At 43.2% G+C, this 144179-nt stretch overlaps 1 protein-coding gene and 1 long non-coding RNA gene across 4 annotated transcripts; one reads left to right on the top strand and one right to left on the bottom strand.

Annotated features, from left to right (window-relative positions):
* Positions 1–27924: 27924 nt before the first annotated feature.
* Positions 27925–138833, top strand: TXNRD3 (thioredoxin reductase 3). 3 transcript variants are annotated; one of them, XR_011647580.1, is made up of 19 exons: positions 27925–28287; positions 42925–42985; positions 44452–44561; positions 46417–46521; positions 46787–46859; positions 48539–48658; positions 59762–59904; positions 61462–61577; positions 71350–71575; positions 72865–72957; positions 78297–78373; positions 79220–79376; positions 82727–82834; positions 95754–95849; positions 103240–103374; positions 103630–103693; positions 133864–134255; positions 134365–136629; positions 137247–138833. XR_011647580.1 is itself a non-coding variant. In XM_004449099.5 (17 exons), exons 1-16 carry the CDS (start codon positions 28129–28131, stop codon positions 103690–103692), a joined length of 1842 nt encoding a protein of 613 aa, XP_004449156.1. In that variant the 5' UTR covers positions 27925–28128; the 3' UTR covers position 103693; positions 133864–138833. The 3 variants fall into 3 exon arrangements, 1 of the variants encoding a protein (XP_004449156.1); XR_011647579.1 differs by having other exon boundaries at positions 134365–138833; XM_004449099.5 differs by having other exon boundaries at positions 133864–138833.
* LOC131276169 (uncharacterized) lies at positions 54001–102770 on the bottom strand. Its single transcript, XR_009183651.1, has 4 exons — positions 102672–102770; positions 79720–79889; positions 56635–56714; positions 54001–56105 (listed from the first exon to the last, which is right to left on the bottom strand). It is a non-coding gene; the product is annotated as an uncharacterized lncRNA (long non-coding RNA).
* Positions 138834–144179: the final 5346 nt, after the last annotated feature.

The following is a 144179-nucleotide window of genomic DNA, read 5'->3' as shown; positions in this document are numbered from 1 at the left end:
CTCCACATCTATATCAAGAGGAGGCTTAGCTCCCACATGGATGCTGGATGTGATCCTCCTGCTTTCAGTTGTAGGCTCTCTTGGCTACATGGTGTGGTGGTTGACCTTCTTCAACTCGATGTTAGCTGAGTGGGGTGAGCCCAATAAACCAGAGTGTAGGAGCTGAAGTCTGTTGAGGCTCAGGGCCTGGCTATCATATGGTCAGTCCAGAGATTCAGATCTCCTGGGTATATATTAAACCCCAGCACCACCTACAATTCTGGTAAAGTAACAGGAAAGGCTTGTCAAAAAAGATCCCATCTGAGTCCAGCTCCATCACACAGAAACACAAACTCCAAGGAAGGGCCAACTGGCATGGCACTGAACTCCATCTGCCATGACCATAGAACATGTGGGTCTCTGTAGCCCTCAGAAGAACCAGTACCCAGGGTTGTATCTACTTTATCTGTCTCTGGGACTCTGCTGAGGTGTGCATAAGGGTGACCCCTCTGATAACCTCCTGGCTCTTTTTTTGGAGACTCATAGCCATATAAACTCATTTGTCCTTTCCATTTCCCCCTTGATTCAGGTCAAAAAGCATTTTTAACTCCTCTTATTATAAGTAGACTGAGATATTCTGCTGGTCCAAGCTGAACCTTTTATTCAAGGTCCTTTTCTAGTCACCTCATCAGCTGGTACTTGGTAGTAATCCCACGGCACCAGGGAGGCTCATCCCCTGGAGTCATGTCCCACACTGGGGGGAAGGCAACACATTTACATGCTAAGTTTGGCTTCAAGATTGGCCACATTTGAGCAACACAGAGGCTCTCAGGAGGTAACTCTCAGGCACACTGCAGCTCTAGGCCTTGTTCTTATTTCAGGTGCACAGGCTTACAAGCATAGTCATTAGTATCAAGGGCTCATTGTTGGACCTTCATTCTTTTTTGGTCTTTGCCATTGCACTTGGGGGATTGTTGCTGTTCCTTTAAGGATTGTGATAGAGCTCCCCTGGCTAGGAACTCAGCACTTCCTCAGTTGTTGTTTTTAGTTGTTTCCACTATGAAAATATCCAAACATTTTTATGTACCCTGGATATATGCCCTGTAGAACTCCCTGCCAACCATGTGTCCCCTGTCAGTAACATCCCACACCAATATTCCTCCACTGCCATTGCTGAACCTCTCTGTGGTCCAAAACTTCCTGAAAAGTGAAGCCCAATATATTGCCAGGTTCCCTTAATAGTAAAATGGAATATAGCGATGAGTTTAAAGGTTAGATATAGAATACATATTAATTTGGAAAAATTCTACATCCTATCTTTTTCTTTTCTTTTTTCTAATTATTAAGCTTACCTTCACAAGAGTTTTAGATCATAGTACTTCATATATACAATATACAGTACTCCCACATATCCAACATAAAACCTTTTCCCTTCCATAGCAATAATCTTTTTACATGTTCATACTATATTTACTGAAACTGATGTACAGATATTGAGATAATAGCTTTCAAACAAGATAACATTTGTGTTTACATTGTGGTTTATATTTTAGACTATACAATTTTCTAAATTTTTAGTTATCTTATGTTTTACATTATGATTTACCTTTTAGCCTATCAGCCCCTATATATTTTTGGTGTAATTTAACATGTCTTATATCCATCCTTGCGTACTCTTGTGGAACACTTCTATTGCCCACACAGTTACATTGATTCCATCTACTCAACACCTCTTTCCCCCTCCCCTTAGGGCCCACAGTGACAGTCAATCTTCATTGCTTGAAGGGCCATGTTCAGAGATACTTGCAACAATGTTGAGGGCTTGACATGCTCACCTGCCCTAATGCCCTGGGAGCCACCATTTCTCTTGAGAGATACAGTTCCCTCTTTTTGATGGCATCAGTCCTCCCCAGGATGTGGGTCTACCTTCACTCTCATTATATGGGTCTTTATCCAATGATATAACCCCCTATGGCAAAATGAGCACTCACATATTCCCTAGGAGCCTGTCCTGCATCAGATTATCCCCTTTAAGCATCTTAAAGAGGTCACTTTCCTTATTATATTTTTGGAAAGGTTTTCTCAGCATTATCTTATTTACTTTTGAAAAATAGCTTTTACCGCTTTTTTTTTTACTACTATTATTTCTTGAACGCATTTCTTTTACTTGTCTTCATTTTTCTTCTTGCTAGAATGCATTTTCTGGTATTTAGGTTTTTTAAGAAAGTATCTGTGGGTCTTAAAATGTTTGGATGTTTGCATGTCTCAAAATGCTTTTATTTTCCCCTCAAGATGAATGATACCTTTGTAATGATTTGTCTGGGTGTATAATTATAGGTCTCCAAGTGATTTTCACTCAGAAATTTGAAGATATTGCTCCCTTGTATTGTCCGTCTCCAGATGGGCCCTTTCAGTCTTGGTGTTCAGGCATTTCTTCTCTTTGGAGAGAACTTTCTCCATTATTTCTTAGAAAATTGCTTCCCCTCTGTTCTTTCTATTCTCTCTTCCTAGATCTCCTGCTTGACGGCTTTTGCAACGTCTTTGTTTATCTTCCATGCTTTCCTGACTTTGTTGTATGTGATGTTCAGGGATAATTCCTGAGTTAGATTCTCCTGATTACCAATTTGATCTTCAGCGGTATTCTTTCCACTTTTCAACCTATCTATTGAACTCTATTTTCCCCCTAATTTAGCAATCAAGTTTTTAATATCCTTAATTCTTTTTTTATGAAGGCAATATCCTTGGGCATCTTGCCGAAGTCATTAATTATACTTACTCAAAATTCCTGTTCTGCTTTCTCTATTAACTCAGATGCCTCGGATGCACTCTTCTGTTGATTGCATTTGGTGAATTTCAAAATGTTATTATTTAGAGAACATGATGGATAGACTTTCTATTACTCATACTCAGATTCTTAAATCATCCCACAACTGTTAGCAGCCCTGGTGCTAAAATGGAGATTTATCAGGGGTTGCTCACTTGAGTTTGTGTCTGGGAGGATAATGGCAGCCTTCTAGGAATTTTCACTCAGAACTAAATACCCCTTCCCTTCCACTCTTCCTCCTCTCCACATTCCCAGGCACCCCTCACCACTGCTCCAAAGTGGTCACTTGTTGAACCTTCTTACTAGGAATTTGGTGGGCTCTGTTGGAGAACTGATGGGTAGGTTCTTGGGAGCCAAAACCAGCTTGAGATACTCTCCCTTTGGGGAGCAACGGGAGGAGGAGAAAACCAGAAAGTGTCAAGACGCCTTGGATTTACTAGGGGTTGACCCAAGAAAACCAGATCATTGACCCATCCAAGATGCAGTGACAACTGTAAAGGGAAAACTGAGCCAGGGTGACAAGCCAGCCTGGAAACAAGCAAGTGCAGTCCCAAGGGGCTCAGGTGAGTGGTGTTGAGTGTCGACCTTTCTGGGCCATTGGGGGATCACAGTGAACAGGTTCCTGGAGGCATGGACAAGGGCCTCCAGCTCCAACCCCATTCCCAAGGATAGGTCTCCCGAATCCACACGTCCTGGACATCCACGTCTTTCTCTTTCTGTTTTTACATAAGAACCAGGCCTGCATCTTTGTTTCCCTGAGGGTGAGATAATCATAGGATAATCCCCAGTTCACCGACTTTATAAATGAAGAAAACTTACCACCATCCTCCAAGCTCAGCCTTGATATCTTTGCAATTTAGAATCTCTGTCTTGTGTGTGTTATAAACGTCTCATCTGCCAGACCTAAGAAATTCACCTGCACTCCCCGAATCGTTGAGTTTTCTTCCCTGCACCCATAGCTATCCCTCATCATAACTTGACAAAAAAGAGGCGCTTTGAGGCCTGTTTTATGGGTTTTCCATTCTACAGGTTTGCTGCCCATTACAATCATTTGTCAGATTCATAAAGCAATAGTATGTATGCTTTCCTGTTGGTTGATTTTATTTATACACTAATTCTTGTAGCCGTTAAAAAAGAAGAAGAAAAACCAAGGCAGAGAGGAGCACACTCCGACTTTAAGTAAATTCTTACCTGTGTCATGTATCACAGTTTAAGGTTGAGAAGCACAAATAATGCTGCCAGGTAAATAAATATACAGATATAACCACCAGAATTTAAAAATCAACAACCACGGGTCTCTTCAATTAGGTACTGGAACTTATAGAAACCAGTTGTAGCTCCAGTAAATCTTACTCTGCATCTTTAACCAGCAGACGATGCCTCCGCTGTTGAGAAATAAAATAAATTCTTGTTGGTGAAATTGATTCCTGCGAGTGAACAGGAACTGAATCTGAGAGGCCAAAGCACTGGCTCCAGTTTTATGGGGCCATTACCCAGTCCCTGGGAGGAGAAAGGAGAGAGTGAGAGCTTGGAAACGGAGCCCGGTGGGTGATTTTCCTCCCAGGTGCACAGATCTCTTCTGTCACTGCAGCCACCTCTGACACCTCCCGGTCGTGTCCCTGAGACATCCATTCCAATGAAACAAGGCAGCTTCACAGAGCTATTTCACAGCAGGGAGGCAGCCGAAAGGATGTGGCCTCCCCGATATCGACCTCATCCACTCTTTTCATCTGCCCACTTTCTGTCACCAAGGAGCCTCTCTCCAGCTCCCGGATGCTGCAAGCACACGCATGTCTTCAGAGGAAGAGCCAGGCACTGCCCGGGAAGGAGGGGTGGAGACAAAGGAAATGAAGGCTTGTGCTGCCTTCTGTCTGTTATTTTTTTGAATTTGAAAATAGAGTCTACTTTTTTCCTAAAAGAAAAAAGGGAGAGAGATGATTGCACCAGCCACACCCTCAAAGACCCTTACCACCCACACGGGCCCCGGCAGGCCCACCTTTCCGCTGCTTTTCATTCATCCCTACTACGGACAGACGTGTCCACCAGGGGCTGGTGCGGGCTTTTGCACTGACCCAGGGGTGAGAACACAGACACGCTGCCCGCGCTCACGGAGCTTCCAGACTCAGGGCGGTCCGTGGCAAAAACACTCATCAGAAAACTGCACGCATCTAGCATTACAACATGGTAACTGCAAAGAAGGGAAGTCAGGGGGGCCCTGAGCACGTACGACCCCATGAAGGACTTAGGTTGGAGTTGGTAGGAGATGGTAGGCCAAGCTGTCTGCAAAAGGGGAAGGGCACTGGGCCCTGGGGTCCGGCTCCCGGAGCCCAGGATGGTCCCCTCCTCCCTGGGGAGAGGGGGTGTCCCGGCCCCCGGGCGGTGGAAGGGGTCCCCTGCTGCCTTACCCGTCCTTCCCATGTCCTGCCCTCTCTTCTCTTGCTTTAACCCACCTCCTTCCAGGGATCCTGTCCTCCTCCCCTCCTCCACCTCTGCACCCCGGCTAGCTGGCTATGAATGTGTGGGCTCCACCAAGTCCCAGCTCCTCTGGGGCTCCATTGCCTCTTCTGTAAAATGGCGATCATCAAAGCAGCTCCGAGATCATCAGAGGGTTGCTGTGAGTTCTCGGTGAGCGGAAGCATGCAAAGCAGTTAGCTTGCTGGGTTTCCTTTGGTTGGTTTTTACATCATTCCCTTCTCATAACAATGCCGTTAGAACTTTCGCCCATCGCCACTGGCCAATGCCTTCTTGCCCAGGATGGCCATTCCTCGCCATTGATCCTTTTGTTCCACAGACCCCTTCTCAGAATACGGGGGGGGGGAGATAGTTTTATGACACCAGCATCGGCATGTCTCTAAATTAAATAACATTTTTTTTTTTGGATTTTCAACTCAAGCTCACAGCCCCCCTGCAGTCTTTCTGCAGACCCCTGGCTTCAGAGGAGACCTGCTTTTCTCGTCCTTTGCGTCCCTCTGTGCCAACCACGGGCATTTTTCTCCAACCTTTCTAATTTACAACGCTTGTTCATATCCGCCCTCTCGGTGAACCCGCGTCGCTGGCGGCCCTTGGTCACCGCTGGCGGCCGAGGGAGAGCGGCCCAGACGCTTCCCTGTCACGCCCCGCGCAGGTGGCGCCCATCGGAAGCAGCCCCGGGGACCGACCCCCGCAAGGGGCCTTTCGCCATCTTCCCAAGAAGCCACAGTGCCACCCAGTGGCCGGCTTGGGAGGCGCACCCCTGTGGCATCTCCCTGGGAGCATTCACCCTCATCTCGTCCAGGAGGACACCTGCCAGCGATAAAGGAAACGCACATCCCCGCCGTGGCGGCTCTACTGAAAAGGGAGCGCTCGTGGAACACACTGAATTTACTCAAGAGTCTTCTGATGCCAGGCCCTGGGGAGCCAGGAGAGACGGCGTGCTCTTCTCGTGGAGTCAGGATGCTTCATCCTCCCACATCAAAGGTATTATCAGTCATGAAGTTCTCTGAGCTTCCAATGCCCAGAGTTTTTATGGAAGTCTCATTAGGTGAGCATGACTGATGGATTCAGTGCCCACGTGGTTGCACACAATATCCCTCCCCGGAAATGAAGTGGCTCACAGGACTCAGAGACTCAATCCTGAGTCATTTCCTTGTCATAAACTCTCAGGTGTGTGTCTGGCAGCCACGCTGGATAATGAAAGACACTCAGATCGCGTAAAAATCCCAAAGATTTAGAGGCTATTTCCCAAGAACCTGGGTACAAAGATGAGCCAAGTTCTTCACAACACAGAATTTGATGAGTTAATGCATGCAAAGCAGTTAGCACACTGTGGGGCTTGTTTTGTTTTTTTTAATCCTTCCCTATTTATAACGTCTTTGGCACTTATTTCTCTTTACCGCTCTCAACACGCCTTCCCGCCAGGATGGTGGTTCTTAGCCACCAGCAGTTTGAACAGGGGAGGTTCCATTCAAGACTGAGATGCAGAATTCCTGTCAATCACAGCAAGCCAAATGCTGTGACTGGGTAAGCTGGCTTAGCTCCTCGCCTTCCTGTTCTGGCACTCAGCAGAGCCAGCCTCACGTGGAGGTCCTCTGGCCTGCCAACTCCCAGTTCCCTGTGATCTCCTAGGGCTAAGGCAGGGCTGGGTGTTCCTTTGCTAAACCCTTCACAGCCACATCTCCCACCTTCCCCAATGGCAGGGCGCCAGGGCCTGGCATCAGGGGATTCTTGAGTAAATTCAGTGCATCCCAAAGCAGTCTCCCTTTCCATTTCCAGCAACGTAGCCGTCGTGAGGATGGCATTTTCTTTATGACTAGTAAGGTAGCCTTGTGGACGAGATGAGGATCAAGTCACGCAGGAAGATGCCATAGCATGCATTTCAAAAGACGGCCACTGGGTGGCACTGCGGCTTCTTGGGAAGATACAGCAAAGGGCTCCTTTCCAGGGAGCCGCTCAGGTTCAACCTTCCCAGGCACCTTTTCTGATGGGTGCCACCTCTCTGCGCATCTGGTGGGGTTAGTGAGAAGAAAGCCTGTCACACACCTCTTGACCACCCGAGGGGGTGATGGGAATCCCCAAACTTGTAGCCAGTTGGTCACAAGTGCAAATGGCCCCGGGAGAGTCAGGATTATATTGTAATTAATAACAAAAGCAGATGGAGTCAAATGCAGACCCAAAGAGCTGAGGAGAGGCCGATGTTTCTCACCTGGGCTCTACCTGTGCAGGGCCAGGGCCTCAGCCACACCCTGTGTAGCAACAGTTGGTTGGTATGGCCATGCACAGGTCTCCTGCCAGCCATACCCTGCCCACCCATGGCAGATAATCGCCCTTCTGGGGTCACCGCCCCTCTTGACTGCCAGGAGATCCCAGGCGAGGGCCCATCAGTCTCTATGAGAAAGACTCAGAGCCCTTTTTCCCAGAAGCCTCCTGGTCCCTGTGCAAATCTGCCACCCCCTCCTCCCTGGCTTGATATATTAAGGACTCTTTGGAGGGGCAGGCATTTCTGTGCCAAAGAAAGTGAGAGTCCATTTATACCAACTCTTAAAAAAAAAAAAAAACGGTGTCTATTCACCTCACATTTATATAACTTAAGGAAAGCATTCAAGAGATAATAAGGCGAATCTGTTCCAAGGTGACTTAAGGTCTCCATTCATAGACAGGGGAGCAGCTGGCATAATTTTAAGGTTCCGCCTGAGTAGACACTTCCATTACCCTCAGAGCCTCCAAGGCTGGTTTCTGGAAAGATCAGCTCCAGGAGAGATGAGGGGAGGGGCTAGTTCTTCCTTCCCTAGAGAGCCTCAGGCTGGCCCCTCTGCGGTCGCTGCACCTTGGAGGGCGGGCGCGTTTCCCCTCCAGATGCTGCTCCAGGGAGGGACTGAATTCCAGTCTAGTGGTAGAGCTTAGCTCAGGGGAGCTCAGCGGGGACTGTCAGAAGAAATGAACGCGGCAGTGCTGCACCGCTGGGACTCCTGGGCCGGAAGGTCCATCCGCTCTGGCCTGAGGCCCGGAGGCAGGGGAAAGGCACCTCCCCATTTGGGGTTGATGGCAAAATGTGCGCTGATTTTTCATTCATCATGATACTGAGCAAATGTGAATTCCTTTCATGATGCACCTTAGAGACCAATTTCTGAGACACTGGGGTTTCAAAGAAAGAGTTTATTGGTTTGCACAAACAAAGGAAGTCAGTTACCTTAGATGTCCCCAAAACTGCCTCCGGGAACTGCATTAATTTTGATGTTTCATAACATCAGGATGCTAATGAATAATTAGGGGTAGAACTGGAACAAGCTCCTTTATTAACAAACATGAAGGGGCTGAATGGGATGGGGTGAACATCAAACAAGGTGAGTCACAAAGTTACAATCTTCATCAGATCAAGGATCTGGGGAAGGGGGAGGGGATACCCAAAACAAAAGGTCAGTGGCAAGGTTTTTTATATGGATATTAAGCAGTGGAGGGTGGAGTGGTCACCCTTTCAATAGAAGTATTCATAGTCAAAGGTCAGATTCATCTGGAATCATCATCATAATAGCCTGTAGAAATGACCATATACCAGGGTAAGACCTGTCTGGGATAATCATGACAATTGCAGGTCTTTAGGTGGAAATGGCCTTATACAAGTGGTGATATCAGTCTAGCCAGTTTCAGATATCAACCTTGGGCTATTTTATAATTTACTGGAAGTATAATGGCATCTATATAATGATTTAGTATCATCTTAACCCTCAGTACGATCCCTGACTCCGTGCCCTTAGCACTGGGTTTGCAGCTCTACCCATTATAGAGTCTGTTTCCCCACCCTGTGACTCCGAGCTGGCTCCGTGGCTTTCTCAAGTCAACAGAAAGTGGCAGAAGTGAAGGGCTGCTGCTTCTGAGCCTGGCCTTTGAGAGGGCTTGCATGTTCTCTCTCTCATCTCTAGGTCAGCCTGCCTTGAGGGTGAGCGACCACCAGGAGTTGAATGAGTCAGCCCAGTTGTCCCAGCCGGGGCTTCAGCAAAGCCGGCTGGCTGGCATGCCACTGACATACAGCTGACGCTTGAGTAGGCCCTGCTGAGCCCAGGCTCGAGCCATCATGCTACATGCAGTTGTTTGAAGCCTCTGAGTTGTTTTTTGTTTTTGTTTTTACTGTATGGTTCCATTTATATAATATGTAAACGTTAATTTATGAAGATGAAATTAGATTAGTGGCTAGGTAGGGTTGGAGAAGGACTACAAGGTGGTGTGAAGTTTTCTTTTTTTTTAATATACTTAAAAAATTTTTTTAAAGATACTTACATTACACAAGAGTTACATAAAAAATGTAGGGGATTCCCATATGTCCCACTCCCCACCCCTCCCACACTTTCCCACATGAACGACATCCTTCATTAGTGTGGTACAATTGTTGCAATTGATGAACACATTTTGGAGCATTGCCACTAAGCGTGAATTATAGTTTACATTGTAGTTTACACTCGTTCTGCACAATTTTGTAAGTTATGACAAGAGTGTAATGGCTGTATCTGTCATTGCAACATCATTCAGGACAGTTCCAATGTCCTGAAAATGCCCCCACATTACACCTATTTTTCCATCTCCTTGCCCTCAGAACCTCCACTGACCACAGCCTCCACATCAATGATAAAAGTTCTTCCATTGCTAGAATCACAATAAGTCTATAGTAGAATAGCAGTAAGTCTACTCTAGTCCATAGTTCATTCCCCAATCCTGAGGATTCTGGGAGCTCCCTAGGAGGGAAATTCTATATTCTTTTGATTATTGTGTGAATCTCCACCCACTGTGACAATGCCCCATGAACACTTGAACACATTTATATGCCTTATAGGTATGCCTCAGGTGAACCTCCTCCCATGCATCCCCCATCCCTGTCACCCCGCAGCAATGATCCTCTCCTGCCACAGTTGTAACCCTCCTGTGATCCAAAACTTCTTTAAAAGTGATGCCAACAGGGAGGCAGACGTGGCTCAGGTGATTGGGCTCCTGTCTTCCACATGAGAAGCCGCTAAAAGAAGACAGCGAGCTGGTGTAGGGCAGTGTGGCAAGCTGACATAACAAGAAACACAAGAAGAAAAAACACAATGAGAGACACAACAAAAGCAGGGAGCAGAGGTTCCCGGTGCCTCCTAAAGAAGACAGTGAGCTAAGGCGTGGTGAGTTGATGCAAGAAGATGACACAACAAAGACATGGGAAGGAAAAAGGTGATGAGAGACACAACAAAGCAGGGAGCAGGGGTGGTTCAAGCGATTAGGCGCCTCCCTCCCACATCAACAGCTTCCAGGTTTGGCTCCTGGTGCTTCCTAAAGAAACAAGGAGGACAAGAACAGACGCAGCAAGTGAAAACAACAAGGGGGCGGGGAGAAATAAATAAACGAAATAAATCTTTTTTTTTAAATGAGGCCAACAAAATAATCAAATAAAATTAATAAATAAATGAAATAATAATGATAATTTTTAAAATAACAAAGTAAATTTTTTTTAAATTTTTGAAATAAAAATTATAAAACTAAAAAAAAATGGTTGCATTATGTCTTTCATTGCTGTAAGGTCTGTTGTCTTGTAGGGACAGTGACATTTCCTTCCATTTATTCCCCCCAGTGTCATCTTTTTTTTTTCATTTTATGTTCAAAGAACCTTTAGGTTACAGAAAAGTCACGTACAGAATATAGGGGATTCCTATATACCCTGTATCCTCTCCCCTTTCCTGTATTAATCACATTTTACATGAGGATGGTACCTTTGTTACAATTGGTGTACAAACATTGAAGCACTGCTACAAACCATGGTCAATGATTTACATTATGGCTTACATTTTGAACCATACACTTTTATAAATTTTGATGAAATTTAATATGACCTGTATCCACTATTGCAAGATCATGTAGACAATTCCAATGCCCCCAAAATGCCCCATGTTCTGTCTATTCTATTCCTCCCTCCCCCTCCCTCTCAGGACCCACGACAACTACCAAACTTCACTCCTTGAAGAGCAAGAGTCATAGTTACTTGCAGCAACATTGAGGGTTTGACATGCTGGCTGGTCCTCCCCTGTTAGGCATTGCCTGTGCTCTCCAGAGGCCCCCACCCCTCTATGTGAGAACATAGCAGGACTCGCCAGGATGGGAGTCCAGCCCTTCCACTCATTCTGTGGGTCTCCACCCACTGATACAACCCACTATGACAAGATAAACGCTCACGTACTTCCTGGAAGCCTGCCCCAGGTGCTCCTTACCTGGCATGCCCCTCACATCCAACACCCTAACCAGTAAGCCTCCCCTGCTGAGTTTGCCAAAAGAACATTCCTAGGCTTGTAGTTTCAACCACATACCCGCAAATCCCCAGAGTTCATCTGCTGCCTCCCCCGACCCTCCCCCCAGTTCCATGGACAGTGCAACCCCCCGACCGAGCCCCCCTCACGGACCAGCACCACCAACCCAACAGCATCCCTGCACCACTGTCATGCCCATTCACCGCACAACGACACCCTTCCGCCTTACCATGGATTTGGCCCACATGGGCATTTGAAGCCAGTAAGTTTTGGGGTGGTTTGCTCTACGGCAACCTCATCCTGCCCCTGTCCTGGAGTTGCTCAGGGCGGTACAGCTGGGTAGCCGTGCGTCTCTGGGGCCCAGTGTTAGGAGAGCAGCGTCCCACTAAGGGATCCTTAGACACTGGGCCTCAGTTGAGGATGGGCTGGTGAAGGTACCTCACTGATGCAGGTAGAGGCTTCTGTACAGCCCCTAATGTTTGCTTGGACGTTTCCCTCCTGGAGCTCTCCATTCTACTTTTTTGGACTGGTCACTCTCCAAAACTGCTACTTGAATGTCACCCAAGGACTTGCCTTCACTGTCGTCCTGTGCAGCACCCACTGCTCCTTCCTCGAGCCCTTCTTTGAGGGCTATCCCCTCATTTTGGTTGAGTACAAGGTTAACCTTCTGAGTCCTTCCAGACTGGAAAATATCTATTTTCCCATAAAACGCTGGCTTATTCTAGATGTCTAGGCCCGGAATTATTGTCCCTCAGGTATTTCTAGGCAGTGCTCCATCTTCTTCAAGGATCCGGAGTTCCTGATGAGACATCTTATGCCAAAATGTATCCCCCCTCCCCCATTTTTGCAGCTCCTAGGACATTTCCATTATTCTTGACACTCTGAAGTTTTGCACAACGTCAGATGGGTCTTTTTATTTGTGATGCTGGGCACTTTGTAACTGAGTATTCACATGCTCCAATTCTGGGAAATCGTCTTTCATTGTTATTATTATTTTACTATTTATGTCCCTTTTTCTCTGTTCGCCATTTTTGGAACTTGTTTTAGAAGATAAACATAGCACTTTGTGAATTAGTTTGCTTGGTTTCTTTTCTTTCATATTTTCTGCCTCCTTTACCTTATTGCATCATATTCTGAGAAATTTTCTTATACGTAGACATAGACATTCATATACATATATATATATATATATATATATATGTGTGTGTGTGTGTGTGTGTGTGTGTGTGTTAATGTAAATTTTGGCATCAGTACCTTAAATTTCCAAGAGTTTTTTTCTGGTTTCCTAGTTGTTTCTTTTCATAGCATTTTATTTTTGTTTCATTTATGCAATAACTTATTTTATAAACAGTGTATTGTCCCCAGAAGCTGGAAGAGGCAAGGAAGGATGCTCCCCTAGAGTCTTCCAAGGAAGTGCAGCCCCGTCGACACCTTGATTTCCAATTGCTGGTCTCCAGAACTGTGAGAGAGTAAATTTATGTTGTTAAACAACAACAACTACAAAAAAAAAAAAAAAACCCCAGTGTATTAAGATATAATTCATAGATATAATTCACCATTTAATGTATACAATTCAATGACTTTCCTATTATGATGGTTTGGAGCTATGCACCCCACAAAAACATGTTCTTAAACTTAATCCAGGGAGATTTCTGAGAAGATGGCAGGGTAGAAAGACATATTACTCTCTCCTCTCCCAGAAAAATAGCTAAAGGACAAGCAGAAATGGGCTGGAAAAAATGTTCTAGGGCCTAATACACCAGAGGAAGGCTGGACATGGCCCAGAAGAGAGAGGGACAAAGGAGAAGAATCTCAATGCAAAGACGGTAAGTGAAAGCTGCAACTGCAGCTGCAAGTGCCCTTACGCCACCCCGTGAGCAGACAATTTTGAATTCTCTGGCTTGGGCCAGCTGCTACAGATGAAGAGTGCTACGAGGATCCATCCCCCAGGAAAGGGGAGAGAGAGGGACGCAGCCCAAGGCTGACTCGGCTTTTGGCCCACAGACTTGGTCTGCTGCGTCCCATCAGTCCTTCCGGGCCAGGTGGGGCCGCGCCAATATTTGCCTTGGAGGCCTGCGCAGGACTAGAGCGAGCTGACCCTCTCAGTCACACTCCCTACTGACGGGAACTGTTTGTTGAGGATGCTGAGGGGCACGGAATTATTTTGTGCCTGGGAAAAGGGAGGGGACTGCTGGCAAAGGTTGCAGAACAGTCTCTGAGAAAGTTTGAATTATGAGGCTCTTAGCTTCCAGGCAGGAACCTCACATAGATCCAGTTCATATTGCAGCAAACACACTCCAACAAGGCTTTGAACTGAGAGGGCTGCTGAAGTGCGCCATCTGCTGGTCTACCAATTAAGTGCATGTGGGGAAATTAAAAGCAAAGAAGTAAGAGAAGCTTTGTTCAGGTCTGTATATTAATAAGCTTCCCTCCACAAGGTCCTTGGAGCAGGTCTGCAACCCATGACTCAGATTTGAGCAACTAGCAGGGACAATTCTAAAGACCTAGAACAGGTTGAACCAAGAATCAAAGAATGGCAGTAAACCAGCCTACTGCCATTACTCCCTACAAAAGAGAGAGAAATTGAGCATCAGAGTAAAGCCATCACCATAATCAGATGCCTAGACACCAACAAAAATTATAAGTCATACTAAGAAAATGGAATTAATGGCCCAAGCAAAGGAATATATCAAAGCCCCAGCTGAGACACAGGATTTGAGAAAACTAATCGAATTTCATAGAAATTTCCAAAATCAAATTAATGAGTTGAAAGATAATATGGCTGAAGAGATTAATGACATCAAGACAACACTGAGTGAGAACAAAGAGGACTTTGAAAACTTGAATAGAAAAGAAACAAAGCTCATGGGAATCAAAGACATGATAGATAAGCTCAAAAATACAGTAGAAGCAGACTTGAAATGATAGAAGAAAGAATAAGTGATACAGAAGACAGAACAGCTGAAATTGAAGAGAGAGAAAAGAATGAAAAAAATTGAGCAGAGGCTCAAGCTGTTGAATGATAACATGAAGTTCAAAACATACATGGGAGTTCCAGAAGGATAAGAAAAGGGAAAAGGGGAAGAAAGGGTATTTGAGGAAATAATGGCTGAAAATGCACCAACTCTCACGAAAGAAATGAATTTACATGTCTAAGAAGTGCAGCATACCCCAATCAGAATAAATCTGAATAGATCTACTCCAAGACACATACTACTTAGAACATCAGACATAAAGGTAAAGGGAAAATTCTGAAAGCAGTAAGAGAGAAGCAAACCATCACATACAAGGATGCCCAGTAAGACTTAGGGTAGATTTCTGATCAGAAACTATGGAAACAGAGAACTAACAAAGGAAAAAAGAGAAGATGCAAATAAATAAAGTCAGGAATGAAAGAGGAGACATTACAACTGACCCCACAGAAATAAAAAGGATCATAAGAGAATATCATGAAACACTATATGCCAACAAACTAGACAACCTAGATGAGATGGACAAATTCCTAGAAATGCACAAATAACCTACATTGTCTCTACAAGAAATTAAAGAACTTAGCAAACCAATTACATTTAAAGAGATTGAACAGTCGTCAAAAAATCTCTCAACAAAGAAAAGTCCAGGACCAGAAGGTTTCACAGGTGAATTCTACCAAGCATTTTGTGAAGAATTAAGATCAAATCCTGTTTAAACTCTTCCAAAAAATTGAATAGGAGGGGAAATTATCCAATGCATTTTATGAGGCCAACATCACCCAAAAGTTAAAGCCTAATACCAAAGATACAAGAATAGAAAATTACAGACCAATCTCTTTAATGATCATAGATGCAAAATTTCTCAGCAAAATACTTGTAAATACAACCCAACAGCATATCAAAAGAATTATACATCACAACCAAGTGGGATTTATTTCTAGTATGCAAGGGTGGTTAACATAAGACAATTAATTAATGTAATATACCACAGTAACAAATTGAAGAAATAAAACCCACATGATCATCTCGATTGATGCAGAAAAGACATTCAACAAAATCCAGCATCCTTTCTTGATACAAATATTTTTAAAGATATGAATAGAAGGAAAATTCCTCAATATGGTAAAGAACATATATGAAAAACCCACAGTCAACATCGTCCTCAATGGGGAAAGGTGAAAGCTTTATGCCTAATATCAGGAAGATGACAAGGATGCCTACTGTCACCACTCTTATTCAATATTGTGCTAGAAGCTTTAGCTGGAGAAATTAGGCAAGAAAAAGAAATACAAGACATCCAATTAGGAAAAGAGGAAGTAAAACTCTCACTATTTGCAGAAGACATGATCCTGTATTTGGAAAATGCTGAAATATCTACAACAAAGCTACTCAAGCTAATAAATGAGTTTGGTGAAGTGGGAGGATACAAAGTCAACACACAAAAATCAGTAATGGTTCTTTATATTAGTATTAATCAATCTGAGGAGGAAATCAGGAAAATAATTCAATTTATAATAGTGACAAAGAGACTCAAATACCTAGGAATCAATTTAACCAAAGAAGTACAGGGCCTATATTCAGAAAACTACTAAAGAATGCTAAAATAAATCAAAGAAGGCCCAAACAAATGAAAAGACATTCTTTGTTCATGGATCGGGAGACTAAATATCATGAAGATGTCAATTCTACCCAAACTGTTTTATAGATTCAATGCAATACCATCAAAATTCCAACAGCCTACTTTGCAGAAATAGAAAAGGCAATTATCAAATTTATTTGGAAGGGAAAGGGCACACAAATAGACAAAAGCATTCTAAAAAAGAAGAGCAATGTGGAAGGACTCTCACTACCTGACCTTGAAACATATTGCAAAGATACAGTGGTCAAAACAGCATGGTACTGGCATAAAGATAGACATACTGATCACCAGAATGGAACTGAGAGTCCAGAAATAGACCCTCACCTCTATGGTCAACTGTTTTTTGACAAACCTACCAAGTCTACGTTACTAAGACAAAACAGTCTCTTAAACAAATGGCACTGGGAGAATTGGATATCCATAACCAAAACAATGAAAGAGGACCCCTATCTCACTCCCTGTACAAGAATCACATCAAAATGGATCAATGATCTAAAGATAAAAGCCAGGACCATAAAACTATGAGAAGAAAAAGGTAGGGAAACAAACATCTACAAGATTTTGTTGTAGGTGGTGATTTCTTGGATCTTTTACTCAAAGCATGAGCAACAAAAGGAAAAATAGATCAATGGGAACTCCTCAAAATTAAACACTTTTGCACCTCAAAGGGCTTTGTCAAAAGGATGAAAAGGCAAATGACTCAATGGGGGGGAAATCATATATCTGATAAGGGTTTAATATCCATGATATACAGATACTAGAATTCAACAATAAAAAGACAAATGACTCAGTTAAAAAATGGGCAAAAGGCTTGAATAGACATTTGTCCAAAGAAGAAATACAAATGGTGAAAAAACACATGAAAAAATGTTCAATATAGCTAGTGATTAGGGAATAGCCAATCAAAGCTACAATGATATCATTATATCATTTCACACCTATCAGAATGGCCACTATTAAAAAGACAGAGGACTACCAATGTTTGAGAGGATGTGGAGAGATAGGAACACTTATTCACTGGTGGTGGGAATGTAGAACGGTAGAGCCACTGTGGAGGACTGTTTGGCAGTTCCTAAAGAAATTGAATATAGATTTGCCACATGACCCAGCAATACCGATACTGGGGATATACCCAGAAGAACTGAGAGCAGTGATATGAACAGACATTTGCACACTAATGTTCACAACAGCATTGCTCATGATTGCCAAAAGATGGAAACAACCCAGGTGTCCATCAACCAATGAATGGAGAAACAAACTGTGATGTATACACAAGATGGAATATTATGCAGCTGTAAGAAGAAATGAAGTTGTAAAGCGTATGCCATCATGGATAAACCTGGAGGACATTATGTTGAGTGAAGCCAGCCAGACACGAAAGGACAAATGCTGTATGATTGCACTATAATGAACTAAATATATTGTTTAAACTCATGGAGTTAATAACCAGACTATGGGTCACCAGAAAACTAGAAAGAGGTTGGAGAATGGAAAGCTGAGGATTAACTTGTGAAGAATTGGTAAAAAGGTTGTGTGTTAATCTTTGGAAATGAATAGGCAAGATGAAAGCACAATGTAATGTTTGTAACTAGCAGCGCTTTTATGTGGGTATGACAGTGGTTGAAAGAGAAAGTCTAAGGTCATGTATATTACTAAAAGGGAAGCTAAAAAATGTAATGTAGGTCTATATGTTATAGTAAAACTTCATGTGAAATATGGGTAATACATATATAAGACTTTTTCTTTGAAACCGAACAAATGCTATGTATGCTAATGTTACAAGTTGCTAATGTCAGGCAAAAAAACATTATGCTAAGTGAAAGAAAACACACAAAATATAACATATTGAATGATTCTATGTAGATATAAATCAATTTATGAAGATGGAATTAGATTAGTGGCTATATAGCTGGGCAAGGATAGAGGGAATATGAGATAACTGTTTAGGAGTATGGAGTTTTTCTTTTTGGAGGAATGAAATTGTTCTAACATTTTTTTGTGGTGATGAATGCACAACACTGTGTTTATACTAAAAGCCATTGATTGTACATTTTGGTTAGACTGTATGGTATGTGACTATATCTCAATAAAACCACTTTAAAGCAGAACAAAACAAAACAAAAAAAACACCACTTAATCCATTCCTATGGTGTGAACCTTTGTACACAGGACCTTTTCATGAGATTACTTCAGAAAAGATGTGACCCAGGAAGGATCCTAATCCTATTTCTGTAGGCCTTACACGGGAGGTCACAGCGTGAAAAAAGCAACAAAGTGGGCAGTCAGCAGGTGAAAGTCAGCAGAACCAAGAAAGGCTGCTGTGGGCACTGCCGTGTGACAGAGGAGCCCAGGACCAAGGATCACGGCCGTCCAGCCCCAGGATGCCGGTCCTTGGGAAGAAAGCACCATCCTGATGGTGCCTTGACTTCTCGCCTCAACACTGCGCCAATCAATTCCCAGTGTTTAAGCCAAACTCATGGCATGTTATTTGCTTGAGCAAAAAAGACACTAAAACAGGTATATTCATAGAATTGTGCATCAGTCATCACAATTATTCTAGAACATTTTCATTACTCACAACCAAAAAAACAAAAGACACCCTGTAATCCCCAAACCTCCCATTCTCCTCCTCACCCCCCCTAGGCAACTACTGATCTACTCTCTGTTGCAATGACTTATTGGTTCTACCATCTGTTTTCTTGTATTTATCTCCAATTTGATTAAGAATTCATAAAGGATAAGAGGTGTTTAATTAGGCTATATCCTTTCTTGAGTGACATTTATAGAAGATAAAGACAGGCGGCGGACTTGGCCCAATGGTTAGGGCATCTGTCTACCACATGGGAGGTCTGCGGTTCCAACCCTGGGCCTCCTTGACCCGTGTGGAGCTGGCCCATGCGCAGTGCTGATGTGTGCAAGGAGTGCCCTGCCATACAGGGGTGTCCCGTGTAGAGGAACCCCACGCGCAAGGAGTGCGCCCTGTAAGGAGAGCCGCCCAGTGCGGAAGAAAGTACAGCCTGCCCAGGAATGGTGCCGCACACACGTAGAGCTGACACAACAAGATGATGCAACAAAAAGAAACACAGATTCCCGTGCCGCTGACAACAACAGAAGCGGACAAAGAAGATGCAGCAAACAGACACAGAACAGACAACTGGGGTGGGGGGAAGGGGAGAGAAATAAATAAATAAATAAATAAATAAATAAATAAATAAATAAATAAATAAGAAAAAGAAGATAAAGACAAATATTGAAAATAAAATGATGAAAAAGGATATCTGATGCAAATGTGAACAAAATAAAATAGATTTGGCCACAGTAATATATGGGGAAAATGGAATTTAAGGACTAAACAGCTAGCTAGGATAAAACAGGATATTTCATAAGAGATAAAATCCATTAAGAAATGATGACTCGTGAACTTTTCTACAACTAACATCACAACCTTGAAATATTTCTATTTGATGCTTTTGGGTACAAGAAACAGACAACCCAACTCAAGCTGGCTTAAATAATGAAGGGAATTCATTGGACAATGACAGTTCAGAGACAAGGCAGCTTTTAGGTAAGGTCTGATCAAGTTGCTTAATGATATCCCCAAAGACTCAGTTTCATTCTTTTCTTCATTCTGGAATTGAGGGCAGCTATTTCATCTAATGCAATCTCTTCTCGTGATGATGGTACATCAAAGCAACTAGAGTTAAATATTTCCTCATGAGCATCTAACCTGTGGGGCATCTTTCCCTTTAACCATCAAAAAAAAGAAAAAATCCTGGCCTACACTCTTCATGGACCAACTTAGCTCATATGATCTCACCTGAACCAATCAGTGCAGTCAGGGGAATATTTGGTAATGGTTATTTATACTTGGCTTATGCTTAAAATTCTTGAATAAACTGGAGCACAAGGGAAGTAATTCCTTAATTATCTGAAACCATCAGGGCCCACCCATGGTACTGGAGGAGGCTCAATTATGTCCCAAACACTTGGAAGTGACACAGTATAGGAGAGATAAAAGAAATCCTGGGAAACCAACCACATTGTCCAAAACTATGTGAGCAAATGGATTGAAGAATTGAAAAATCACACTTATAGTGGGAGATTTAACATACATCCCTTAGAAATTGGCAAAAAAACAAAACAAAACAAGAAATACACTGCAATGTGAATTATGCAATCACTATCCACTACTTTGAACAACGTACTGAAAAATGCACATTCTTTCAAACAGACAAGAAGCATAGGCAAAAAGTAATTGTTGTTAAGCTACAGAGGGAATCTTACACATTGGGCATACTGGGAGCTGGTGTGTCTGGCCACATCTGTCTGGTGGTGGCCTGGGGTTTTGCCATCCCAGAAGTTGCCCTGCATGTAGAAGGCGGTTCACGGAGCTCTCCTATGGAGCACTGTGCGAGAGCAGTCAAGGTATGCTGCCTGTGGCAAAGAGCTGCTGGCTATAGGACATAGAGAACAGGGTCCAGGACTGCAAGGAAGCTGTTTCCTAGGGAAGGGGAGGCATTTGGAATCACGTAAATGGGAGACTTCCCAGGGCTGCATGTGCATGCCCAAGACAAGACTAATGTGAACACAGGATTGGGTAGTTCCTATGCTTTGGCCTGGAACTGTTCTCTAGACTCATTGTGTGGATAATTCCTGAAGGAGGGCAGTCATACAGATCAACCTGCAAAGTCTGGGAAAGGTACCCTGTTGTTGTTGTTGTTCTTTTTCTTCTCCCTCTTCCTCTTCCTCCTCCTTCTCTTCCTCCTTCTTGTCATCTCCCAGCATTCAAAGAAAGCTCTCTCATAACACTAGCTGGATACAAGTTTAAAGAATATAAACCTCAGAGTCTAAAAATTCCAGTGATAACACATTCAAATATCAAAGTGTCCAGATTTCAACACAAGGTAACAAAACATACAAAGAAAGAGAAAGCCATGACTTCCTCTTCTATTGTTTCTATTAAAGCAATAGAAACCACTGATGAGGAGGACCAGACCTGGGACATACCTGACAAAGACTTTTAAAAAATGGTCCTAAATATTCTCAAAGAGCTAAAGGAAAACAATAGATGAACACAGAGAGAATATCAATAGAGAGATGGAAATTGTGAAAAGGAACCAAACAGAATGGAAGACCACAGAAATTATAAATTCCCTAGAGGGGTTCAATGGCAGATTGGGGCTCACAGGAGATTCAATGAATTTGAAGATAAGACAATTGAAATCATTCAGTCTGAGGAACCAGAAAGAAGAAAGAATGAAGAAAAGTCAAGAGAGCCTCAGGAAACTGTGGGACAGAACCAAATATACCAATACATGCATTGTGGGAATCCCAGCAGGAGAAGATGGAGGAAAAGAGGCAGAGACAATGTTCAAATAAATAATGGCAGAAAATTTCCCAAATTAAATGAAAGACATGAATATACACATCCAAGACACTCAACAAAATCCAAACAGTATAAACCTAAATATCCCCACACTGCAACATATTATAATCCAACTGTCAAATGCCAACCATAAAAAGAGATTCTGAAAGCCACAAGAGAGAAGCAATGTGTCACGAATGAGGGAGCCTCAAGATTTACTGCCAAGTTCTCCTTGGAAACCATGGAGACACATATTTAATGTGCTGAAAGCAAAACATTGTCAACCAAGAATTCTATAACGGCAAAACTGTCTTTCAAAAATGAAGGAGCAATTAAGATGTTCCCAGAAAAACAGAAGCTGAGGGCATTTGTTAGCACGAGACAGGCCCTGCAAGGGATGCTTCACAGAGTTCCAGAGGTTGGAAGGCAAGGACAAGAGACAATAGATCAAAGCCACATGAAGAAGTAATGCTCTCCAGTGAGGGGAATGACCTGGGTAAGTATAAATGCTAGTACTATTGTATTTTTGGTTTGTAACTCCACTTTTTACTTCCTACAGGGTCTAAAAGACAAATGCATAAAATGTAATAAGTCAGTGGTTTTGGACTTACAACATACAAATGTATAATTTGTGACAAGAACTTCCTAAGGATGGGGGGTTTGGGGGGGTATGGAAATAGTTTGTGTACGTTGTAGAAGTTAAGTTGGTATCAAACCAAAGGAACTGTTACAAATATATTAAATTTAAACTCCATGGTAACTATGAAAAAATACTGGAGACTATGTAAGCTTATAGAGAGAGAAATTAGAGTCTGTGTTGCCAGAGACAATGGAGCTAGGGGAATGGGGAGTTAATGCATAATGGGTGTCAGGTTTGTGTTTAGGGAGATGGGAAAGTTTTAATAATGGAAGGTGGTGAGGGTACTACAATACTGTGAATGTGATTAATCCCACTGAATGATATGATTGGGAGTGGCTGAGATGGGAAAGTTTATGTTGTAATATGTTCCCACAATTAAATGTAAAAAAAGAGAGAAACTAAAAGAGATAGTGACAATAAAATTCAATACATGGTCCTGGATGGCATGTAACAAGGAAGGAGAAAAGGCTCAAAAGGACGTTAGTGGATGTAGCAGTTTGATATGGTTATGAATTCCAAAAATAGATATTAGATTATGTTTGTAATCTGGTCTGTACCTGGGCGTGATTGAGTATGATTAGGGCTTTAATTGGGCCACGTCATTAGGGCATTGAGTCTCCACCTCATGATGGATGGGGACTCATAGGTAAAAAGCATGGCAAAGGACAGATTGGGCATTTTTGATGTTGGAGTTCTGATGTTGGCGTTTGATGCCGAAGTCTTAAGCTGGAGCGCCAGGAAGTAAGCACACAGGAGAAAGAGAAGCAAGCCCCGGGAAGAGAGGACCTGAGCCAGAAGAACTCAGAGGAATAGAGATGGCTCCTTAGACATGGTAGAAACCCCAGGGAGAGAGACAGAGCCATTTACCTGATAGTCTACAGCTGACCATGTGGAGAGATGCAAAGCCTAGAGAGCCTCATAGTCTACAGCTGACCTTGTGGAGAAAACAGGAGCTGAGCCCAGAGGAACCCAGGAAGCCTGAACCCTCACAGTTGTCAGCAGCCATCTTGCTCTAACATGTGGAAATAGACTTTGGTGGGGGAAGCAAATTATGCTTTATGGCCTGGTAAATGTAAGCTCCTGCCCCAAATAAATTCCCTTAATAAAAACCAACCAATGTCTGGTATTTTGCATCAGCACCCCTTTGGCTGACTAATACAGTGGACATATGAAAATATCCTTATTCTTTTTTTTTTTTTAATTAAAATTATTTATTTATTTTTAAAAATTACATTAAAAAATTATGAGGTCCCAATCAACCCCACCGCCCCCACCCCCCACTCCCCCCACAGCAACACTCTCTCCCATCATCGTGACACATCCATTGCACCCGGTAAGTACATCTCTGAACATCACTGCACCCCATAGTCAATAGTCCACATCATAGTCCATACTCTCCCACCTTCCATCCAGTGGGCCCTGGGGGGATCTACAATGTCCCATAATTGTCCGTGAAGCACCACCCAGGACAACTCCACGTCCCGAAAACGCCTCCACATCTCATCTCTTCCTCCCATTCCCCAAACCCAGCAGCCACCATGGCTACCCTTCCCACACCCATTCCACATTTTCTCTGTGGACATTGGATTGGTTGTGTCCATTGCACATCTATGTCAAGTGGGGGCTTAGATTCCACATGGATACTGGATGCGCTCCTCCTGCTTTCAGTTGTAGACACTCTAGGCTCCATGGTGTGGTGGTTGACCTTCTTCAACTTGATGTTAGCTGAGTGGGGTAAGTCCAATAAATCAAAGTGTAGGAGCTGAAGTCTGTTGAGGCTCTGGGCCTGGGTGTCTTATTATCAGTCCAGAGATTCAAATCCCCTAAATATATCTTAAACCCCAGTACCAACTACAATTCCAATAAAGTAGCATGCAAGTCTTGTGAGAAGAGATCCCCTCTGAGTCCAATTCCATCACTCAGAAACACCAGCTCCAAAGAAGGGCCATCTGCCATGGCAGTGAACCCCATCTGCCATGATCATAGAACCCGTGGGTCTCTTTATCCCTCAAAAGAACCAATACCTGGGGTTGTATCTACTTTATCTGTCTCTTAGACTCTGCTCAGTTGTGCATAAGGGCATTCCATCTGACAACCTTCAGACTCTATTTTAGAGACTCATAGCCTTATAAACTCATTTCTCCTTTCCATTTCCCCCTTACATTAGGTCAAACAGCATTTTGAAGTCATGTTATTATATGTAGACAGGGATATTCTGCTGATCCATATTGAACCTTTAATTCAAGGTCATTTTCTAGTTGCATCTTTAGCTGGTATGTGGTAGTGATCCCTCGGTGGCAGGGAGGCTCATCCCCGGGTGTCATGTCCCATGCTGGGGGGAATGCACTGCATCTACATGCTGGGTTTGGCTGTGAGAGTGGCCACATTTGAGTAACATGAAGGCTGTCAGGAGGAAACTCCCAGGCACAGTGCTACTCTAGGCCTTGTTCTTATTACAGGTGTATAGGCTCAAAAGCATAGCCATAAGTATCAGGAGCCCACTGTTGGGCCCTCCGTCCTTCCTGGTTCTTGTCGTTGCACCTGGGGGACTGCCGCTGCTCCCCCAGGGTCCACGACAGTGACCCCCCGGCCAGGGGCCCAGTACCCCCCCAGCTGTTGTTTTTAATTATTTCCCCTATGAGTATATCTAGACATTACTATATACCCTGGGCATATGCCCTGTATAACTCCCTGTCAGCCATATATATCCTGTCAATAACATCCTATATCAGTATTCCTCCGCTGCCATTGTTGAACCCCTCTGTGACCCAAAACTTCCCGTAAAGTGAATCCCAACATAATGTCAGCTTCACAAGAGTCTTAGATCACCAAAATTCATATATACAATATACAGTACTTCCCCAGATCCACCATAAAACCTTTTCCCTTCCACAGCGACAATCCTTTAGCTTATTCATATCATATTTCCTGAAACTGATGTACAGATTCCGAGACAATAGCTTTCAAACAAGGTGACATCTGTGCTTACTATGTGGTCCATACTTTAGATTGTACAGTTTTCTAAATTTTTTAGTTATCCCATGTTTTGCCTTATGGTTTACATTATTAGTCTGTCGTCCCCTATATGTTTTTGGTGTAATATTACATGTTTTATATTCATCCTCGTGTACTCTCACAGAACTCCTTTCTTGCCCCCATAATTACCTTGGTTCCATCCATTCCACATCCATTTTCCCCTCCCCTTGGGGCCCACAACGCCAGCCAATCTCCACTTCCCAAGAAGCCATGTACCTGCAGCAGTATTCAGGACCTGACTTTCTTAACTGCCCTAATGCCCTGGGAGCCATCCTTTCTCACGAGAGATACAGTTCTCTCCATTCGGAAAATATCCTTATTCTTAGGAAATGTACATAGCAGCATTAAAATCTCCAAGGAGCATGATGTATATAACCTACTCACAAGAGTTTAGAACATGAATTGATAGGTGAAGACACACACAGAGAAAGAGAGAGAGAGTAAATGTGGCAAAATATTAAAATTGGTGGATATATGTCTACGGGGTGAGAGTATTTTGGAGTTCTCTCCAAGAGGTTTATATTATTTTTGTAACTGTCCTGTAAGTCTGAAAGTCTTTCAAAATAAAAGATTAAAGAAATAATAAGCCTACATTATTTTTGCAAAATTAGTATTTATTTTTAAAAGGAACATATGAATTAAAAAAGTTCAACTTACAGAATTGCAAAATGAACTTCAGGAAAATAAAACAAAGGAATTCATAAAGGTAAATGCAGAAATTAATGAGCTCGACAACCAAAAAAATGGATCTGATTCATAAAATTAAAAACTGTTTCTTTGAAAAAGATATAAAATAGACAACACTATGGCAAAACCGATAAAGAGATGAAGAGAGCATAGTAACTAATAACTAATAACTACAATTAAGCAGGAGGAAGGGTCTGCTTGCTCTTGGTCTGTCCCGACTTCCTTCCTCGATTTCTTCAAACTTTGACTTTCATTCACGCCAATGGGGCAGCTCTGTCCACCTTTTCAACAAACCTTCTCATCTCCCACTTATTTCCTGCCTGAACTCTTTGTCTTTTGTTCTTTCCTTCCTACAGAATTTCTAAACAGCAAGTCAGCCAGGTATGAGCCGTCTTGCGCCAGCCCACTTCACTGGAGTGAATTTCTCCCTCACCTCCTCCCACCTGCGGATCCTCCAGCATTTCCCCAAATACCCCAGGATGTGCCCTACTTCTGCGGGTCACTGGGGCAGCCTCCTCTTCCAACTCTTCCCGGCTATTCTTCATTTCACCAAAGGCAGCTTAAGTGTACTCCTCTCGACTTTCCCGTTTGTGCCCACCCCTTCCCCTTTTATAGGAGGTACGGGGATCGAACCCAGGGGACCTTGTACGTGGGAAGCAAGTGCTCAACCACTGAGCCACATCCACTCCCTCGTGCTTCTTAGTTTTGATATTTCTCCCTGAAAGGCTCTGATCTCCTTGAAGACACGCTACTGTCCATTTCCTTGTTCCCTCACACTTAGCACCTGATTTTCCGTAGAGGCTTGTGGAATAAAGACATGAAATGAGTTCTAGAAGTCTGGGGCAGAGACTGGCAAGGGGGGTGGGGCTGCTCCCCTTCCTGATTTGGAGCTTTTTGGATGAGCAGAGTAGGAAGGAAGAGGATCTGAGACCACGGTCTCCACGTGGGGACAGGCGGGGAAGCATGCCAGGCTAATACATGCGCTGGTAATTTGTGACATCTCTGGGTAACTCATTCATTCAGTTAAAACATAACGTGTGCCTACTCTGAGCCAGGCACTGTGTTGGATTTGGGGATAGATTTGTCAACTAGAGTGATACATTCTTTCCTTCATGGAGCTTACTTTCCAGCATTGGTGAAAGGTGTGTGTGGTGTGTGTGTGTGTGTGCGTTTGAGAGAGAGAGAGACAGTAAACCAGTAACTACAGAAGACATTTACAAATAGCATTAAGTGTGCCACGAGCAGATTAAGACATAATTTGAGGGGACTGCAAAAGGCTCTCTGGGAAGGTAACATTTAAGCCATGACCTGGTTGACAAGAAGGAACCAGGTTTGCAAAAAGGGGGGAAAGGTGGACACGGTGCGAAGGGGAGAACATTTCAGGCTGCACAAAGAGAAAATGGAAAGACTTTTTGCAGAAATAGGTTTGATGACTCCTGAGGGGTAGGTAGAGGCCAGGCCAGGGGTACTGGTTTCTCTTTATCGGGGTGACCTTGGGCACGTTCAGCTCCGACACACCCCCACCCAAATAATGGTCTCAGGATTTGTTAGGAGAGGGTCCACCATCCTATGTAGGAGGGGCGGCAACCTATGAATTCCCCTTAAAGCTGCATCGTGATAGCAAACGCAATACTTGGATTTAGCTTGTGTGATATAAACATTTTAAGATAGCAAGCTTCCCGAAAGAACGCTTTATTCCCACTTCCCATAAGACTGAGACATCTATCCTCATGGAAGAACATACAGCTATTTTTACGGAGGCCTGGGGGGGCTGACAGAGCGGGAAGTCCTCCAAGCACGCGAAACCTGGCTGCACGACCGAGACCGAGACGGCCAGGGCGTCGCACGCCGCGTGGAGGTAGGATGACCCGCCTGGGACCCGCCCCGCCCCCTCCGAAAGGCAGGTGCGCCTGCGCGGCGGCTGGTAGGAAGGCTAGTTCGCATGCGCGGGGCGTGGGCGGAGCCTGAGCTGAGGTCGGGCTCAACCCGGGCGTGGGCGTGGCGATCGGCGTGGGCGTGGCGAGCGGCGTGGGCGGGGCGAGCGGCCGGTGCGGGGCGTGGGCGGCGCGCGTGGTCCCGTCTGGGCGCCGCCGCCGTCCGCCGCGCGTCTCACTCCCAAGTCAGGCCTCGCCGCGCCGGGAGGCAGAGCGACATCCTGGCGCAGCCGCCGACGCAGACGTCGCCGGGGCCGGCGAAGGTGGGCGCCGTCCCCAACCGCCGCCTGGCGGGCGTCCACGGCGAACCCATGTCGTCGCCCCCGGGGCGCCGGGCCCGCCTGTCGCCCCCCGGGACCAGCAAACTCTCGGCCGAGGCCCGCGAGGACCTGCGGCGCCGCCTCCTGCGCCTCATCGAGGGCAGCCGGGTGATGATCTTCAGCAAGAGCTACTGTCCCCACAGCACGCGGGTAGGTGGCGGCCGGGGCCGGGCCGCGGGGTGCGTCCCCGGGGGGGAGGTCTGCGGCGGGGGCTCCCCGTCGGCGGGGGTCCACTGTGGCCCCGCCACTTCTCCTCTTCCCCCTTCCGCACCCCCTGGGGACCCCGAATCCCAGCGCCCCCCACCTTCGGTCCCCGGGACGCGAACCCGGGGCCCGGCAGTTCCCACTCGGGGCCCGAGCGAGCGCTTGCCGCGGGCCGGGGCCCTGGTCTGCGGGTGCCTGCCGCGCGGGCCGCGGCCCCCAGCCTCGGGGCCTGGCGGGAAGGAGGAGTCGAGAGCCGTGCTTTCGTCTCTGCCCCTCACCCGCACCCACGGGAGGGGCGCGGTCGTGCCGCCGGCGGCTCCTGGAGCAGCTCCAGCCGCCGAGACTTCCCCCTTAATTTCCCCGGATATTTTCTGGGTTCACAGACATACTGGATTGACCTCCTGTCCTCGGCCGTCCGGCTTTTCACTCGATTAAAATTTTGTCTTGGTAAGAATGGTGCTTGGAGAGGCACTGACTTTGGAGTCGGTAACGCCTGCACCGAAGTCACTTTTTTCCCCCTTGCTCCCCGCGTGTGTTGACCTTGAGCAGGTTACAGAACTCCCTGGAGCCCTGGGCTCCTCACCTTGTAAAGTGAAGATGAAGGGATGATAGGAGCTGGTGGGCCATTCTCACTGTCTTGACCCCTAGCTTTATATTTGGGGGGGCTAGCTAGGGGTCTGGCATGATTTCTGTGGGCACACGTGTTCTGAGTTTATAAACAACCCACTTCCAAATAAATATTTGGAAGATAACCCTTCTCTAAGATGGGGCACTTTCCATATCTTGAAACTTAACTTCACATGACCAGAAAGTTGAAGTAGTGGTACATGGAAGATTATATGAAAAAGCAAAAACCATGGTATTGGATTAGGTTGGTGGAATTATAGATTGTTTTGTATTTTAAAAAATTTTTTATTTCTCCCTCCTTCCCTGCCCCAACCCACCACCCCCCAGTTGTCTACTCTCTGTGGCCATTTGCTGTGTGTTCTTCTGTGTCTGCTTGTATTCTTGTCAGCGGCACTGGGAATCTGTGCCTCTTTTTTTGTTGTGTCATCTTGCTGTGTCAGCTCTCTGTGTGTACGGTGCCACTTCTGGGCAGGCTGCACTTTCTTTCGCGCTGGGTGGCTCTCCTTACGGACGCACTCCTTGCTCTTGGGGCTCCCTTACGCTGGGGACACCCCTGCGTGGCATGGCACTCTTTGCGCGAATGAGCACTGCACATGGGCCAGCTCACCCTGGGCCTCCCATGTGGTAGGCAGATGCTCTATCCACTGAGCCAAATCTGCTGAGCCAAATCCGCTTCCCTAGATTATGTTTTTCAAGTTTTTTTTTCAGGTTTATATTTGTATATATATATATAAATATGTAGTTTATATGTCTATAGATTTAAAGTTTTTAAAAACGTTTATCATGCATGCACATTTAAAAGAATAAAAAAACTAACACTTGTGTTCTGAAGTCTTTGCCAACACTGAAAATCTTGGGACAAATAATCATCCATTACAGGAATGTGGCCACTACTTTTTTTTTTAAAAGATTTATTTTTTTAAATTTTATTTCTCTTCCCTTCCCCTACCCCCGTCTGCTCTCTGTGCCCATTCTCTATCCGCTTGTATTCTTGTCAGCTGCATCAGGAATCTGTCTCTTTTTTTGTTGTGTCATCTTGCTGCGTCAGCTTTCCATGTGTGCGGCGCCCCTCCTGGGCAGGCTGTGCTTTTTTTTTGCGTGGGGCAGCTCTCCTTGCAGGGCGCGCTCCTTGCGTGTGGGGCTCCCTTACGCGGGAGACACCCCTGTGTGGTATGGTACTCCTTGCTCGCATCAGCACTGCGCATGGGCCAGTTTACCATGTAGGTCAGGAGGCCATGGGTATAGAACCCTGGACCTCCCATGTGGTAGGTAGTTGCTCTATCAGTCGAGCCAAATTCACTTCCCATGTGACCACTACTTTTGAGTCCCAGGATGTAATTGGACAGCTCTGATTATTAGAAGTTTTTTTTAAATTGAGCCAATATCTGTCTCCCTGAAACATTTACTCACTTTGTGAGTGAGCATTCCTCGAGTGGGCAGAGTGGAGAACCATGCTTCTACATGGCTGGCAGATCTCCTAGTATTTTTTCTTGCCTGGCCAAGGAGCCCACTTTCTTTTCAGCCTTCCTATCATCAGTCTTTACACCTGCCCCTTCACTGATGCAATTGTGCAGTAGTTTGTCCATGAGCCTTTTAAATGTCTCACCCCAAATTGGACCCCATGTTCCATGTAGGTTGGAACCAATGCAGTGTCAAGTAGAGAACTTTGTTCCTTGATGGGACCACTAACGTTTTATAACATCTACTGTGTTAGTCAGCCAAAGGAGTGCTGATACACAGTACCAGATAGCTGTTGGCTTTAATAAAGGGTATTTATTTGGGATAAAAGTTTACAGTTACAAAGTCCTAAAGAGTCCAATTCAAGGTACCGTAACAGGTACTTCCTCACCAAAATCTATTGCCACTTGAAGCAGGATGGCAGGCGATGTCTGCAAAGGTTCAGCCTTCCTCTTCCTCTTCAGGCTCCATGGGTCCAGCTTCTTCCTGTCTCAGCTCGTCTCTCTTCCTGGGGTTCATTTCTTTCCAGGCTCAGCTGCTCTGTTCTCTTCACAAAGTAAGCTGCCAACTCTTAGGTGAACGGCTCATTTCTCTTCCTGGGCCACAGGATCAAAGATAACAAAGCTTTGTCCTCTGGTATCTTCTCTCTTCCCATGTGTGTCGTCTTCTGTCTGCCTTTTTGGTTGAGTGTCTGCTTATATAGTCCACCAAGGGGTGGGAGCTCAACCTGAGTCCTGCCCTACTGAGCTGGTCGAATCAAAGTCCTAATCTTGATTTAATCAAGTAAACGTAAAACCTTTGAGTTTAATACAGTCAAAGGGTGTCATGCCCAGGGGAACAGGCCAGTTTATTCACATAATACCTTTTTTTGAATTCATAAATAATATCAAGCTCATTCAGGAAGTGTTATTGGTTGCTTTTGGTGTTGTGGGGACAGAAAAATGAATCATCTGTGCTCTTGCCTCTTGAGAACTCAGTCTAAGGAAATGTGGACAGTCAGCTATGTGTACAGAAAAGAAGTGCCTGTGAAAAACAAGTGCTGTGGGAAAGAAGACAAGAACTATTGCTTCTGTGGGGGCAGCAGAAAAAATATTTGAGGAAGCAATATCTAAATTGGTCCTTGAGGGACAAATTGGACTTCTGTAGGTTTGAAGAGAGCTTAGCCAAGGAATTTGTATAAAAAAAGATAAGAGATGATGAAATGAAAATAGGGAGAATGTAAGAATGTAGAGTTCCAGAAAGGAAATTTGCAGAGTAACTTGAAGTTTGACTTAAAAACTGTATTGAGAAGGGCTTAAAATGCTCACTCATAAGGGTGAATTTAATGATATAGGCAAATATAAGCTGTTTTGGACTTTTGAGAAGGATGTTGGCAGTATCTGGCCAGTGTTTGGAAATCCGGATGTTTTAGTTTGCTAAAGACTGTCAAAGCAATGTATCAGAAATGGTTGGCTTTTACAGTGGGAATTTATTAACTTAAAAGCTTATATTCCCAAGGCTGAGAAATATGTCCAAATCAAGGCATCATCAGTAGATGCTTTCTCTCTGAGCTGCAGCTGTGGGCGATCAGGCAGAGGGCAGGGCACGATGGCAGCATCTGCCTGGCCTCTCTGTGACTGTCTCTCTGCGCAGCTGATGCCAGCTCTGGCCTCTGGGGCCCTCGTTCTTAGCCTCTGGGGGTTTCTTTCTGTCTCTGCAGCCAAATCTGTCTGTATTCATCTGTTTATAAAGGACTCCATTTAGAGGGTTAAGAGCCACCCCAGGTCACAAAATCTAGTCAAAAGCCCTTAACTGACATAATTTAATCAAAAGGTACCACCTACAAGAGGTTTACACATACGGAATGGGTTCGCTCTAAGGACATGATTTTCTGGGGTCCACCTGGCTTCAAACTGTCACACTGGTAGTGGTGGGAAGGAATAGACTGAGTGGAGGCAGCTCGGCTAGTCTAGAAGTTAACATTAAAGTACAAGTGCAAGATAAGGGCCCCCACGAAAGAGTGAAGAAGATGCCTTGATTTTTAAAAAATCCCCTCCCTTTGTTAATTTCAAGCCAGTCCTAAATGCATGTATTTGTGGAAAAAATTTATATGTCCTCGGGTTAAATTTTATCATGTTGATTTTTGCCTCCTCTTTCCCCCAGTACAAATAGTTGGCATCTGTATTTGCATTTGTATTTGTATTTGTAAGTCAGATGGTGATAAAAGTGAATTAAAAATCCACGTAGAGAAAGGGAGCTGGGGTCTGCGCAGTGGATAGGGGATGCAGCGTAATTGTGCTGCTATCCAAGGTAATACTTGGATACTACAAATATACTGTTACATTCGCTTCTTTTCTAAATGTGTATTTATACCAGTATTCTAGGGAGCCTACCTGTGAGCTTTGTCACTGGGAAAATGAGTTAAGTGTGTAAGCCTTCATTGTACCATTAATATCTCCCCGTGCCTTCCAACAAAAAGGTTTCTCAGAGCCTTTTTCTCTGCCATTGTTGTGGAAATATTCAGTGTTCTCAAAGTCTCAGGTGTTTTTCCTCTCCCCTGGAGATAATATCAATTATGATGAAAAGGGAAAATGAAAAAAGGAAGTCCCAAATAATATCCCGTTGTATGGAGAGAGCACATTTAGTTTTTTCCATTCATTAGTTAATTGACATTTGACTTGCTTCCATCCTTTGGCTATTATGAATAAAGCTACTTTGAATATTTGCGTACAGGTTCTTCTGTACAGATGTGTTTTCTTTGCTCTTGGATAGATACCTAGGAGTGGAATTCCTGGGTCACATGATAATTCTGTTTGACCTCCTGAGTAACTGATAGACTGTTTTCCGCATCAGCTGCACCATTTTACAGTCTCACAGGGTTTGATTTCCTTACATCCTCATCAACACTTATTTTTAGGGTTTTTAAAAAAATTTCTTCTTCTTCTTATAGCCATCCTAATAGTAACCTATAGTGGTTTTGATTTGCATTTCTCTGGTGGCTAATGATATTGACTCTACTTTTATATACTTCCTGGCCATATGTCTGTCTTCTTTGGAAAAATGTTTATTAGATCTTTGCCCATTTTTAAATTATTTGACTCTTTATTATTGAGTCATAGGAGCTCTTTATGTAGTCTAGATAGAAGTCCCTGGACAGATAAATGATTTCTAATTATTTTTTCCCATTCTGTGAGTTGTCATTTCACTTTCTTGGTGGTGTTTTTGAAGCACAAAAGGTTTTAATTTTTATGAGGTGCAATTTATTTATTTTTCTTCGGTTGCTTGTATTTTTGGCATCACATCTAAATATCCATTACCAAATCTTAAGATCATGAGATTTATGCCTATGTTTTCTTTAAACAATTTTATAGTTTTAGCTCTCATATTTAGGTCCTTGATCTGTCCAGTTGTGCCAGCACCATTTGTTGAAAAGACTGCTCTTTCCTCAAGGAATTGTCTTAGACTTCTTTGTGGGAAGTTTGCTGATTACTAATTCAATCTCTGTATCACTTATAGGTTTATTCAGCTTTTTTGTCTTCTTGAGTCAGTTTAGGGTAGTATGTATCTTTTTAGGAATTTGGCCATTTCATATAAGTTACTTAATTTGTTGGCATGTAGTTGTTGATAGTATCTCTTTATAATCTTTTTAAAAAAAAAATTTCTGTAAGGTTGACCTCTTTTTTTTCCCTTGATCATTCTAGCTAAAGATTTATCAATTTTCTTCCTCTTTTCAAAGAACCACTCTTAGTTTTGTTGATTTTCTCTATTTTCCCATTCTCTATTTCATTACTTTCCACATTCATCTTTATTGTTTTGTTCCTTCTACTTGGTTTAGGTTTCATTTGCTCCTCTTTCTCCATGTCTTAAGGTAGAAGCGTGGGCTATTGATTTGAGCTCTTTCTTCTTTTTAAACATGGACATTTACAGCTATCAATTTCCCTCTAAGCACTGCCTTAACTGCATTTCATAAGTTTTGGTATGTAGTGCCTTCATTTTCATTCATCTCAAAGTATTTTCTGCTTTCTCCTGTGATTTTTTTCTTTTGCCCATTGGTTATTTTGAAGAGTGGTGTTTGCACCTGTTTGTGAATTACCACATTTCTCTCTGTTACTGACTTCTAACTTTATTCTGTTGTAGCTAAACAGCATATTTTATATGATTTTACATTTATCTAGGCTTGTTTTATGGCCAGCATATGGTCTGCCTTATAGAATGTTTTTTGTATTTGAGAAAACATGTATTCTGCTATTATTGGGTTGAATATTCTGTCGATGTCCATTAGGTCTTGCTGGTTTATGGTGCCATTCAAGTTTTCTATATCCTTTTTGACCTTCTGCATAGTTCTATCAGTTATTGAAAGTGGAGTATTGAACTCTTCAGCTGTTTTTGTTGAATTGTCTATTTCTTTTACAGTTCTGTGAGTTTTTGCTTCATATATTTTGGGTCTCTTTTTAGGCGCATAGATGTTTATAATTGTTTTTGTCTACCTGAAGGAGTGGGACTTCTTTATAGTACATTTTCCCCCCAACCCACCATATTTTTTTAAAAAGAAATTCTATTTTATTGATACATATTAATAAAGCATCCATTTTATCCAAAGTGTATAATCAGTGGTGTTTGGTATATTCTCAGAGTTGTGCATTCATCATTTCAATTATTATTAAATATTTTCATTTTATTTTAGTACTAATAATAAACAAAAAAACAGACAAACAAGGAAATGCCTCCCCTCTCAATCTGTCTGTTTTCCCTACTGTACCTAGTTCCTATTCTTGTACAAATATTTGTTTATTAAGCCATTTTCTTGAGATATTTTCATATGCCATATCATCTAGCCAAAGTGTATAATTAATAGCTATTTTTTTAGCTGTTAAAAAGATGTGTATTGTAAAATTGTAAAATAAAATAGCAAATAGATTGAAAGAAAGTGTAAATTTGAAAAGAGAGTGTAAGTCCAGGTTAGATTTCATATAATCCATTATAAGAAATAAGTAGTATAGCAACACACATTTATAAATGTAAATAATAATTCTTTCTGCATAATCAAATTCCTATTTGGGGGAGTGGATTTGGCTCAATGGATAGGCATCCACCTACCACATGGGAGGTCCAAGGTTCAAATCCAGGGCCTCCTGACCCCGTGTGGTGAGCTGGCCCAAGTGCGGTGCTGATGCGCGCAAAGAGTGCTATGCCATACGGGTGTCCCCCACATAGGGGAGCCCCATGAGCAAGGAGTGTGCCCTGTAAGGAGAGTCACCCTGCGCGAAAAAAGTGCAGCCTGCCCAGGAGTGGTGCTGCACACACACACAGCTGACGTAGCTGACATAGCAAGATGATGCAACAAAAAGAGACACAGATTCCTGGCGCCACTGACAAGAATACAAGCAGACACAGAAGAACACACAGCGAATGGACATAGAAAGCAGACAACTAGGGGGCGGGGGAGGGGAGAGAAATTAAAAAAAAAATTCCTATTTGGGAATTCTTCACATCTTATTGGCATGTATTACTGCAGGTAACAATATGGCAACTTATAATTTTCTGAGGCAGAAAATTTCAAAATCTTTTTCAACAGTAGTCATGCTAAAATTATTGATCCAGATATATTAATTAATGAGTATGCCTAAGAAAGGGCTAAAGGAAAATGGAGTATCCAAAAATATATCTCTTCTCCAGTCCTTCTCAATTAAAAGCATTTCTTTTGTATGAAGAAACTTACTAAATATTGATCATCAACACTCGATAGACATTAGAGCTAGCAGCCAGGGGAGAGAGAGAGAGAGGAGAGGGAGGGTGGCAGAGAAGAAAAATGTCAATAAGGAGAGAGAGAATATCAAAAGAAGGTCATTAGACCCATTATTGCTCAGAAGGATAGATTCTTGCTGTTTTCAGGTCTACCTGGAACATGGCTAGCAGCCCCCATGCCAGGTCTAAACCTTTCTCAACAAATTTGAAAACCATGCAGAGACAGTTCTCAGAAAAGCATGAATTCACCTAGAAATCACTCCTAAGGAGATCACTAGGTTTCAAAACCCGGCTCCTCAGAGCTCAGTACGCCAAGGGTCAAGGAAGAAATGACAACAAAAATGAGAAAACACTGACAGCTCAATGATGAGGCAATCTATCAAAAGCCATCAGATACCAGATATATGCGAGCTTAGCCCACAAGGGATGATAAAACCTGCTCAGGAGCTCAAAACTGGCCTTCAGGCCCTGGGTTCCAGGTGGCTCCTGGCAGAGGAGGCTGGCAAGGCTGGAGCATGCTACCCTCCACTTCCCAGGCCCTCGGGAAAGTGGCTGCCCAAAGTACATTTTAAATGTGCGTTTTGTCTGATATTTGCATCAGCTTTCTCTGATAACTCTTTAAACTCTAGTTGAATCTCAGCTGTATCTTTTTCTCTAAAGTGTTTCTCCTGTGGGCAGCATAAAGTAGGGATCTTGGTTTTTTGATTTAATTTAATTTTTATTTTTTTATTTACTGCTTATGACTGGATTGTTTATTCACATTTAAAGTTATTGCTATAGTTAGATTTATTTCTGCCCTTTTACTTTTTGTTTTCCATGTGTGTCATGTCTTTTTTTGTTCCTCTATTCTTCCTTTGCTGCTTTATTTTGCATTAAGTGAATATTTTAGGATGTAATGATTTTTTTTCACTATATTTTGAGTTTTTTCTTTGTGGTTTCCTTAGGGCTTATCATATACATCTTTTCTTGTTAATTTTTAAAAATTTTTTGAAGTTTTTAAGAAGATAGTTAGATTACATAAATGTTACATAATATATATATGGAAATCCCATATGCCCCACTCTCTACCCCTCCCACACTTTCCCACATTAACAACGTCCTTCATTAGTGTGGCACTTTTGTTACAATTGATGAACACATATTGGAGCATTGCTACTAAGTGTGCATTTTATTTACATTATAGTTTAAACTGTCTCCTGCAAAATTTTTGTAAGTTATGACAGTATATAATGGCCTGTATCTGTCATTGCAACACCATTCAGGACGGTTCCATTACCATATACATCTTAACTTATCAGGGTGTACTTCAGATTTATACTAACTTAATTCCAGTGAGGTATAGAAATGTGACTCTTCTATAACTTTATCTTCTCATTCCTTTTTTTGTACTATTATCTTTATGCATAGTACATCTATGTATGTTACTAACCCAACAATACATTGCTATAATTATTAACTAAGTAATTTTATATGTTTTAAAGAAGCTGCGAGAAGAAAGGAGAGGAAGTATATAATTATGGACTATGTTATACTTGTATTCTTCTTTACCATTTCTGGTTCTTTTCATTTGTTCCTCTGGATTTGAGTTACCATCTGGTGTTAATTTCCTTCCTCCAGTACAGTTTTGCTCCCATCCATTTTCTTATACTGTTATTGTAAAATATATTTGTGAATGTTACGGGCTGAACAATACAATTATTTGTATTTACATATGTTACTTTACACAATTGTTTGTAAATCATTTAAGAGAAGAAATGTATACTTCTAATTATCTTTTTTTTAAAAATGGTACTTAGATTACATAAATGTTACATGAAAAATATGGGATAGTCCCATATGCCCCGCTCCCTACCCCTCCCACGTTTTCCCACGTCAGCAAATCCTTCATTAGTGTGGTGCATTTGTTACAATTGATGAACACGTTTTGGAGCACTGCCACTAAGCATGGATTGTAGTTTACATTGTAGTTTATGTTCTCTCCCGCACATTTTTGTACATTGTGACAAGATATATAATTGCCTGTATCTGTCATTGCAATATCATTCAGGACAATTCCCAAGTCCTGAAAATGCTCCCAAATTATACCTGTTTTTTCCCCTCTCCCTCCCCTCAGAACCTCCAGTGGCCACTGCCTCCACATTAACCATAAAGTTCTTCATTGCTAGAATCACAGTAAGTCTATAGTAGAATAACAGTGAGTCTACTCTAGTCCATTGTTCATTCCCCAATCCTGAGGTTTCTGGGATGGTGATGCCCATTTGCCTCTATTTGAGAGGGGGCTTAGATCCCATGGGGCAGATGGATGGGACTCTCTTGCTTGCAGTTGCAGACTCTCTCTGTTCCTTGAGACGGTTGTCGTCCATCATCATCTCCTTGTTAGCTGTCCTGGGTGAGTCCAATGAACTGGAGAGTAGGTGTTGCAACTCTGATGAGATTCAGGGCCCAACTGATACATGGAAAGTCCAAAGATTTAAGTCTCTTTTACATATACCTATCTACTCTAGTATAACTATAGGTTCAAACAGAAGGGGCAGAAGAGCCATGCGTAGGGAAACCACAACTGAGTTCAACTCTGTCTCACTGGGGAGCATAAGTTCCAAAGTAGGGCCCACTGGCAGGGTGCCAAACTCCTGAGCTGTCAGCCCTGCCTGTGGTGTCTGGATGTCTCCAGAGCCCTCAGAAGTCTTGCTGTTTGAGGCAACATTTACTGTGGCAGTCAATGAGATCCTGCTGAGATGTGCATGAGTGTCACCTCTGGAATGACTTCCGGACTCACTTTAAAGTCTCTTAACCATTAAACTCATTTGTCATTCTCCATTCCCCTTTTGGTCAAGGTCTTTTTCCAGTTGCATTGCTAATATCTGTATTCATTCTTTTGTGACAACTTAAATTATTCTCTGGGGTCACTTGCTTTCTAGCGGAAGAACTTCTTTAGTGTTTCTTGTAAGGCAGGTCTGTTAGCAATAGAGTCTGTCAATTTTTGTTTATCTGGGAAATTGTTATTTCATTTTTGCTGGGTAGAAGATTCATTATTCATAGTTTTTTTTGGTTTTTTTTTCTTCAAGCGTTTGAATATACCATCCCACTGCCTTTTTTTTTAAAGATTTATTTTTTACTTCTCTCCCCTTCCCCGCCCCTCCTCCCAGTTGTCTACTCTCTATGTCCATTCGCTGTGTGTTCTTCTGTGTGTCTGCTTGTATTATTGTCAGCAGCACCCAGAATCTGTGTCTCTTTGTGTTGTGTCATCTTGCTGTGTCAGCTCTCCGTGTGCAGGGCACCATTCCTGGGCAGGCGGTGCTTTTATCGCACTGGGTGGCTCTTGTAAAGGGGTGCACTCCTTGCACGTGGGGCTCCCCTGTGGTGGGTACACCCCTGCATGGCAGGGCACTGTTTGCGCTCATCAGCGCTGCATGTGGGCCAGCTCACCACACAGGTCAGGAGGCCCAGGGTTTGAACCTTGGACCTCCATGTGGTAGGTGGACGCCCTATCCATTGGGCCAAATCCACTTCCCCCACTGCCTTTTGGTCACCATTCTTTTTTATGAGAAGTCAGCTATTGATCTTATTTGGGTCTGTGTATGTACTGAATTGCTTTTTTTTTGTGACTTGCACTTTTCTTTTGTCTTTGCCTTTCAGTGTGTTTACTATGTCTGTACATGAGGGTCCCTTTGTGTTCATGTTATTTGGAGTTTGTTGAGGTACTTCAATATGTAGTTTACTGTTTTTCATCAAAATTGAGAAGTTTTCAGCCATTGTTCCTTCAAATATTATTTCTCCTTTTTTCTCTTCTCTTTATGGTTTTCACATTATGCATATGTTTGTGTGTTTAATGGTGTCCCACGTATCCCTGAGGCTAGATTTTTCTTCTTTTTTTTCTCTCTCTTTTTCAGATTGCATAATTTCCATTGATCTATCTCAAGTTTGTTGATTTGTTTTTTCTGGTAGTTCAAAATTTACTGTTGAGTACCTCTAGTTAATTTTTCATTTAATACTGTATTTTTACTTCACAATTTTCATTTGCTGCTTCTTTATAGTTTGTATTTTTTTATCGATATTTACTTTGGCAGAGACATCGTCATCTTATCTTCCTTCAGTTTTTTAAACATGATTTTCTTTAATTCTTTGAACATATTTGTAATGGCTACTTTGTTAAATCCATCATCTGGGCCCTCTCACAGTCAGTTCCTGTGTGTTTTTTTCTCCTGTCACACTTTTCTGTTTCTTTGCCTGTTTGACTTTTTTGTTGTTGTTGTTAAAAACTGGACATTTTAGGAAATGTAGTGTAGCATCTCTGGACACTGAACCTTTCCTGCCCTGGGGTTTGTTTTTTTTGTTTGATTATTTATTTCCTTAGTGACTTGGATGGATTATTTGGTGGAAATTTATTCCCACCCCAAGGTTGAAGCCTCTGATTTTGCTCCTCAGAGAAAGCCTCTTCAACATGTGTACAGCGTGGCTTTTTTTTCTTTTTCTGTCTTTTACAGTTTCTTTCTCTAGCCTCTGTTATGCTGCCTGCTACTGCTGGCATCACACCCAGCTGCTCAGGTCTGCTCATCGCAGGGCGATTGCTCTATTATTCTCTACCGTGTCCTGAAATATAAATTGTCCCACTGTCTGATCCAGTGAAATTTGGGTCTCTTTGCCGAGACCATTTTTGAGGCAAATCTTTGATGTTTGTTCTTATTCTTAGCACTTTTTTCTGGTTTGTTTTGTTAACTTGCTAGCGTACACTACTTGTTACTCTGATGGAGTATTCCTCTTAATTGCTCACCACCATGATTTTTAGGTTTTCAAGCTTGAAATTCCCCCGCCCTCTGTTGGAAGTAAAGCCTTGCGTAGGGCACGGATGTTAGTGTTCGACTCCTGGAATGCTAGGAACGAGGTCTCTCCTGGGCAGCGCCTCTGAACCTCCTTTCTGGAGCTGGCAGCACTGCCTGAGCCCCAGCTGCCCTTCTGGCCTTGCCTCTCTCGGCGTGGACTCTCCAGTGAGTGAGCTGGGCAGGGCCCCAGGGCCCCAGAGCCTGCCACCTCCTGCGCCTCGGGTAGCCCTGGCCCTTTGGGTGAGGTCTGGTGGCCACACTTGCAGGGCGTTTTTTTTTTTTTTTTTTTTTTTTAAGGTTTTTTTATTTTATTTTATTTTATTTTATTTCCCCCCCTCCCCTGGTTGTCTGTTCTTGGTGTCTGTTTGCTGCGTCTTGTTTCTTTGTCCGCTTCTGTTGTCGTCAGCGGCACCCGCTTCTGTTGTCATCAGCGGCACGGGAAGTGTGGGCGGCGCCATTCCTGGGCAGGCTGCACTTTCTTTTCACGCTGGGCGGCTTTCCTCACGGGCGCACTCCTTGCGCGTGGGGCTCCCCCACGCGGGGGACACCCTTGCGTGGCACGGCACTCCTTGCGCGCATCAGCACTGCGCATGGCCAGCTCCACACGGGTCAAGGAGGCCCGGGGTTTGAACCGCGGACCTCCCATATGGTAGACGGACGCCCTAACCACTGGGCCAAAGTCCGTTTCCCTGCAGGGCGTTTATTTAGCCCCAGCGATGAGGAGCTGCGCGGGGCCTGAGAAACGCTAGAGGCCCCCTCCCCTTAGACGCGGCGCCCACGGTCAGGGAGCTCTGTGTTCTGGGCCACGTCCACTGGGAATGCGCTGATTTTGGGATGGGGGGGAGGAGCCCGACATGGTTCAGGTGCCACAGACTTGCTTTTTTTTTACTGAAATTGCCTAGATTTTCTTGAGTAAGCCTTTCTTCAGTTGCTTTATTCCCTTCAGTTTCCAGAGACGTTAAATAGTTGTGTTTTTTAAAAAAATAATTTTCACTAATTAGGGATGTTTCCCTGGGGAGCAGGTCTGCGACGCCCCTTGCATCTCCATTCTGGAAACAGAACCTCTGGGCTCTATCTCGATGGCTGCGGGCATTGAAGGATTTTAAGAAATATGGTGAAAAGTGGGTTTTGAAAGACCATTTGGCTGCAGTTTGGAGAACTGGACGAAACAAAGCCAGATGGAAAGAGAACTCTTAGGATGTTACTGAGAAATTCTACCAGTAAATGTTGGTGGGCCAAATCAAGAGCGCAACTCTGGGAACTAGAAAAATGAACCCATTTAAAATAGAAAATGCTTAAGACATAGTCATTACATGGATGCATGGGGAGTCAGTATGGGTGTGGGAAGGTGTCCTGTGAGGAGGAGACCTTAGCGTGACTCCTAGGCATTGCTTCTCTTGGTGTGAAAATGCAAGCTCTGATTCAGGGCCTGATGCTGCATGCCTGGCAAGCTTCCAGATGTCGCCCGGGCTGCATCCCTCCGCAGCTGGCGGGTGGTGGTGTAGCGAGCTTATTTTAGGGGGGCAAGGCCTCATCTTGTTTATTCTGTATCTCCAACCCTCAGCCATAGTAGGTGTTTGATGGATAAATACCTGCCGAGTGCTTTTGTGACTTGAAAGGAAACACAGAAGAGGAAAAGGTACACAGAAGAAGGCGGCTGCACTGGGGGCTTGTGCGCCAGGTGCTGTGGGGACATCCTAGTGGGGAATTAATACTGCCTTGAGTTTGAGAAGCAGCTTTGGGAAAAAGTTGTAGATTTGGGAGTCTTAAGGTTACAGAGAGTAGAAGAAGACAAGGGATTGGCTGAAATTATTCTGGAAAGACATGTAGGGGAAGGAAAAAAACCCCTAGGGACCAGAATTCAAATACCTGAAGATTTCTTGTGGACTGCCCATATTTTGTAACTCTGTTGCATCTTTTGTGAGAGTGAAACTTAAGTGAATTTTTGTTGCAGGTTAAAGAACTCTTTTCTTCTTTGGGAGTTGAATATAATATTTTGGAACTTGATCAGATTGGTAAGTAGAATGCTTAATACGGTGGGTTGATTTGCAATAAATGTCAACAAGATTCCTTTCTTTAAATGAACTGTTTTGATTTATATTCAGCTACACAGTAATGAACCCATGTGTGACCAATTATGTGTTCTAAAGTTTACAGTTTTTTTTTCATATTTGAGGGTAAGGGGGGAGGGGGAAGATAAGTGAGCAGCTAGCCCTGAAGTCACTTTAAGCATTTAGGTGTATCTGTCAACTTTCTAGTAAAATAGATTAAGCTGTAATAAATGAAAAGAATCTGGTCCTATTTCCAGGTTGTATTACCCATGAGGGGAAACCTTAATTCTTTAGCTTTGTGCTCTTGAATTATTTTCGTCCATTTATCCATCCATTCTTCTCTTAGTTGAGCACCTAACACATGCAGGTGTTTTGCAGGGTGGGGGACGCAGTGGTGAACAAAGCAGACTTGGCCTGTGCTTTCCTAGGAATTCACCAACTTGTTTTAGCCGAGTCATCTTAGTAAGTGAAATGTTCTTCAATCTTTGAGACTTTTCCAGAGGGTGTGCCAAACAAGGTTGTCTTATGAGTCATGGTCCAGTTGTATCTTCTAGAGGTGGAGGTTAAATTTTGGGCTATGATGGCAGAGATTTTTCAAATGCCATCATAGGAAGTGTTTTCTGAATTATTATGATTTCAGCAGACTTTATCTTGATATTTACTCTTTAAAGGGGATTCTTATGTCAGAATAGTTTTTGCATTATATGTTAAAATCTAACTTAGAAGGATTTTTAAAAAAAGGGTTCAATAGCATGGTGTTTATCCTTTAACTATGGCTTCCTTTGAAAGCATAGGTATTTTCCCCAATGTGGCTCGTCATTTCATGAAATTTTATAACACATCGACTTAAAAAAAAAAAAAATGTATTTATTTATTTATCCTTCCCTACGCCTTGTTTGCATTTGCTGTGTCTGTCTTCTTTGTTTCTTTTGGAGTCACTGGGAACCAAACCCAGGACCTCCCGGTATGAGATGGAGGCACTTAATTGCTTAAACCACCTCTGTTCCCTCTTTGTTGTTTATCTCATTATGTTTCTCCTCTTGTGCCTCTTGTTGTGTCATCTTGTCATGTCAGCTTGCCATCCTGCTCACCCTCTTCAAGAGGCACTGGGAACCTCTGCTCCCTGCTTTGTTGTGTCTCATTATGTTTTTCCTCCTGTGTCTCTTGTTGCGTCCTCTTGTTGTATCAGCTTGCTGCACCTGCCTGTTGTGCCAGCTTGCTCTCTTCTTTAGGAGGCACTGAGAACTGAACCACAGACCTCCCGTGTGGTAGGCGGGAGCCCAATTGTTTGAACCACATTTGCTTCACACATGCTGACTTTTGATAAATATGTCCATGTGAGCATTTGGGTATTGCAGCACTGCAGTTCAGCTCTCAAAATCTTGTAAGCCTTTCAGTGTATTCATATATTTAATATTTTTATTTTTCAGATGATGGTGCCAAGGTTCAAGAAGTGCTGTCAGAGATCACTAATCAGAAAACCGTGCCCAATGTTTTTGTGGGTAAAGTACACGTGGGTGGATGTGACAGAACCCTTCAGGTAACGGTTTCTTAACTGCTGTTCAAATGTTGTTTGTACAAGTATTTCAGAGGGGAGAGAGTGGTTTCAGAGATTGGTTCACCTGTCTCTTGGAGGCTGTACAGTGGAAAAGCGTACAGGATGGTTATCAGATAACACTGATGGCTTTCAGGGTGGCTTGCCTTCCCACCCAGCTGAACCTCAGAAGCTGAGGAGGAGGTTTCTGAGTGAGGTAGCCAGGAAGCACTTTCTGGGCAAACAGTGCCATCCCGGAGACCTCTTTGGGGTGATGGGGAGTCGCGCCGTGGGGAAGCGAAGGCTCTGCTGTCCTTGTGGTTTAGTAAAGTGAGTCAGTGCTCACATTAGCGTCAAGAGTAATTGGAATGCCTGTCAGGGCTCCTGACCCTGGGCGGCTTAGTCTAGGCCATGGCTGTTAATTTTCAACTCCTAGAATGCCAGAAATGAACAGAAGTGTTGCTGAGTTAGAAACCGATAGATCAAACTTGACGTTTATTAAGTAAGGTACTTGTTTTATAACCAGTTACTTCTTTTAGAATTATGCTCTGCTGTATCCTTCGTATATGTATGCAAATATTCTTAACTGATGATTGATTAAATACTTATATTTGAGTTTTTTAAATTAAGAACGCTATTTTATGTTGGGCAAGAAGGTCATCTGCATTGTGTGTTGATCTATGACCAGCATCTTTGTCTAGTGAAATCTTTCACGAGTCCTTGAAACTGTAACCCACGTGCACATGGTGAACGGGAACCTTAACGATAGACCCTCAACAGCTTCTGAAGGTTGATTTTGCAAACCCTAATCTGGAAGGTGATGTCAGGGAGTGAATCTGGAGATGCAGAGATATTAATTCCATTCCCAGACTGAAAGGAGTTTCCCTGGATGCCAAGACCTTAGGTGATGGATTTCCCCACGAGCACCGAAAAATAAGGAGGCCTGAGGAGTCCTCTTTAGAGCAGTGCCTTCTGGGGCTTCCGAGGCCCAGGGACTGGCTTGAGCAGCCGTAAGGAAAACAGTGTTGCTAAACCACATATTGAACCTCCAAGGTTACCAAAGCTGCTCCTTCCTTCCTTCCTTCCTTCCTCCCTCCCTCCCTCCCTCCCTCCCTCACCTCCCTTTCCTTTCCTTCCTTTCCTTTCTTTTCAAAATTTATTTCTCCCTCTCCCCCCCCTCCCCATTTGTCTGCTCTCTGTGTCCATTCACTGTGTATTCTTCTGTGTCCACTTCTATTCTTGTCAGTGGCACTGGGAATCTGTTCTCTCTTTGTTGTGTCATCTTGCTGCCTCAGCTCTCCGTGTGTGCAGCTCCACCCCTGGGCAGGCTGAATTTTCTTTCACACTGGGTGGCTCTCCTTATGGGGTGCACTCCTTGTGCGTGGGGAGCTCCCCTATGCAGGGGACACCCCTGCATGGCAGGGCACTCCTTGTGCGCATCAGCGCTGCGCATGGGCCAGCTCCACATGGTTGAGGAGGCCCGGGGTTTGAACCCTGGACCTCCCATGTGGTAGGCGGACGCTCTATCTGTTGAGCCAAGTCTGCTTCCCCCAAAGCTGCTTCTCATCACAAGGAGGGCCACGTGAACGATTGCACACTGTGCGGAGCCAGCCCAGTGGCCATCGCTTACAGAAAAAGTGCAACGTGTGCGTTGTGTGGGAAGCATGTACTTCGGCTTAACTCCTAACTAGTTGGACCCCTTTTGTATGTCATCCAAATAAACTCACAATTCCAACATGTAGGAATGATAAATAAACTGTTTATGAGAGTTCATTAAAGAAGTCCCTGCCGTTTGAATGTAGGTGCAGAACAGCAAAGTTTGAAAGCAACTAATGCCGCCTTCTCCTTTCATTTAAAATAGGCACACCAGAGTGGCTTGTTACAGAAGCTCCTGAAGGAGGAGGAGACATATGATTTCGACCTCATCGTCATTGGTGGTGGTTCTGGTGGCCTCGCGTGTGCTAAGGTACAGAGGCAAAAGTGAAACATGGGTGATTTCCCTGGTGATTGCCATAATTGTTTCTTCTGCTACTTAAAAAAAGCGCAGAAGTTAATTATAATGTTATAATCTAAGCTTGTTTTGTAATAGTTTTAATAAAGAGAAAAGATTGTCTTATCACACAGGCAGTCTGCTTTCATTTAGGGGAGAGTAAATTTGAGGGAGTGTCATGAACCTGACAAGATCTTTATATGTAGCTATTTTTTTTGTTATGTTTTCTTTTTTTTTGTAGGAAGCTGCCATTTTGGGCAAGAAAATTATGGTGCTAGACTATGTAGTCCCATCCCCTCAGGGCACGTCCTGGGGTAAGCTATTATTCTTTGTTTTTTGTCGTTCTCTGCTGTTCACATACGTTATTTGCTTTACAAGACATGATCTAGTTTAATCTTCATACCATCTCAAGAGGTGTAACTAGCCCTGTTTCATAGATAAGGAATCTAAGTAATTGGCCTAAGCTTGAGTAGTAACAAGTGGTAAAATTGGAATGATTTTTAAAAATTTAATGCATATCAATAAAATTGATTTGTTTAAAAAAATAAAAGAAATCCAAGAAAAATTTGCTAGAAGGAAAAAAATCTCCATGATCCATGCATTCCTGCGCTTCTGCTGTAACCCTTCTGTCTGCACAGGCTTGTATCTTCAGTTCATCACAATTCCAGTGTTGCTGCTGTGTCATGCTCACCTGTTTGCCATAAACGTTTTTCTGTGTCTGCATTGATTTCATAATTGACTTATACATGCGCGTGGAGCCACAGTTTAATGAAGAGCAGAGTGTGGTGACAGCCCTGGGACTGGCGTAGAGTGGATGGCTTGATCTCCATGTTCTAGAACTTATCGCTTCTGTGCTGGACATTTTCTGCTGTGTTTCAAGTCCCTTCTCCATCTGTTGCCACCTGCCCTGCGCCCCGGGAGGCGCTCACGTGGGAGCCTGGCCCTCTGGCCCCGGTTGGACTTGGCCAGCTGGTGGCCCTGGAGGTGAACAGAGGGAGGGAAGGTGGTGAGCCCGGGTCTCTCTTCCCCGCCTCCCTCCCTGCTCGGACGCTAAGGGTCATCCCTGGCCTTGTCCTCTAGGGGAAGCCGGGAGCCCTATGGGCAGCCATTTCCCCCTGGGCTGCGGGGCTCCCTCAGCTGCATAAGCATGGCCTTGCCCTGGTTAATACGGGGTACGGGTGTGAATTCTACCCCTCGTGGTACTTGGTAAGCCCTGGCCCTGTGAATTTTGTAAATAATCCCCCTGTAAACGCTCCTCCTTGACCCAGCTTGAGTGTGTCGCCTGTTTCATGCCAGAACTCTGACTGATAAAATGTAAACATTGTTTTTTAAAATTCAGATGTACTCCAAAAATTTTAGCCTAGACTTTGCATAGTAAAGCTCATCTGCCTTGATTTTCCTCGACCTGCTCTCCTGGTGTGTGTTCACTCACCTCTCCTTCCTCCTTCCTTCTACCTGTTTCCTACTGCCCGGAAATTCCTGCTTATCTAGCATCCCAGAAGAGGCTGCTGTCGGGGGGCTCTTTTGACTCGGGTGCCCAGAGGCGGCCCCATGCATGACGCGTGATGTATTGTTAAAGATTCAAAGTAGGTGCCCCCTGCAACTTGAGGGCACACAGCTTCTTGGCTCAGGGCGGAGTCCTGCAGAGTACAAAGCCTGAAGCTGATGCTGATCCTTTGTGCAGCAGATACCTTAACAGCCTGATAAAGGTCTGTTCCCTCTTTGGATCAGACTGAAATGAAGTTTTGGAAAATTCCCCCAGGAAACTGTTCTTATGCATGTCCATAGATCATTATGGTCATCCTTGGGGCTCTGCCATGTTCCCTCAGTGAGGGATTTGGAATTAATAGCATGTGTGTCATTGTGGGGTGGGGTGCTGTGGCCTCACCACCATCTGCGTTGCTCGTTTCCATGAGCTTCCCTGGTGCTCATCTGCAGGAGTGTCAAACCACACTCACAGGGGAAGTACCACTTCTCTGCTTCTCTTTCTCAGGTCTTGGTGGTACTTGTGTAAACGTGGGCTGCATTCCTAAGAAACTGATGCATCAAGCCGCCCTTCTGGGACAGGCATTACGGGACTCGAGGAAATTTGGCTGGGAGTACAGTCAACAAGGTGAGTGATGGTATCTAAAAATACAATGGGAGACAAGGAGAGGAATGCTCTTCTAGAGGAAGACTTGCTATTCGTACTTTTACAGTTGAGTTGGACGTTGATTCAATAAACCTACACTGAGAGTGCACCACTTGCCACCCAGGCACCAAGGACCCAGAGCCAAGCTGTTCCACTGTGGCCCTGCCCCGTGGGCTTTCCTGCCCCAGGAGGAAGCTGTTTCAGTGGTAGCAATCCCAAAAGCTTAGCAGAATGGGAAGCAAGCACAAGTTTTAGAATATTTTCAGGTGTAAAGAAAATAGAATGTAAAGAGTATTTTCTGAATTTTGTCCATTTGTGGTGATAACCTTTTCTGTCTTTTTCAGTGATAACATAGGAATTTGGCTAATGAAAGGTAGAAAAACAATTTAATCCAATAATCATTGATTGGTTAGGCTTTGTGGAAACAGATACAGGGAAGGTACGGTTCCTGCCCTTCAGCAGCAGAGTTTGTTGGAAGAGATAGATAAGAAAATGTTCGTTTGGAAATGCTCTATAATGAGGGATGCTGTTTTGGGCATGGACTTGAGGGACTCTTCATGCGGCCTGTAGGGTCTGGGGGCTGGGGTGTGCGTGACAAAGCAGACTTTCAGGAGTGCTTGAGCTGAGTCTCAGAGGTCACGGAGAGCTGGCTCAGAAGTCAGACACTCAAGGCAGGAGCAGCTTGACCGCAGTGTGGACCTGGCGAGATCATGGTGGGTGAGATGAGAGAGGTAAGCAGGTCACAAAGGCACTTAAATGCCATTCTAGGGAGTTAGATTTTCCCCTCATGGTAGGGAGATAGCTGTTGAGGAGCTGAAGCTGGAGAGGAGCACCAGCCACAGTTTGGATTGAGAGTCACGGAAGACTCTGGGGCCATGGGGTCAGGGGGGGAGGAGATCAAAGGCAAGGAAGCAAGGTGGGCCCCAGAGCAGAAACTCGGAGGAACAGTGACGGAGCCCTGGACCAAGCCTGGAAGTGGGACCAGAGAACAGGCGGTAGCTTTGGAGAGAGCCGGGGCCGTTGCACATTGGTGACTGTCAGTCTAGGCGGTTTAGCAGAATAATTTTTGGAATTTTTAAAGCATTATCAGTGAATTGTCCCTTTCCCCAGTTACTCTGGGCATGTGTATGCTTTAAGTTTCATTAGATGTTTCTGGTAACTGAGCCAAGTGATGCTTTTTTTTCTTAAGATTTATTTTATTTATTCCCCCTCCCCTTTCCGCTTGTGCTTGGCTGTCTGCTCTCTGTGTCCCATTTGGTGTACATTCTTCTGTGTCTGCTTGTTTTCTCATCTTCTCTTTAGGAGGCCCCAGGAACTGATCCTGGGACCTTCTGACATGGGAGAGAAGAACTCAGTTGCTGGAGCCACCTCAGCTCCCTGGTTTGTTGTGTCTTTTATTGTCTTTTCCTCTGTATCTCTTTTTGCATCAGCCCTCCATGTGGGCCAGCTCTTCACCTGGGCCAGCTTTCTGTGTGGAGGCCCTGGGAACCGAACCTGGGACCTCCCATGTGGTAGACAGGAGCCCAATCACTTGAGCCACAACTGATTCTGATAAGCCACCTGGGTCATTGATAGGGCGGGGGTGAGGAAGAGGAGGGCTTCGGGAGGAGGGACCAGCCAAAAACGAGTAGCATTCGTTGAGCTGGAAAGTGAAGGCAGGTTTGGATTAGTGGCCAGGTACGGTTGGGTTCAGATTTCCCAGGCTGTCAGCACAGTGGAGAACTGAAGGTCAAGCTAGTTTATCAGTTGGTTGCAGAAAAAATAAGGCCTCTCTGCTTGCCAGTGTAACTTCTGCATGGTGTTTTCATGTTCAGGAATTCCTATTCTTCCAGAATCCTCCATCTTGGCTGGACATCCATTTAAGGCATCTTTGAAACTTTGCGGATGTCCATCAGGCAGTTAGACACGGGTCTGATTTGAACTTCTAGAGGGGACAGGGTAAGGGCTGGTTCAGCGTCATCGCATCTGGGTAATAGGTGAAATCCTAGGAGTTGAAGAGATGATCTGGGGAGAATCTAGAGATTGAAAAGAATAGAAAAAACAGACAAAATTCTGCGGTATTTGAACGCTTAAGGTAAGTGAGGGAGGAAAAGGAGGAATTGAAAAGAGTTATGTTGTAGAACTCATGAGAGGTTAGTTTTCAGGGGCAAGAAGAACGAGAACTAACTTAGTCCAGTGCTGCAGAAAGGCCAAGTGGAATAGGAACTATATTACGTGTGTTTTGATGTGGCAGTTCGGAAGCTAAGGAGTTGCTTTCTATTATAAGAGGTATTTAGAAGCTGTTTATAGGGTAATAGAGTCTGTGTAGAGAAAGAAATAATGAAAGCCTGCTTGGTGTGGAGAAGGCCTGTGACCAGCTGAACAATCCGCGACAGAGACAGTTCATCAGAGGCTGTTTGTGTGATGACTTTAGAAACATCAGTTTCCATACTAGATGGCTGCTTTCTGCATTTGTTAACCTTGTTTATTCTTCATTGTTTCACACTTACACAGCGCTGCAGTTTCAAAGAGAAAACAATTGGGATGTGTGTTTGCACTCCTCTGCTTCGCTGGAGGGTTCAATTTCTGTCCTTGAATTCTTTTTCCAAGTGCTTAATTTTTCTAACTCCTTTAAAATATTCCTTGACTGGCCAAATCTCTTCCTAGCTTCCTCAAAATTTCCTGTGTACTTCTGTACATATAGAAATGTTTTTTAAGTTAACTTTGGGGTGCAATACCCATAAATACTCAGCCAGTATTTCGAGCTTAGCAGTTTTGAAGCACAGACTCAATAAATAGCCAAGAACGAGAAGTCAGCCTTTCTCTAGACAGAATACCCTTTGCTGCATCTCGAAGACATCATTGCTGGGCTTCCCAGCCACCCTGGTCCTGGGAATGGTCTCAGCTTACCTGCCTGACCAGCTGGAGGATTCGTTGTCCTAGGTGAGAATGCCTCTGCCTATTCCTCTGACTGGTACAGCATGCGGGACAGTTTGATAACAGGTGTTTCTGTTATGAGCTCACTCACCTTCTAGGCTGTCAGTGTTTCAGCTTCTCTATTTGGAGGTGGTAAAGAATTGCAGAAAATTTAAATGAACCAGCAAATCGTAACTGAAAGGCTGCAGAGGGATCCAGTGTGAACACAAACTGAGCGCCCCTTCAGTTTGGCACTGAGCACATGTGCAACCTCTCCTTTCTCCTACAGATCCCAGAAGTGATGAAAACATTTTCTAACCAAGCTGGTAACTAAGTCAAAGTGCTTTTAGTGGACTAGAAACAGGAAGAAATCCTAAGGGTAGAAAGCAGATGGGATCAGTTTGAAGAAGGAAACCATGGCCAAGGAGAAAAAAACCTCTGTAGTTGCCGCAGCTGGTCTGGGGGGCTCCACACCTGGAGGCAGTGGGCCCAGGAGCTGGGGGGCAGCAGGCGGCGAGACACCTGTAGCAGCAGGAGGGGTTGTCCCTCCACATCCTCTCTGCCCTTGGGAGGCTGTGAGGAGCAGAACACCTGTCCTTGGTCTGGAGCAGTGTGTGGGACAGCTGAGGAGTGTTACTGGTGACCAGTAACTGCCAGGAGGGCCGGGGAGGCCCTGGGAGGCCCTGGGCATCACCTCTTGCTCACTTTGCTGTAATACATGCACCGTGGAAGATACTGTCAGAGAACTTGCTATAAGGTAGACACCATCAGGAATCCCCAGGTACTTGGGGAAAGGAAGCAAAATAAGAGGAGCAAATCCAGCCAGTGGAACAATTTGCGTTACAGGAAACGGAGCTAATAAAACCATGCAGGGCATTTCAGAGAGGTGTAAGTGATACGCCCAAGAGAGAAACGGCTACTATGTCAACAAAAAGGTATTACATCTTAAAAAAGAAAAATCTTTGATTATATGAATAAATAAGATAATAGCTTGAATATCAGAAGGGACACAGTTGCGAACAAATCAGGGAGCTGGAGGATTGAGCCTAGGAATTTCCCTCATCTACACCACAGAAGGCAGAAATTTCTCTGTCTTCTATCTGGAAGAAAAACAAGAGTCATGGGGGACAGATCCAAAGTTCCAATATTCCATTTAGTAGAGATTCTAGGAAGGGAGAATGGAAGCAAGAAAAACCACACCTTTTCTCAGTCAAAGAGGAAAAATCTCTCCAGAATGGAGGAAAGTCAGAGTTCTAAAATGGAAAGGGACAGAACTTTCTTGGACTGATGCTTCCATGACTTGTTAAGCTGCTTTTTGTCTATTATTTTATTTTTGAATTGAAATAAGTTTGAAAAAAACAATTAAATGAAAAGGGCCTCCTGTGTGCTGTGTAGGCCAAATGAAAAGAAGACCCATAATCTCATCTATCATGGTGCTATTTTATAGCACCATGGATAAAGAGATAAATCCTAAATTTTATTCTAGCAGACAAAGAAAATGTTCCAAGTAAGGATGGAAGTCAGATTGACCTCAGACAGTACATTAGCAGCGCTAGGTGGGAGGAGGCAATCAAGCAGTATCTTAAATATCCTAAGAGAAAACAGCTGAACCTAGAAAATTACTAGGCATAAGGAGAAAATCAAAGCCTTGAAGAAGGGAAAAAACTCATTTAATGTAAGAAATAAAGGAGACCTTAAGACAGAAGCTTTGACTTCTAAGCTCAGTGAAATGGGGACTATTGTGTGATAAATGTCACAGAAGAATAAAAAATCTGAGACTAATAATTCTTGGAAATCAGAAACCCAGTAGAGGCAATGAATGGCAGAAAGGATTGTTTTGAATCTGAAATAAAGAATTAGAGAATCACTGTGAGACCTTCTCCTGGAACCCAGAACCAAATAGCACCATGATCAGCCAAAGGGGTGCTGATGCAAAGTACCAGAAATCTGCTGACTTTTATAAAGAGTATGTTTTTGGGGGTAGAAGCTTACAGTCACAAGGCCATAAAGTGTAAGTTACTTCCTCACCAAAGTCTTTTGCCATGTGTTGGAGCAAGATGGCTGCTGATGTCTGCCATGGTTCAGCCTTTCTGGGCTCCTCTCTTTCCAGGGCTCTTGCTTTCCAGGCTCAGCTGCTTTGTTCTCTCCACAAGGCCAGCCATAGACTGTCGGGCTAACGGCTTGTCTCTTCCCGAGGCCTCTGCCTGTGTTTAATGGAGTCTTCTCTCCTTCCTCGTGTATCTGCTTCTCTGTGTGTCTACTTCCTGGGACACCAGCTCAAGACTCCAACCACCCTTCTCTGTGGTGCAGTTTCTCTGTGAGTCCTGCCCACCAAGGGGGCGGGGACTCCACATCTTACTGAAGGGCCCAGTCAAAGACTTTTCCCCTTATTTCTTATTTCTCCCCTCCCCTCCCCCCCACCACGTTGTCTGCTCTCTCTGTCCATTCACTGTATGTTCTTCTGTGTCTGTTGTATTCTCGTTAGGTGACTCCGGGACCTTCTGGAGTGAGAGAGAGGTGATCGTTCTCTTGCTCCACCTCAGCTCCCTAGTTTGCTGCATCTCATATTGTCTTTTCTGTGTGTCTCTTTTTTGTTGTGTCATCTTGCTGCATCAGCTCTCCATGTGGGCAGCACCACTCCTGGGCAGTCTGCCTTCTTGCGTGGGAGCTGTACTCCTTGTGTGGAGGCCACTCCTTGCATGGAGAGCACCCCTGTGTGGGGCGACCTCCTATATGGTAGACGGAAGCTCTATCTATTGAGCCATATCTGCTTCCCCCCAATCAAAGCCTTAGTCATTATTTAATCAAGTAAAAGTGAAACCTCTAAATCTAATACACTCTCATATGCCCAGAGGAAAAGACCAGTTTACAAACACAGTCCAATATCTCTTTTTGGAATTCATAAACAATATCAAACTGTTGAAGCTACTATAAGAGACAAGATAGAAAACATGAGCGATGGGTCCACCAGGGCCAAATATTTGATGACAGGAATTTGCAGAGGAAAATAGAGCAGATGTAGTAGATGTAATAGTCAACGACATAGAAGAGAATTCCCTAATGAAAAAAGGTATGAGATTTCAGGTCAAAGGACTTCGCCACTTGCTGGGCAGGATTCATTTGTTCATTCAGGAAATACTGCCACATGCCGAGGACATACCTGTGGGCCAGACAGACAGACTTGACTCTCATGGTGTGGAGGATGAGAGGTTGACTCTCATGGTGTGGAGGATGAGAGGAGGAAGAATCAGTAACCAAAAGAATAGGCCAAGTGTTGCTCGATAGCGTGAAGAGAGCAGAGGAGGAAAGTAGGATAGGGCCCTGGGGTAGAGTTGTGTGCTCCTTTATCTAGGAAGGCCCCTTGGATGGAGTGGTGTTTTGACAGAGACCTCGATTAAGCAAGGAATGCATATGTCTGAGAAGAGCGTAGCAGGCACAAAGACTCTGAGGTGGAGACATGCTTGGCTCGCCCAAAGGATGCGGGGCACTGGGGGATGGTGGGAACATGAGCTGGAGTGGTGGGGAGTGCAGTGATTTATGTGCATGGGATTCTGCTTTTTTGGGCTTGGCTCGGTGGACACTTCTCCTGGTCTTGCTGGTTGTTGCTCATGTGGCTGGAGGACCCGAGACGGCTTCGCCCCCATGCTTGGTGCCTGGGCAGGGGCCTGCTGGCATCTGTCCACGTCACGTGGCCTCCAGCAGGGTGGCTGGGTCTCCAGGAGGGGCTGAGCGGGAGCTTCCAGATGCCCGGAGCTGGCACTGTCTTCCTTCCCCACATTCTCCTGGTCAGAGCAGGTGAGGAGGCCAGTGCTGACTCAAGCCTTCTCTTGCACCCATCCACAGCAGTGGGAGAGGGAATCAAGAATTTGGTCTTGGACATATTAGGTTTGAAATGCTTATTGGACACTTGGATATTTGGGGATTGGAATTCAAAAGTTAGGGCAGCCCTGGAATTAGAAACGTGGGAGTTGTGGGCATAAACATGGCATTTAGAGCCGTCGGACTGGAGGAGACCCTCCATTTGTGAGGAAGAGAAGAGATGAAACTGGGCTGGCCAGCATGGTAGCCATGTGCCACAAGCGGCTGTTTGAATTCAAACTATTTACACCTCATTGAAATGGATAAATCAGTTTCTCTGTCACACCAGCCACCTTTCAGGTGTCCAGGAGCCACATGTGGGCAGTGGCCGCCACCTTGGAGAGCCCAGCGATAGAAACGTTTCCACGATTGCAGCCCTGGGTTGGAGGTTCCAGCCCTGAGCTTTTCCAGCGTTAAGTAGTGGGAAGATGAGGCAGGCTCAGTTGAGGGCAGTGGAAATAGCAACTGGCGACAAGAGAAGTCTCCTGGAGGGAAAGTGCTCCCCCACTGCTGATGGGCGCAGTCAGACGAGGCTGGCCATCTGTCAGCGTGTCTGAGCCAGCTTTTAAATTCCACCAGTAGAGGAAGGCATCTTCTAAGCCTCTTCGACCGAAGGCAGAAATTGTGTTGAAAAAGAGCGGGGCTGTTTGCCGTCCTCTTTCAGTACTGCTCCATGCTGGAAGACAGTGGAGCAAAATTTCTGTTAACCAGAAAACTTTCAGATAAGTAACAGCATAGTGAGTATATCATCCACAAATGTTTTCCCCCAAAAAATACCCAAATAAGTATTTGAACCCAATGACAAGTGCACCAGAATAAAGAATGGCAAAATGAGAAAAATGGGGTGTGGGTTCAAAAGAACTTGCTTTATTTTGTAAACTCAGATGCCTCCTACTGGGCCAAGTCTTGTACTGGGAGTTGAGAAGCAAGAGAAGGGAATTAAAAATCTTTTTGAAATCTTGTTCTGGGAGAATGTTTTAGGTACTTTCATTCTTTATGCTGACAGAGAAATCTAGGTTAAAATAAGTGTAAAATATACAGATGATTTCCAGATTAGATGCTGAATGCAGGACTTCCAAGTAAAAGGAAGGAAGGGGGAAAATGGCAAAGAAAAGTCAGCCCAGCAAAAGTGAAAAGGGAAACAGCATGAAACTGTGATTACACAACAGAAGAGAAGATGCCAGGCGTTAGAGCATTCATCTTACCTGTTCACATAAAGGTGAATGGGTTCGATTCTCAGACTGGGTAACAGAAGTCTCCTTTATGCTGTTTACAAGACAGATGCCTAAAACCAGAAGAGATAATGGTTGAAAATATTTTAGGTAGGTGGGACTATAGGAGAAATGGCAGCCAACAGCACCTTGGGAGAACCCAAGAACAAACAGGAAGTAAGGGACTCCCCTCCCCCCACCAAACAGACATCATGAACAAATCCAGGAGTAGGTTTGAAAAATACAAATAGAATAGACGGACCTTTGGCAAGTCTAGTCAGGGAGATAATTGGAGAAAATGCATATGTGAAGCATAGGTGTAAGAAAAGAAATACAACGACAGAGATGGAAGAGAGAGTTAGTGGTAATAATTTTAGTATCTTGATGAAAAGGATAATCTAGGAAAATAGAAATGACTAGGACTGAATTATCAAAGAAAACATTGTCTAAGAACAACCCATTCCCTAAAAGGGATTGGACCCCAATAGCTTTAGAAATAAAATTAATCAAATCTTCAAGAAACGGATACTTCCTCTATAATTTAAACAGTTCTAGAACTTAGAAAAAGATGGGAAGTTCCACCTTTGTTTTTGCGGCTGACATAATGTGATACAGAAAGATAGTTTAAAAATAGAAAACTATTACCCTTAGAGGCACCACAATTATAGCCAAACCACTAGCAACTTCTCTACAGCAGTGTACTAAAACAATGTACTGTGACTTACCAGAGTCACAGGGATGCAAGAATGAGTCAGCATTAGAAAATCATGGTAGGAATACATAAGGTCAGTATCATTACCTGGATTTCAGCTATAGAGAAAGGCGTTTGATAAAGTCTTAAATCCATTTCTGCTTTAAAAAATCAGTAAATCTATGGAAAGAAATAAAAGAAATGGGCACTTCCTTTACACAATGAAGAAAACCCAAAAGCAGATATTTAAGGAGAAGAACTTGAGATGTTTCCGTCCAAGTCTCAGATCAGACAGGGTTGCCCATTTCTACTACTGAGCATCTGCCTTGTGCTGGTTCTTCTGGCCAATGTGAAAAAAGAATGGGAAAGAAAATGTGATTTGAAAAGGATGAGGAAAAAGGTATTTTAAGTGTATATATAATACAAATGTTTACCTAGAATACACAAGAGATCCAGCTAAAAAATATAACTGAATTGAATAAATTGACTGCTTATAAGATAAATGTGCAAAAGTCAATAGATTTCTTATTTATGAGCAATAACCAAGTTACAGATACAATTGAAAATGGCAATAAAAATGATTGAACACTGTGGAATAAATTTAGGAACATACAAAATATAGAGGGAAAGAATATAAAAGCATAACAAAAATATACTACGATTATGGAGGGACCGACTCAATATTGTGAAGACATTATTTGTTTCAAAATGAATTTGTAAATTTTATGTAAGCCCTGTAAAAAAATCACAAAAGAATTTTTTTTTTTCCTTTTTGGAACTTGTCCGATGGGTCTAAAGTTTATATTGAAAAATCAATGTGTGAGAATAGCTAAGAAAAATTTGAGAAAGTAAAGAGGCTGACTTTTCCTATCCGTTTTTAACATTTTGATGCCTTTGCAGGACTAAACAGATTAATAGAACAATAGAGCAAGTGTTTCCAGAATTCCAGTTCCTAGATGTGCTGCATCAAAGTCACCTGGGGTAGCTTTCTAACTCTGCAGCTCCTGGGGTCCTGCTCCTGGCTGCCTAGGTTTATGGTGAGCTCTAGAAACCTGTGTTTTCCAACATAATCTTCAGACGATCCTAAAATGGCGGCTTCCTTCCGTGTGTCCTTTCCCCTGTGTCTCTGTTTATGTAAGATCCGGCAGGAGGGCGGAGACCCAGCCCGAGTCAGGCCTCCCGACACAGTCCAGTCAACATGATCTAATCAAGGTCCCTGAGCGGAATTTAATCACAAGTCCCCATCTACAATGTGTAAGGCACAAGAACAGGTTACCTTTAGACCATCATTTTCTGGGTTCCATAAACGACAAACCAGAAAAACAACAAAAAGACAAGCCAGGACAGGGTCCTTGGGATAAATGGGTCTTTAAGGGTTGGAAGAAAAGCTTTTCTGGGGTGACGGAAAGGAGATATCGTAGGCTGGGAGGGTAGGTGCCATTGTGGAGAGGCTGCCTCTGCCGGGACAGTCCCCAGACGTGTCCTGAATTTCCCAGGGTCGTGGGGGTGGGGACAGGAAGTTCAGGAGAATGACCATTCCAGACTGCAACCTCGTAGGAGGTTTTGTGGTATTTTGGCTTCACAAGAAAGGGGTGTGCGAGGCCCAGGCCACCCCAGTTCCTGTTGGCCACGCCTCTTCCTGCCCTGGGCACCCTCCCCGGCCCTGTCCCTTTCCTGCGCTGCAGCCCCCTGATGAGTGGGGTGGGGAGGGCTTTCCTGAGAGTGGACATGGGGCGAGCCTCCGGAGGGGACCTCCGCCCCCAGTGACCTGTGCGTTTTCGGGGACCTCACCCGGTTTGGACAGAAGCCTGGAGAGACGAGGTGAACGCCTGAAAGTGTGGGGGTGCTGGGGATCCCAGTTGTGACTTCTCCCCAAGGTTCTGAGGGAAAGGGCCAAACCTAGTCCCAAAGGTTGGCCCCGGCGCCAACCCTGGTATAAAGAAATGCGAGTCATTCCTTCACGCCTCTGAGACCACGGCGGGTGAACCGCAGGGAAGCGGAGCTCAGGCCTGTCTAGTTTCCTCTGACTCCAGGCCTTTCTCCATGTGGACATTCCCAGCACAGCTAAGAGGCCAAATGGAAGAGGCCCGCAGTGGGAGTGGGACGCATTCCTGGAGGCACTGCCCAGTGCAGGTGTCCCTCCTGCCAGACTGGCCCTGCTGTGCGCAGGCCGCTTTGCCCATCCTCTACTCGGTGTGCTTGTCCCCCATTTTCTTGCAGCACTCTGCCTTTTGCATGTGCTTTGTAATATAAAAGAGGATTTATGTATATATATTTTTTTATGGCATAAAAAAGATCAATGTTGCTAATTATCTCCTGTCCACTTTTTGATTCTTTAAAGCATATTAGTGTGACTTGTGGTGGCAATATATAATTTACCACTAAAAATACAGTTCACTTTGCAACTTCGTCCTGGTTGTTTATTTTCAGTCAAGCACAACTGGGAGACCATGACAGAAGCAATTCAAAACTACATAGGCTCTTTAAATTGGAGTTATAGGTTGTCTCTGAGGGAAAGATCTGTGACCTACATCAACGCCTATGGAGAGTTCATTGAGCCTCATAAAATAAAGGTACTGTGCTGAGTTTTTTGCTTTGCTCTGCTCTTTGCCTTTTTTCCCCATTGCTTGAACTTGCCTTTTTAGCTTAGGCCTTGTGGCACGAGGAGGACTCCAGCTCATGCTCGAGCACGTAGAGGCACGTGTGTGCAGATTTTCCATTGTCTGCCTGTTCCAGATGTCTGGCAAAATTAAAGAAATTGCTTTTTTAGATAAACCTTTATTTTAAAGTTACTGTTCTCTTTTCCTTTCATTGCCATCTTAAAAGAGAAAATGTTTAGACTAAAAAGTTTGAAGCTTAAAAGACTGAAATGATGAATATTTTAGCCACGTGCCACAAGGCCTTTTTAAAAAGTGAAACCTTCATTGAAACGCCAGTAGATACCATTAATAAAAGCATTTTAGGAATTTACGTTGGTAATGTTTCTGTATTATCAGGCTAATACCTAAAAAAAATGAAGTCATTTTTGATGAACACAGAATTTTAGATTGGGGCTGTGGGTGACATTGGAGTGTCACCTTTGGCCTTGAGGTTATTTTTGTACTTTGCTTTTTGACAGCACAATGTGAGGTGATCCTGACAAGATTTTAAATAATTTTGTAGGCAGATTTGTTTACTGCAAACTTAGAAAGGTATGAGGTGATCCATTTAAAGCTGCCAACCGTAAAGCCATTATTGGGCCGATTGGAATGATAGTCCCATGAAACAGAATAGAAATACCAGTTAATTAATTTTATTTCTCAAAGTGAAAAACTTTATTTTCCACTTGACACGTTTTACTACTCAGTGGTGCCTGGCACATTTGGTCCAATCAGCCAGTCGTTCCCCAGACAAACGTGCCTCTTCTGTTTCCCTCATCTGGTGGTATCAACACCTACCCCGTTGCTAGAGCTGAAAATGGCAGGTTCTTCCCTCTTCTGCCCACGTCCACTCCTGGGTGGGTTGCAGGAGTCTGCCCTCCCTTCATTCCATCGATTGTGTCACCTCCTTGTTTGAAAACCTTCATTGGTATTTGAACTTTTAAAAATGAGAATATGTTTATGACTTACTTGTCTAATTAAGAATAAATAGACAGTGAGCAACCTTCACTGTTTCCATAGCCTGTGTTTTCAGGATGGCCTCGAGGGTCTTCCCATTTGGCTCTAGTCTGTTTCCCTTCACCTCCAACGTGTGCCCTCCTTTCCAGTTTTCTGGCCGCTTGCTGTGCCCAAGACAACAGCTCCTTTCAGGCCTTAGTGCTTTTGTGTTCTCTCTTCCCAGTGTTCATTTCCTCTCCCAAAATGCTGCATTTTTCTCATCTGCGGTTAAGTATTACCTTCTTTGATGCCACCCCTTGTCTGGCTTTCTACCTCTACTTCTACCCCAATACTGTCCTTTGATTAATGTTTTGTAAAGAGTTCTATTTTCTATGCTCATGTGTATCATGTTGTCTTGTTATTTTTTGCCTGCATTTGTTGCTTGTTATTTCTGTTGAATTGGAAGCTCCCTAAGGGTAGTGATTATTTTTTTTCAGAGTATCTGGGGTTCTATGGTTTTGTTGAATAAGTGAATCTTTCTTTTCTTTTTCCAAGGCAACCAATAGAAAAGGACAGGAAACTTGTTTCACTGCTGCAAAATTTGTCATAGCAACAGGGGAAAGACCACGGTATTTAGGAATCCAGGGAGATAAAGAATACTGTATTACTAGGTAAGATTACATATGCCATTTTAACTGAGAATTGCATTAACTTCATGTGTTTTCTGTTTACTTACTCCGTCTTATTCCACAAAAGACTTGAACTGATGACAGATAAAAGCACATACAGTAAAGTAATGAAACAAAGAGAAAATAAGTTTAGGGAAAAAATAAGGTCAGTGGTAAAATTTATATACAGAAATATGCTGTATTATTCCTATGTATAATTGCTGGAATTTGACTCTGAGCCTTCTGGGGGCCAAAGCAAAGAAAGAAATATCAGCTTTGGGGTTTATTGTGCACATGTGAACAGTGAACTAGTTGATCAAGAGAAGCATGGCTATTCCTAATACTGAGATGTAATCAGAATTCTTCCTGGAGTCGTAACGAAGGAATTGTAAAATGTAGTGCAATGACTTCAGACTTCTAATCAGACTCACACTGTACATTAAGAAATACATTTTCCATTGCACTGTTGTGCAGGTGAACATACACATAGATGTATATATGTCAAAAGAAACCCAAACGGTATTTCTTCCTACCACATATAATGTGGTTGAGTATTTTCAATTCTATTTTTTAAAAACTTTTCTTGTGATCCTTTAATTTGATTTTGAAAAAAACTGAGGTATAATTCATCCTCCACATCCTCTCCACAGTAGGTCCAATAACCAGCTTTCTTTTAAAGTTTTTGTTTTAATTTGCAAGCTTTTCATGTTTTATTACTTAAACTTTTAATTTTGAGATAATTGTAAATTCACATGCAGTTGTAAGAAATAATAGAAAGATCCTGTGTACTCTTTTTTTCCCTCTCTATTTACTAGAGAGGTGGTAGGTTTATAGAACAATCATGCATGAAATACAGGGTTCTCATATTCCACCCTGTTATTAAAATCTTGCTGTGGTGTGGTTCATTTGTTGCAATTGAGGAAAGCACTTTTTTTTTTAACAAATCAATTTTACTGATATACATTAATAAGGTATATAATTCATCCAAAGTGTACAATCAATGGTATTTGGTATACCCAACATAGTGCATGTTCATCACTTCAGTCATTATTAGAGCATTTTCATTATTTCAATAATAATAATAAAAACCAGACAAACAAACAAGAAAATTCTTCACCTCTCAAACTCTGTTATGTTTCCCCCCTGCTGTACATAGCTGTTCTTTCTGGCTCTTCTTGCACATTTATTTATTTATTAAGCAGTTTATTGAGATATATTCACATACCACATGATCTATCTGAAGTATATAATCAATGGCTTTTTATATAATCACAATGTTGGAAAGTACATTTTTATGATTGTACTATTAATTAATGGCCCATGGTTTAACTTAGGGTTCATTGTTGGTGTTATGCAGTTTCGTGGATTTTTTGAAAAGTTTTTATTCTAGTACCATATATACAACCTAAACTTTCCCCCTTTAACCATTCAAATATGTAATTCAGTACTATTAATTTTGTTCACAAGGTCGTGCCACCATTACCACCATCCGTTATCAAAACTTTTCCCAAATCGGAGCCCTGTGCATTTTCAGCTTTAACTTCCCATTTCCTGTTTCTACCCTATCCACTGGTAACTTACATTCTAGATTCTCACTCTATTGGGTTTGCTTATCCTAATTGCTTCAAATCAGTGAGATCATGCAATATTTATACTTTGGTGTCTGACTTATTTCATTTGACATGTCTTCAGAGTTATCTATGTTGTTGCATGTATCAGAACTTCATTCCTTCTTAGAGCTGAATCATATTCCATTGTGTGTATATATCACATTCATCGGTTGAAGGACATTTGGGTTGTTTCTATCTTTTGGCAATTGTGAATAATGTTTCTATGAACATAGGTGTGTAAATATCAGTTTGTGTCCCTGCTTTCAATTCTTATGAGTATACACCTAGTAGAGGGATTTCTATACTTTCTGAGGAACTGCCAATTGTCTTCCACTGTGGTTGTACCTTTTTACATTGCTACTAGCAATGAATGAAAGTTCCTAATTCTCCATGTCCTCTCCAATACCTGTAATTTTCTGTGTGTTTTTTTTAAATAGTAACCATTCTAATGGGTGTGAAATGACACCTCAGTGTGGTTTTGATTTGCATTTCCCTAATAGCAAATAATGTTAAGCATCTTCTCATATGCTTTTTAGCCATTTGTATCTCCTCTTTGGAGATATATCTTTTCAAGTCTTTTGCCCATTTTTCTTCATTTTCTTTACTAGAGAAGTTGTGGTTTTACAGAATAGTCATGCATGAAATATAGGATTCCCAATCAACTCCCCAGCGCTGACACCTTGTATTGGAATGGAACAGTTGTTACAATTGATGATAGCACATTTTTATAATTGTACTATTCATTAAACCCCATGGTTTAATTTTCCTGTGTATTGTAGTTCCATGGATTTAAAAAAATTTTTTTATTCTGTTACCATATATACAATCTAACATTTCTAATTTTAATTATCAGTGCTGTTAATTTTATTCACAGTGTTGTACCACCATCACCACCATCCTTTATCAAAACATTTCAGTCATTCCAAATAGGAACCCAGTACATTTTAAGCCTTAACTTCCCATTCCTTATCCCCACCCCGTCCTCTAGTATCCTAGTATCCTATATTCTAGTATCCTATATTCTAGATTCTGATTCTGTGAATTTGCTTATTATTGTTTCAGATCAGTGAGATCATACAATATTTGTCCTTTTGTGTCTGGCTTATTTCATTGAATTTGATATCACATGTATCAGGACTTCATTTCTTTTTATGGCTGAATCATATTCCATATATGTATATGCCATCACATTTTGTTTATCCGTTCATTAGTTGATGGTCACTTGAGTTGCTTCCATCTTTTAGCAGTTGTACATAAGGCTGCTATGATCATTGCTGTGCAAATATCTGTTCGAGTCCTTGCTTTCAGTTCTCTTGGGTATGTACCAAGTAGAGGGATTGCTGGCTCCTATGGTAGTTCTATTCTTAGCTTCCTAAGGAACCACCATAATGGCTGTACCCATTTATTCTGCCACCAGCAGTGAATGAGTGTTCTTCTTTCTCCACATCCTTTCCAACACTTGTTATTTTCTGTTTTTTAAAATAGCAGTCATTCTAATGGGAGTGAGATGATATCTCCATTGTGGTTTTGATTTACATTTCCCTGATGGCTAATGATGTTGAGCATCTTTTCATGTCTTTTCTGGCCATTTGTGCATCTTCTTGGAGAGAGATGTATTCAGTTCTTTTGCCCATTTTTAAATTGGGTTGTTTGTCCTTTTGTTGTTGAGTTGTAGGATTTCTTTATATATTTTAGATATTAAACCCTTATCAGATATGTAGTTTCCAAATACTTTCTCCCATTTAGTAGGTTGTCTTTTTACATTCCTGGTAAAGTCCATTGATGAACAAAAGTTTTTAATTTTGATGAGGTCCCATTCATCTATTTTGTTGTTGTTGTTGTTGCTTGTGCTTTGGGTGTGAAGTCTAAGAAACCATTGCCTAACACAGGGTCCTGAAGATGCTTCCCTGTGTTTTCTCCTGGGAGTTTTAACTTTCTGGTTCTTCTGTTTAGGTCTTTGATCCATTTTGAGTTGATTTTTGTATAAAGTGCGAGGTCTCATTCTTTTGCATATGGACGTCCAGTTTTCCCAGCACCATTTACTGAAGAGACTGTTCTTTCCCAATTGAGTGGTCTTTGACCCCTTGTCAAAAATCAGCTGGCCATGGCAAGCCACACCCATTGAAGGTCGAGGATTGGGGCTCAGAGAGTGAGACTCAGCCTCTTGCTCTGCTCTGTGGTATGGGCTGCCCAGTCTCGAAGGCCAGGGCTGTGGACTTGGAGCCCCCAACTCCGTGGGCCATGGTGAGGTTTCACCTGGAGGCCCCTCAGCGCAGCCTGGTGGGCTGAGCACAGGGCACCTCCTGTGCAGGGGTGGTACCTGGTGCTTCTCCAGCCCTCAGTGCTCTCCTTGCAGCCCCTCCAGCCTGCATCTGTAATCCCACTGGAGCCCTGAGGGCGTCATGCCCTGGAGGCCCCACTGGCCCTGGGAAGCAGGCCGCGGCCCACGTGCCTGTTAAGAAAGGCCTGCACGGCCTGCGCTGGTGTGTCCTGCCACCTGTGTCTGGACTTTAGACTTTGGACAGGAAGGCGTCACTGGTCAGCTGTGGTCTGGACAGAGTTTAACCTCTCCCATGCAAGAGAACAGTGATAGGGTCTCGGCTGCTGAACAGAGTACGGTTCGAGGGGTTTACCAACTTTTCCCTGAGTCATCTGGGCACTTGACAGGCAGGGTCTTAAAATCCATCATTTCCTAGTTACCTAATTGCTTATCAGGTCCATTTGGACCTTGCATAGGAGAACACTGTTCTGCTTTGATTTTTTTTTTTTTAATTTAATTTTATTTATTTCTCTCCCCTTCCCCCCACCCCAGTTGTCTGCTCTCTATGTCCATTCGCTGTGTGTTCTTCTCTGACTACTTCTATCCTTATCAGCGGCACTGGGAATCTGTGTCTCGTTTCGTTGCGTCATCTTGTGTCAGCTCTCCGTGTGTGCGGCGCCATTCCTGGGCAGGCTGCGCCTTTCGTGCTGAGCGGCTCTCCTTAGGGGGTGCACTCCTTGTGCGTGGGGCTCCCGTACGCGGGGCACACCCCTGCGTGGCACGGCATTCCTTGCGTGCATCAACACTGCGCATGGGCCAGCTGCACACGGGTCAAGGAGGCTGGGGGTTTGAACCGCGGACCTCCCATGTGGTAGGTGGACGCCTATCCATTGGGCCAAGTCCGCTTCCCTGTTCTGCTTTGAGAAGGGGAGCCAAAAGAAGCAGTTTGCCCACTAAATTTAGGACCTAATTTTTAGGTCTGTTGAATAAAGTACTGAGGGTTGGATTTGTGTGGGGAGAGGGTTTTAGCTGACATAGATGTAAGGGTTATCTCATCTCTTCCAAGTCTTCCTTGCCAACAAAATCTTTCACACCAAATCCTTCTTGCAAATCTAGTCCAAAATGAAGCAACTCAAGAAAAGGAACAGATACTTCTTCTTGAGCAAATCACCCAAGAGAACCCAAAGCAGAACAGAATCTTCAGTCCTTAGGAGCTTTCCCTAATGGAAGCTCTTGTACCAACCAACAGAACTCTTGTGCCAAAAAGAATACCTAAAAGGCCCAAGTTCTCAGCAAGTGATTATCAGGACAAAATGCGGCCTACTTTTTGGAGCTTAACCTGCCATCTCTTGGTTTGCCACATCAACCTAAGGAATTTGAGGAACTGTACCAGTGAGTAGCAGAAACTGCTTAATTATTCTGCATTTTAAAGATATTATACAGCCTTCGTATGTACTAGACAGTGTGTATTGAAATTAAATTATATGCATAGCATACTAAAGTCAAGACAAAACCATAATCAAAATTTTATATTTAGAACTTCAAAGAATCGTAGAACAATGTGTGAGCCTTGATTAGAATATTGTATTACTCTATAAAATTTCCTCAATGGGTATGAATGTTTTCAGGGAACTCCAGAATCATTTTCAGCTTTTAGGACTCGTTTATTTATAACCTAAAACAAAAAAAAAAACAAAGCCCACATATTCCTTGGTCATCCCTAAGGCAATCTGTGCCCCTTTCCAGTTTTTCATTATTTACCATCTAAATATTAAGAACACAGATTGGAGGCAAAATAATAAATGAAATTCAAAAGGAAAAAAAAGAAAGAAAAATCTAAAAGCTTCTCCTATAGCAAAAGTCCAGTAAAACTTAAACTCAGCACCAGGTTCCAAACCTAGTTTCCATTCTGTACACTTTATTTATATATATAAAATATATATAAAAACTTACCTCTTCCTCTAGACCTTTCAATTCCATTTAAAAAAAAAAAAACTCACGCTAAATTATCCTAACATGCATATAAAAGTTCTTCTAAGCACCTGTTATCCTTGAGAAAGATTCCAGATTCTAATATGTCTTTACTCTTCTGTTTCCATACTGACTGAACCTATCTTGACACTTGTGTGGTGAAGGAGTGCTGTGGTGGAGTTATGACTATGAACCTAAAATTTAATTTCCAGACATGACTGCTTTTTAAATATATTATGTTTTCCTAAATATTATATATATTGCAATCCTCTTAAAATCTGTACTGAGAAAGAATAATTCTGAATTTGATAACTAATAAAAACAAAACAAAAGAAAAATCAGTTGGCCATAAACATGAGGGTTGATTTCTGAGCTCTCATTTTGAATCCAGTGGTCCATATGTCTGTTCTTGTTACAGTATCATTCTGTTTTGATTATTGTGGCTTTGTAATAATTTTTTTAATGCTTTATTTATTTATTTCTGCCCCCCCCCACCCCATTGTCTGCTCTCTGTGTCCATTTGCTGTGTGTTCTTCTGTGTCCGCTTGTATTCTTGTCAGCAGTACTGGGAATCTGTGTCTCTTTTTTATTGCATCATCTTGCTGCGTCAGCTCTCCTTGTGTGCAGTGCCACTCCTGGGCAGGCTGCACTTTTTTTCGGGCAAGGCAGCTCTCCTTACGGGGCACATTCCTTGTTCGTGGGGCTCCCCTATGGGGGGGACCCCCCTGCGTGGCATGGCACGCCTTGCATGCATCAGCACTGCGCGTGGACCAGCTCACCACATGGGCCAGGAGGCCTGGGTTTGAACCCTGGACTGCCCATGTGGTAGTGGACTCTCTATCAGTTGAGCCAAATCCGCTTCCCTGTAATACGTTTTAAGATCATAAAGTATGAGTCTTCCAACTTTGTTCTTTTTTTCCAAGATGATTTGGCCATTTAGGGCCCCTTATCCTTCCATTTTAATTTCATGATTGGCTTTTCCACTTCTGTAAAGAAGGTTGTTGGAATTTTAACTGAGGTTGTGTTGAATCTGTAAACCGCTTTGAGTAGAGTTGATATCAAAACAGTATTTAGTCTTCCAGTGCATGAACGTGGAATGTCCTTCCATTTATTGGTCTCTGATTTCATTTAGCATTGTTTTGTAGTTTCTGTGTATAAGTCCTTTACACATTTGGTTAGATTTATTCCTAGATATTTGATTCTTTTAGTTGCTATTGTAAATAGAGTTTCTTTCTTAATTTTTGCCTTCTGATTGTTCATTAATAGAAACACTGCTGATTTTTGGGTGTTGCTCTTGTACTCTACCAGTTCACTGAGTTAATTTATTAGCTTTTAGGAACTTTGTTGTGCCTTTTCCAGAATTTTCTATATATAGGTTCATGTGTTCCTTTCCAAGTTGGATGCCTTTTATTTCTTTTTCTTTCCTAATTGCTCTGGCTAGAACTTCCAGTACATTGTTGAATAACAGTGGGTATCCTTGACTTGTTTTTAATCCTTTTTAAATTTAGATTTATTTTATTATTTATTTCTTTTCCCTTCCCCTCCCCCACCCCGTGGTCCACTCTCTGTGTCCATTCACTGTGTGTTCTTTGTGTCATCAGCTCTCCATGTGTGCGGTGCCACTCCTGGGCAGGCTGTGCTTTTTTTCACGTGGGGCAGCTCTCCTTGCAGGGTGCACTCTGTGCGTGGGACTATCCTACGTGGCACAGCACTCCTTGCACACAGCAGCACTGCTTGTGGGCCAGCTCACCACACAGGTCAGGAGGCCCTGGGGATAGAACCCTGGACCTTGCATATGGTAGGCGGATGCTCTTATCAGTTGAGCCAGATCCACTTCCCTGTTTTTGATCTTAAGAGGGAAAATTTTCAGTCTTTCTCCACTAAGTATGATGTTAGCTGTGGGCTTTTCATATATGCCCATTATCATTTTGAGGAAGTTTCATCTATTCCTAGTGTTCTAAGTGTTTTTATCAAGAAAGGGTGCTGGATTTTGTCAAATACCTTTTTTACATCAATTGTGATGGATGTATTTTTTTCCCATCCTTCTTGTTAATGTGGGTTATTACATTAATTGATTTTCTTATGTTGAACCACCCTTGCATATGTGGGATAAATTCCACTTGATCCTAGTGTATAAATTCTTTTAATGTGCTGTTGGGTTTGGTTTGCTGGTATTTTATTGAAGATTTTTGCATATATAGTCGTAGAAGATAGTGGTCTGTAATTTTTTTATCTTGTGATATCTTTATTTGCTTTGGTAGGAGGGTGATGTTGGTCTCATAAAATGAATTAGAGTGTTCCTTTGTCTCTAATTTCTTGGAAGAGTTTGAGCAGAATTGGTTTTAATGCCTCAATTGTATATGCAAACACTGTTCCTATGCCCCTTAACTTCCCCAGCTTATTTTGTACTTGTTACAAATTATATCTTTATATGTCAAAACCTTAGATTTATCATTATTTTTTACGCATTTGCATTTTAGCAACTGTGGGAATTAAGAAGCTGAGATATATACTAAACAATACAATACAATAGTACTGGCATTTATAGTAGCCTGAATGGTTACCACAGGTTTTTATTTCTTTATGTCCCTTTGAACCAACATCCAGTGCCCTTTCCTTTCAGTCTGAATAGCTCCCTTTAGCACTGCTTGCAGGGCAGGTCTAGTGGTGATGAACTCCCTCAGCTTTTGTTTATCTGGGAATGTCTTAATCTCTTGCTTATTTTTGAAAGAAAGACTCACTGGACACAACATTCTTGGTTGGCAATTGTTTTCTCTGAGCATTTTAAGTATTTTAACCCATCGCCTTTTTGCTTCTCTGGTTTCTGATGAGAAATCAGCACTTAATTTAATTGGGACTCCCTTGTTCATAACATGTTCTTTTTCTCTTGCAGCTTCTAGAACTCTCTCCTTGTCCTTTGCATTCGACACTTTGACTAGTGTGTGTTAGGGCATACTTTCCTTTAGGTTTATCCTGTTGGTGCTCTCTGGGCTTTTTGGATATGCATATTCATGTCTTTTGCTAAGTTTTGGAAGTTCTCTGTCATTATTTCTTTAAATATTCCTTCTGCCCCTTTCTCTCTTTTTTTTCCTTCTGGGACTCCTGTCATAATGTGTGTTGTGGTATGCTTGATGGTGTCCCACAGGCCTTTTAGACTATTTTCGTTCTTTATAATTCTTTTTTCTTTCTGCTCCTCAGCTTGACTCATTACAAGTGTCTTGTCTTTCAAGTTCATGGATTCTTTCTCCTGCCAGCTCCATTCTACTCTTGAAACCCTCCTGGGAATTTTTCATTTCAGTTATTGTAATCTTCAGCTCCAGTAGTTCTATTTGATTCTTTGTTAAAACTTCTCTCTCTCTGTTGAGATTCTCATATTGTTCATTCGTTGATTTCCTGGCATCCTGTGGTTCTTTCTGTGTATTTTCTTTCATTTCCTTGAGCATATTGATTGTTTTTCTGATATCCTTTTTGTTCTTTATCTGTATTTTCCTTCTTCTCCTTGAGCATATTGAAGATCATTTCCTGAAAGTCTTTGTCCTGTACTTGTGTACTCTTTACCAAGTTTCCCCAGTAGTAACAATTTTAAAAACTATGTACTGCTTCACAACCAGGATACTGATATTGATACACTCAAGATACAGGACATGCACATCACTTCAGGGATACCTTGTATTACTTTTTTATGAACACTCCCAATTTCCTGCCATTATGAAAAGAGTTCTTATGAATGTTATGGATGTTCTTATGCAAAGAAGTTTTCCTTTCTCTGAAGTAAATGCCCAATAGTGCAATTGAAAGTACTTTATTTTAGTGTTTCTCCTTTCAAGTACCAAATTGCAATTCAGCCAACAGAAGACCATAATACATTGAAACCTAAATAACTAATTTTATTTTTATTGTCTAGTTATTCTTTTTTTCCTTTTTTCCTTTCCAGTGATGACCTCTTTTCTCTGCCTTATTGCCCTGGCAAAACATTAGTAGTGGGTGCGTCTTATGTAGCTCTGGAATGTGCAGGATTCCTCGCCGGCATCGGCTTAGATGTCACAGTTATGGTGCGCTCCATCCTTCTCCGCGGCTTTGATCAAGAAATGGCGGAGAAAGTGGGTTCTTACATGGAACAACATGGTGTTACGTTCTTAAGAAAATTTGTACCTGTGATGGTAAGTCTGTCCTTTGCAGTTCCTTTCCTTTTCTTTTTTTTTTAATTCTCTTTATTTAACCTTTTATTTTAGTCCTTTCTATGTAATTTCATTAAATAAATAAACTAGCTTGTCCTCAATAGGAAACCTTAAAGATAGTGTTTCTGTCCTCACATCTACAAACTGACTTGCCTTTGTCCGTATCGTCCCCGCCCCGCCCCCGGTGATGGAAGAGGTGAGCTGTCCTTGCTCCTCGCAGAGGTGGGTTCCCTCTTCTCTACCCCTTTCTCTCTCCTTCTCTTGCTTTTCAAGGTCTCATCATTTTCAGTTACTCTTTCTTTCCTCTGCTTAAATCTGACAAGTATCCCTAATCTTTAAACAAATAGTCTGTCCCTTGATCCTCCTGTCTTTCTGGCTGGGTCCCCATTTTCCTTTTTCCCTTCACAGACCACTTCTATATATGCTGTTCCAATTTCTCGCCTCCCATTTCACCTGTCCTCCAACGCTTAGTTGCCTCCATCCCTGCCCCTCCTTTTAAACTGCCTGTCGGAGTCTTTAGGAAACTCGCTGATGTTAAATGCAGTGGTGGTCTCTCTGGCCTTATCCTCCTGGGCCTCGCAGTGGCATGTGATGAGATTGACAGTCCTTTCTTTTGAATCATTCTCCTTTCTTGGCTCACATGGCTTCATGGTCTCTGATTCCTTTCTTGCACATCTATTTACCTTGTCGATATCAGTGCACTTTAGTGTCCATTCTGGCCCCTCTTTGCTTCTCTGCACACTCTACCTGGTTGGTCTTTTCTAGGTCCCTAGAAATTTAAAATTGCATATTAGCTCAATGCAAATGACACTCACGTTTATATCTGTTCAGGTATCTCTGCACACGCATTTATACAATTGCCTACTGGATATCTCTACTTGAATTCCTCATATGCATTTCAGATTTAACAAGGCAAAAAAGAACTCTTGATCTTCTACCTAAATATATTTCCTTGCTAATTTTTCTGGCCTATCTCAGTACTCAGTAAGTAGTAGCACCCGTCACACAATTTTATTAAGCCAACATCTAGGAAGCATCTTCATTTCTCCTTTTATGTCACTTCTACTCTCAACTAATCCATTAATCCATCTCTGCTTCCAAGTTGTATTTTGTCCCAGTCCTCTCTTAGTTATCTCTGTTAGTTTCTAGACCTTAAATGCATATACACATAAACACATTCATGTGTAACACATAAAGGTATATGTATACCCCTTTGATCCATTTATTTTGTTACCTTTAGATAGAATCACTACATTATTTATCCTTATTAGATTCAACAGTTGGAGAAAGGTTCACCTGGAAAGCTGAAAGTTGTGGCGAAGTCCACTGAAGGATCAGAAACGATTGAAGGAGTATATAACACGGTAGGTTTTTATTTTATAAACACTTAGTGCTTAAATGTACTCATAAATTAGCACAGATAAAGATTTTGCAAAAATTATAGCAGGCTTAGCTTTTTTTATTGTGAGAGTGTAATAAATATGGAAGAGAGTTGGGCTGCTGGCATTTGACAGTTTTCACTTGTGTGTGTGTGTGTAGCTATGTAGAGAATAAAAGCTGGAAGCATGTTTACCTAACTCTTATTCGTCCTTACTTCTGGGGAATTAAGTATTTTATGCATTTCTGCATTTGAATTCATTTTGCAGTAAGCATTGAGTACATTATGTAATGAAAAAGAACAATAAATACATTTTCATTTTAAAAAACAAACAATACAAAATACCACAATGAATAGTCCATGGAATATTTTCAGTGGCAACACTTCTTCTTTAAGCTGATACTTGGTGTCAGCAAGTCTTTTGTAAATTATAGTTTATAGTTTAACCACTAAACTATATGTTTATGTTTTATACACTCTTATAGACATGATGCTTTCCACAATTAAAAAAGTAAACATAATGAAAAAGGATCAGCAAAGTCAAAAAAATAAAGCAAAACTAAAAAATGAACCAAAATCTGTTGGGGATTTTGATGAAAATTGCATTAGCTATATAGATCAATTGGAAATAATAGACTTTGCATTTTCAGTCTTCTGCTCCGTGAACATGGTATGGATCTACATTAATTTAGATCATCTTTAATGATTCTCAGAAAAGTTTAACAAATTTTGCCATGGAGATCAGAACATCTTCTGTAATATTTATTCCTAAGTACTTCATGTATTTTATGCAGTTATAAATGGTATTTTTTTGAAAATGTCATTGCCTTTAACTGCTGCTGGTGTATAGAAATGCTGTCGTTTTTTGTGTATTGACTTAATATTCAGTAATCTTGCTAAACTCTCATTTAATAAGTTATCCTTGGATTATTTTAGATTCATTGTACACATTTATAAAGTTTGGGCATATGGTCTTGTTTCTTCCTTCCCACTGTTTTTCTTTGTTTCTTTCCCCTGCATAAGTGTACTAGCTAGGCCCTCCTGTACAGTGTTGACTAGAAACGGCAAGTGCAGACATTCTTCCCTTGTTCTCAACTCAAGAGCACAGTTTTCAGTGTTTCATTGTTAAAGATTGATAGGTTTTTGGTGGATGCTCTTAATCGGGTTAAGGAAATTATTTTCTACTTCTTGCTTGTGAAGTGGCTTTGTTTATTTTAAAATCATGAATGGATATTCAGTTCTAACAATATTTCCTTTCCTGTTGTTGATGATGTAATGATAATGTGTTGAATTACATTAAGTAATTTTGTTTGTGTTTTGGTGTAAATCCAGCTTGGTAGTTGTCCTTTTTATATATTGTTGGACTTGACTTTTTAGGATTTGTACTTCTGTATATTCATGAGTCATTTTGACTTATTATTTTCTTTTTGTATATTGAACTTCTCAGGTCTTGGCATCAAGGTTATTTCCAGCTCATGGAAGAAGTTTGGAGTATGCTCTCTCTTTTTCTTTTCTCTGGAAGCATTTATGTAATAATAGAATTGGTAATTGAATGTTGGGTAGAATTCACTCATGCAGCCATCTGGGCCTAGAATATTTTCTTGCTTAATCGGTTTCCTTAATGGTTTTTTAGGCTTTCTATTTCTTTTTGAGTTATTTTTGAGAAATGATTTTTTTCTAGGAATTGGTCCAATATATTCATAGAGTTGTAAGTTGTTTATTTGTATCGAGGTAAGATTTACACGTCGTGGAATGCACAGGTCTTCAGTGTGCAGGCCAGTCAATTTTGACAAATGCACACATTCCTGTACTCAGTTCTCCTTATGAGCTAACAGCATTTCTGTGAGTCTAAAAAGCTCTCTTGTGCCCTTTCCCAGTCTCTAACTCCCAGTCAGCATACTATAGTTTGGCCTATTCTAGAGGCTACATATAGATGGAATCATACGGTATGTACTTTTTGGCACCTGGCTTTTAAAATTCAGAATACTGTTTTTAGGATTCATCCATGTTGTGTGAATCAGTAGTTAGTTCTTTTATTGCTGAATGTTCATCCCATTTTATGACTATACCAGTTTATCTCTTTTCCCTATAGAGGGACACCTGGACTGTTTTCATTTTGGGCTATTATGATTAATACTGCTTTGGAGATTTTTGGTATAAGCCTTTTTGTTTTACTCATGTTTTCATTTCTCTTAGATTAAAACCTAGAAGTGAAATTGCTTGGTCATAGTTGATATGTGTAACTTTTTTGAGAAACTGCCAGTTTTTAGATGCTTCTATCATTTTATATTTCCACTAGCCATGTGTAAGAGTTTTGGTTGTTCCATATCCTCACCAGCTTTTGAGCTTGTCAGGTTTTTGATTTTAGCCTAGTGAATATGTAGTATCTCATTTTGGTTCCTTCCCCCCTCCCCATGGCTCCTTCATCATTTTGCTCGTTGTTGGTTTTTTTTGCTCATCGTTTTTGCTCGTTGTCTGCTCTTTGTTTTTTCTTTAGGAGGCACTGGGAAACAAACCTGGGACCTACCATGCGGGAGGCAGGCACTCAATTGCTTGAGCCACCTCCACTCCCTGCTTGTTTTTGCTCAGTCTGCTAGTCGTTTTTCTCATTTGTTTTTTCTTTTGATGTTTGCTCATTGCTCGTTGTTTGTCTGTCTTCAGGAGGCACCAGAAACTGAACCCTGGACCTCCCGTGTGGGAGGCAGGCACTCAACTGCTCGAACCATATCTGTTCCCCTAGTTATGGTTTTAATTTGCATTTCTTGGTTGACTAATGATGCTAAATGGTTTTTCATTTGTTTATTGGCTACTCATATATCTTCTCTTATACAGTGTCTGTCCAAATCTTTGTCTATTTTTTTTGGTTGTTCGAATTTTTATTCTTGAATTTTAAGAGTTTTTTATATATCATGGATATAAGTCCTTTGACAGATATATGCATTGTCAATATTTTCTCCCCTTCTGTGACTACCTATTTATTTTTTTAATGGCATCTTTTGATGAACAGTAGTTTTAAGATTTTTTGAAGTCCTTTTTATTGTTTTTTTCTTATGCTTAATGCTTTCTCTGTACTCTAAGAGATCTTTTGCTTACTCAGAGGTCATGTAGATATTCTCCTTTGTTTTATGCCTGAAGCTTTATAGTTTTATATTTTATGGTTAGGTGTGAAGTGAATTTTGAATTAATTTTTGTGTATGGTGTGAGGTAGGAATTGGGGTTCTTTTTCTTCCCTATGGATATCTAACTATTACAGTGCCATTTGTTGAAAAGAGTTCTTTTGCCCTTTGAAAATGCTTTGGTGCTTTTGTTGGTATTATTTGACTGTTCAACTGTGGATCTGTTTCTTCAGTCTCTTTTTCTGTCCCTTTACTATTTCTCTGTCCTCTCACCATACATCATTGTTTTGTAATTGAAGCTGTATAGTAGTAAGTCTTAAATCAGAGTAAGTCCTCCAACTTAGGTAAGTCCCCTGCGTTCCATAAACATTTTCAAAAACCTTATCACGTTCTATTAAAAAAATCTCCTGGGATTTTGATCGGAGTTGTATTGATTCTTTAGGTAAGTTTGTAAGAACTGTTGTCTTAACAATATTGAGTTTTCCAACATATGAACATCAGGTATTTTTTCAGTTATTGAGATATATATTAGTTTCTCTAAGGAATGTTTTTTTCATTTTGCTGGAGAAGTCTTTAACATATTTTGCTGAATTTATCCCTAAGTATTTTGTGTTTTCCTGAGCCCTTGTCAGTAGTATTTTTACTTCAATTTTCAATGTTACTGGTATTATATGGAACAAATGGTTTTGGTGTATTGACCTTTTATTCTGTGACCTTGTTAAATCCACTTACTCATTCCAGTCCTGTATGTCTGGAAATAAAAACAGCCTTGCTTCTTCTTTCCACTCTGCATGGTTTTTTTTTTTTCTGATATATTTTATTTATTTCTTTAATGTATTTTATTCTACCCCCTCTCCCCCCGTTCCCCCCTTTGTCTGCTGTCTGTGTCCGTTTGCTGTGTGTTCTTCTGTGTCTGCTTATATTCTCATTAGGTGACTCTGGGAACCAATCCTGGACCTTCCAGAGTGGGAGAGAGGCGATTACTCTCTTGTGCCATCTCAGCTCCCTGTTTTGCTACGTCTTCTATTTTCCGTCTTCTGTGTCTCTTGTGTCATTTTGCTGCGCCAGCTCTTTGCGTCTGCCAGCACTCCTGTGGTGGGGCAGCTTTCCCGCATGGGGCGGCATTCCCACAAAGGGCAGCACTCCTTCCTGGGGCCCGCATTCCCGCGTGGGCCAGCTCGCTGCGTGGGCCAGCTCGCCCTCACCAGGAGGCCGTGGGCATTGCACCCTGGGCCTCCTATATGGTAGATGGGCGCCCAGTTGGTTGACCCACATCCATTTCCCCCTGCATACTTTTTATTTCTTTTTCTTGCCTTGTTGCACTGGTAAAGATTTCCAGTACAATGTTAAAATTAGACATTTTGAGAGTGGGTATTTTTGTCTTGTTTCAGATCTTAGGGGTTAAGCATTCAATTTTCCACTGTTGTGATGATATAAGCTATAGGCTTTTTACGGATGCCTTTTATCAAGTTGAGGGAGTTTTCTTTTACTCGTAGTGTGCTTAGGATTACTTATTTATTTTTCTCATGTGTGAGTGTTGAATTTTGTCAAATGCTTATTTCACATCTATTCAGAATATTGTTTTTCTCCTTTATTCTCTTGATATGATGTGTTTTTTTGCTTTTTTGTTTTTGTTTTTGTACGTCAAACCAATTTTGCATTTCTGAGACAAACCCCTTGTGGACATGATGAATTATCTTTTTTGTATATTTCTATATTTGATTTACTAATATTTTGTTAAGAATTTTACTTTTGTGATCGTGAGGAATATTGGTCTGTAGTTTTCATTTCTTTTCATGTCCTTGTCTGATTTTTGGTGTTAGAGTTATTTTGGTCTCATAAAAGAAATAGGAAATTGTTCTTTCTGCCTTTATTTTATGGAGGAGTTTGTGTATCATTAGTATTAGTTCCTGCTTAAATGTCTGATAGACCTTATTGAGTGAAGCCATCTATGTCTGGAGTTAATTTATGACAAGTTTATAAATTATGAATTCAGTTTCTTTAATGGATATAGGATTATTGAGATCTTTGTGCAATTTTGGTTAATTGTGTCTTTCAAGAAAATCTGTCCCTTCTAAGCTGTCTAATTTATTGGCATAAGTTCATAGTATTCCATTATTATCCTGTTAATGTCTATAGGTTCTGTAGTGAGGCTCCCTCTTTCATTCCTGCTTTTGGTAATTTGTGGTTTTGATCCTTGTAAATACAGGTTTTGTTGGCAATTGGTCGTGACTCCTGTACCAGGAAAATTGGCTTGGAGAAGATTGGTGTCAAAATCAATGAAAAGTAAGTACATGTGGGATCATTGCATTATTGATGCACAAAGTAAACTTTTGCTATAGCTAACCTCTTGGAAATTCTTACTTCCTTACTAAGATACAAAATTTTAATGCTTTAAATTGATCTTACAGTAAATACTATGCCAGCTCTGTATTACCAATTTCCTTATCAATCAATAATTCTCCATTGTATGCTTAAAAGAGTGATTTTAAAACATAGGTATAGAAATATATTCACCTGTTGTCTGTGATTTAGAGTAAAGTTTCAAATCCTTGTTCAGGCAAGGAGAAATATCCCAAAGCTCTAATTGTGACTGAGGAAAGTATGGAAATGTATTAGGTATCCAGGAAATGTATCTCGTTCCACCAATCAGAAATATGTTCTCTTTTGGAGCCACAAAATCATTGTTATTTTAAAGCTTGTAGATAACTGATAACTGAGGTAGCTTGAATCCTTATAGGGAGTTCTTTTTTTTTTTTTTTTTTTTAAGAAGCAATGCTTCCATAGCCACTTTTTTTTTCTCATTTTTTTGTCTTCATTTTTTTAATGTTACATTAAAAAAAATATGAGGTCCCCATATACCCCCCACCCTCCTCATCCTACTCCTCCTCCCCTCATAACAACAACCTCCTCCATCATCATGAGACAGTCATTGCACTTGGTGAACACATCTCTGAGCACCGCTGCACCTCATGGTCAATGGTCCACATCATAGCCCACACTCCCCTACAGTCCACCCAGTGGGACAGGGAATTTATTAGGTGTACTGTCCTTTTCTCTTGGAATAATGTTAGTCATCCAGCAGTAAACTGTTAGTCATAATATATTTTCTTCCTTTTAAAAAACTAATAGGAGTGGCAAAATTCCGGTAAATGATGTGGAGCAAACCAATGTGCCCCATGTCTACGCCATTGGGGATATCTTGGAGGGCAAACCTGAGCTCACACCAGTAGCTATACAGGCAGGCAAGCTGCTAGCTCGGAGACTGTTTGGGGGCCGTTTAGAAAAGGTAAGTTTCTTACTGTTGTCTTTTTGATATAATACCTAGATCAAAATTATGATTTAAGAAATCAGTACAAAGAAAACTTGTGAGCCAGTTTTCCAGGTAAAATGTGTAGTTGGATTACTATACTATCAGTGTTCAATAAATATTTAGGGGTTTCTACTATGTGCAGATGTAGTGTTGGTTGATAGACAAAGAACTGGCTGCGATTCCAGCCCTAAAGGGCTTGCAGAGTAGGTGGAGGCATGAGTCACACATGCACAGAACTAGTCATACTACAGAATGAGATCATGGGCCAGAGAGTGCTCTAAGCAAGTTGCTTTAGGGACACAGAGAAAGGAGTACTTACCTCTCCCTAAGGGATAGGAGATGGTTTCATGAATCAACCGCTGTCCCTGTTCCAGAGGAGAAGCAGCACCTGCATGGATCAGGGCATCTGGGCTCCAGCCCTGGGCTTCAGCCCTACTGGCTGTGAACTTAGTCAATCTGTGTATCTTCTTGGAATCTGAGTTTCATCCTCTGCAAAACAAATGGGTGTGAATCCCCTGATTTCTTCTCGTTTATGTTTCATATTTTTTGATCGTGTATTTGGGATGGGCTTGGTAGAGTGAGTAATTAGAAAAGCAGGAAGTGAAGGGCTTTTGTGGTAAGTAGATAAACGTGCACGCAGAAATCTGCAGTGCTTGGGTGGTCCTAAGGATGTGGCCAGTCCCTAAGGAGTTCTCAAATGGGGGAAGTACTGTCCCACCCATCAGGAACATCTGTAACGGGAGGAAGGGTCAAAGGGGAGGTGGCACTATGGCCTTGGGTGGGTGGGTGGGAGGAGAGCACGAATGCTAACTATTTGTCCCATACAAAGAAGAATTATCCTTTCCAAAACGCAAATAGCATTTTTGGGTTCAGGTGGGCAGAGCAGTTGGTGATAGGAGTACAATCGGGAATGAGGCTGGAAAATTTTGGTACCAGATCATCAAAAATCTTTGATGCTACAATAATTAGGTATGGCTGTAGACAGTTAAGAACTGTTGAACAAGTTTTCTTCTTCCAGCTTTTTATTTAGAAAGATGCCAAACCACAGAAATATTGAAGGAATAGTAAAATAATTACTCATATTAAACTTTTCAGCCAGATTTCCCTGTTATTAACATTTTGCCATTTTTGTTCTTTTCTTTTTGAATGTTTCTATATATGCACAGATATACTCCCTCCTGCCACAACCCTGAGCTTTCTTAAGGAAGTGGCAGATATTGATGATGTTTTGCCTCTAAATCCTTCAGCATGGATCACCTAAGAACCATAACTTAATCACCGTAACCACAATACCATTGTATCTGAGAAAATCAGCAAAAACGCAATAAAAACTCAATATCCAAATTTCCTCAATTGTCTATTAAGAGAGATAATTTTGATTCAGGATCTGGTCTGGATTCACCCATTACATTTAGCTGGTATAACTCTTAAGTTTCTTTTAATCTGATACAGCCCCCCTGCATTCTTGCCTGCCTCTCTCCTTCCCTCCCTCCCTCTGTCTCTCTCTCATGAAATTGACTTTGATGAATCCAGGCTAATTTTCCTGTAAAATGTCCCACATTTTGAGTTTTTCTCATTGTTTTCTTCTGGCTAGGTTCAGGTTAAGTATTTTTTGGTAAGAACTCTCCATGAGGAGAATTTCTTCAGACAGGTCGCTCTCTATGGTCACGAGTGAAGTTTCTGTGAATAATGATGGATATAACCTTATCTGATGCTTGAAGAAGTTAGTAATGGTAGCTGTGGTGAGGGATGCTATGTCTAGGGTAGGAGAAGCAGAGACCAAAGGTACAGAATAGAAATAAAGGCTACAGGGGGACAGGATGAAGTCAAGTTTCAGGTGGAGGAGATTGTCTAAGATCTGGAGAAATTTTTTAGGTGAAAGGATTGGTGAGTGGAGAACTTTCCAGTTGAGTTTTTCTAATTGATGAAAAACAAGAAACAGAGGCATCTGTTGAGAATGAGGCCTTCATGATCTCTCTGGCCGTATGAGAAGCATAAAGCAGATGGATGCTTAGCTTGACCGAGATTTGCAGACCAGCAAACCTGAAGTGGTCTAAGACCACATGTGACGGAGAAGCACACAGACCTCATGAATTTAGGGATGTCTGGTGGTGGTATTTTGTTTTGATTTTCTTTTGGGTGACAAAGTCAAACTAGGCAAGTAGAGGGAGTTATTCTAAGAACTCGTGGATGCGTTAAGGAGAATTGCACAATAGCTTAGACCAGTAGCCTCACTGAGATTGGAGCTAGAGGTCGGCCTGGGATCAGGGCTGCTCTGGGTCACTCAGCAATGGCAGGAGAGCAGTTTTACATTCTGCTCTTCTTTTAGTGTAACTTGGCTACAGCTCTGCAGTCCTGTTGCTTCTTGCCCTACTATCATCCGCAGCACTCTGTCTTTGCTTCTAATTGATTTTCCTGTCTGAGAGCCAATCTCAAGCCAGTTGGCAGAGGCTGGAGGAACCACCTGCAGTGCTCTGACCAGTGTTGCCTGGAAGGGACTGTGGATGGACACAACGCTCATTGTACCCCCACGTCTCCTCTGCTACCCACACATTGCTTGCCTTCCATAGCTACAGTTGGGGTGACACCTCTGCCAACGTGGCCCACCTTTTATGTACACACTCAGAAAGGCACTCTCTCCTCCCACGCAGGGATGCAGCCCAGAGTCAGGTGCTTTCCCACGGGCAGCTCCAGGAGCTGCTCTAAAAACTGCTTGTCAGTTTCAGAGTCCAGCTCTTCCCGGTGCTGTCCATTCTTGTTCTCCCTTAGCCTGATGAGGGTTCCAAAGGCGGTTTGTCCTAACCACAGGGCTTTGACAATTACCCACAGTCTTTCTGCCCCTGTCCCCCCCGCCTCCACCATTTTCCCTGGAGAGTCAAGGAGATCACTCAGTCCAAGACTGCCGAGTGGTATGAAATGGCCAAGGGGGTGTCTCAGCTTCCAGTGTGGTAAAATCGCTATTGGCTACTGGTGGAGTGCTCCAGGAGAGACAGTCGGAATCATAGGGGTGTGGAGAGTGTCTTCAGGGGCACCTGAATGGCACCACCTTTGCCGGTTCCTCCAGGTTTTCCGACTTCTGAGTTTTGGCTCAGGGAGAGCCAAGCCCTTTTGTCCCTCGTTGGCCAGCGTGGGGACTCACTGCCCTTGTGTCAGGTGCTCAACCCCGGTCTCATGTCGCGTAACTTATGACTGCCCTGAGGTTTCTGATGCTGTAAGAGTCAGTTAACACTGAACGGGATGGATGCGTTTTCCTTTTAAAAATGTATGTGCCATAGATTTTGCTAGAAAATGTACCACCAAGTAAAGTAACGACATTTTTCTTTCAGTGTGATTACATTAACGTCCCAACTGTGGTGTTTACGCCTTTGGAATATGGATGCTGTGGATTACCTGAAGAGAAAGCGATGGAAATTTATAAAAAAGAGAATCTAGATGTAAGCTCATTTTTTATTAGTTTATGTTCCATGCATTTCTCTTTCAATCAGTCATTTTTCTTCACCGTCACTTTTGATTGTGTTGTTTTGCCAGTTGTTTTAGTGGTTATATTATAGGACATCATTTTCCAATTTTAGGAGAATTAGAAGTTAAATAATTTAAACCCTGTCACTTTAGCGAACTAATAACAAGAAGACACTTGAAGCAAGAGGGAGTTATAATGTATGAATTGGGACTTTGGAGTTACAAATAACAGGCGACTACTTGAGCAAGCTTATGTAAGAATCAGAGTGTTATAGGATCTTTTGAGACTCCAACGTAGGAATATATCAGCGACTTGAGGAAGGGACAAGACCCAGGCACTGGAAGATCATCTCAACCTTTTCTTTTTCTTTTTTTTAAAAAAAAGATTTATTTATTTATTTCTCTCCCCTCCCCCCCAGCCGGGTTGTCTCTTCTCTGTGTCTGTTTGCTGTGTCTTCTTTGTCCGCTTCTGTTGTTGTCAGCAGCACAGGAATCTGTGTTTCTTTTCATTGCGTCATCTTGTTGTGTCAGCTGAATGTGCGGTGCCATTCCTGGGCAGGCTGCACTTTCTTTTGCGCTGGGCACCTCTCCTTACAGGGTGCACTCCTTGCGCGTGGGGCTCCCCTACATAAGGGACACCCCTGTGTGGCACGGCACTCCTTGTGCGCATCAGCACTGCGCATGGGCCAGCTGCACACGGGTCAAGGAGGCCCGGGGTTTGAACCGTGGACCTCCCATGTGGTAGACGGACGCCCTAACCACTGGGCCAAGTCCACTGCCTCAACCTTTTCTTAATCTCTTACTTTTGCTTGGGATTTATGTATCTATTTATGTGAGTGCACAGTTCATTTGTCTCTCTCTGCAGACAGATTTTTATTTTCCCTTGGAAGGCATATACTAGCCAAAATATGGCCTTTCTTCAGCTCCCAATTTTATCCAATAGTTGTGATCTTTGGAGGCTCTGATTTGACTCACTGTTTCTCAACTGCACTTCCAAATTAGATGAGAGGATGTTTGGTCTGAGTTGGGTCAGATATTCACCCACTTCCACTCGGCACAGTTGGCAGGTCAGGCTGCGTTGGTGTGTTTCTGGGGACCCACACTGGCCAGTGGACCGTTCCCCTGGTTGTGTCAGCTTTTGTGGGCTTTACAGAATCCTGAAAAGATGTCCTGCACACACGCGTCTTTCCACCAGTCCATCGTGCCCTCCACGCCCCACCACCGTAACAACTTCATAAATATTTTCTTTCAATTTATTTTGATGGGTGGTTTGATTAGCTTTCCTGCCCCCTCCCTCCTAATATTGAGGGAATAGGGAGAAATAAAGAGTTGGAGTAGTAACAGTACTCTTGAAATCTCAGTTCTCTCCCTTGAAGGCACTTTAATTGTACTGTTTATCACAAGGAATTCTTTCAAACCATAGCACTGATACTCGCTAGTTAAATGGCCATCCATGACTTATTAAAACTCCTCTTTACATCTTTGGTATTGGGGAAAATGTATGACTGAACTTTACAACATGATTTTAGATGGTTGTCTTCAAAAAGAAAGTGATGTTTTAGAGGCCATTATTTGATCGGTATTTATAATTCTTGTAATGATGAGCCATTCTTTTTGCAGTGATGGATTTTTACTTGGGTTTTGGAAAATTCATGGTACTAATTATGGATTTAATACTTAGTGCTAAAACTTTTTGGAATTAATGGGAAATTAAGATAGAAAGGTAGGCACATGAGAGGAAGACTAGAAGGGATATCTTCAAAGGAAAGCCGTTCCTCATATTTGTGGGATTACTGTAAGATCTTTTTCCTAAGGTTTAGTTGCAGATCAACTAAAAAAAAATTTTTTTTTTGCACTTTAGCAGGACTGAAAATTTGATCTGTTAATAGCTTTAGAAATTCCTATTAAAAAAGGATTTGAGAAAGTGTCTCAAAAATACCTATATAATTTTTGTAAGTGAGGAAATAAAGGTAAAAAGAAAATGAGGATAGAAAAAAGATAGTGCTAGAAGGGTTAATCTCTTGGCTTACAAAATTGAAGTCCTGTAGACCTTTTTGGGATTAAGCCAAAAACTTGTCTCTAAATTTCCTATGACTTAACTCAAAGAGGGAAGAACAGAAATATTTCTTCATGGTCTGATAAAAGGGACATTGTGATATGGTAAATAACAACCTTAACGTATCGCTTAGGTAAATATAATAATGGGTTTTATGGAATTGTTTCTTATTAGATCCAGAAATACAGTCTCATGGCATAATGTCAAAGTAGAGTATCACTTAAAAAAGTAAAGTCATTCTGGAATGACTAACAGTTAGTTCTAATAGATCTCTGGTGGCCTGACTTAATACAAAGTTTTGAGTGTCTGGAGCCAAGGTTTTAACCTGTTTTAGTATGGATTCCTTTGAGAATCTAATGAAATCTGTGGCCCCCAAGAAAAAGGGAAAAACCCTGAGGCTGTTCCTGAGAGACATTCTTCATTACTCCCCCATGGTCATCACCAGTAGCCATCTCAGCAGCCAGTCCCATCACTGTCGTTCAGAATGCGTCGGGTGTTCTACGTCTGTCCACCTCTGCCCTCACCACGTTCCACTCCACTGCTTTAGCTTGCTTTCTAGTCTCTCTACTTCCCTCTCAACCCCCTCCAATCCAGTCTTTACATAGCAACCAGAAAGAGTGTTTAAAAATACAAATAGCTTATACCATCCCCTGATTACAACTCTTGCGTGATTTTGTGTTGTTTTTCGGATACAGCCTGAGCTGCTTACTGTGAGCTCTAAAGAGGCATCTGTGCTTGACTGTTTATGCTTATAAGGCCAGTCACCGAGGTCTACTATTTGTCCCAGAAACTCACCAGGTTCTTTCTTGTGGCAGAGTCTTTGTGCATCTAGTGTCCTTTGCTTGCACTGTGATGCTTGAAAACTGCAGGCTGATCATCACTACTGTCCACGCTGGGGAGAATGCTACCCAAAGGAGACAGACCGAAGAAATAGTGTTCCTCCCCAGGCAGTCCCTTCACACCTGATACTGCCACTTGAGAGAAAAGAAGCAGGGAGAAAGGAAGATGCCAGGATTTCTCCTGAATAAAAAGCCCAGGCTTTTGTCCCAGTGAGCACTTGTTGCATGGAAGGAGGGAGCAGGAGAATCATACTCAGACACTGATCATTAAGGACAAATCGAGAAATCAAATCAACATGTCACTGAACTAACAATGCATTGGAAACATAAACAGATGACTGAAAATAATTATTTTCTTTAAAAATATATGTGGTATAAATATTATGTGAATAAAATAGGAAAGGCTGAGATAATTTTATTTTAATGCAGAGGAACAAAAGCGAAAGATAATAGACACGGGCAGTAAAGATAACCCAACGTAAGTGTAATCCATACCCCTTAGCAGAAACTCTAACAGATGGGACAGAAGTAGTATTCAGAAATACCGTAGAATAAAATATCCCTAATATCAAAGAGGAACTTAATCTGCAGATTGAGATAACATACCTTATTCTTGGAGAAATTGGTATAGAATCATTAACACAGACATGACCTAGGTAACTTACTGTTCCTTAGGAATCCAGGCAGAGAAAGCTAGTCATCTACAATGGGAAAAGAATCAGGCTGTCCTCAGGTTTTTCCATAGCAGCATTCAATGCCAAAAGCAATAGAGCAATCTTTCTACACTTTCTAGGGAAGAGGGTATATTTTTAAAAATTAAACCCTTGGGAAGCGGACTTGGTGCAGTGGTTAGGGCGTCCGTCTACCACATGGGAGGTCCGCGGTTCAAACCCTGGGCCTCCTTGACCCGTGTGCTGCTGGCCCACGCACAGTGCTGATGCGCACAAGGGGTGCCCTGCCATGCAGGGGTGTCCCCCGCGTAGGGGAGCCCAGTGCGCAAGGAGTGCACCCCGTAAGGAGAGCCGCCCAGCGTGAAAGAAAGTACAGCCTGCCTAAGAATGGCGCTGCCCACACGGAGAGCTGACACAACAAGATGATGCAACAAAAAGAAACAGATTCCCATGCCGCTGACAACAGAGGCGGACAAAGAAGACGATGCAGCAAATAGACACAGAGAACAGACAACTGGGGTGGAGGGGGGGAGGGGAGAGAAATAAATAAATAAATCTTAAAAAAAAAAGTAAACCCTCAAAGATGGGGAGGAGAGAAGAGGAAACAAACATCAGTGAAATTTTGGAAACAGAAGAAGCAGATGAATGGTCAAACCCAGCAGATAAAAAAAATGTTTCTAAGCAGGTATGGTAAAGTCAAGAACCAACCTGACTTCACATCGAAGTCATCAACAGGCTTGAGAATTGGTGATACTGCCTACCTCTGGAGGAGAAATTGGGGGATCTGTGTGGGAAGCTAAGAAAAAATAGACTGTTTAAAAGTCCATTTAAGAAACAGTGAGGTCCCCACCTCCCACCACTCTACAGAGTACTCTCCCCTCCCTGGCAAATGTCTGGAAGGCTGTTTTCTAGAGAGGATTAAACAGATCTCTTGACTGGGGTCACTAGGAACAATGAAGTCATGGGTGCTATGCCAGCACAGTATTTAGGTGAACCAACATACCCTGAACTCTTGAGACCTCTTTTCCCACTTAGCTTCCAGAACTCTGGCAACCAGCCCTTCACCCTTCTTTCAGCTGGAGATTGTTAGAGTCCTCTTTCTCATGGAACTCTTGACAATCTCATAAGGAAAGACCTAAAAATACTGAGTAAACATCCATAAGTAACCTCCCCAGTTAGATATTCTGACAGTGAAACTTAAATTCAACAAGTCCCAAACACTAGCTCAAAGCTTTCAGATTCTTTTCTTTTTAATTCTTTAAAAATTGAAGTATACTTTCCTTATGGTGGAATTCAGATTTGTATGTGTGTGGGTTCTATGAGTTCAGACAAACACAGTTAGAAAATCATCACTAGAGTAAAGATATAGAACAGTTCCATCACCCCAAAATCAAACATCTTTTAATTCCAACATTTAATATGAGCAGACAGTCAAAGATTATCAAACTTGAAAGAAGCAGGGACTAAGTAAATATCCTAAAAGATGTTTTATAATCCCATACTAAGAGTAGGATATACTATCAAGAGTAATGTTCAGAGAATCAGAAGACAACTATTGAAAATATATGATACGGTAGCAGAAATTAAAAACCCAATGTAGGCGGCGGACTTGGCCCAGTGGTTAGGGCGTCCATCTACCACATGGGAGGTCTGCAGTTCACACCCTGGGCCTCCCTGACCCCTGTGGAGCTGGCCCATGCGCAGTGCTGATGCGTGCAAGGAGTGCCGTGCCACACAGGGGTGTCCCCTGCATAGGGGAGCCCCACAAGCAAGGAGTGCACCCCATAAGGAGAGCCGCCCAGCGCGAAAGAAAGTGCAGCCTGCCCAGGAATGGCGCCGCACACATGGAGAGCTGACACAAGATGACACAACAAAAAAAGAAACAGATTCCCGTGCCGCTGGCAACAGAAGCAGACAAAGAAGAAGACGCAGCAAACAGACACAGAGAACAGACAACCAGGGTGGGGTGGGGGAAGGAGAGAAAAGTAAATAAATAAATAAATCTTAAAAAAAAACACAAACAACCCAATGTATGGGCATTAATCACAAAGAAGTTAAGACTAATGTTCACTTTTTGTGTACATGGTTGTTTATAGCAGCTTTATTTATAAAAGCCCAAACTGGAAATCAATTCAGATGTCTTTCAGCAGGTGAATGGGTAAACAAACAGTGGTACTTTCATACCATGGAATTCTGCTTAATAAAAGGTGGTAAATTATTGATACATGAAATAACTTGGATGAATATTCAGGGAATGATGCTCAGTGGTAAATGCTAATCCAAAAGATTTCATACCGTATGATTCAATTTCTGTAATACTCTTGAAATGGTAAAATGATTAAAGAGGAGAAGAGATGAGTGGTTACCAGGGGTTAAGGTGGGAGGGAAACTGGGTATGTCTATAAGAGAGCAACATGAGGGCTGTGGAATGAATTGGGTAATGGGCAGAGGCCAGAGGAATGTTGAGAAGCATGATAGAAATAGCTTAGATTGCCTTGAAGTAGTGTTGAGAAGGGCTCAGAAGGAAACGAGCATGTTACTAGGGACTGGAAGATAGGCGACCCATGTTATATAGTGGCATTGAATTTGGCTGAATTATGTTCTGCCGTTGTGTGGAAAACGGAACCTGTAAGCAATGAATTGGGATATTTAGCTGAGATTTCCAAGCAGTGTTACTGTTGGTAAAAAGTGAGAGGAAAGAACTGTTAAGGAAAAAGGAACCAGCATTTGATCTGATTTGGGAGGTTCTTGGCCTATCCAGAGTGCCAAGGATGATAAAATCAGGAAAGTTGCTGTTGGAAAAGGGTGCTATGGAGGTATGGCTAGACCATTTTTGCTGAAGAGATTAGGTATGTGACTCATGGATCCACTCATCCACCTCAGCAGAAACTCGGGCTAGAGATGGGGTTATGTAGGAAAGATCTATGGAGGGCCCTCTTGCCTAAAGACGTGGATCCCCTGCATATGTGGGACACCCACAAAATTTTTAAGAATGCTGCATCAGCAGAAAAGAAACTGCCAATTTGGACTAAAGAGGGTAGAGACAAGATGAATTGAAAGAGGGTTGACAGACTTCCAAAATTTGACAGGATGGAAGTGAGCTGATGGAGATAATGAGCTGCAAACATACGCTACCTTTCAAGAGATGTAAGAATGACTGAGGGCAGAGCCTGGGCATGGAGGTCAGGTGGAGCTCTGTAGACCAGGGGGCAGAGCTGCAGCCACTGAGGATTGTTCTCAGGCCTTAAAAGCTAATGGGATTTGCCCTGCTGGAGTTCAGATTTGCTTGGGACCTATGACTCCTTTTTCCTTACCATTTCTTCCTTTTGTTAATGGGAATGTTTATCCTATGGAGAGAAATCCTGGCCCAGAATGGATTATACCAGAGTCTCACCCATATCTGGTTCAGAAGATTATGATGATGAAATTTGGGACTTTTGAGGTGAGGTACTGAGATGAGATCAGTGTTGGTACAGTAATGGGTTGAGCCTTTGGGAATGTTAGGATATTCTTTTCATGTGGGGGGATGTGAATTATTTGGGGTCAAGAGGACAGATTGAATGGTGGCCCCCTGTTTCAGTTTGCTAAAGGCTGCCAAGGCAATATACCAGAAATGGATCAGCTTTTACATTGGGGATTTACTAACTTAAAAAGCCTAGAGTTCCGAGACTGAGAACAACGTCCAAGTCAAGGCATTAGGCGAAGTGCTCTCCTCAAAGATTGGCTGCCAGCAATCCTGGGCTTCTGCCCCTGTGGCAAGGCACAGTGGCAGCGTCTGCCAGTCTCTGCCTTCTCCTCTGGGCTCCATTGCTTTCAGCTTCTGGCTGCTCTGTCTGTGGCCTTCTCTCTCCCAGGTTCTGTTGATTTCAGCTTCTTACTCTTGTGGCTTTCTCTCTTAGCTTTTGTGAGCTCCTCTCTCTGTTCCTTTGTGCTCCACTGACTCCAGCCTCCGGCCTCCAGGACCCTCTCTCTCAGTCTCTGAGGGTTTCTGTCTCTGTCTGTGGCCTTTTCTCTCTGTATATTCATCCCATTTAGAAAAGATTCCAGTTAGAGGATTAGGACCCACCCTAGGCCATGCCTTACTGAAGTGATCTAATCAAATGGTCCATAACTGATCTGATCCAATCAAAGCACCCCCCCAACAATAGGTACACACCCACAGGAATGGATCAAACGTAATTTTCTGGGGTCGACAAAAGACTCAAATTACCACATCTCTCAAAAGATAAGTCCATATTCTAAACCCCGGAACTGGAAATTTGTGAGTATGACCTTATTTGGGGAAAGGGTCTCAGCAGATGAAAATCGGTAAGAATCTGTAGACGAGCTCATCCTGGATCATCTGGGTGGATCCTCAATCCAGTGACAGAAGAGACAGAAGAGGCAGGGAATGGACGATGCAGCCTCAAACCAAGGTGCAACTGGAGCCCCAGAAGCTGGAGGAGGCAAGGAGGGTCCCCCCGTAGGGCCTCTGGAAGGAGTGCTGTCCTGCCAGCTCCTTGGTTTCTGACTTCAAGCCTCCAGAACTGTGGGAAAATAATTGTTTCAAGCCACCAAGTTTGTGGTAATTTTTTAAGTGGCCCTTGCAAAATATTTTATCTTCCTTGTGGGCATTGTGGTTTTGATTTGTGTTCTCCTGTTTGAGAATCTGTTTGTAGGTTTATTGGCTATTTCTATATCTTCTTTGGAGGATCTCTTTAGATCCTTTACCCATTTTACCAGAGATCTGATTTCTGAATATTTTTCCCATTCTGTAAGGACTAAAGTTTTTTATTTTGTTAAAGTCCAATTTATCTTTTTAAAATATGTCGTGTGGCTTTTGCTGGCATATCTAAAAACCCACTTATTAATTCAAGGTTATGAAGATTCATGCCTGTGTTTTTTTCTGAGAATTTAATAGTGTTAGCTCTCACATTTAGGTCTTTGATCCATTTGCAATTAATGTTTGTATATGGTGTAAGGTTGGGGTCCAATTTCATTCTTTGTTGATATCCAGCTGTCTGTGAATAGCTTTATCTATGTAAACCTATATTTATAGCCTTCCTGGTAAAGAAAATCCTGGTATTGATCTAGGTAAGAGTGTAACTATATTGGTAATTAGACCGGAAGGGTGCCAAGTATGTGGTTGGATTGGGAAGAAATAGAATTAATCCTCTTCTATGGAGTCAAGTCAGTCAATCCTAAAATGGAAAATTAAGCAGTGCCAATATAAGCATGTGTCTTAGTTTGCCAGGGCGGCTAAAACAAATAGCACAGACTGGTTGGGTTAAACAGAGGACTTTACTGTCTCAGATTTGGAGGCTGAAAGTCCAAAATCAAGGTATCTGCAGGATCATGCTTTCTCTAAAAGTCTGTAGTATTCTGGTGGTGGCATTTTGGCTTGTTGGCAGTCCACAACTCAACCTCTGCCTTTGTCAAATGGCCTTTGGTCTCCTGTCTCCTCTTACTTAATGTATTCACATTTCCTGTGCTTATAAGGACTCCAGCCATATTAGATTAAGATCCACCTTGATTCAGTTTGGCTTCATCTTAATAAGATTTACATCCTTAAAGGTTCACATCTATAAGACCAGGGCTTAGGACTTGAACATGTCTTTGCGGGAGACATGATTAATCCAGTCCATAGCATGTTATTTAAAATAACCAACTCAAAAAGGTGAAAGTGCTTGCCTCTGGGGAGACCAAAATGGGCAGGGGCAGAGATTGCAGTTTTTCATAACAAAGCTTAGAGAATTATGTTGTTATTGTGCATAACTTGGTAAGCAATGAAAACTTAACAAAAGGATGAGAAATAATGGCAAGATTCTGAATAAGGAAAGTAATGAGAGCAGACAAGCCCTAATAGATATATATATTTTTAAAAGATTTATTTATTTATTTCTCTCCCTCCCCCCCCCCCCCCGGTTGTCTGCTCTCTGTGTCTATTTGCTACGTCGTCTTCTTTGTCCACTTTTGTTGCTGTCAGTGGCACGGGAATCTGTTTTTTTGTTGTGTCATTTTGTTGTGTCAGCTCTCTGTATGTGCGGCGCCATTCCTGGGCAGGCTGCACTTTCTTTCGCGCTGGGCGGCTCTCCTTATGGGGCGCACTCCTTGTGCGTGGGGCTCCCCTACGCGGGGGACACCCCTGCATGGCATGGCACTCTTTGCGTGCATCAGCGCGGTGCATGGGCCAGCTGCACACGGGTCAAGGAGGCCCGGGGTTTGAACCGTGGACCTCCCATGTGGTAGACGGACGCCCTAACCACTGGGCCAAGTCCCCTTCCCCCTATTAGATATTAAACTTTATTATATCATTCCAGTGATTAATATTGTTTGATACTGGCATACAAATGGACAGGAAGAAAACGATGTGACAGAATATGAAATCCTGAAATGGACTCAGATACTGATAAGAATTTAATATGTGATAATGGTATTTCAAATCGGTGGGAAAAGACGGCTTATTCATTGAAGGGTGTTGGAATAAGTGAGTAGCTGTTTCAGTTTGCCAAAGGGCTGCTAATGGAAAGTATCAGAAATACGTTGGTTTTTATAAAGGATATTTATTTGGTAATAAAAGCTTACAATTCCAAGGCTGTGAAAAGTGCAACTCAAGGCACCATAAGAGGTACTTTCTCACTCAGGTCAGCTGCCATGGGTTGAAGCAAGATGGCGGGCATCTCTGCGTGGTCTCTGCCTTCCCCGCTGGGCTGTACCGTCGCCTGGAGCTCAGCTGAGGGCAGCCAGGCACAGGGCTTGTCTCTTACCGGGCCTCTGCTCTCAGGCCTATCAGGCAAATTACTTTTCTCTCCTTGGGGCCTTAGTTGCTTGAGCCTCTTCTTTCTGTCACATGGCAGGATAAAAAAGGGCAGCGCTGTCTTTTCTGGTGTGTCCCCATTTCTTATTGGACCCAGCAGGAAGGCAGAGACTCAACCTGAACCACGCCTCACTGACGTAGTCCAATCGAAAAAGGTCTCACACCCACAGGAGTGGACCAGCCCACAAACACAATCTTTCTATTTGGAATTCATAAAATAATTTCAAACTGCCACAGTAGCCATCCAAGAAAATAACATAAAGTTGGATCCACACTTCACACACTTTGAGGTGTGATCCAGGAAGATAAAGACATAAATGTACAAAGACTTTAAAGTACTAAGAAGAAAAATATATATACCTAACAAACACCAGGGAAAGGGTGTCAGGGAGGTGGGAGGAGCAAGAGTTCTCATTTCCTTATTCTTCCTAGCAGGGAAGAATTGAACATGTTAGAAATAGAAGCTGCTGACAGTTTTAAAACTTGGATTTAATACCTCAGAGTTTTCATAGTCTCTTTATTTAGCCTATGAGGTATATTTTAGGAAATATCTTGAGGTAAAGAAACATTTATTTTCTATTCCCAACAGCCACCAAGATTTAAAAAGTTAGTATTAAAATGTGTGGAAGATCTAGATGGTGTTTTCACATCAGTTTTATTCACCAGCTTTTTCTACTATTAAATACAAGTTAAACTTAATGCTTTTTGTCAGAAGTAAATGTGGTATACTTTTTTCATAAAAAAAAATTCATGTCAACTCTATATGCACCAACAGATGATGTCTCTGTACAATGTAAATTGATTATTTCTGGGTAGTGGGATTTTTAAAAACTTTTTCCCTGTGATTTTCTGCACCAGATTATTTGTATAATAAGCCTGTATCATTCTTATAAAAACAATAAGGACCACTATTCAAAAATATAAAAGTGCATAATCCTATTAAAGAATAAAGAGTATTTAAATTCTTCCACGGAATGTTACAGTTGAGAATCCATTCCTCATTCCGTCCATGGACATTAACCCCTCAAGGCCTTCTGGTTGCGGCGACTGAGTGCAGCCCTGCCGTGACGCATAGCCGTCGTGCGAGGACCGAGGTTATTAGCAGGTGGAGTCACGCTGGAGAGTCTTCGCTGTTCAGTCAGGGCCCCGCAGCGAGGCTGTGGCTGAAGAAGAGGGGAAGGATGCATCCGGATTTCTGGAAGTGTAGGAGATGTTCGTACTGCCTTTGAACAGCCGCCGCTGTTGTGTTTCTTTCCCTGGTTTAATTTGAATGTCAACACTTAGGCAGGTGGTAAACCTATTGAAGAGGGGAGTGATTGGGCACCTGTCTACCATGTGCAATGTCCTGGGTTTGGTTCCTGGGGCCTCCTGGTGAAAGCGAGCTGGCCCGCATGGTGTGGAGAGCTGGTGCAACCAGATAACACAAACAAAAAGAGACACAGAGGAAAGACAGTGACAGACACAACAAACCAGGGAGCTAAGGTGGGTCAAGTGATTGAGTGCCTCTCTCCCTCGTCGGAAGGTCCCAGGATCAGTTCCCGGTGTCTCCTAAAGTAGAAGACAAGAAGAAAAGACAAGCAGACACAAAGAAGGCCCAGCAAATGGACACAGAGAGCAGGCAGTGAGCACAAGCGGAGGGTGGAGGGGTGGGGGATAAATAAATAAATCTTTAAAAAAAGACACACCTATTGAAGGCAGTGTCTAGGTCTGAATTCACCGTTTTGTCCTACGTAGGGCCTACATACGCTGTGGTTTGTCATACTCTGTTAATGTATGGAAACCACATTTGAAGAGGAGTTTTTTCGGCTTAACAGTAGAGCAGGACCAAGGTCATGCTCTGGTGCAGTCGGCATTGCAGGGCTGTGAGTGGCCCAGATGTCCCCTCCGCACCCCTCCCCCCACAGGTAGATTCTGAATCTTAGAGCTTTAATTGCTGAAAAGCTGTTAGAGAGAATGTCTCTAAATAATTAAAGAATGCATCAAGTAGTTTTTTTTTTTCCTAAGATTTATTTATTTTCCCCTCCCTCTCTCCACCCCCATGTTGTCTGCTCTTTGTGTCCTGTTGCTGTGTGCTCTTCTGTGTCTGCTTGTATTCTCATTAGGTGGCTCTGGGAACCGATCCTGGGACCTTCCAGAGTGGGGGAGAGGCGATTACTCTCTTGTGCCACCTCAACTCCCTGTTCTGCTACGTCGTCTTCTTTTCTGTCCTCTGTGTCTCTTGTTGCGTTATCTTGCTGTGGCAGCTCTCCATGTCGGCTGGCACTCCTGCGCAGGGCGGCTTTCCCGCGCTGTGCTGCATTCCTACGCGGGGCGGCACTCCTGCGAGGCACGGCACTCTGTGTGGGCTGGCATTCTGTGTGGGCTGGAACTCTGCATGGGCCAGCCCACCCTCACCAAGAAACCCTGGGCATCAAATCTTGGACCTCATATATGGTGGATGGGGGCCCAGTTGGTTGAGCCACGTCCGTTTCCCAAGAAGTAGTTTTAATGTACATTAATCTTGGCCTTTTTCTTGCTATTCTCATTTTCCAGGTATATCACACTTTTTTCTGGCCCCTTGAATGGACGGTAGCTGACAGAGACAACAATTCTTGCTACGCAAAGATTATCTGCAATAGACTCGACAACGTACGTAATATGTTCAGAAGCTGAAATACTGCAATTTTTAAACATAATTTTTATCCCCGGTATTTGAATATTTATAATCTCTTTAAAGATAGCTTTTAGGGAAAGGCAGAAATTGTTCAGATGTTACCCAATTAATGTGTTTACAGAGGTTGAATAAGTGACAGGTTGTAATTGAGGTTTAATCATACTCCATCAACATCCATAATTTAGATTATTTTCTTTTTAACGGTATCTAATATGGTAATTGGGAATCAGATAATCTTTGAAAAATTTGATCATCCACTAATAAACGTAAGGTGTATGTTTGTGTGCATTTTGTAAATAAATTGCCAAAAAGCCTTTAACGGGAGAGGCTTATACAAAATGAAAGCGCTTATTAATTAATAAATTCATTCTGAAATCAGCTGTTCATTAAAGAAGCAGTGGTGTGGATGTCGCATCATAGTAGGCATTCTATCTTCCTCATTGTCAAGGTCAAAATCAAAATTGCAATATGCTCCCTTAGAATGTAAAGCACAGTTTATTCATGGCTTGTGCTGTAAAGAAGACAGTGTGGAAAGCAGTTTTAAGATGTGGTTCCTCCCCCTTTGTAAGCTATTGGGGGAGCTACAAGAAAGAAATAGACTGACATTTATATAAAGTTCAGAGAGGATCACAGCCAAGCTCTCATTTACTTCGCACTTGGACTCTGCATTCACTTTACTCTCAGTGTAACAGAAAGCCGAGCGTCAGCTGCTGATGGCTCTCGGACTTGATTGTGTGGCAGTGCCACCCGTGGGCAGGGCAGGGTGGCCACAGGAGCGCACCGTGACCCTGAGGTGCTGCTGGGTGGTGAAAGCCTCACCCCGTGCCTCTGCTGGTGGGTGTTCAGCATGGCCACCTCCATTCAAGTGGACATTATTAGTCTGAATGTTTACTATCATGGCACTTGTGGGCCTTTGCCGGAGTTAGAGAGAAGGGACATGTGCACAGAGTACTTCTTATTTTCTTTCCCTCTTCCCAGAGTGTGATTGGTAGAGCTAGTGCTGAAATGAAGGTCTGTGGTGTTCCATAGCCTTCCTCACTCTTAACAGAGGACTCGACTGGCCACGGGGCAGAGGCAGGATTTCTGGGATGGGCCACCTGTCCTCGAACCCCTTCTGCTTCTGTCCCTCTGCTCACCCTCAGCTACCACCCAAGAGCCTCAGTGCCCACTGCCCACAAGTAAAGCTCGCCCCTTTCCTTGCCCCTGCCAAATGCCTCTTTCTCGAATATCCACCCTAGTACTTAGGAAATGGAAACATTCTTCTACTACAGGTATTTGGTAAAAAAAAGTGAATGAAGTTCATTTCCAGTTATAGATGGAGATTTTGGTCAGTTGTCCCTACTGTCTCTGGGCTGCCGTCTTTTTTTTTCCGTTTGCTAGAGGATGTAGCACCTACTCTCCCCTCTCTTTGCACCAGGAGCCCATGGGTGCTCTGATTAGACCTGCAAGAGGGATGCCAAACCAAAGTATCTACATGTTAGTGTCTGACTTCAACCTCTGATGTTCAGTGGCCTTGGCGCTGGCTGGGCCGCCTGTCTCACTGTGCCAGGTGTCTTCTTTTGGTGGGAAATTAACAGGGATAAAGGAATGGACATTGCCATCTCTACTCCTAAGAATTAGAGGTGGGAGAAGTGGGGTGGGCCTGTAGCTCATTTGCGTAACCTAACGAGAAAGTTGGGGTCATCTGTTTCATGTTCACTAGGAGATGTGATTGCAGTGGAATGCTGTTAATATCATGATACTAAAAATTCACTGTGGGTAATTCCTACAGCAGATCCTCTCCACACAAATAATTAAAAATTGATTGTATAATTGTAGCAGCTGCTGTGAGCTCAGCTGTGACCTTCTCTGCCAGGTGAAATAAAGAGAAGGCATCTGGCACTCTTGCTGTATAAATAAAAGTGCATTTGCCTCTTTTCTATTATCAAATTTCTCATTCCTATCTCTGACATACTGTGATATAATTGGATAAATGTATTATCCCTTTTTTTGACTTTTAGACATCATGGGTTGTCAGATACCGTTTTTCTATGTTCCTCAAAGATGCGCCATCAAAATCATACTGATTTTCATTTAACACTGTTATATTCTCTTACTGATTTTCAGCACAATGCCACTTTGAATCAATGGGTATGAGAACTGGAATGATTGCAGTCGAGTAACAACTTACCTTTTAATACTGAGAAAGGAAAGTGAAATTCAAGCAGAGAGTTAACATTTTTCTCACCAAGCAGCAGATGTCCTTTTTAGTATTCTCAGTGAAATACTAAAAAAATAAAAATTCCATTTCATATTTAAACAGATCTTGTCCCCACTCTCAAAGTGATTCTCAGATGTGAAAGGGCAGAGGAGTCATAAGATGGGCTTGTGTAAGATGGGCTCCTTCCCAGCCACCACCTCCAGAGACTCCACTTCCAGATCCTTCCGTGGGGCCCTGGAAACTGCATTTTTAGTCCTCAGCCCAGGTGGCCTCCAGGTACCCTTTGAGAAACACTGCTCTTGGAGCTCGCTCCTGGAGTATCCCCCAGCAGCCGTGTGTGAGGTTGGCGTCTTGGAAACACTGTTCTTTTGCCAGAATGTGTGTTAGTTGCCAGGAACAGAGTACCACAGGCTGGTTGCCGTAAACATTGGAAATTCATTTTCTCACTGCTTGGGCGGCTTGAAGTTCAAAATCAGGGTGTCGGTGTCCCGTGCTTTCTCTGCATCTGTGGTGGCATGCTTGCAATCTGCAGCGCAGTCTCTGCCCTGTCACGTGTTCGTCTCCCTGTCTGTCTCCTCCTGTGGCCAGAGGTCTTCAGCGATATTGGACGAGGGCCCTCCCTGCTGCGGTTTGACACGCCTTTAACTCAGAGCACGAAGGTCCTACTTACAAATGAGCACAGGACTGGAGGTTTCGGTCCTCGGGGGAAGTGGATTCAGTCCTTAACAGTAGGTGAAGGTTTCTGCTGGCCTTGAGCCTCTGTTGCCCTTTTATATTCTCCTTACACTTTTGTTTTTATATTTATTTTTTAAATTTATTGAAGTATATCAATCATACATAAACATACATAAACAATAAGTGTATAAAAATAGTTGTGAACTTACAAAACAAACATACATAGCATCATACAGGACTCTCATAACTCACCCTACCACCAATAACTTGCATTGTTGTTAAACCTTTTTAACTAATGATTAAAGAGGATTGTCAAAATATTACTACTAACCAAAGTATTTTTCCCCAACCAACCCTTTTATTATTATCTTTCTATCATTTATATATGAACATACATAAACAATTAAATGCATAGTAAAAGTTGTGAACTTACAAAGCAAACATGCATAGTAACATCATACAGGGATCCCATACATCAACCCTCCACCAAAACCTTGCATTGTCATGAGACATTTGTTAAAAATTATGAAAGCATATTGTCAAAATCTTACTACTAATCATAGCCCTTATCTTCATTTGGTGTGTTTTCCCCCAACCCAGCCAATTATTATTTTTAAAATATATTTTTTATGACAGAAGTTGTAAACTTATAAAACAATCATGCTCATGTACAGAATGCCCAAACAACACCCCTCCATCAACACATACTTTGGTGGGACATTTGCTACAGATGAGATAATATCATCTGATTGTTACCATGTCCATAGTGTACATTTGGTTCACATTTTCCATACTGCCTCAGTATCAACACAGTACATCTTTCCCATAGATGCAAGAATGTTATATTATTGCTACTAACCACAGTCCATACGTCACTCCAGTTGTATTTTTCCCATACTTCTCCACATTCTCAACACCCTGCAGTAGTGATGTACATTTGCTCTAGCTCACAAAGGACACTCTTGCATCTGTACCACCAACCACAATTCTCATCCACCTCTTGGTTTACTGTGCCGTTCAGTTCCTAGCATTCTGTCAGTTGGCATTATTTACATACCTAGACTACTATTTTCAGCCACATCTCCATTTATAAACTAGCTGTTACTCACTAAGTGTTACCATCCATTCTATACATTTCCACATTTTACAGTGAAGGTAATTAAAACTTCTACCTACATTGATATCAGTAGTTCATTTCAGTCCTCCTCTTAGCTCTTTAAGAATCTACCACCTACCACCAGGTCTTGAAGGTATTTTCCTACAATTTCTTCTAGAAGTTTTATGGTTCTTGCTTTTATTTTTAGGTTTTTGATCCATTTTCAGTTACTTTTTGGAAAAAATTCTTTCCTTCTTTCAGCTGTGGATATCCAATTCTTTCAGTACCATTTGTTGAATGGACTGTTCTGCCTGAGCTGTGTGGGTTTGACAGGCTAGTCAGAAATCACTTGACCATACATGTGAGGGTCTGTTTCTGAATCATAAACTTGGTTCCGTTGTTCTGTGTGTCTGTCTTTAGCCTAGTACCATGCTGTTTTTACCACTATAGCTAGGTAATATGAATTAAAGTCTGGAGATGAGGGTTCACTTTCCCTTTTTATGATGTTTCTGGCTATTCAGGACCCCTTACCCTTCCAAATAAATTTCATGATCGTGTTTTCAATTTTTTTTTTTTAATGCTGGTGGAATTCGTATTGGGATTGCATTAAATCTGTATATCAGTTTGAGTAGAATTGACATCTTAATAATATTTAGTCTTCCATTCCATGAGCATGGAATGTTGTTTCAGTTATTTAGGTCTTTTTTGATTTCTTTTAAAATTGAGGTGCAGTTTTCTGAAAACAAGTGCTTTACATCATTAGTTAAGTTTATTCCTGACTATTTGCATTTTATCTGTTGTATTTTATTTTCACCACTCTTTTGATACTTTTAGTTACTTTTATTGAAATAATCTTCATTTCTAGACTCTTTTCCAGGCCTCTCCTGTCTTTTCTTTTCAGGTTCTAGTACACTCTTTGTATTTACTAAAAATCTGGTCTCTTGCTTAGAAATTCTCTCCCGTTTCTGTTTATCTGTGGATATTCTAATCTTGCCCTCATTTTTGAAAGACAGTCTTGTTGGATATAAGATTCTTGGCTGGAAGTTTTTCTCTTGTAGTATCTTAAATATAGTATACCACTGTCTTCTTGCCTCTGTGGTTTCTGGTGAGAAATCAACACTTAATCTTACTGGGTATCCCTTATATGTTATGTATTGCTTTTCTTACTGTTCTCAGAATTCTGTCTTTGGCATTGATATTCTGATTAGTATGTGTCTCAGAGTTAGTCTATTCAGATTTTTTTCAAATGAGAGTATGTTGTGCTTCTTGGACATGGATATCTATGTTCTTCAATAGGGTTGGGAAATTTTCTATCACTATTTCTTCAAATATTCCTTCTGCCTCTTTTCCCTTCTCTTCTCCCTTGGGACACCAATGACACATATGTTTGCATGCCTTTTGCTATCATTTAGCAGCAGACCTTGTTTAATTTTTTCTATTCTTTTCTTCATCTGTTCTTTTGTATGTTTTCTTTCAGAGGCCATTTATTCAAGCTCACCAATCCTTTCTTCTGCCTCCTCAAATCTGCTATTATATGATTCCAATGTTTTTTTAATTTCATTTATTTCACTTTCCTTCCCATAAGATCTGCTATTCTTCTATGTATGCTTTCCAATTCTTCTTTTTGCTCATGTAGTGTCTTCTTAATATCCTTAATCTCTTTAGCCATCTCATTGAATTTATTAAGGAGATTTCTTTGAACATCTATGATTAGTTATCTCAACTGCTTTATGTTATCTGGAGGCTAATCTTGTTCCTTTAACTAGGCCTTAGCTTTCTGCTTCTTGGTGTGGATTGTAATTTTGTGTTGGTGTCTTGGCATCTGGCTTAACAGAGTATTTATTCTGGGTGCAGTTTTTCTCTTAGGTTAGGGCTTCCTGCCCTTTCTCCCTTGCTGGTTGTGCAGTAGGAGCCAAGCATTTAGTTAGTGCTGTAAGCGGTGGAGTCTCAAGCTGGCCTCATTATGCCAGGGACCAATGAAGCTTCTTCCAACTTTCTCCTTTGCCAGGGGTAGGGACAGAGTCAGAGCTGTGTGGAATAATCCAAGTTGTGCAGGCCTAGACTGCAGTTGCCCAGAGAGACTAATGAAGCTTCATGCCCCTTTCTCCCCTGCTTGTGGCGGGGATGGAGCTGCAGGTGTGGGCAGCAATCTGCAGTGTGGGTCCAAGATGATTACAGTTGCCCCTGTAGCCTTCTTGTTTTCAGTCTGTGCCAGCCAAAGGTACCTGCAGTTACCTGGGTAGGCTGGCGCAGGGTCCACCAGCCTCCTCCCTGCCAGAGGCGGGGCTGAAGACTAGTCCAGGATTGCAGGCCGATCTGGGTGAAAGAAACTTGTTCCTACTGTCACTGTGCTTTTTGGTCCTGGCTTCCCCTCTGGCTGGGCGCCGAGTCAGAATGGCGGCTCTTTTTCCTGACTTGGGCAGATTCACACCCTACCTCTTCTCAGTGTTAAATCTTAGCCAGCCGAGTCTACCAATCAGTAGCCTAAATTGATGGCCAACCGTCTCTTCCTCCCTGTTTTTGGGAAATGGAGCTTCCAATTCCAGCCACAGAACAGCTCCTGGGGGCAGCTTGTGCCGCAATCACCAGCCTCCACAGCTTCACCGGTAATTTCCTGGAGAGGATTGCACAGGTCCCTGCAGCTTTCTCCCTGCTGGAGGTGGCGCTGGGGCCTCGGCTAGAGCTGCAGTCTCACTGGGTGGGAAGAAGCCGGTCCCCCCAGCCCTGTGATTCTCAGTCCGCCCGGCTTACAGTTTAGGGTCAAAATGAAGATTAGAGTCTGATGAAAAGAGACTGACAAAGGGACAGCCTAAAATGAAATTTTACCTTGGGAGTTGATTGTGAAAGGGCGTCCTGTCCCAGCAGGTCTGCCAAAACTGATGGCTTGTCATAAGCAGGCACAGCTGGACTGTGACTATCTTACCTCCCCAACCTGCAGTCCTGGGTAGAAGCCCATCGCTGGCCACTCCTTCGATTGTGACTTAGTTACCGTTAGCAACAAAGCAGCGTACTTCCTTGGCCAATAATCTGCATTTCTAGTAAAATGTGTTGCCTTAGACTTATTCCAGTGTTGGACTTCAGTTCAGATTTACGTTGTTGTTTAGCACACCTCAGCATAATTTGGAACTTTACATCATCCTAATGAACTCCTTCATGCAGTCAGTAAATTGCTTGTTCTAGTAAATTTGAGTGCAAATTAACTCTGGATATGCACTTATTGGCTCATTTAACAGATACTTAGAGTAGCTCCCTTTCATGGTAATGTCCTCTGCTCAGGCTTTAACATTCTTTTTCTGTGGTAGATGTAAAATTTAACTGTGAATGGACGGTGAACAGATTTCTCCTCAGACCATTAACTTGTTGGGATTCTCTTTGTTTGGCTCCTGTATTAAAGGATCGGGTGATAGGATTTCATGTCCTTGGACCCAATGCTGGCGAGATTACCCAGGGATTTGCAGTTGCCGTGAAATGCGGGCTAACTAAACAGCTGCTGGACGACACCATTGGAATTCACCCCACGTGTGGAGAGGTAGGGAAACAGGAACTGTTTTTCCCATTGGCTTCAATTGGTGTAGTTTGAAAATCAGTTTTAAAGCATGTGACCAGAAATATTTTGTATTTGTAAATGCTTTGCTTGGATCAATACACATGTTTTATTTTTATTTTTATTTTTTAATAGGCATGTTTGAAAGAATAATGTAAATGCAGTAATCAGAATGTGTCGATTTCCTTAAGCATCACTAATGTTTACATATGTCTGTTTTGTTGTCTTCCTTTTGAACAGGTATTCACAACTTTGGAAATTACAAAGTCGTCGGGACTAGATATCACGCAGAAAGGCTGCTGAGGTTAGAGCCTGCTGCTTTGTAGCTTTCCTTGTCACGGTCCCAGTTCTGTCAGAGATCTAACAGATAAATTTGTGGCCATCACCCCTGCCATGTCCTGACGGGGCCCAGGCCAGAGGAGAGTGTAGACAAGGAAGGCAGTGAAGCAGCAGGGTAGCTGCCGCCAGCACCTCGCCTGACTTGGAGAAGCAGTTAGACTGCTTTCTTGACGTCTTAGCTCGGAGCCTGCATGAGGTGAGCTAAGACTGACTCTCCTGAAGTCAGAGTACCCTTTTTAATTTAGGAACTGAGCTTCCTTCTGAAAGACCTTTTAATAACACAATGAATCTAAGTTGCTGTTTTTGTTTCCTTGCTTTGTTGCTCTGTGAAAACATTTTTTTCAGTTGAAAAACTGACTATACAATCACTTTCTTCCAGTGAGCCTCGAGTTTCCCACGTGGTCTGTGGTGACGTGGCTCTGTCTGTGGAAATGTACTGAATTAGCCACTGCAGAGGACTGGGTGGTGCTCATAGGAAGTGGCACATATTGTATAGATATTAGTCAACAATATTTTCTCTTTAGTACATTTTAACCCCATCAGAAGCCTGACTCATGCTTCACCCTCTTATTGTTTCCTGATGGTAATAATCTTGAAACCATTCTTTCCTTATTAATATTTGTTAGAAAAAGAGCTCATGTAAGAAAAAAGTACTTGAATTTCTTTTTCATGTTGTTCTTAAGAGTAATAACATTAAAATATGTTTTCAATACTGTCTTATGTGATATCTAAGTAATTTAAAATGGTTTAAAGTTATTCAGTCCATAGTCTATTCAATGGTAGTAAAGTTTAACAAGTGAACAGGTGCTGTTAGAACTTGCATTTGACTTTACAGATTTCTCAGCATCTAAGAGGCCCCTGAGGAGGGGGGCCTGGCCAGGTGCTCTTGGGAAAGCACTTGTTTTCTTGAGGAACACTACCCAGCAGCTCCAGTCAAGTTTCTTTGGGACAGCCACTTGCTCTCTTGTGCAACAGTTACCATTTTACCCAGTGTCATAGGATTGGATGATTCTATGATCAGAATTCCTTGGGATACATTTGCTTTTGGAACTGTAGTGAGCACTGTCTGTAGACAGGCATTTTGCTGCTCTCTATGGAAGCAAGGAGAGTGGAGCAGGGAGGGAAAGAGGGTGGGAACCCAAAGATAACTGACACAGGATCTGGTTATTGAGTTTTCTTTTTATTGGCGAGAGAAAAATACAAATGTAACTGAAGAGTAAGACAAGGTGTAGTACTTTTGCAGTGGTAAACAGGAAGATGTTATTAATTGCCGTTGGATGTGGGGTGGAGGTTGGGTAACTGTACAGAGTTTAATGGAAGCGGCTACTTTGAGCTGAATGGTGAAGGATGATAGGATTTCAGAGAACAGAAGCAATATGGCAAGGGTCTGAATGATGCTCTCAACTGCTTCAACATTAGACAAAATATTTTTATAAATTTTGTTAATGTATCGCTGAGCACCATACACACAAGGATTTCCAGAACTCCCAAATGAAGTGACACCAAGAACCCTAAGAGACTTGAGTTGCTTTGTGCAGAGCATGGGGGGAAATAAAGTCTAAAGCCCAAGCATTTGTAGCTTGGAGTTTCTGATAGAACACCTCCATGTAAAGCTGGAACCCCAATACCCTCAAGTGGAAGGGTGAATGAAAAACAAGCTCTGCTTTTAGAAAGGAACAGCCAAGAAACTTATCTGCTTCTCACCAGCATGGGTGGGAGGAAATAAACACCCAAAGCATTTGTAACCACTATCCAGGTTGCAGATCTGTGGAAAGACTAATTATCTTTCCTTTGCAAGGAGGAGAGTAGACTTAGATGTAAATCTGGCTATAACTTTCTGTATCTATAATTGACTCCCTCTCTTTTTTTCCCCTCCTTTTCCATTTCTTTCTTCTCTTTCCTCTTCTCTCCTTTCCTGGGGTAAATTTGAGTTCTATCTAATAGTGAGAGAGACTCTTAATTTGGAAGATAAAACTTGTGTGTATCTAAAAACATACAGATGGATACATATCTCCACAGAAAAATTGACATCAGTATAGCAGAGATTTTAATATACCTCAGTAATTTATTAGATCAAAGAGACAAAAGAAACAGTAAAGATACTTAAATTGCACAATCAATTTCAAGACTGCCCCAACATGAAAGCATACTCATTTCAAGCACACATGGATTATTTATGGAATTTTGCCATGTGCTGAGCCATAAAGGCTAGACTTAACAGTTTCAAAAGGTTGGTATCACATAGGGATGGGGAAAAATATTTCTTATGTGGGACTAACGCAAGGAACCCAGTGGCCTTAATGTATATACAGTGTGGCAGAAAGTGGAGTGTGGGGGTAGTCGAGGTGAATGAGGGGTTAGTTGGAGGTCAAGCTGGAAAGGTAGGTTAAAGCCAGTTGAGAAAAAGTAGGGAAGTGGAAAGATCCTAGGCTTTGAAGAATGATAAACATAGTCTTACTAGGTGACAGTAAATTGCTTATTCTTTCCTTTTCTTCATTTATTAAGTGTGGACAGTATTGCCTATCTCACAGGCCTTTAGGAACTGAATAACCTTTATTAAGTTCCTAAGCTATCATAGCACTTTTATGAGTATCTTGGTTTCCATGGTGATGAGTAGAGGCCTTATTCAGGAAAGCTGTTGTAGATACGTAACACTATAGTGAGCAGATAGGCAGAGATGATTGACAAGCCAATTCTTTGGAAGACTTTCACTGTGGTAGGCAGCCTCCAAGTTGGCCCAGTTTGGATCCCCACCTCCTGGTAGTCACATCCTTGTGTAGGCCTCTCCCCCATTGTTCCAGGGTCACCCTGTGTGTAGAGCAGAAGTGGTGGTATTAGGTTATAAAAGGACTGCAACTGAAGTTTTGGTCACTCTTGTGAACTCTGTCTTGGGTCACTTCCTCTGGGAGATGGCAGCCCACTGAGGAAACCCAGGCAGAAGCCCACGTGCTGAAGAACTGAGGTTTCCAGCCACCAGTTAACAAGAAGCTGATGTCTCCCAACAACTGTGTGAGCTTGTAAGTGGATATTCCCTGAGACAAGCCTTTGGATGAGGTTATGACCCCTGCCAACAGCTTGACTGGAGCCTCTTGAGAGATTTTTGGGCTGGAACCACCCAGTTAGGCCACTTCCCAATTCCTAACCCTCAGAAACTGTAAGATAATAAATGTTTGTTGCTTTTAAAAAATGCTTCATTTTAGAGTGGTTGGTTATGTGGTAGTAAATCCACCATACATTCACCAAAGAAAATTAATACTAGTGAAAATCCAGTCAAATAACTAGAGTGTCCTAAAGGACTTTATTCCTAGGACAGTCAAAATAAACCTCAGATAGATTTGGGGATTTGGGGATTCAATAAAAAGGGACAGGGGCGGAGACTTAGAACTAGATTTACCTCATCATCGCAGACAAGGAAGTTCTAAGCAGAGGAGCTCAGGGGCCCCAGAGGGGCTCAGTGGCCCTGAGCTGTGGCGTGAGAGGCACCTCCTCAATTTCCTTAGACCATCCATGACTTCAAAGCTTACATAAAAGATGACTACATATAAAGCTGAGTTTATTAAACTTAGCAAGGGAGGGTACTACCTTGACAGAATTCCAATAGTATCTTAAAAGGGAATTATGGAAAGATGCTTAGAGTTTGAGAAGCTTGGGTTAGTCATTGGGTAGTTATAGGGCAGAGATTAGTCAGTGGGTCTGGACAGCACAGTGAGTCAGAATGTGTAAACTAGGTTAGTTGCTGAAACAATCATCAGTGATTTTAGCTTTAGAATTTAGATTACTGTAGTCTTCTCTTGGAACATATAGATCTGAGTGAGCTGGTGTTTCAGCAATTTGAGCTTAGATAATTTGTTGTATGTCGTGGAGTGGTGGTTTGAAGCTGTTTGTACCCATTATAAGTAGGACCTTTTGATGAGGCTACTTCAGTTAAGATATGGCCCACCTCAATGAGGACTGACCCTTTTGCAGATTCCTGGAGCTCTTTTTCTAAATGGTACCCATATGTGTCTCCCCCAGTATCCAGGTGTCTCAACCTCCCTGAACTCCAGTCTCTTATGTTCAACTCAGCAAGGCCACCAGGCTCTGTTTGAGTTCTCCTTCCTTGTTTCTGTAATGAGAAAATTGTTGCCATGCCGAAAGTTGGGGTGACCATAGACTTTGCCTCATTTCTTTCCCTTCTCTCAGGAATCAGTCCTAAGCTGTTAAATCCAATCTTTTTATTCCATCATGGCTGGAAGCAGAAGTCTCAATAAATATCTGATGATCTCTCGCAATAAAATCCTAGCAGGTCTCCCTATCATTATCTCCTTAGATTGATTGGATGGTTCTCCATTGGGAAATATAACAAACCACAACATGAAAAACTGTACGATGACTCAAAAACAGATAAAGTGTATTAAACCATGTTTTTAATTTCCTATGCTGCTCAAGCAAATACCATGCAATGGACTGGCTTAAACAACAGGAATTTATTAGCTTACAGTTTTGAGGTTAAAAGAAAGTCCAAATCAAGGTGTCAGTGTGGTGCTTTCTCCCCAAAGAGTGGTGGTCTGGGACTGGCTGTTGGTGCTTGGCTCTTCTGTCATTTGGGAGCACTTCCTGGTCCCTCCCTTCTTTGCCAAGTTCCATTTCAGCTTCTTGCCTCCTGTGGCTTTCTCCCTATCTGAATTTCATTCTCTTATAAAGGTCTCTAGGAGTAGGATCTTTGCTGAGCACCAAGTCAGACACCCTTAGAGTGAAATTCTAGATCAGACAAAAAATGATGGGGAGTATTAAGTTGAACAATTCCAGAGGGCTCAGAAGGTATGGAAAAGTTTGAGCTCTAATGAGTGGATGAGTGTCCTCAGTGATCTTCACAGGCATTTAGTGGAGATCCCAAGAAGGATCATGCCTTAGTGGTAGAGTTGAACTATACCTTGAATGAAGGCTCCTCTAGACCCACCCTAGCAAAGTAGGCCTCAGTGGGATCCAACTGACCCACAAGTAACTGCCCACAAAATAAAGCCACAACATTCTTCAAAGGAAGACTACAAATACTCAACAATAAAATAGCCACGATGTCCACTGTTCAATAAAAAATTACTAGATGTGCCAGGATGCATTGGAAGTTTCCTTCCGATGTGAATAGAAACAGACCCAGAAATGACAGAGATGATGGAACTAGCATACCTCATGTTAAAACCACTATTAAAATTGTGCACAAGCACTTAAAGGGAAACATGAACGTCCTGAAATAAATGTAAGATATTAAAAAGAATCTAGTAGAATTTTTTAAAGATGAAAAAAATGAGACCTTTAGGGAGTTCCCATGACTACTAACTAGTCATGATTTGCTGGAAGGACACACGACTCAATATAAAATTATGTTCATGGCTGAAGTTTATTACAGCAAAGGGTGAAGTGCAGGGACAGAAAAAATACAACCTTAGATAAAGGTCAGAAGTCACAGGCTTCCAAGTCTTCCCTTTCTCTGTGAAGGCTATATGGGTGTGCTTTTCTCTCCAATTGAACAGCAAAGATGTGTGTGATTCTCCACCCAAGGAAACCCATAGAAGTCTTGGAGTTCAGAGTTCTTAAAGTGCACATGAGAAGTCTTCATGCTTACTTTAGACATGCTGATAGCCTGCTTTTTCTTGGCCCACAGCTTTGGGATCATATAATGACATCATTAACAAGTAACTGTGTGAATATTCCTGGAGTTTCGTTCTCAGAGGTTGGTCAGGGATCATTGGCTTGGCTACAAAGATAAGCAAGAACTGACTAAAACAGACCTATTGATTAACTGTTTCTTTGCAATAGGTGAAAAGAATATTTCACCAGATGGAATTCAAAGCAGAAAACCGTAGAAAAAAGATTAATGCTAAAGACATAATAATAGAAACTATACATATTAGCCAAAGGGGTCTGGTGCAAAGTATCAGAACTCTGTTGGCTTTTATAAAAGGTTTTTTGGGTAGAAGCTTACAGTTACCAGGCCCTAAAGAGTCCAACTCAAAGTACCATAAGAGGTACTTTCTCACCCAAAGTCTATTGCCATGTGTCGATGCAAGATGGCAGCAGTGTCTGCGAAGGTTCAGCTTTCCTCCTTCCTCTTAAGGCTCCGTGGTCCAAGCTTCTGATCTCAGCTGTAGGCTGGTATAAGGGTTTTCTCTCTCCCTGGGGCTTGTTTCTTTCTGGGCTCAGCTGCTCTGGTCTCTCTACAAGGTTAGCTGTAGACTATCAGCTCATCTCTCTTCCTGGGCTGTGCCTATGGAGCACTCTCTCTCCTTGTGTATCTGCTTCTGTGTTCTCCTTCTCCATGTATTTACTTCCCTGTCTGAGCATCTGTTTATATAGCCCACAAAGCGGGGAGGTGGGGACTCAAATCGAGTCCCCCAGTGATGTGGTCAAATAAAAGCCCTAATCTTGATTTAATAAAGTAAAAGTAAATCTTCTAAGTCTAATACAACCTAATATATCCAGAGGAACAGACTAGTTTACAAACACAATTCAGTATCTATTTTTTGAATTCATAAACAATACCAAATTGCCACACTATACAAGGTGAAGTACAGAGAGAAAAGAGACTGAAAAATGATATTAAAGAACTCAGACTCCTTGAATTCTGGGAAAGTGTCAAATGGTTTAACACATGTAATTGGAATCTCAGAAAGGGAAAGGGGGAGAGGGTCAGACCAATATTTGGAGAAATGAAGAAAACTATAACCTACAGGTCCAAGAAGATCAATGAACCACACACAGTAAATGCAAAGACATCAAGACACATCGTAATCAAATTGCTCAACATAAGTGATAAAGAGGATCTTAAAAGCAGTCATAGAAAAAGACACATTACACAGAAAGATAAAAATGTCATCAGACTTTCAGAAACCGCAAGTCAGAAGACAATGGAATGACATCTTTAAAATGCTGGGGTGGGGGTGTGGGAACTCAACCTAGAATCTAGAATGCTATTCATATTGAAAAATTATTTTAAAATGAAGGAAAATAAAGACTTTTTCAGACAAAAGCTAAGAGAACTCATTGCCAGACCTATCCTGTTTAAAGGAAGTTCTTCAGGCAAAAAGAAAAGCTATAGCAAGTGAAAACTTAGATATGCATAGAGAGATGAGAGCCCAAGAAATGGTAATAAATATGTGGATAAATATAAAAGACTGCACATTTTTAGATTTCTTTCAAGGAACATTGATCCTTTAAATAAAAACTATATTGTGGTAGTTAATAAATAATGAACAACAATAGCACAAAGGATAAGAGGATGGAAATGGAAGTGTAAGATTCTTAAGTCGTATGTGAAGTAGAATAATACTTTACAGAGGTAGAATGTGAGGAACATATTGTAAACCCTAAAGCAACAATGAGAAAAATAAAAGATGTAGCTAATAAATAAAGATAAAATAGAATCCTATATACTCTAGTAATCCAAAAGAAGGCAAGAAAAGAGGGAACAAAGAACAGAAGGCACAAATAGGAGACAATGTTGACGGAGTTAACCCAACCATCTTGATAATTACATTATGTGTAAACATTGTGAACAATTACAAGAGATTGTCATATTGGGTTTTAAAAACAAAGACACAATATTTGCTGTTTACAGGAAGGACAGTTTAAACATAGAAATGCTGAACAATTAAAAGGAAGCAATAGAAAATTATACCATGCAATCATTAAGCATAAAAAAGTCAGGGTGGCTATTTTATTTCAGACAAAGTAGACAATGACAATTAAATGCAATGTGTGATCCTACGTGGTCTCTAACAAGAGAAGAGGCTCAAAAAGACATTAGGACATCTGAAAAGGCTGGAATATTGACTTATATGCATAGGTGAATATCCTTGTTCTTAGGAAATGTGTTTGGCAGTATTTAGTTTTTAAGGATCATGTTGTGTACAATCTACACTTACCTGTTCAGAAAATGGATTGGTAAGTAGATAGGTGAATAGATGGACAGATAGATGGGTCAATAGATTAAAATACACTGAAAATGTGACAAGATGTTAGAATTGGTGGATCTGGGTATATGGGGTGTTTTAGTGGTATGTTGGAGTTCTCTGTATGGAGTTTGTATTATTTTTGTAACTGTTGTAAGGTTGAAAGTATTTCCAAATAAATATATATTTTAAAAATGTATAGTTTTAAATGATTATGCTAAGTTAGAAAAGAAGATAAAAAATTAATGGTATGATCTAACTTACGAAGCTAGGGAAAGATAAGTAAATGAAAGTTTAAATAGAATAATAAGCACAAATACATGAAATGAAAAACAAGAATTGATTAAATAAAAAGCTGGGTTTTTTTGATAAATAAAATTGATAAAACTGTAGCAAGATTAAGTAAGAGAAAAAGAGAAGACACAGACACATCCAAGGACTGTGGTACAATTTTGAAAGGTGTTAATATATTCATAATTGAAATACCAGAAGAAAGTGAGAATGAAGCAGAAGTATTGGAAGTAATAATAGCTGAAAACACTCCAAAATTAATATCAGACTCTAAACCACAGATCCAGGAAGCTCAGAGAACATCAAGTAGGGTAAACTTAAAAAAAAAAAGAAAGAAAGAAAATCCTAGGCATATTGTATTCAAACCGCAGAAAACAAAATCTTGAAAGGAGCCAGATGGGGGTGAAATAACTTATAGAGAGGACCAAGGGTAAATTACACGGGCTTCTCAGGAACCACGCAAACAAGAAGAGTGGAGTGATATATTTCAAATGTTGAAAGGAAAAACCCCACCAACTTGCAATTCTGAATCTAGCAAAATCACCCTTCAAATAGGAAGGAAAAATAAAGACTTACTCAGACAAACTGCAAGTGCGGGAAAAGATGAGGGACAGAGTAGGGAACTCTAGATTTCAGTTTGTCCTTCAGAGCAGCTAGTAATCAGCCAGAATCTGTCTAAGTCAACTGGGGGACTCTGGAGACCTGCAGAACCCCATGCACCATCCAGGGAAGAGCAGAAGGGAGAGACCGGCCATCTGCAGTGAAGATCTGCGAGTAGGTCCCTCTGCATTGCAGAGGCTGGTGCCTGTCGCCCACAGGCATGGTGCGCAGCCTTGGGGGCCACTCCCTGGCTGCAATTGGAAGTTCCCTCTCCTAGGAGCAGGGGAGGGGGACATGGCCGGACACCGACTATGGCTATTGATTAGCAAGTTTGGCTATCTGGATTCTAGTTCTGAGCACAGTAAAGTTCAAACCCACCCAAGTCAGAGGGAGGCTGGTGGCTTCCATTTGGGCTCCACCGGCAGGAGTGGACTGAAGAACACAGCAACTTCCTGGGATGATAGGGGTCAGTTTTGGTCCACCCAGGTCAGATAGCCGCTGGAAGCCGTTGCTCAAACCTCAGCTCCTGGCGGGGAAGGAAGGGCAAGTGATTGGGGATGCAGTAGCTTTCCAGGATCATAGGGAGCAGATACTAGTCCCTCAGGTTAGAAAGCTCAGACCTCTGCCCTCAGTGGGGAATTGCGGCCAGTTGAGAGACAGGGATTTCCCAGCATGGTGGGATCAGTGTCAACATGCCTAGGTTGGAAAGCCACCTGTGGCTACTGCTCAGGCACCTGTGCCTGGTGGGTAGGCAGTGCATCCATTTGAGGGCCATAGTAACTTCTTCGGACAATGGGGGTTGGTTTCAGCCTGCACAGCTCAGAATCCCCACCTGCAGCCACTGCTCCATTTCTGCCCCCAGCAGAGAAGGAATTTGGGTGGAGTTTGATCAGTTTCTTGGGGTAGCAAAGACAGTTTAAACCCTCCAAGCTCAGGAAGCTCCCTGCAGTCTCTGTTCCAACCCTGCCCCCAGCAGGTCCAGAGAGGTCTGGAGTTTGATCAGTTTCTTGGGGCAGTGCAGATTATTTCAACCTGCCAGCTCAGAAAGCCACCGGCACCCACTGTTCCAACCCTCACAATAGCAGGGAAAGAAGTGGGGCTGATTTTGAGACACAGTAACTTATTGAGGTGATGGGGAAGAGCCACCCAGGATATAAAGAAAGTGGCAGCCTCTGTTTTAACCCTGCCCCTGGCAGGGGAAGGACGAGCTGATATTAGACAGTGCCTTCTTGGAGTAGTGGGGAAAAGCTTGTTGAAGGGTGGCTCTTCCCTAAGAAAAGCAGGGATGGGCAAGGCCCAGGGCTTGTTGTGGTGGTGGGTTAGAGAATACAGATCGCAGGGTCTGGGATCTGTGCAACAGCTTCATCCTGCCCGCCACAGCTGGCAGCCTCAACTCCAGCCATGCCCCTGATGGGCTAAGAATTAAAGAGGCAACATCACTTGACTAAAGAACCATCTACACCCCCTTCATGGGTGCTTCGGCCTGTTCTGGCTGGGAAAACTGACCTGGAAATAAATGTCTCTGGGGATCCCTCCTACCAAAATTTGCCCTCCAGGTAAAAGCAGGTAGAAATAACTAAAGGAGTATTGAAAATATTTAGAAGCAAAAAAAAAAAAAAAAAAAAAGGACAAAAACATTAGCATTCCCAGAAGCAGAACAGGGGAAAGGAAACTTTATCCTGGGGATCAAATAAATCCACAAATTGTACAATCTCAAAAATTGTACCAAATATTCAGGGCAAGAATCAGATGAATAAGGAAAAAATCTGATTAGCTAATCATGAGCTATCATAAAGATCTAAAATAAGTTGAATCAAGTGTCAAAAGGAGCTTTAGCACAAAGCCAAACAAGAAAGCTCTAGATGAGAGAAACAGCCCCAAAATAAGTACATCAAGAAAATCATATGCTAAGACACCAGCAAAGAATTACAAGTCATACTAAAAATAGGAAGCTATGGCTAAGTCAAAGAAACAAATTGAACCTCCAGATACAGGATTTGAGACAACTAATCAACGATGTTCAAAGAAATCTCCTTAATTAAATGAGATGGCTAAAGAAATTAAGGATATTAAGAAGACACTGGGTGAGTATTAAGAAGAATTTGGAAGAATGCAAAGAAAAATAGCAGACCTTATGGGAATAAAAGGCAGAAGAAAGGATCAGTGAGCTAGAAGATGACTGTTGAAATTGAAGAAACACAACAGATAGAGAAAATAAAGGGGGGAAAATGAGCAGGGTCCCAGGGAACTGAATGACAACACAAAACACACAAACATAAACTTCTTGGGTGTTCCAGAAGAAGAAAAGAAGGGAAGAGGAGCAGAAAGAATATTTGAGGGAATAATGGTTGAAAAATTCCCAACTCTTCTGAAAGACATAGATAAATATGCCCAAGAAGTGCAACATACTCCAGTCCAAATAAATCTGATTAGACTTCTTCCAAGACATATACTAATCAAGGTGGCAAATGCCAAAGGTAAAGAGAGAATTCTGAAAGAGCAAGAGAAAAGCAATTTATCACATACAAGGAATGACCAGTAAGACTAAGTGCTGATTTCTTGTCAAAAACCATGGTGGCAAGAAGGCAGTGGTATGATATATTTCAGGTACTGAAAGAGAAAAAGTGCCAGCCAAGAATTCTATATACAGTAAAATTGTCCTTCAAAAATGAGAAGTTTAAGATATTCACAAAAAGAATTTGTTAACAAGAGACCTGCCCTACAAGAATTACTAAGGAAGTTCTGCAGATTTAAGGAAAAAGACAGGAGAGAGAGGCTTGGAGGAGAGTGTAGAAATAATGATTATCAGTAATGGTAACTAAAAGGGTAAAAAGACAAAAATAAAACAAGACATATAAAAATCAAAGGATAAAATGAGTCAACTAAGTACTGCCTTAACAGTAATAACACTGAATGTTAGTGGAATAAACTCCCTAATCAAAAGACACAAACTGGCAGAATGGATAAAAAAACGTATGAGCCATCTATATGCTGTCTATAAGAGACTCACCTAAGACCCAATGATACAAATAGGTCAAAAGAGAAAGGCTGGGGAAAGATGTTCCATGCATACAGTAACAACAATAAAAAAGCCAGAGTAGCTACACTAAATGAAATGGACTTTAAAAGCAAGGATGTTTTAGGAGACAAAGGACATTATATATTAATAAAAGGGGCAGTCCACCAGGAAGAAATAGCAATCATAAATATCTATGCACCTAACTAGGGTGTCCCAAAATACATGGGGCATACACTGGCAAAACTAAAGGCAAAAATAACATCTCTACAAAAATAGGCGGAGGCTTCAACAATACACCGTTCACATCAATGGAGCGAGCATGTAGACGGAAGATAAATAAGTAAATAGAGAACTTGAATAATGTGATAAAGGAACTGGACCTAATAGACATATACAGAACAATGCACCCCAAAATAATAGTATAACACTTTCTTCTCAATTGCTCATGGATCATTCTCCAGGATAGATAACATTTTGGGACACAAGACAGGTTTCAATAAATTTAAAAAAAAACAAAACAGAAGTTATACAAAGTACTTTCTCTGATCATAATGGAACGAAGCTGGAAATCAGCAGGTGAAGGACTGGAAAATGCACAAATTTATAGAGGTTAAATAACACACTCTTTAAAAAAATAGTGGGGCAAAGGAGGAATTGCAAGAGAAATCAGTAAATACCTCAAGATGAATGAAAACAAGAACAAACATAAAAACTTATGGGTTGCAACAAGGGCAGTGCTGAGAAGGAAATTTATAGCCCCCAAAACCTACCTTAAAATGGAAGAAAGAGCTAACAAAGACCTGGAGGAACTGGAGAATAGCAAACTAATCCCAAAGCAAGCAGAAGGAAGGAGATAAAGATTAGAAATAAATGAAATTGTGAACAACAACAACAAAATAGAATTTAAAAAACCAACAAACTTGACAAACCCTTAGACTGGCAAAGAAAAAAGATGCAAATAAAATCAGAAATGAGGGGGCATTACTACTGACTCCACAGAAATAGATAAGATCATAAGAGAATACTATGAGCGACTATATGTTAACAAACTAGACAACTTAGATGAAATGGGAAATTTTCTAGAACATGAACAACCTGCACTGATCCTTGAAGAAATAGAAGACCTCAACAAACCAATTACAAGTAAAGAGATTGAATCGGTCACCAAAAACCTCCCAACAAAGAAAAGGCCAGGACCAGGTGGCTTCACAAGTGAACTCTTCCATACATTAAAAAAGAATTAATACCAATCCTGCTCAAACTTCCAAGAAACTGAACAAGAGAAAATGCTACCAAACTTATTCTATGAAGCTAACATCACCCTAATACCAAAGCCAGAGAAAGATACTAGAAGAAAATTACAGACCAATCTCTGTGATGAATGTAGATGCAAAAATCCTCAATAAAATACTTGCAAATCAGGGTGGTTCATCATAAGAAAATCAGTGTAATACACCATATTAATAAATGGAAGGTGAAAAATCACATGATCATCTTGATTGATGCAGAAAAGGCATTTGACAAAATCCAGCATCATTTAACACTCTGAAAGATAGGAATAGTAGGAAACTTTGTCAACATGATAGAGGGCTTATGAAAAAACCCACAGCTAACGTTGTATTCAAGAGTGAAAGACTCTTCAGCTCCTACACTTTGATTTATTGGACTTACTCCACTCAGCTAACATGGAGTTGAAGAAGGTCAACCACCACAACATGGAGCCTAGAGTGTCTACAACTGGAAGTGGGAGGAGTGCATCCAGTACCCATATGGAATCTAAGCCCTCACTTGACATAGATGTGCAATGGACACAACCAATCCAATGTCCACAGAGAAAATGTGGAATGGGTGTGGGAACGGTAGCCATGGTGGCTGCTGGGTGTGGGGAACGGGAGGAAGAGATGAGATGTGGAGGCGTTTTCGGGACGTGGAGTTGTCCTGGATAGTGCTTCACGGACAATTACGGGACATTATAGATCCCCCCAGGGCCCACTGGATGGAACGTGAGAGAGTCTGGGCTATGATGTGGACCATTGACTATGGGGTGCAGTGATGCTCAGAGATGAACTTACCAGGTGCAATGGATGTGTCATGATGATGGGAGAGAGTGTTGCTGTGGGGGGAGTGGGGGGCAGGGGCGGTGGGGTTGAATGGGACCTCATATTTTTCATAATGTAATTTAAAAAAATAATAATAAATAATTAAAAAAAAAAGTGAAAGACTGAAAGCTTTTCCTCTGAAATTATGAACAAGAAAAGAATGCCCGCTGTCACCACTCTTATTTAGTATTGTGCTAGAAGTTCTATTTAGAGCCATTAGGCAGGGAAAAGAAAAGGCACCCAAATAGGAAAGGAAGAAGTAAAACTTTTGCTATTCACTGATGTGATCTTATACTTTGAAAATCCTGAAAAATCCACAACAAAACTATTAGTACTTACAGACTATTTCAATAGTGTGGTGGGATACAAAATTAATACCCCAAAATCAATAGTATTTCTATGTACTACTAATGAGCCTTCTGTGGAGGAAGTCAGAGAAAAAATTCCATTTACAATAGTGACTAAAATAATCAAATATTTAGGAATAAATTTAACCAAGGACGTAAAAGACCTGTATTCAGAAAACCATAAAACATTGCTAAAAGAAACCGATGGTGATAAAAAATAAATGGAAGGATATCGTGTTCATGGGTTGGAAGACTAAATATCATTAAGGTGGCAATTCTACCCAAACTGATCTACAGATTTAACACAATTCTGACAGAAGCTCCAATATCCTTTTTTGTAGAATTGAAAAAGCCAATTGTCAAATTTATCTGGAAGGGTAAGGACCTTGGAATAGCCAAAAATACCTTTAAAAAAAATAAGAACCAAGTTGGAGGACTCTCACTTCCAGACTTTAAAACATTATCTAGCTGTAGTGGTAAAAACAGCATGGCAGGGAAGCGGCCTTGGCCCAGTGGTTAGGGTGTCCGTCTACCACGTGGGAGGTCCATGGTTCAAACCCTGGGCCTCCTTGACCCGTGTGGAGCTGGCCCATGCGCAGTGCTGATGCGCACAAGGAGTGCCGTGCCACGCAGGGGTGTCCCCCATGTAGGGAAGCCCCACGCGCAAGGAGTGCACCCCATAAGGAGAGCCGCCCAGCGCGAAAGTAAGTGCAGCCTGCCCAGGAATGGCACCACACACATGGAGAGCTGACATGACAAGATGATGCAACAAAATGAAACACAGATTCCCGTGCCGCTGACAACAACAGAAATGGACAAAGAAACAAGACGCAGCAAATAGACACAGAGAACAGACAACCAGGGTGAGGGGGAGGGAGGGGAGAGAAATAAATAAATCTTCAAAAAAAACAACAACAACAGCATGGCACTGGCATAAAAATAGATGGATTGACCAATTGAATTAAAATGAGATTTCAGAAACAGACTTTCACATATATGGTAAAGAGATTTTTGGAAAGGCTGTCAAAGCTACTTAGCTGGGTCATAATATCCTATTCAATAATGGTGTTGGGCAAACTGGATATCCATATCTAAAAAAAAGAAAGAGGACCCTTATCTCACACCTTATCCAAAAATTAATTCAAAATGGATCAAGAACCTAAATATATAAATGAGAACCATAAAACTCTTGGAAGAGAGTATAGGGAAACATCAAGATCTTGTGGTTGGTTGTGGTTTCTTGGACCTCACACCCAAAGCACAAGCAACAAAAGATAAGTGGGACTGCCTCAAAATTAAACACTTTTGTTGTTCAAAAGACTGTCAAGTGAGCCAAAAGGCAGCCTACTCAATGGGATAATCTTTAGAAACCATATATTTGATAAGGGATTGATACCTATGTTATATAAAGAGATCACACAACTTCATGACAAAATGAACAATCCCATTAAAAAAATGGGCAAAAGAACTCAATAGACACTTTTATGAAGTAGAAATACAAATGACCAAAATACACACGAAGAGATGTTCAACCTCAGTAGCTATTAGGGAAATTCAGTTTGAAACTACAATGAAGGAGCAGATGTGGCTCAAACAGATGAGCTCTTGCTTCCCACACAGGAGGTCCTGGGTTCGGTCATCAGTGCCTCCTAACAACAAAAGAAAAACAACAAATGAACAACAAAAAAAAAACTACTCAGGGTAAGAGTGCCATCTTCCCATATATGAGGCCCTGGGTTCAATACCTGGCCCCATATTTAAAAAAACAAAACAACTGCAATGAGATATCTCATGCCATACAGAATGACCATTGTTAAAAGAACTTCACATGCCGGAGAGAATGTGGAGAAATAGGAACACTCCTTTACAGTTTTGGGGAGTTGAAAATGGTGTAACCTCTGTGGAATAAGATCTTGTAGTTCCTCAGGGAATTTAATATACAACTGCCGCATGATCTAGTGATCCCATTACTGGTAATGTATCCAGAAATACCGAAAGCAAGGGTGCTTACAGATATTTACACACTGATGTTCACAGTGGCATTATTCACAATTGCCAAAAGATGGAAACAACTTAAGTGTCTGTCAACTGATGGATCAGTAAACAAAATGTGGTATATTCAAATGATGGAATAATATTCAGCTGTAAGAAGAAATCAATTGGGGAAGCACATGATAATATGGAGAAACTTTCAGGATATTATGTTGAGTGAAATAAGCCAAACACAAAAGGATGAATAGTTTATGGTCACACTGATACGAATTAAATAGAATAAGTCGACTTCTGGAGTTGGACTATGAAGTGTAGGTTGGTGAGAGATGGAATGTGGGATGAGAAGGGGGAGAAGATGCTGGATGTATGCAGAATGTTTAATAAGGTCAAAAGTAAATATGTGGTAATGGTTGGACTTGATGGTAACACATTATAATAAATGTAACAAACACTTGATTTATGGGTGTGATTGTGACTGAAACAAGGAGTCTAGGAAGATTAATGTTAGTTGGAGGACAGCTGGAGGATAATACTGGGAATGAGTAACAATAATTTTGGAAGTAGATGAGGATTGTGGTTAATAATACAAATACAGGAATGTTCTACTACAAGAATGTGGTGATACATGGGAAAAATATAACTGTTATATATATATATATATATTTATGGACTGTAGTTAACAACAACATTGTAATATTTTTGTAGCAAAAGCCAAGTTGGTATTTTTTCTAAAAGTAAAAAAAGAATATGGGTTTTGACTTTGTGAAATATGAATACGATTAAGCATTTTTTTCTTCTTTTTTTTCCCATTAATAAGGAGACCTTGACTATGTCATTTAACTAATCTATGTTCATTTGTGTATCTTTCTTAACAATAGAGAAACAACTGAGTTAGCAGAATTAGATGAGGTGAAAGTGCCTGATAAAGAACATTTTGGGAGTTATGTTTCCATAACTTGTTGAGCTGCCTTGTTCTGCTCTTTTATTTTTGTGAATTTGAAATAAACGTGTTAATTTAAAAAATTGAACGCAGGAACATAGTGCTATATAAATGAGCTGAAGATGGCCTCTGCGTAGTGGCCCCGTGTGTACTTCTTCACAGCAGCCTAGGCTCTTTCGAAAAAGCCCGCTGGTGCCATACTTAAATTCTTATATATCTAATTGTTTTTTAAAAAAATAATGCTAATGAGCAATTTTTGACCATTTAGGATTAACCTGCTTGACATACCTGATGAAACTTCACCCAGAATCCCCTCTCAGTTGATAAGACAAGACCCCATGCCTGTAAGGCCCCTGCCGTGCCCTTCCCCTGGAGCTGCCTGGCCCAGAGCGCCCTGCTGTGCTTACTCTGGGTGGTCCAGGCCCATAAGCCCCTCCTTCCTTTCTACCGTCCTCCAGGAATTTGGGAGTTTTCCTCCTGTCCTGCTCCCCTCTGGTGCTTCCTTGTGCTGCTGGCCTCTCAAGGGTTTCCTGCTACGAGGGCTTGCCCCTCTTACTGCAAACCTGTCCAAGCATAACACCCCCCACCCCCCAATGGACAGCTGGTGTGTTTCTGCTGTGTACTGGTCAGTTCTTTTCCTTGGTTGACTTTGACATCCTCGAATTAGAACTCACTACATAAATAAAATGGATAATTCCATCATGACTAAATTTATCCCGGGAAGACAGGATTGTTGGAACTTATATTTATATATATATACATAAAAGGATAAAAGCAAGCTAGTCACCTCAATAGATGCAGAGGACAAAATTCAATACCCAATTTTGATATACACTCTCAGGAAACCAGTACTAAAAGGAAATATCTTCAAACCAACGAACAGCACCTGCAAAAAACCTACAACTAACACCTCAATGGTGTAAGATGATAAACAGTAAGACAAATATGTTAACTTTCATCACTTTGATTCAGCATTGTACTACTGGAGGTGCTAGCCAGTGCAATAATACAAGAAATAAATATTAGAAAGACATAAACTTTTTATTTGCAGATGACATGATTATGTACATAGAAAATCCTAAGAAATCTGAAAACAACTGCTAGAATTTCTAGGTGAATTTAAGAAGTCAAAGAATACAAAGTCAATATAAAACCAATTGTATTTCAAAGTATTAGGAACACATCACTGTGAACTGGAAATAAGATGCTATTCCATTTACAATAGCACAAAAATTCAGAATACTTAAGGATAGATTTAACAAAATTTGTGCAAGACTTGTGCACTGTAAACTATAAAATATTGCTAGGGAGAAATTAAAGATCTAAATAAATAGAAAGATATACCACATTCACTGATTGGAAGAGTCAATAAAGATATACCACATTCACTGATTGGAAGAGTCAATATTGTTCCTTTCTCCTCAAATTGAATTTTAGATTTCATGCAACCTCAGTCAAAATCAATCTGTCTTCTGGCAATGAGTTCTTTTACTTCTCTTTCACCTGAGAATGTTCTTATTTCACCTTCATTCATAAAAAATATGTTTGCTGCATATAGATCTCTGGGTTAATTGTTCTTTTGGCTTTTAAAAAAGGTCATCTTCATTAGATTTCCCTTCCCCTATAAGTAATGCATTGATTTTCTCTGGCTGCTTTCAAGAATTCTTTTCTGTCTTTGGTTTTTAGCAGTTTGATTATGATAAATTTAGAAGGGGGTTTCTTTGAGATTATTCTGTTTGGGTATTCTGAGTTTCTTGAATCTGTAGGTTTATGTCTTTCTATCATAATTGGGACATTAGCAGCCTAAATTACTTCTTCTAATTGTATTTTCATCCCTGCATTATTTTTCCTACTGTGACTCAGATGACAAAAGTGTTAGACCTTTTGTTATTGTCCCACAGTTTTCTGAGGCTCTGTTCAGTTTTTCAATCTCCCCCCTATTGATTTCTCTTCAAGTTCACTGACTTTTTAAAAAGATTTTATTTTTAATTTCTGCCCCCCCCCCCCCCCCCCCGTTGTCTGCTCTCTGTGTCCATTCACTGTATGTTCTTCTGTGTCTGCTTGCATTATCCAGCAGCACTGGGAAACTGCATCTTTTTTTGTTGCATCATCTTGCTGCATCAGCTCTCCGTGTGTGTGATGCCACACTTGGGCAGGGCTGCACTTTTTTCACGTGGGGTGGCTCTCCTTGTGGGGTGCACTCCTAGCACATGGGGCTCCCCTATGTGGGGGCACCCCTGCATGGAACGGCACTTCTTGCACATGGCAGAACTGCGTGTGGGCCAGCTTACCACACGGGTCAGGAGGCCCTGGGTTTGAACCCTGGACCCTCCATATGGTAGGTGGATGCTCTATCAGTTGAGCCATGTCTGCTTCCCTCACTTTTTGTTAGCTCCATTCCATTATTACTTCATCCAGTGATTTTTTTATATTGCTTATTATATTTTTCCATTCTAAGATTTCCATTTTGTTCTTTGCATCTTTTATTTATTTACTGAGACTTTCTATCTTTTCACTCATTTCAAGAGCCTTTTCTATTATTTGTTGGGGCATTTTTATAATAGCTGTTTTTAACATCTCTGTCAAATAATACCACTAGCTGTGTCATCTCAGCATTAACATCTGTTGATGGTCTTTTCTCATACAAGTAGAGATTTTCCTGTTTTGTGTGTGGGTGCTGATTTATTATCTATTATATTCCGAACATCTTGAGTATCAATGTATGTGACTCTTGGTCTTGTTTAAATCTTACAGAGGTCAACATTTTTGTTTAACAGACGATTGACTGGATCGGGTTTGGGCTGGATCGGGTTCCAACCAGCATTCTGTGGGTTATTTCAGTGTTAGTTCTATGTTCAAAGCGTCTGTGCTATGCAGTGTTCTCTCCGTGACTTCGGCAGTGGTTTGTCCCATAATTCAGTCATCAAAGTCTATGATGTGCGGTTTAGGCTCCTAACCATGAATATGCAGCTTGGGAGCTGAGCCCAGTGGTTTATAAACTTTAGGGGGTTGCTCTCCTAAGCTCTTCCTTCTTTGTCATCTCACCAGTATTTTATGGTTCCCTGGGACTCCCCTTTTTAGTGGTCAGGCCAGAAAGCTGAGGCTTTACTTACTGCCCCTGCCACACACTTCCTGTGACTGCACCCTTAGGGGCCCAGAGGCAGGACGACAGCAAAAAGAAGCAACGGGGCATGCCCCACCCTCTTGAGGTGAAGTCTCCCTGACCTCAGAGTTTTAGGCACCTGCTGTCCCTCCTGTTACCCACCATCATCATTGTCATGGAATAGCTTTGGGGCCAGGGCAGGTAAGGGTAGATAAATGGAACAGAACAGAGAGTCCAGAAATAGACCCACATATATATTGTCAGTGGGTCTTTGACAAAGGTGCCAAGGAAATTATAGTCTTTTCAACAAAATGAGAGCTGTTGCTGGACCAACAGGATATCCACATTGGAAAAAAAGAAGTTTGACCCTTACCTCAAATCATTAAAAAAAAAAAATTAACTTAAATTGGATTGTAGTAAAAGGTGAAACTGTACAAACCTAGAAGAAAACATAGAAAATTTTCGTGAACCTGGGATAGACAAAGATTTTTTAGATAGCATATAAAACGTGTGACTCAGATGAGAAAATAATGACAAATTGTACTTCAAAATGAAAAACCTCTTTGAGAGAGAGCATGAGGACAATGTAAAGGCAAGGAACCTACTAGGAGAAAAATATTTACAATACATACATATATCTAATGAAAGAACTTATATTCACTGTATCTAACCTTTAAATTCATCGCTATATTCCATTTCACTATTAATGGAACCTGGCAATATATTGGGCTTCACTTTTCAGGAAGTTTTGGATCACAGAGAGGTTCAACAATGGCAGTAGAGGAGTACTGGTGTGGGATGTTATTGACAGGGGACACATGGTTGGCAGGGAGTTCTACGGGGCATATATCCAGGGTACATAAAAATGTTTGGTTATTTTCATAGTGGTTACAATTAAAAACAACAACTGACGGAGTGCTGAGTTCCTAGCCAGGGGAGCTCTAGCACAGTCCCTAAGGGAACAGCAACAATCCCCCAAGTGCAATGGCAAAGACCAAAAAAGAACGAAGGTCCAACAATGAACCCTTGATACTAATGACGATGCTTGTGAGCCTGTGCACCTGAAATAAGAACAAGGCCTAGAGCTGCAGGGTGCCTAAGAGTTACCTCCTGAGAGCTTCCATGTTGCTCAAACGTGGCCAGTCTCAAAGCCAAACTCAGCATGTAAATGTGTTGCCTCCCCCACCAGTGTGGGACATGACTCCTGGGGATGAGCCTCCCTGGTGCTGAGGTATTACTACCAAGTACCAGCTGATGATGTAACCAGAAAATGACCTTGAATAAAAGGCTCAACTTGGACCAGCAGAATATCTCAGTCTACATATAATACCAGGAGTTAAAAATGCTTTTTGACCTGAATCAAGGGGGAATGGAAAGGACAAATGAGTTTATATGGCTATGAGTCTCCAAAAAGAGCTGAGAGTTTATCAGAGGGTTTGCCCTTATGCACACCTCAGCAGAGTCCCAGAGACAGATAAAGTAGATACAACCCTGGGTATTGGTTCTTCTGAGGGCTATAGAGATCCACAGGTTCTATGGACATGACAGATGGAGTTCATTGCCATGCCAGTTGGCCCTTCTTTGGAGTTTGTGTTTCTGTGTGGTGGAGCTGGACTCAGATGTGATCTTTTTTCACAAGCCTCTCCTGTTACTTTACCAGAACTGTAGTTGGTGCTGGGGTTTAATATATACCCAGGGGACCTGAATCTCTGGACTGACCATATGATAGCCAGGCCCTGAGCCTCAACAGACTTTAGCTTCTACACTCTGGTTTATTGGACTTACCCTACTCAGCTAACATGGAGTTGAAGAAGGTCAACCACCACACTATGGACCCAAGAGCGCTTACAACTGAAAGCAGGAGGATTGCATCCAGCATCCATGTGGAATCTAAGCCCCCTCTTGATATGGATGTGGAGTGGACACAACCAATCCAAGGTCCACAGGATTGAGGAATAGAATATGGATTAGAGTGGACTTACTGATATTCTATTCATGAACTATGATGATTGGTGGTCGGGGAAAATGTGACATTGGTGTGGAGAAAGTGGCCATGGTGGCTGCTGGGTGTGGGGAATGGGAGGAAGAGATGAGATGTGGAGGCGTTTTCGGGACTTGGAGTTGTCCTGGGTGGGGCTGCAGGGACAGTTACTGGACATTGTATGTCCTCCCATGGCCCACTGGGTGGAATGTGGGAGAGTGTGGGCTATGATGTGGACCATTGACCACGATGTGCAGTGGTGCTCAGAGATGTATTTGCCAGATGTAGTGAATGTCTCACGATAATGGAGGAGATTGTTGCTGTGGGGGGAGGAGTGGGGGGAGGGGGGTGGGGAGTATGTGGGGACCTCGTATTTTTTTAATGTAATATTGGAAGAGTAAATAAAGACAAAAAAAAAAAAGAACTTATATTCAGAATATATAAAGAACCCTTAACAGTCAATAAGAAGATGACAAACAACCCAATAAAAATGGATGAAAGATTTGAGCAGACACTTCACAAAAGATTTAAGAAAGTGTAATAGGCACATAAATAGATAATGCCATTAGGTTACCTGGGGAAATGCAAATTGAAACATAATGAGATACCAATACAGGCCTGGTAGAGTGGCTAAAATTTAGACTGACAGTATTAGAAGTTGACAAGGATGTGGAGCAATAGGAAACTTCATACATTCCTTGTAGGAATGTAAAATGGTTCAACCACTTTGAAAAACAGTTGGAAGTTTCTCCTTAAGATAAACATCTGCTTACCATATGTCCCAGCAATTCAACCCCAAGCTATCACAGAAAGACTCTGTATGAATATTCATAGCAGCTTTGTTTATAATAGCTAAAAATTGGACAGAATTTACATGACAATCAAGAGGTGAAAGGATAGACAAACTGCATTGTATTCATACAATGAAATAATATTTAGCAATAAAAAAGAATCACTGACAAATGCAGTGAAATGGATGGATTTCAATTTATTATGCTGGATTATTTTGAATTCAAGCTAAGAAAGTACATACTGTACAATTCCTTGTGTGTGAAATTCTGGAAGAGTCTAATTTAACTTATAGTGATCAAATGCAGATCAGTTGTTTCCTGGAGATGAGGATTAGTTATTAAAAGCAACACCAGGGAACTTCTTGGAATGATGGAAAGTTCAATACTCAGATTGTGTTGCTGGCTCCAGGAGTCTATAAATTTGTCAGTATTCACCAAATGAATACTTAAATAGGTGCCTTTTATTGTATGCATATTATATTTCAAAGTTGATTTTTTTTAGTGAAGGACTTTTTTTTATTAGAGGAGTTGTAAGTTAACAGAAAACTTATGCAGAAAATGCAGAGTTCCCATATACCCCCCTATTATTAATACCTTGCCTTAGTGTGGTACATCTGTAATAATTGATGAAAGAACACTTATAATTGTACCATTACCTATAGTCCATGGTTTACATTAGGGTTCACTGTGTTGAATGGTTCCATGGAGTTTTTTGTATGTGTGTGTGTTTTTAATTTTTATTCTGGTAACATATATACAATCTAAAATTTTCCCTTTTGATGAAGGGCCCGTTTTTGAATAAGCAGTATTTGAGATTGAGGCAGGCTAGTTTAGGGAATGAGAAGATGACTCTAAAACCTGGCAGAAACGCATGACTGTGAAACACATGGCCATGGAATCCCACCTGGAAATCCCGAGGAAAAGACCGTACAAGAAGACTGCTGGAAGAATTCCACGAGAACCCCACCATTTAGAATGTGATTTCGCCCTGGTTCAAGGAAAAGCCCTTGGGAAACGGACTTGGCCCAGTGGTTAGGGCGTCCGTCTACCACATGGGAGGTCCATGGTTCAAACCCCGGGCCTCCTTGACCCGTGTGGAGCTGGCCCATGCGGAGTGCTGATGCGCACAAGGAGTGCTGTGCCACACAGGGGTGTCCCCCGCGTAGGGGAGCCCCATGCTCAAGAAGAGCGCCCCGTAGGGAGAGCCGCCCAGCGCGAAAGAAAGTGCAGCCTGCCCAGGAATGGCGCCGCCCACACTTCCCGTGCCGCTGATGACAACAGAAGCGGACAAAGAAACAAGGCGCAGCAAATAGACACAGAGAACAGACAACTGGGGGATGGGGGAATTAAATAAATAAATAAATCTTTATAAAAAATAAAAAAATAAAAAAAAAAAGGAAAAGCCCTGGATATTCTCAACGGTTCTTATCATCCCCCTTCCCCTGGGGAATTGGTGGGTGGGGTAACCAATCAGAACAGCAAACAGCTGGGACCCCTCCCCAGAACCTTAACAAGGGGAGGAGTAATTAATGGTTTAAAAAGCTAGTGCAGGGAAGCAGATTTGGCTCAACGGATAGAGCATCTGCCTACCACAGGGGAGGTCCATGGTTCAAACCCCGGGCCTCCTTGACCTGTGTGGAGCTGACCCATGTGCAGTGCTGATGCGCGCAAGGAATGCACCCCTCAAGGAGAGCTGCCCAGTGTGAAAAAAGTGCAGCCTGCCCAGGAGTGGCGCCGCACACACGGAGAGCTGACGCAGCAAGATGATGCAACAAAAAGAAACACAGATTCTCAGTGCTGCTGACAACAACAGAAGCGGACACAGAAGAACACACAGTGAATGGACACAGAAAGCAGACAAGGGGGGTGGGGGTGGGGGAAGGGCGGGGAAGGGGAGAGAAATAAATTTTAAAAATTTTTAAATAAAAAAAAACCAAGCACAGAGGCGAAATCGCCCTTCCTCTGCCTGACCAGCCTGTGAGTATACCTGGGGACCTCTAATCTGTTGTTTTCTCTCGTTTCTTTCCTCTTCTCCATTTCCTTAATAAACTACTGGCCTAACTAAATTGGCATGTTCTTAAGTTCTTTCATGTGACATAGCCAAGAACCTGAGGACTCCAGCCACAAGGTTTCAGGACACCCACAGATGTCCAGCAGGTGACTGGATTTCGATTTCGGGGTCTCGAGACTGACTTGCAGCCTGAGATGGAGGTGAGGCTCTGAGACTGGTTTGCAGTGATAGCTGAAGCAGTTCAGTGAGTCACTCACGCCAAATACAGAAATATCTGCTCTCAAGCAGCTCCTAATGCAGACAGTTCTATTAAAAATGTTTTTTCCACTGGGACCGGGGCCAGGCACAGGAAGCCTGGGGCAGCAGAGGCAGTGGAGACGGCGTGACCCCCACTTCCTCTTCAATCCTTGGTCCTCTTCGGAGTTGGTTTTTAATCAATGCCCAAATATGTATTAAACCTTTACTAAATGGCAGGCACTGGTTAGCTGAGAAGAATGAATCTTAGTGGGAGTAACAGGATGGTTCCGATGTTTCTAGCTACCGTGGCTGAGAGGAGGATTAAACAGGAGATAAATCCAGGCAGAGCAGCAGGTCAGTGTGGTGTGTGGTCCTACGCTGGCATCTGTGATGCGGAGTCTCCAAAATTACCCAGTGTTAGGTGTAATGAGGGTTAGTTCTTTGTGTTACCGTAGGCACGACTATTTCCAAAGAAGGGCCCGCTCCATCCCGTGCTACAAGAGAGAAACTTTTCTCTCAGTGAGAAGGTGATTTATTGCAAGTGCACAAGCCAGGAACTGGGAGACTCTTCCCCAAACCAGTTCAAAGTGAGAAGGGACGCTAGGGTTTTACAGGGGGAGTGGAGGTTGAGGATCGAGTGGTGACTGATGCATTCTGGCCATGTGGGTTTTGACTCTGGAATTTCTTACAGGGTCCCCTGTGCTGTCTCCTGTGTGATGGCCTGTTTCAGGCCCTTTCTCTCAGGGAAGTGGCAGGTTCCTGGGCTACAAGGCACTCCTGGCAATGGCTTCGCTGAGACGCTGTCTTATTCCTGACTTGCCTGGGAGTGGAACTGGGAAGGTCTGGTTATTGTCCTTCTAGGAACTAAGAATGAAGAAGAAACTACCATTCGATTAGGCTAATAGGAAACCAGTACCACTAGATCTTGGGAAGGTATTTGAAATTTTCAGAGCTGTTTAAGAGAAGAAATTCTCCCCCTATCAGCTGTGATTGCATTAACTCCTGATTAATAAAAAATGTATGCCCTTAGCACTGACAGAGTGAACTGGAGGGTCAGTTCTTTGGTCCCAGGGTGACGTCTCCCTGGAAGTGTGGGAATTAGCACCCCGCTGACTGGCGGCTTCACTTCTGCTATTTGCATCTCCTCCCCTGAGTTCCTGTTGTACCAGCTCACTGTGACCCAGGCCACCCACGATTTCTTCTCTTTCCACATTCTCCACAAAACTCTTGGATGATCCGTGATTCTCACAATTAATATTTTACTACCGTTTCCCAGAAAGAAATTTCCACCTTAGGGGTAAATGCAGGGTTGCAATTTTGCTAGGTGGTGTACATCTTTGGATGGAATCACCGCTGGGTGTTAGGGCCAGGCTGTAGTTAGGGTGGGATGTAGTAAGGAAGCACATTCTGTGCTCTGACTCAGGGAAAACATGCTGTGATTCCATTGCCCCAAATTATCTTCTTCAAACCCACATGTTTCCTTGGAGAGTCTCCCATGTGTGGCAATAATGACCATCAGCCATTGGTTCAACCCTGGGAGGTTATATAATTCTGCCAGGTAGGAAAAGATTTCTGCACTGTTTAACTGGCCTTCGTCCCATTCTCAAGAGCTCACCAGAAGTCTACGATGACTGTAAGGTGGTGCACTTACGAGCGCTTTAACTTAAACAAAAGCCAGGTGAGTTCATTTGATATCAGCCTGTCTCAGGTGCTGGCAAAGTCAAGTGTCCTGTGTTAATACCATGCTGTTGTCAAATTGCGCACATTCCACGACCTCTTGTGGGCCATCCTGTGGCTTCAGACCAGTCCTGGATAGGTGGTTACTTGCGGTCGGTGCCCCCAAAGGTTTAGATGGAGTGGGAACACCAGATACGGACTATAGAAATTGTTTTTGCCGCATATAGGGAAGGAAATGAACATCGAATTCTACCATGGCCAGAGCTAAGTTTGGTGCGTGTATTTATCTAATCTCTTCATCACCCTAGTACTGCAAGGTAGCTTTATAGATGAAGTATAAATCCACAAGAAAAGCGGCCTCCTCAGGGCCACAGGAAAACGCGCATGGGGCTGAGTTTCACGCCCCCGCCTGGTGACTCCAAACGCACTCTTCCTACACGCATTGAGGCAGTGGGAGAGAGTGTCAATAAATTAATATAAATATAGACTCATGTGTATGCTTACTGTGATCAGGAAACTTGATCTTTTTTGGGGAAGAGTCATTTCTACTATCTTCCACTCATTAAAATTGCCATAAAAAGAGAAGCAGCTGACCCACGCTTACCAGCTGGCAAGTTCCAGGGCTGGGACCAGAACCCGCGGCCCTGCCCACTCCAGCGGGCTGTCACCCCTCCTTGGGTAGGTAACCCCCGGGCACAGGTGAGTGTGAACCATGGACAGGGAGTGTGGGTGCTTGTCCTGAAGTGGAGAATGCCCCTCACTCAGCCAGTCGTGGGGTCTGAGAAGGACTGAGCTGCGCCCCCCTCCCCGCTGGGGCGGGACCATCGGCTGCTCCTGCAGGGCCGGCTTAGAAGCAGGCTCGGGAGCCAGGCCCCCAGGCTCACACCCGGCCCTGCCGCCCTGGGCCGCGTGACCCCGCAAAGCACCTTGTCTCTCCAAGCCTCAGTTCCCCACCCCGTAAAGGGAGGAATGGGACCATCCTTTGCAGGGTGGTCGCGAGGTCGCAACACACTGCTAAGGAGCGCCGGGTACAGGGTGGGCGCTCAGAAGCTCTTCATGGTGGCTGGTGCCTGCGCGGGGGCAGACGGAGTGGAAGGAAGGAAAGGCAGGTGGACGCGCCGTGAGCACTGGCAGGGGACGCGCCGGTCCTGGGGAGGGGACTCGCTGTGACAACGCTGCACGGCCGGCGTCCTTCTGCGCCTTGTCCCCCCCGTGGTCCGTGGAGGTCTCAGCACAAGGCACGCCTGACCGCCCGCCCGAGGGCGCCAGAGGCAGCCCTTAGCCTGGCCTGTCCACCCGAGGCCCCCAGACCCCCGGGCGCCGAGCCGGGCGAGCAGGGCCCTGGGATGAGGAGAAGGTCCCCAGAGCCCAGGCTTCCGCGCAAACCCTTCCTGCTCAGAGAACTCTCCCACCGGCCTGGCGCTGATTAGACCTCGCCGAGGTCCTGCTGGGTCCGGGCTTCGGGGCTGGGGGGCCCTGTGCACCCAGCCGGGGCGGCACCTGAGCTGGGGAACTCTGGAGCGCGATGTGGCACTCAGCAGGTTAGGGAACACGGGCCTTGAGCCCCCGCACAGAGTTGGCACCAGCAGATGGTGGCTGTGTTTAGTTATTACTGTTTCCCGTGACGTTGTGGACCCCTTCCTGGAGAATCTTCCTCCACTACTTGTGGTTTTTCCTTACATTGGGGCTCCGTGCAGGATTTCACTGGGCAGGGAGTACACGCCAGGAAGGTGAACCCTGCATTGGTGGGCAGCGAGAGCCCCCAGGTCCCTGCTTCAGGAAATACCAGACAGTGGTCCACCGACCTCCCGCCTCCCCAAGCCTGCCCAGTGATGGCCCAACCAGGGAGGGGTCCTTAGCTTGGGGGCACGAGTCCCTTTGAGAATCTAAGGAAAGCGGAGTGCCCTCTCCCTAGAAAAGCCAGTGTGTTAAAACAACAACAAACAACTTGATGTTTAAAAGGCAGACATCCCTCCTCCCCAGTTAGCACTTTTTCTGCAGATGGAAATGTCAGCATCTCAGGGTACCAGACCAAGCCAGAAGCTGTCCTTCCCCAGTGGGCAGTCCTGCCCATGGCCATCAGCACAAACACCAAGGACTGAGCCCCTGGCTTATTTGGGGGTCCCGGGGTGCTCTGCAGGTTGCTGCCGGACGCTCTCTGACCCTCTCGGAGCTCCTGGGCCTCCACTTGCTCCCTGCTTCTCCCTGTTTCTCCTGCTGCTCCCTGCTGCTCCCCAGCCTCCTGCCATCCCCCCATCTAGGGCACGGCTGCTTTCGCCCTCATTGTCCCCACCTCTCCTCCCAGCGTGGATAGCGCAGGACAGTCCTGTGTGTGCGAGACTTTCCAGAAGGAGTTCGACCAGGAAGACACGTAGAGGTGGAGGTGCATGTTAAGGTGGATACTCCCAGAGGCCAGGGTGGGGAGATGGGCTGGGCAGAGATGAAAGACGCCAGCAAGCAGCACAGCCCAGGGGGGCTTGTCTTCTTCAGGTCTGCCCTCCGAGGCCCGCCCTGGCCGTGCCGAGGGAAGATACTTTCCTTGCTCCCTTCGGGTCTCATGCGGGGCAGACAATGGATGAAGCGTGCACCCAAGGACACACAGGCATTGTCAGGTGGGATGCAGGGCTTAAAACAGCTTTAACCACCTGACGTGCTGCGAGACACTCCAGGGGGCTCAGAGAAAGATGACGCAGAAGGAGGCCGATAGTGATTGGGGATGGGTGATGGGCAGATGGGGGCTCACGATACCATTTCCCTTTGATGTATGCTTGTAAAATGTTCCCTAATGAAGTTTTTGTTTTTTTTAAGGAGGTAGCAGGGATTGAACCCGGGATCTGGTATGTGGGAGGCAAGTGCTTTGCCAGTGAGCTACATCCACTCCCCAGTTACTATGCTTGTTGTTTAGGAGGTACTAGGGATTGAACCTGGGACTTCATGTATGGGAAGCAGGCGCTCAACCACTGAGCTATACCTGCTCCCCCCTAACAAAGTTTAAAAAAAAAGATTATTTTCCCCCTTTTCTCCCCCTCCCCCACCCTGCTGTTTTTGCTGTCTCTCTCCATTCACTGGTGACCTTCTGTATCTATTTCTCCTTTTGTCTTCTCATTTTTCTCCTCTAGGATTCACCAGGATTCAATCCTGGGGACCTCTGATGTGGAGAGAGGTTCCCTATCACCTGCGCCACCTCAGTTCTGATCTCTGCTGTGCTTCACCGTGACTCTCTCCTTCGTCTTTCTTCTGTTGCATCATCATCTTGCTGCGTGACTCACTTGCACAGGCACTGGCTCACCACGCGGACACTCGGCTCACCATGTATGCACTGGCTTACGGAGTGGGCACTGGCTCACCACGCTGGCACTGGCTTGCCACACAGGCATTCACGTGGGCACTGGCTTGCCATGTGGGCACTGGCTCACCACGCTGGCACTGGCTTGCCACACAGGCATTCACATGGGCACTGGCTTGCCATGTGGGCACTGGCTCACCACGCAGGCACTCGGCTCACATGCAGGCGCTGGCTCACCACGTGGGCACTTGCATGCACACTCGGCTTGCCACATGGGCACTCAGCTCACCACGCAGGCGCTGGCTTGCTGTGCGGGCACTCGGCTCACATGCAGGCGCTGGCTCACCATGTGGGCACTTGCATGCACACTCGGCTTGCCACATGGGCACTCAGCTCACCACGCAGGCACTGGCTTGCTGTGCGGGCACTCGGCTCACATGCAGGCGCTGGCTCACCGTGCGGTACTCACACAGGCACTCGGCTCACCACACAGGCACAGTTTCTCGACTCTTTTTTGTTTTCACCAGGAGTCCCCAGGGATTGAACCCGGGTCCTCCCATATGGTAGGCGGAGGCCTTATCACTTGAGCCACATCCACTTCAAAGCTGTAAAAACATGCTACTCACCTCCCAGTCTCCACTCTTGGCAGCATAAAAAAAATCTAGAGACTTTGAAATTAGAATTTTCCTCAGCATGATCGAATTCTTAGTTGGGGCTCTGGCCTCCTAGAGATTTCTATAGGAATGAGCCAGAAAGAACAAGCTCGCAGCATCCAGGGTCCCAGGAGGGGGGAATCATTCAGTTACAAGGATCGCTGAGCGGCAGAGCCCAGGAGCATGATGGTCGCAGCCTTTCCCTTGTTCCTGGAGTGTCTACCCCGTGCCCTGTCTGGGCTGGACCTGGCTTGGGGGCAGGAGGAGGACAGCAGGGCAGACAGCAGGCCAGGGGTCCAAGGAGGTGACACTTCAGTGACGTCTGGGAAGGCAAGGAAAGGCATTCCACAGAAAGCGGCGTGGCTGAAGACAGAAAGACCACAGCCTTCCCTGACTGTAGGTCTTGAGGAAGTCTCTCCTGGGGACAGTGTGCTTGTGTAGGCAAGTGTGTGAGTGTGTGACAGTGCATACGTGTGTGTACATGTGAGTGTGTGAGTGCACGTGAGCATGCAAGTGAACATGCATGTATGCACGTGTGCGTGTGTATGAGAGTTTACACATGTGAATTGTGAGGTGTGCATCTGAGTGTGCAAGAAGGTGCATGTGTATATGTGCATGTGTGTGCATAAGTGTGATCTTGTGCATATATATGAGTGTGCATATTACAAGTGAATGCATGTGTGTGAATGTATGAGTGTGCAGGCATGTAAGGGGTGTGCACGAGTGTGTGAGTGTGCAGGTGTGTGTGCCTACGTGCGTGTGTTGTGTTCAGTGGTCAAGACCTGCGAGTGCCTGGTGGCTCCCAGCCTGGCGGGGGGGCAGAGCTTCAGTGTGTTGATGGTGCTCCGCACACTGTCCCTCCCCGTGGAGATGGCTGTGAGCCACGGGCTGAGCCCTGGAGAGGCTGGGTCACACTGCATGTAGGCGGTGGAGCTGGGATTACATGGAGGAGACGAGGAAGAAATGCAGAGGTGCCAAACAGGGGGGGTGCGGGAACTGACCCTGAAGGCCTGCGCTTTATCCCACCAGGTGGCCAGAGCTCATGCTGTCCAAAGCGCAAGAGGCCGTGTGTTCCAGAGGGACCCACCATGCTCGCTCAGTAGTTTGCCATGTCATCTCCATTCCTCGGCTGAGACCGTGGAGGCTGAGTGTGGGAAAGGGCTTTGAACACAATGACCACCTTCTCTGTCATGTGTGCGGTATGTGTCCCTTTAGCTCTTTGACACGGGTGAGCCAGAGTCAACATGGCCAGTTCCAGCTTGAGTGGACCCTGTAGGCTCATGCAGTTCTCTTCTGCCCAGTCAGCAGAAAGGTGGGGTGACTGCAGTGTTCATTCAAGAAAATGTGGCGTGCAGAAATGTGAGTGGAGAAGCAGTTCACCCAGGGCCCCTGACCCACACGCGTACCCTGTAACATTTTACGAGAGCACCTTTGTAAAGTATCTGTTTCCTCACACTCCAGTGGCAATATCTACCTGCAGCCATCTCTTAGGGGACCCCCCACTGCTACTTCTTATGAGGTTGACAGCAGGAACAGTCCATACAACATGACCCTGCTCTGAGGCCAGGGTGGTAGGTTCAGGACTGGGCCGCTTAGCTGCAACCAATGGGCCCCAGGGACCTGTGGCCTCAGGGCAGGGAATAGGAGCTGATGCAGTGCCCTTCAGTGGGAGTTCTGGGGGGTAGAGGCTCAAAGCAAGGAAAGGGAGTCTGCAGCCTAGAAGGACAGCGATGAGGGAAACAGACAAGAGAAATCCAGAAAGAGCTCTGACAGCACGAGCCCAAGGTCGGTACCACAACTGAGCAGCGTGGCGCCCTTTGTGGACTCCAGAAGGTTATGTCCTTAAGCTAACCCATTCCTGCGCGTTCTATGTGGGACCTTTTGGTTAGATCCGGGTAAGAGACCTTTTGATTAGATGACTTTTGATTAGCTTGCTTCAGTTAAGGGCCTCTGATTGGAATGTGGGACCCAGGGTGGGTCCCAATCTTCTTACTGGAGACCTTTATAAATGGAGGACTAAAAGCAGATGCCCAGAAAGAAGTGACAGAGACAGAGAAGAGCCCAGAAGCTGGAATCAGCAGAACCCAGAGGCTGAGGAGAGATGAGGACTGGAGAGGGGAGAGGTGAGCCACGTGCCTGACTGCCCACAGCTGAGCTTGGAAAGAATGTGAGCCTGGAGGAGAAGGTAGAGACCTGCTGCCATTTTGCTTTGCCATGTGGCGGGAGTCCTAGATCGCCAGCAGCCAATCTTTGGTGAGACAACTGATGGTGCCTTGATTTGGACATTTTCATAACCTCACAATTCTAAGCTTTTAACTTAATATAAATTCCCATTTAAAAAGCCAACCCATTTCTGATATACTGCATTGACAGCCTTTAGCAAACAAAGACAGCCACCCATGCTGCTTGGCGTTTTCCATGAATTTCAAGAAATAGCCCAGTTATCTCCTAATGAAAGCTTTTTTTCTGGGTAAGCTATTTTAAATTGAAATTCTGGGAAGCAGATTTGCTCAATGGATAGAGCATCTGCCTATCACATGGGAGGCCCTGGGTTCAAACCCAGGGCCTCCTTACCCGTGTGGTGAGCTGACCCATGTGCAGTGCTGATGCACGCAAGGAGTGCTGTGCCATACAGGGGTGTCCCCCGCGTAGGGGAACCCCACACGCAAGAAGTGCGCCCCGTAAGGAGAGCTGCCCCGTGTGAAAAAAGTATAGCCTGCCCAGGAATGGCACCACACACATGGAGAGCTGACACAATGAGATGACGCAACAAAAAGAAACACAGATTCCCGGTGCCACTGACAAGAATGCGAGCAGACCCAGAAGAACACACAGTGAATGGACACAGAGAGCAGACAACTGGGGAAGGGGTGGAAGGGGAGAGAAATTAAAAAAAAGAAAAAAGGAAATTCTGCCATTTGCATCCTCCAAAAATTTCCCAGCTGTCTTAGTTTGCCAGCGCTGCTGTAACAAAGACCACACCCTGGCTGGCTTAAACAACAGGGATTTATTGTCTCCCAGGTTTGGAGGCTGAAGCCCAACCCCAAGGTATTGGCAGGCCCTGCTTCCTCTGAAGACAGAAGCTTTCTGGTGGTAGCTCACCAGCAAACCATAGCTCAGGCTCTGCTGCCGTCACATGGCCATCTCTCCCCACCTGTCTCCTACTTCCCTGTGAAAGCTCTTCTGCCTATGAGGACTCCAGTGAGGCTGGATGAAGGCCCACCTGATTCAGTGTGGCCTCATCTTAGCTAATACCATCTTCTAAGTTCTTCTTTACCAAGAAAATCACACCCAGGGGCCTGGGGGTAGGACTTGAACACAGCTTTGCGGAGGACGTGATTCAGTCCATGACACCAGCCAACACACATCAGCTGTGAACTAGACAGTGTATATGCCCATCCCTCTCACGTAAGATTTTTTCATAATATTTTCTCAATATTTAGATATTTTTTCCTTAAGAACAATTCTGAGAATGGGTAAAAATGAATGAAAAGCTTTAAAGTTTTTGAAAGGTTGGCTGAATTGCTCCCCAAAAGGATCGTATCAATTTACATTCCTACACATGATGAATGAGATTTGGACGTATTTCTACATCCTAGTCTGCCTTGGATATTATCTTAAGGTAAGATGTCTTATTTAAAATTGCATTATTTTGATATCTGGAAAGTGAAGCCGTTTTCCCATTTGTATTACAAGTGAAAGAGACCCAGCTCAGTGTAGCTTAAGGAAAAGGGCAGTTCATTAGCCCCCACGATGGAAAAGGCTAGGAGGAGAGGGCTCTTTGATCCAGAGGCTCAGACGAGGTTACAAGACTCCCCCATTTGTCTCAGCTGCGCGCTGCGCCCTGGCCTCTGTGCTTCCGGGGAGGGTGGCCCGGGCAGCACTGCCAGCGCCGTGCCTGCAGCCAGGCTGGGAGGGCGGGGAGCAGCCAGCCCCAGTCCTCGCACGGAGACAGCTCCGCCTCGGGAAGAGGGGCTCCTCGGGAGGAGAAGGAGAGGCCTGCCGGGCAACGAGGGCAGACGCCACCTCGCCATGTGCGTGCTGGTAACTGTGTTTCCTCTTCTGTGACAGCTCTCATCATGACAGTTTTAAAATATACATAGGAGCCCTTTAAACATTTTATTAAAGAGTTTAACCATTTTCTGCCCAATTTGTTATATGCATTTATTTGTCTTAGTTTTTTTTTTGCCTTTTTGTTCCCATAAAGTGGGGTTTCATCTGTGAATGAAGAGGTAAGAGATTTCATTCATTCATGCAAGCAGAATTATAGAATCTGTATATCCCTAGTGGCTGGCATCTAGCAAGCGTGAAGGAGGCTGCTGTCCTTGGGGACAGTGAGAAGAATGTGGCGAGCTGTAGGCCGGAAGTGAGAGCCACACACACAGGCAGTATTTAGATCGTGATGGATTTGAGATTGCTGTGGGCATGTACACCAGAGAGAGAAGAGGGGCAAGGACCAAAGCCAGGAACATGTCCCCGTTAGCGCGGGCTGTGGAACAAGCAGGGCCAGCGAAGAAGCCCAAACCAGGTTTGGTGCGTGACGAGTGTTCGGAGCACTCACTCGGGGGCGTGGGGGAGGCCAGATGCTGCCCTGAGCACTTTATGTTGTTGTAGTAGTGAGGCAATACTTTTTTTTATTAGCAGCCCAATTCCTGTTGGACGGGAGCCCACTCTGGAGAAATACTCTGACCAGTGTGTGTGGGTGAAAGGCGAGGCTTCGAGGGCTGTGGATATGGGTGTCAGAGCTCCTTGCGAGAGAAAAGGAGTCAATTCCCAGTGAGGAGGAGACAGGAGGTGTGGAAATGGGGGACAGGGGACGAGACTGGGGGTGCTGCATGAGATAACGCTTCCAGGGGTTGCCCCTTTCCTAGCGCGGAGTTCCTCTAGGCTGGGGGGGCAGATGGGCTGACTGGGGGAGGCTGGCGAAAGGGACGGGCAGCGACCGAGCCGTGGGAGAACACACAGCGGCCAGGACTTGACCAAACTCCCGGGATGGGCTCTGGGCTTGCGAAACTGGTGGTGGAGTCCCAGCGACCTGAACCCTCAGGAGCGGGAGGGCTCCCGGTGGTGCCTGTGAGGCACATCCTCCAGCTTCTTCAGGCTAAGAGGAGGAATCCAGCGGGACACAGCGACAACAGCCAGGAGAAAAGCCATTTCGGCTTTTCTGGAACAATAGGGTCTTTTGAAAGGGTCAGTACATACACTTGGTAATAAGCGCTTTGATAATGAGGACAATAGGTTAAATCACAGGAAGTGCGGGGAACTCATCCAGCAGGATCGTTTAGGCCCCTTCCTCCTCCAGCCTCTCAACCTGCTGTGGGCACGCCTCGCCCGGGGGCTTCTGTGATTCTTGAATGTTTTCGACTTTAGTTCCAGTCCTATGATAAGTGAGTTCCACAGTCTGTTAGAAATCTATGCTTCAAAACATCTTGCCCTCCCACTCCTCCACCCCCACAGATCACAGGCCTCTCCAGGAAAGCCAGGTTTGAACAGGGAGCTACTGCTAGAGTACAGGTTGCTATGGCAACCACTCAAACAGCAGAGCCCAGGTTGGCACCTGGGAGTGGGTTTCTATGGAGACTCAGAGAGTTGACCCTCAGCAGGGGCTCCTCTTGAGCCTTTTATCCAGACAGTTTCTCACCACTGCGTTGACCCCTCTTGCCCTCGGAGCTCCAACACGGTGGTCTCAGATATTGCCGTGGTTTTCCTTTGAATAAAGCGGCTCTAAATATTTCATGGCAGCTGTTCTGGTGCCTTTACTGATGCAGAGAAGGAGAAATCCATGTAAAACTGCTTTTGGCCTCAGTGGCCCCACCCAACCTGACTGTGGAGAACAGCGTGTGTCAAATGACCGTAGGTTTTCCTCCCTTGGTGGTTCACCCATCAGCTGACTGTTGGATTATTTAGCTATTTGAGAGATGGCTAGCTGGGAGTGAAGAGTTGCTATGTCCTGAGTGTTATTAAAAGACTGCTTGCTTACCTAAACAAGTTCTCATCTTCAGAAGCACCATTTTGTCTGCACAAAGCCAGATGGGTCTGGCCCTTGGTCCTCAAATGGTCCCACTTCCGACCTGAGCTCTTTCTCCTCCTTTTTATTGGGCTCAGATGGCCTCTCGCCTCTTCCTGCCCCTAATTCCTGGCCCCCTGGAAGCCTGGCTCTTGGCTCAAAGCCTCCTCTGACACTCCTGGTCCAGGTAGACTCGTGTCCTGACAATACTTCCAGGACTCACCAACGTTGAGGAAAGCATTCACCTCCAGCCAATTTGTTGCTAGAAATTGGTACCCACTCAAAATATTCCCAGGAATACTTCCCATCTACCTACACACCAGACTGGCAGCTGCAATGCTTTTTGGTGCCTGCTCTTTACTTCCACCTGATCTGCCTCCCCAGTAGTCCACATTCCCTGCCCACAATGCCTGCACAGCCCATAGCAAGATCCTATGCCATACATTTCTACTCTGCAGGGTCCTTCATCCCCAGCTCTACACACTAGGCCAGCATTCCCAGGATGCCAGGCTTTGGGGGAGAAGGCGTCACCTTGATGACACCTTGATTTGGACTTTCTCTTAGTCTCAAAACTGCAAGCTGATAAATTCCCATCGTTTAGCCCAACCGTGGTATTTGCTTGAGCAGCCAGGAAACTAAAACAAAGCCCCATCGCTCCCGTGGGACGTAAGAAGAGCAGTACTCACTGAGCTCTACCTGTGGGTGAGCACCACCTCAGGACTTCGGTCTCTCCACTGAATCCTCTGCACAGTGACGATTATTCCCATTTTCCAGACAAGGAAGCTGGGGCACAGACAAAGCAAGCAGCATGTCCAAGATCACACACTAGAAAGTGGTGGACCCTGAGCCTGGGTAGATGATCGTTACAGTCTGATGTCACAGACCAAAGTCCCCAGCATGGCCCAAGCCTCTGCCCAGGGCAGGTGCCCACCTTCCAGCTCCACCAGCCAAACGTGCCCGCCATCTTTCCCCTCTGCCTGCAGCCCTCTTCCTCACTGCTTTCCCTGACAAATGCCTCCTCCGTCCCCTGAATTTTCTTGTGGTTGTTTGGTTCCGTCTGTCTCCCCTTGGAGGTGGTAAAGTTCCTGAGAGCAAGGACCAAGCCTGGCTTTGATCATTGCCACATCCCCAGCTCCTAGGAGGTGCCTGCACCTGGTAGGAGCCCAATAAATATTTCCTGAAAAAATATTTGAATTTTTTTTTTTTTAAGATTTATTTTTATTTATTTAATTCCCCGCCCCGGTTGTCTGTTTTCTGTGTCTTTTTGCTGCGTCTTGTTTCTTTGTCCACTTCTGTTGTCGTCAGTGGCACGGGAAGTGTGGGCGGCACCATTCCTCGGCAGGCTGCTCCCTCCTTCGTGCTGGGCGGCTCTCCTTATGGGTGCACTCCTTGCGCGTGGGGCTCCCCTACGCGGGGGACACCCCTGTGTGGCACGGCACTCCTTGTGCGCATCAGCACTGCGTATGGGCCAGCTCCACATGGGTCAAGGAGGCCCGGGGCTTGAACCGCGGTCCTCCCATGTGGTAGACGGACGCCCTAACCACTGGGCCAAAGTCCGTTTCCCTGAATTATTTTTTAATGTATGCTTTTCTTTATTAGAGAAGTTGTGGTTTTACAGAACAATTGTGCATAAAATACAGGATTCACACACACCATACCGCAACCCATTGGTGTGGAACATTTGGTACAACTGATGATAGACATCATTAAATTAATTATGGAGAAAGAATCTCTGGCTCTAGGAAACCACCTGCATGATTGCCATGCCAAGTTTCAAGGACAGAAGATGACACTTCCTGACTTTTTGGTGTAGACCAAGTCCTCAAATACCCTCATTCCTCCATCATTAATGACACCTCAAGAAGCCTATCCTCAGAAGGAAATCTGAATGAAGATGCCACCACAGGTTGGAATCTTTCAGCTATATTTAAGCAATATGTCTTAGCTGGCCAGGACTCCTGTGACAGATACCATGAAGTGGGCTGGCTTAGATGATGGGAATTTATTGGCTCATGATTTTGGAGGCTAGACATCCAACATTTCTTGGGAGACCAAGCTTTCTCCCAGAGCCTGTAGCTTTCTGGGGCTGGCTTGCCGTCATCCTTGGCTTCCATCTCACCCCACCACGTGGCTTCTCCTTCTGGCTTCTCCTTCTCCTGCTCAGTCATCTGGGTCTCTGTTTAGATTTCCTCTCCTCACAAGGATTTCAGACGTATGGATTAAGGCCCATCCTGATTCACTTTAGCCTCATCTAAGCAGGATCTTTGAAGATCTTCCTATAAATAGGTTCATACCCACAGGAACATGGATTAAGACTTGAACATATCATTTGTGGGTGTGACTGAAGTTCTTTTGTGAATCCCAGAAAATCATATTCTTAAAACGAATCCATTCTTGTGGGTGCAGGACTCACTGATTGCATTATATTCAGTTAAGGGACCTTTGATTAGATCACTTTAAGGCCTTTGATTGGACTTGGTCAGTGAGGCGTGACCCAGGTTAGGTTTCCGCCCTCTTCTGGAGTCTTATGTAAACTGGTAACTGAAAGCAGAAACACAAAGAGAAAGACAGCTGCCATTTGGGCCATGTGCCAGTGAGGATCACCTGAAGTTGCAGAAAGAAAGAGAGGCTGAGAGAGGCCTGAGAGGCCAGAGATTGTGTATGATCTAAATCAGCAGAGCACAGAGGCATGGAAAGAGGCCCTTGAGAGGCTAGGTCCATGGAGTGGCTCAAAGCTGGATCAACCAGCCCTGCCATGAGCTGCTTGCGCTCAGCGGAGCTCCGAGAGAAAGTGGCCTGGAGGAGAAGGCAGAGACCCAGACTGAGAGCTGCCATTTTCCCTTGCCACGTGGCAGGACTCCAGGATCTGCCAGCAGCTGACCTTTGGTGAGAAAGTATCTCTGATGGTGCCTTGATTTGGACATGTTCACAGCTTCAGAACTGTAAAGTTTTTACCCTAATAAATTTCCCATTATAAAAGCCAGTCCATTTCTGATATTTTGTTCTGGCAGCCTTAGCAAACTAAAACAGTAGGGATGTGAGTCAATCCCCAACACAATGCTTGTGGATAATATTTAGTAACAAGCAGTAAGTAAAAAGGCCGTCACATCCAGCCTAATCACTAACGTTGTGAATGCACACTACGTTTACACCCCATATTATTAATAATAATAGCAGCTACCATTCATTGAGCGGTACTGCAGACCCAAGGACTGCACTATCTAATTTAACTTTCCCAGCGGCCTTGGATGGAGAAGCTGGATGATGGCAGTTTTTCTCGATGAGATGCCTGGGACACTGCGGGATAAGGACCTTGTCCGAGCCACCCAGCCCAGAGTTGGGATTTCATGGTGCTGTCTAGGTTCCAGGCACTTTCTCTTCCTTGTCCAACCAGAGTACTGCTAGTTTTCTTAGGGTGGTGGATTAGTGCATGTTTTAACTTCTAATATTCCATATTGCCCAAAGTTCTACATTGAGTATGTGCTTCTT

This window comes from Dasypus novemcinctus, chromosome 26, assembly GCF_030445035.2.
Source record: "Dasypus novemcinctus isolate mDasNov1 chromosome 26, mDasNov1.1.hap2, whole genome shotgun sequence".
Classification (NCBI taxonomy): Eukaryota; Metazoa; Chordata; class Mammalia; order Cingulata; family Dasypodidae; genus Dasypus; species Dasypus novemcinctus.
Note: the sequence above shows the minus strand (reverse complement) of the source record. Positions and strands in the feature narration are given on the sequence as shown.

Bases quoted from the DNA above. Each gene is read 5' to 3' on its own strand.
- TXNRD3 (XM_004449099.5), top strand. From the start codon at position 28,129: ATGTCGTCGCCCCCGGGGCGCCGGGCCCGCCTGTCGCCCCCCGGGACC. The intron at 42,986-44,451 runs GTAAGTAGAATG...TTTATTTTTCAG, and splicing joins TTTGGAACTTGATCAGATTG to ATGATGGTGCCAAGGTTCAA. The intron at 44,562-46,416 runs GTAACGGTTTCT...CATTTAAAATAG, and splicing joins GATGTGACAGAACCCTTCAG to GCACACCAGAGTGGCTTGTT.